Raw genomic sequence first — 144,179 nt, forward strand, 5'->3', positions numbered from 1 at the left:
TTCACCCCAACTACCTTCAATGTTTCCAAGAAATAAAAGCGACAAACCCCTTTTCATAATTATAAGGAATCGCTGCTAATAGCAGAATACATTATCATAAGCAAGTGTTAAGGATTCACTGTCAAATAGTGGTGACCCCAGGTGTTCGCATGCATTGTCTCAAGAAACAACTTTATTTGTTCAGTGTCCAATCAGCATATGTAGGTCCGATATTTCAATTAGTGGAGTGTGGAAGAGTTGTGGAGGATTTCCTCGGCATCACAACTGATTGACCCAGGTGATGAGGTGGGCAGATTGACTCCCTCGGCGTGATCTGTAAAATCCACGTGGAACAACAAGCTGTGTTTCGGTGATTGCAGGCCCAACATAGTCTCTATCTGGTTCGACAGTCACGAAAACTCACCAGATCTGAGAAAATGGGGGGATTCTTGGCAGTCAGAAAAGAGACAAATTTGCTGTTAAGGGTTCCTTTAGATTGTGGAGGCTCTCACATGAGTGGGTAGTAATCAGTCCTTCTACACTGAGTCAATCACGGATCACAGCTACTGTTCGGCGATGTATCATTTCTCTTGCATGTTTAAATTCAGATTGCGCTTGACACGTAATCTGAAAAATAGTTCGCCTTCTATGATGGATTTATGAATCGTGAGAGTTCAATCTTCACGTTGACGAATATCTGTGTTAGAAATTTACATAGCTTGACTACTGTCAATTTCAAACATTACTGTGTGCTTTGTACGACACGACCTAGGAAATGGAAAAAATTCTGCTTCATATTCATCGCAACCAGAGTGTAAAGTCTTGGTCAAAATCAAATTGCTTTCAAACAATCTTTAATTTTCATTATTACCTTGGCTATAATGTAGAAACATGTCAATGTGTCATCCATGGTATTAGTAAATAGTATGAGTCGAGAGAACCCAGTATGTCAGATCGGTGTCTCGGGTACCGTCGATCCCAGTGCACATTCCTGAGGAACAGTCCTTATAGTGTAAGTCGTGCCAATCAATCAATGCCGATGTTCTGACACATATCAAAAGGCATAAGAATATGACACGTGAGAATTAAAGCGCTCCACCAAATACAATCAATACTTTTGTTATTTGTATTCAAATAGCCCTGATAGCTTTTGGCATTTTACGACACCAAATCATTGACATGCTAATGCTTTGAAGAACATCCAAGAATTTATGCCATTCTTGGTTTCAGAGAGACAACATTGAGAAGTGCTGAGAGTCCTGCTGGTAACGGAGGAAATCGTTTTTGATACCGTTACCCATCTGGTTGCAGTTTATGTTTAGAAACACTGCATGAATCCAAATTTTGAGACCCGTGAATATCCGGGGAGGAATAGGTCTTCAGCAACTCATGCTTGCCGTAAAAGGCGACGATGCTTGTCGTATTAGGTGACTAACGGGATCGGGTGGTCAGGCTCGCTGACTTGGTTGAAGCATGTCATCGATCCCATTTGCGTGGATGGATGCTCACGATATCAATCACTAGATTGTCTGGTCCAGACTCGATTATTTACAGACCGCCGTCATGTAGCTGGAATATTGCTGAGTGCGGCGTAAAACAAACAACCAACCAACCAAATTTTGATTTGCATACTTAAGCGCTGTGAGTATAACATGACACAAACTGGACTCATTGTAAGGTGATGGAAGGAAACAATGTAATTTCCTCACCATTCCTGAATGATTTAAGTAATTTTGTTTAATAATGTTTGTTTGTTATTTAACGATATCTTCAGCAACCAATGATTGATATTATGAGCTAAGCCCCACCGATGTGATACACAATCAATCAATTCATCAAGTCTGTTCATCCGGTAAACTTAGAAGCTTCTTTCGATGCTGGGGACATATTCCCACAGCATCAAAGTATAAGGGAATTCATAATAGCAATTCCGTTGATTTGAATGAACATCATGCATACTTGAACCTGTATAAACAAACTGACGTATCCCGATGAAAAGTACGCGTATGAACATGTACGTGCAACCAAGGAATGGTCACTTTTGATCTTTGAACCAACAATTCGATTTTCCCACAGGGAAGTGTCTTAAATCAATACTGGGGTGTGTTTTTGGAAAGAAAACCTACTGCCTGAGTTCTTTTTTCATATATTAATATGGATAAAATAAAGACCCTACAAATTAATTGAAAGTCCATTGCAACCGTATTGGCAATAATGACACGATATTTGACGTAACAGGCACCTAACGATTGACGTCACTTTAAATGGTGATCTCAGAGCCAATATTGATAACTTCATATTTCAACACCACTGTGGGCTTCTTGACGCGTTTCCTCAATAGAAGACTGCACTTCTTCACTACAACTTATCTCGCTAGGGATATGCTGTAATATAATTACACTCGTTAGTGAGTGAGTGATATTAAACGGCGATGTACGTAGAGGAAAGCACGAAGAGATTCAGGCCGTAGAACTTTACCACTTATAAAATAAAAATGACAAAACATATCAATAACCGTAAGAAATATCTGCTTGAAGCAAAATCCATTGATGGATTCCGGGTTTGTGTTTATGAAGCATTATCAAAAAGGGTGAGTTGTTGAGCATGGTTTTACACCTTTTATGCAATATACAAGCGATATCACGGCGGGTGACACCAGAAATGAGCTTCACACATTGTACCCATATGGACAATCGAACCCGGTTTTCGGCGTGACGCTTTAACTACTAACCTACCCCGACAACCCTCATCAAACAGCGATGGTACCTGATGTTCGCGGAAAGGTGAGCATATCCTGACACTTCGGAAGCATCCGTCACAAACACATGCAAAGGTAAGTCAATGTATGACCTGAGGAAACACGGGGATACATGGTTCAAGTCGAATCGGCCATCAATTTTGAAATGTCCTCCACATGAATTACCCGTCACAAACACATACAAAGGCAAATCAATGCATCAACGGAAAAACACTGAGCCCGGATATGGTGCTGACAAACCAATTATCATAATCAAAGCCAATCTAAAAATCGAAACTGGTCCGCCTACGGGGAAATAACCCTGCACAACGAATAGCGGCGCCTTACACAGCTGAGGGCTACCCCAATCGTATAAATTCATTATGTTGACTCTATAATATACAGACGGGAAAAGAAATGACAGTTTAGCTGTTACGAGTTCATAAAGAACATGGAACATACATGGATTACCTATGCAGCTTGGTAAATTACAAAAAAAAACATACTTTATTTAAAGTTGGGTGAATTCAGATAAAAACAAAATGTAATAATGCCAAATACCACAAGATATACATCTACCAAAGCTTCACTAAATTATTACTGATGTAATTATAATTAAAATCTGACAAATTAAAGGATTCTCCCGGTGTTAAATCAACCAAAACACTGATTGACCTGTGAGACAAGCTGTATATCAATGCCGGACAGAAACATCAATTTAGAGCATTGGCGGTTCCAGTCAGGTATACATTTTCAATTGAAATAATCACTGCCCTCTAAGGGTCCTATGTTATAACATTTCTGAAGAAGGGAGAATTATCGACCATGGGGTGTTTGATGTGAAATTTGTAGATGGAAGATAAATGACTCGTGGTCGCAATCCATACATTAGCCATGTTCTCTCTTCCTATCAGAAAAACATTGATTAATTACTCTTGGATCACGGAAGGTGAACGGGTCCCACTATAACGTGTGTAGAGCCATTTAGACGTAGCCAAGCTCTACCTTTTTCAAATCGTGATTAAATCAAAGCAAGAACAAACGACATTGTTCACTTCCGTGGTTAGTTAGACGCGAATATTAACACACTTTTTTTATAGATGTCAGTTGAAATTGCACCGTAAGGCATCGCGAATTGGTCATACACAAGTACATAGAGAGAGCTTGAATTGAGGAAATTCACAATTCTCTGTATTTTCTATGCATGCTATCCATATTGAGCCGCAGTGTTCACGATTTGGATACAACGTTTTAGGTGAAAAATACCACAATGTTATTGTGGTTATTCATTCCATACCGCCATAAATGTCACCGATATATGCAACAGGCATTTGCTGTATAGACGCCTTCTACAGCTCCAATTGTCTGATATTGGAATTCATGTATATTCAGAATATATTTTGTTGAAGTTAACATTACAGGACTGTGATTAATTCCTTGCCATGGAGCAATGGGTTGCAGTTAATTCACGGGCGAAATGTTATCATCTAGCACCATCGGATGTGAGGTCAGAGATTACAAAGATGACGAGAAATGGTCACATATACATGGGACGAAATAAATATGTTTGTTATTATGTGACAATTATACTTTATTGTACATGGTACATTGTCTACCAAGATAATAGTCAGATGTGCCCTTATTTTATGTACGATCTACTGGGCGACGTGTTACCCTGTTAATCCTATTCCCCCAGTGGGATTGTTCAGGGGTATAGTACCTGAATCTTTGTTTTTGTTAAGAAATTGGGATTCCTAATTGTGATCCCCAAAGTGGAGTCTGGTGCGTAATAGCCTCTTGAATCCTACTTTGTGTTACTATGTGGTGAATCCGGGGCGTAATAGCTCCTGGTTTATGTCCCCCAGTGGGGTTTTGGGGCGTAGTAACCACTGAACCCTGATTGGTAATAGCTGCTGAACTCAAGTTAATTTCATCAAGTTTGGATTCTGGGTCGTAGTACTTTCTTGAACTCTATTTTGTGTCCCTTAGTATGGTGATTTAGGGGCGTAATGAATCATAGTTTACTTGGTTCATAGATTAAAAGGCGTAGTAGCCTCTAAACCCTGATATATATCTCCCAGTGTGCATTCCGTGACGGATTGGCCTTTGACCTGTTGAAATGTCGGGGCGAAAGTAGCTTCGCTGTGGAGATCCTGGATCAGACTTACAACACCCAACCACCACCCCCACTGACCACCCCCACTGACCACCCCCAACCGAAGCGTATGTTCGTTTGTATCCCAAGGAAGAACCACTGCAACAAAATAAACGTGCCTCCTTGTAGAAATACCCGGCCAGCACCCTATGTAATTTGCACCACGAAGAACCTTGGACGTTCATATTCATGTTTGTGTACTGTACATGTATACATGTCCGTAACATCTTCAGGAAAACGTTTTCTTTAGAAATTTAGCGCATGTATATGTTCTTGCAATTCGATTGGTTCTAAAATAAATGAACTACTTTAATACCTCTAGGTTTTGTCCCATGAAATACGTAGGCACATAGACGAGAAGACATGATATAACGCCCGCTTTAACGAATGTCTTATTCTTGCATCGATCACTTTTTATGAAATATATTGCCCATCGACCTAAGTGAAGATCAACGATGTGATCACAGTTTACTTTATTGGCATTGATTTTATGCCAGGGTCCTGATGAATTATTACCCCATAAATATACTTGAAAGTGGAGATAATGAAACAGCTACACGATAAAAAATGATGCAATGATATACACATATTGAATATTTCAATTTCATTGCTTTTTCTTGGAGTGTGATTACCTTGAGATATTGTGTAGCTATATCAAATTTTTGCGGGAGTTTTATCCTGGTCCTTATTCTATGCAGTGGTGCTCAAAAGAAAAAGCCATTAAAGACAGCAGAGACTGTGCTAAAATCCTCAAAGCCAACTTCTGTTGCGTGGAGTCAAACATTCCAAAGGGTACATTAATCTTAATTTAACAAAATTTGAAGACGCCAAGCGTTCGCCTATTTTATCGTGGACACATATGATGATTGCGTGTATCTCCCCGGGGCGTTCACGTCAGAACAGATATCATTGTAATTGCATAAAAATAGGTTCAAAGTAGAGAGCGAAAGATAGTAATATCATACGATTAATTCAACATGTATCTACGCAGCATGCCTTGATCATGCGATTCAGCAAATAGTGTTAATAATAAAGAAAATCCAACGAGTGAGATATGCTAGAATCATTTTATCGAATTATGTTATTTCAAACCAATTCGGGTATGGATATGTCTTAACACTTTTGAAAAAGTCCAAAATGGAAGCATTAAGCTTGTTTTCTCCAACTATATGAGAACTTGCACGGCATCCAATGACACATTGGGTAGTGATTTCGCAGAATCACTTCTCCCCAACAAAGAGAGTAGCTCTGGGTTCATCGTCAGTGACACCCAGCATTCACCGAGCGTACAGTTTAATGTTGACGCTAGTGTAACTCTGGTGGCCACGGACTTGGGAGCTCTTCGTCTCGCTAAGAGTAGCTCTGTCATATACTATTTGACAGAAACGTGACTTACGAAACAGGTTCCTATATCAAATTGACTGTCACTTTATCTCGGTGTGAGAAGTAGAAGAGGGAGTGCGCTGGATGCAGATCGTTAAAACTGTTCACACTCATTGTGGGCTAACGGAAACCCCCAAATGGCTCTTAGGCTTAACAGAGGACCTTTATTGACGATCGTGATTGCCTTTTGCTAGCGATTTGTAGTCGTGTCCTGGTGGTAGCAAGGCATCATTTGTATTCTTGTAAAGAAAGTGAGGAATTTGACAGCTTTTCATTGGTGACTATTTATTTTGTAATCCACGCCTTCATTTATATATCATTTATATGTATAGAGAGATATAGACGTCAGAGTACACCGTCTTGTGGATGGTTCCTATAATTGGTCGTGTCAGCGGTGGTTGATGTTTGAATCCAAATGAGCCATTGTGAGGCGACAGCGAAATCTCAATGATGTCCGGATACAGCTCTCTTCTCAATACAACAAGTCTCTTAATTACGGGTGCGCCTGGAAGCACAGAGAATCTCCAAAACAAGCCCGTGGTGGACATGGAGCGTTTAAATGTTTCCGTTAATATTTCCCAAAACGAATCTGATTTTAACGAAAAGGAATACCTTGAGATATATCTTGGGATGAGACATATCAGAAACGATGTTGTCATTTTCCTCACAGTTGTCTACGTTGTAATCTTCATCTCTGGCATCGTCGGTAACGTCCTTACCTGCTTCGTTGTGCTCAGGAACAAGTACATGCATACGACGACTAACTTTTACCTTCTGAGTCTCGCTGCATCTGATGTTCTAACGTTGCTGCTCGGTAAGTTATTATCATAATTCGTTATTATTATTGCAGTTGAATACGATTGTGGATGATAAATAAGATTCCAGTACAAGCCAATCAAGCCATGTGTGTTTACATGTATTATTTTTCAGGAAAACAAACACTCATACAACAAATATGGGATTGTAATGGGTTTAATATTTAAACAAATGAATTCTATTCTACATGATTTACGTGTTAAAGCCTCGAAAAGTGTTATAATTTCCATGTGCTTTGTTGAGAAAATTTGTTAAAAAGATTTCTGCATTAAATACGTTTGTTGTGAAGTTGTGTGACAGATATCCCTCGTTAATTCAAAATGAAATAATTGTACTGGAGAGATGTAAAAGAGGGATTTCTCCAAATGTGACTATTGGACTGAAAATCAAAATTTATGAGTTTTTAATGTCGAAATCATTACTTAGTAGAGACAACAAACGAAAAAGTAATCACATCTTTTTCCCACTCTTGAAAAGTTCTCTGGGAATTACATATTTTTTATCATGTTCTTCGCGAATCGAACTATTCTGCATGAATTATGTTTTCTTATTGAACAATGAAACAAAACAAAGTCGTTGTCAACACATGCGTAGATCTTTTCTGATTTTGTTCCATCTTTAAAACACTTATAAACAAATATGAACCAATTGTGTAACCTGGAAGTGCATAACACCGTAATGAATTTATTACCATAACAAAACTAAAACAAACCATTCAACAGGATTTGTTTCAGGAGTTCTGTTCATTTCTAATACTATGCATTTTTTGTGATGACAAGCAGCCTTTGCATATCTAAATAACACATAGCATGAGAAGCGTGGCATGCATTAATCTTCGGGAATTAAACCCCCTCCCCCGAGAATCGTCTTGAGTCTTAGCTCCTCATTCGAGAGGTAAATCTTGCTTTTCTCAGGGAACAGGATAAGGCTGAAGGACATTTGCTTGTGTGTTCCACAAACCGGCCCGTAAAGTATTGCCCGCGCCTGTCAACTTTGGCCATAATCTAGTGATGACAATTACTGAAGTACTTGCAGGTAGTCGTAGAAACTTGCATGTTGCGACAGGCTTCAAGAATAACGCGGCAATCTACTTTGGGAAAATAGACAGGAGCAATCCAAAGATTAGGAGCTAAATTATAATCTTTCAGCTTTCATGTGTAAGAATGGGTGAGTGAATAGCTCAACTCTAGATCAGCATTGACAAGTTCACAGGGATTGTCGGCAGGCATATATGTAGGATTTAGATACTGTTGTTTAAAGGGTAGTTTACAAGAACTGGGTGATAGGGGTATGGGGATGTACACGGTTGTTAAAGAGTTTTAAAAACCTACAGCAACATACTGTTCGTTGTAGCCAAATGTCAGGTTCGTTTAAGAATTAAGTTTTACATATACTTTCGACCCGTGAACATCCGGGGTAGAATAGGTCTTCAGCTACCCATGCTTTCCGTGAAAGGCGACTATGCATGTCGTGAGCGGCGACTAACGGGATCGGGTGGTCAGGTTCACTGATTTGGCTGATGCATGTCATCGTATCCCACTTGCGTAGATCGATGCTCATGATGTCAATCACTGGATTGTATGGTCTAGATTATTTACAGACCGCCGTCATATATAGCTTGAATATTGCTGAGTGCGGCATTAAACAACAAACAAACATACAAAAAACGTACGCTTTCACAAAGCGATTGGGTTTACACAAGACGTAACACTTCCATACTCTTGTGCATGTGGGCCACGGTTCGCAAGAAATGTTAAGCAAATTCGGAAACAGCAGTGCAGAGAAAGGAAAGGGGGCTACTTCAATCATGTACCAAATACAAGTGCTTCGGGAACAAATGAAACCAATTCACTTTGGAGCTTAAAGGGAAGCACTATATCCACCTACATATTTCACCGTCAGTTTTGTGGTAGTACAATATCCCTTTTCCTGATTGAAGGGACTCTCGTCCAGTGAATCCATCAAAGAAGTTCGACACTGTTCACTAAAAGTTTTTTATAAAGTGCTTGAAATCATTCAAGCCACAAGTTTGACTTCAGAAAGAACAAACAACATATTTTACATTGAGATATTCAAAAGTATGTTCGTATTTACATGTAAGGTTTGAGGAAAGAAAATGTGTAAACGCCAGCAGAAGCGATTTTCTCCCTGATGCGACACAATCATAATTAAATAGTACAGGCGAGATCTCCTCACGTATATTTACCTTTCCTCGAAAGTGTATATAGTCCCTTTAGTACTGGTATTAAGCCACGATGGTAATAATTTGGCTTCCTGGAGCGACTAAGGAGACAGTGTAATCTACAGGCTATCAACAGGCAGCACCACGGCTTTCAAGAATGCAGCTTTATGTATGGAATAAATATAGGATATCTACCTAGTTAAATTGCAAATTGATCATTCGGACGTTTGACCTTTAGCAACGAGTGAGGATAATGAAAGAAGAAAAGCTTAAAATATCACGAGAAAATGTAAATCTGGAGAAATTCATTTCAGACAGGAATTCCAAGTCCATTTTCATTATTCACCAGGGATTTGGGGACAGTTCACCGTTGTAATAACAGGGTTCGTTGCAATATGACGTTAATGTCTGGTTTTCGTTTCTTTGTTTAGTTTGTGAGATTATTGGCATTACTGTTCTCTGTCTCAATTTTCTACTTTGACCCAGCCTCTGCCACAGCACGTGAATGTTTGAAGTCAGGATACTCATATATATTTGGTGAGGGAGAAGTATTTGATTCAACAAAGATGAAGAACTAAACCTATACGACGGCAATCTACGGTTAAAACCAGTGATAGATAGTTGGACAAACTAACCAGTGATCGATAATGAGAACATCGGGTTACAATGCAACAAAATCTGCCAGACAACAAAAATCTCATCCTAGGCAATTATCACTCATTCAGGTCAATCTCAAAGTTAGTTCAATGACGGTCGTGGGTTTTTCTTGTTTATGGCGCCACAATGGCTGTGTATAGTTAGTTTCATCCCATAATCGTGATTCGAATCTCGCACTTATCCGGAATATGATCCGACGTCTATCAGCGCCATGTCGAACTCTTGAGATCGCCAACATGGTCTAGGACCTGCTTTCCCCAAACATTTTATGTTTGTTTTATGTTGTTTAACGCCGCACTCGGCAATATTCAACCCATATGACGGCGGTCTGTAAATAATGGAGCATGGACCAGACAATCCAATGAATGACATCATGTGCTTCGATCCACAAAAAAGGGATACAATGACGTGCATCAACCAAGCAAGCTAGCCTGTCCGCCCGAACCCGTTAGTCGCCTCTTACAGCAAGCATGGGTTGCTGAAGACCTATTCTACCCCGGATCGTCACGGGTTCCAATATTGTAAGCATTATGTTCTGTACACATTCGGTTGCCTAGTGGTTAATGGCTTGGATCGACACGCTGAAGACCCGAGTTCGATTCCCCCGGTTACGATGTGTGAATCCCATTTCTGGTGTTTCCCGTCGAGATATTGCAGGAATTTTGCTAAAAGCGGCGTAAAACCATATTTACTCGCTCTATGCAAGTTCATTATTCACTGTATGTTTATTCAGTTGCTGGTTTCGTTCAAAGAATCACAATAAAGTATCGCAAATGCTCTCTGGAAGAACAATGTTACAGGTGCTTTTTCCTGTAAAGAACAACACTCAAAAGCTCAAGCGTCTATTCATCTGCACGTTCTATATGCAAATTTCCGTAATCGTGTTCAGCTTTATATGCGTCAGGCGACGTATGCTTCTTGCAAGTTCAAGATGGAAAACTGCACAAAACTGAGGCATTTTCTAGCAATGATGTTTCATGTTACAGGTTGTGTATCGGCTTCAATGTGTAACTTTCACAGTAAGGTTCTAATGTGTGCAATCAGCGAGATTGCACAGGGAGTCTTGTTTTGACAGCCTTGTTACTGCTAAGCTGGTTAATCAATTGAAATACACGTATTAATAACAATCCATATTTTTCTCTGGAACCAACGTTCAGATTGGAAATAATTGTGCTAGTTCGAAGTACAGTTTTCTTGTTTATGGCGCCACAATGGCTGTGTATAGTTAGTTTCATCCCATAATCGTGATTCGAATCTCGCACTCATCCGGAATATGATCCGACGTCTATCAGCGCCATGTCGAACTCTTGAGATCGCCAACATGGTCTAGGACCTGCTTTCCCCAAACATTTTATGTTTGTTTTATGTTGTTTAACGCCGCACTCGGCAATATTCAACCCATATGACGGCGGTCTGTAAATAATGGAGCATGGACCAGACAATCCAATGAATGACATCATGTGCTTCGATCCACAAAAAAGGGATACAATGACGTGCATCAACCAAGCAAGCTAGCCTGTCCACCCGAACCCGTTAGTCGCCTCTTACAGCAAGCATGGGTTGCTGAAGACCTATTCTACCCCGGATCGTCACGGGTTCCAATATTGTAAGCATTATGTGCTATACACTTTCGGTTGCCTAGTGGTTAATGGCTTGGATCGACACGCTGAAGACCCGAGTTCGATTCCCCCGGTTACGATGTGTGAATCCCATTTCTGGTGTTTCCCGTCGAGATATTGCAGGAATTTTGCTAAAAGCGGCGTAAAACCATATTTACTCGCTCTATGCAAGTTCATTATTCACTGTATGTTTATTCAGTTGCTGGTTTCGTTCAAAGAATCACAATAAAGTATCGCAAATGCTCTCTGGAAGAACAATGTTACAGGTGCTTTTTCCTGTAAAGAACTACACTCAAAAGCTCAAGCGTCTATTCATCTGCACGTTCTATATGCACATTTCCATAATGGTGTTCAGCTTTATATGCGTCAAGCGACGTATGCTTCTTGCAAGTTCAAGATGGAAAACTGCACAAAACTGAGGCATTTTCCATCAATGATGTCTCATGTTACAGGTTGTGTATCGGCTTCAATGTGTAACTTTCACAGTAAGGTTCTAATGTGTGCAATCAGCGATATTGCACAGTGAGTCTTGTTTTGACAGCCTTGTTACTGCTAAGCTGGTTAATCAATTTAAATACACGTATTAATAACAATCCATATTTTTCTCTGGAACCAACGTTCAGATTGGAACATGGGTTCCTAATCAGACAGTATTACATGAAGGGCTGATCTTAGAGGGTAACATACATTTGGCAGAGCTTTTAGCTGAACTGAAATGATCTATATTCCACCCAGACCACAGTCCGTGTTCATTCTGACAAGTTACAAAAGGAATAGTGAAAATACTTCTTGTCTGAAGGTGACAGTTTTACAAGGCATAAAATGTGTGATTAAAGTCCATATGTTACAGTTTCTAATAATCATGGTGTTGATAAACCAAGGTTCTATTCGGGCGCTGATAAGTTTTGTTTAATAAGTACTAATAAAACGCATACGTGGTTTTCATGTTCAACTGTAACTTCTACAAGGGCTTTAAAGGCGATACCTTGGACACTGTGTGTGTGTGTGAGAGAGAGAGAGAGAGAGAGAGAGAGATTACAAAGAGTTCATCAAACGTTTACAGAGAAGTATTTATATGCGCCGGTTACGTCATCTCAAGCACGACAATCGTAAAACCTAGCATCGTGTGTGTCCACCATTGGACTGTGTGGCTGAACGACACCCCCTGCCCAGGGACCAATTGCAAGAAGCCTGCGTATGACACCATGTGGAATGGCAGTCCAATTCTTCCTGGAGATCTTGGCGTAATTGGTGTAGATTCTGTGGCCCTGGTTGACGTTTCTGTCTTTCGTAGAGTATCTGTAGAAGTTTCCAAATCGTGTATTTGAATTTAATTTAACACATTTCGGTATGTGAACAAGTAAGTCTGTGTAGATGTGGCGTCTGTTATACCTCAGTTGTAATTGGAAGCTCTAACAAGCGCGATGCCTGTCACGACAACAACGTCTTCAGGCATTTGAACAGACGTACACCCCGACGACATTACATGCATGACATTTCAGCAGAATTACACACACCAACCTCTTTGCAGCGTATGACAGACGGTGTTGACTGGGAGAAGGACTTATTTTCAAATGGAATGTTCAGTCGACTTTACGTGCGATGAAAGCTTAAAAAAGACGAATCGTAATGTAATTATACGGCGTTTTGGTTAATCCTTGTGTCGAGATTTGTTACATCGTTATTATGTCGAATTGACTGGACAGGCCATGTCCTTTTTTATCCCCCTACCATTTGACCTTTAATTATTCCAAATATATACTAGTAGTTGACCCGATACGAAAACTGTTCTGAATACAAATAACGTTCGTATTTTATTGTACATGTGATGGGGACACAGGTGGTCGAATGGTCTCAGGAACCGCGGTTCGCTGTGCAGAGTTGCGACCTGTTGTGCTGGGATGAGTCGATCGTGGGTTCGAATCCAGCATTCTTATCCTGATAATGATGCATAGTTTATCCCCATCGTGTTGATGCTCGTGGGTTCACGAAACTGGAGAACGTCTAAGACCTTGACCTTTATCTCTATAGGCTTCTCTCCCACACTGAACTGCCGTTGTATAACTGAAATACTATTCGAAACCAATTGCAAACCAATTTCATTCATTTTACACAAACTTATTGCTAAGAAGAACGCATTTGATTTGTATATGAGATTTTCAACGTCTGTGGATATTATCTATTCATTTTATTAAAATAAAATCGATAACTTATTAAATACATTATATTGTGCGCAAGGTAAACTTATACTGGATCTCAGTAGTGCTGTGTCGGTGACTCGAATCGTTCACAACCTATTCGCCAGAAAAGTGTTGGACTGCAAAGAACCTAAATAGTTTCAATGCAATGCGAATACAAACATATCATTACGCATTGAAATCAGCCTTCGGTGAGGAGAAGCAATGTCCCTTAGATTTTTGTTGTTGTTGTTTAACACAACATACAGCAAAATCCAGCCTTTAGAAATGTCATTTTCTGTAAAAGGACCCTTACAAGGTTTTGCGTGTGGTGGACTGTCTGGCTTTGAAATGTGAATTAGGCTGTAGTATTCGACAGATGACCTCATGGAAATGCCACTGTGATATATTCGGCTCATCTGTACCAGACAATTACAGAATAGCAATCTCAGTATAAATGTATTTGATTTTTAACGCCCACACACCATGCGTTGGAGACAAAAGATGAAAAATCATTTAGTCGTGTGGTTTTGCAGCACCCACTAATGACCCGCATACCGATTTGGGACTTGTGGGAATAAATTAAATCAGCGACCTATAGCAAATGCTGAAAATGAGACTTAGTGCTAACCATCAATCCGGCATTGCGCGTGACGGTGCAGGGGAACGATGGACTAGATAAATGGAGATGATAGGAAGCCCGTGAGCTAGCTACAATGCTCCAAGGTGATTTGTAAACTTCGTTGACCTCTTCCAGTGTGCTTCTGCCCAACATTTCCATTCTTAATGTAGGTATCCGAGGACCAGGATTCAATCACAGTTGCCAAACTAGAGAGCATCGTTAATGCTGCCTTTGGGCTGCAGACATAACCACCATCCATGTCTTCATTGACATGCATTGTTGGAAGTGTTGGTGGCTGTCTGTGAAGAACCTAAAATATTCTCGAGACGATAAGCTGATAAAGCGGTAGGAGCAAATTTGTATGGGAAGCTGTTCACCATCTTGAAACCACTCCAACCAAACCTAAATTGAACGGACGACACTTAACAGTCGTGTCAGAATATTTTGAACCGGATATGCATCAGACACGCACCACTGTGGAGACGACGATGCCAGGTTAAAACGTAGATTTAGTAAAGACCATATTGTGAGGACAATCAAGGTCATTCCTACTCATTGACTATGGCGCCCACTCTACACAAAATGATCCCTAATAGTTGGAAGCGGTTATCACAACGTAGAAAACCAACTGTCTCTGTATTCATGAGAAGTATAGGATGTGATAATGCCGTCAATTGATTCCAGAACCATTCATTGCTGCTCACTAATCCGGATCCATGCTGCATAATGGAAACGATAAACTGACAATACTCCTTATCGTTGTTTCAGTGTATTCTTGGACGTTACTGTTTTTGGCAGAAAGTCAGATACATGAAGCCACCCACAGAATAACTTATGGTCATTCCTTTATGCCAAGTAAAATGCCGATGAGAAACCTTTCTCTTTAAACTTATTCTTGTTCTCCATATATGTCGTATTATAGTATTTATGAGTTAAAGTTATATTGACATAAGTATTCATAAACGAGATGGTCAAATACAATAGGGTATATCTAGGGGTGATTATCATACCGAGGTAACGTTGCTGTGAGTGAGTGATGCAGGTCTTTGATCTTTACCCACGGACATGGATATCATTCTGACAACCCTAGACACTTCTGACAATCTAGACACTTCTGACAATCTAGACAATCCTAGTCACACAATCAGGGCGAACCGATGTTGTGGATAACAATATATGTATGTGGATTGACTACCGGCTTCCATCCATACCACTATAACAAAATAATCAGTTGTTTTAATAAACAAAGTTTACAAGACAAATTGACATCCAGTTGGAAACAAAGTGTAAGAAAAGAGCAGGCACAGCATAAAACAAGATATATAGGCTCAGTTCATGCTGGGATATGTAGATATGTTAATATATGGAATTGAGAACTGACCTTCACTTTGTGTGAGTTCTCTGATATATGAACCTTAATAATGAGAAGGCCAAGATGTATGAACGTTTGACATTTCTATCCAACTGCAAAAAATATGATTTGAAAAGATTTTGTTCATTGTGAACACCAATCATAGAATTTAGAATTTATAACAACAGAGGCTGTCCCATGTGACGAATATTAACATACTGCATGTACATACAATATATGAAAAATTTTTCATGTTTCTTATTTCAACCATAAATGATTGTCTTTGTTGTGATTCTGGAAGTTGAAGAAACTAAGATATGCATGTGGCCCTTTAAAACCGTATTAAATTCATATGCTAAAAGCGACAAAACCATTTCGATAATCCTAAGACATAACTGCTAAAGGCAGAATCCATTGTACGATTCCGACTACACTGTATATCATAAGCGCATGTTTTAGAATCCCTATCAATTCATGATGATACAACGAGTTCGCAAAAGGGTAAGCGTATCCCGTCCCACCTATGGCACCCGTCACAAACACATGCAAAGTCCTGTCAAGTGTTCACCCGAACAATTCAAAATAGGGAATTGCATCGGGCAACATTTTGGTCACTGATGCATCAAATTTGCAAATGTTCTCCACATGTCTATCAAATAACGCTTTTAAAGCATTAGCAAGGCCTTGGAAGCTGTGATCCGGCAATCCGTAATTACTTTGAAGAGACATTTCTCCTAGAAATATATATATTTATAATCCAGATGACCTCGTGCCCCGTATGAGAGCCATGAAGGGTGCTGAAGTAAGTTTCTCCTTCCTGAGTTTATTTCGTCTACTAATGTGTCAAGGCTGTATGTAGACTCTTTAACCTTGTCGTTCAGAAGTGAGTCATTTGCGAGAAGCTGTGATTTTTTCTAATCTCTTTCCTAGCAAACTGACGCCTGAAGAGAACGTACTTGCCACGAAAACTAGCTATATTTCTTGTGTCTCTGATTACATACACACGCCGGTCAATCGTATCTCCATTTATAGATCTATATTGACAGTTCCATGGTCAGTTGAGTGACATATAATGCTAGGTGATTGCAGGATTGACATAACTGTCACCGACTTGTCTGGGAAAAGTTGCTATCTGGTGCTTTACCTTGAAAGCATTCAGTGCAATAATATCCGGGTTAAGCCAGCGTGAAGTGGCAGAGCCATGTATGCGATTCTCCAGTGATGGTAGTCTTTAAGTAAATTTGGCACTGGGATATCGAACTAGGACGTCATTTGACAGTTTAGAGCATACTTTTCTGTCTTGAAGTATCACAAACTTTAATTTAATTTAAATGGGACTACAGATCAAACATCGAATATTGCCAAAACAAGCCAGCCATTGACACCAGTGTGTAAAGCAGGATATTTTAATAGAATCCTACTCGCTCATAGTTTATGGTAAAATGTCCAACAGTGCAGCAGGCATTAAAATCATAGCAGATAAATTCTATAACCATTGTGTAAACCCAAGACACATTTATGACAAAAGCCATGAAATTGTGTGATACCATAGATTGTGGTTTAAAGCTTTGACAGGTTTGTTATGTAATAAACTTTCCCCTGAAAATTAATCTTTTATTTAAATTGTCAAAATGGGACAGGGATTGACTAAACTTGTGTGAATGAATCTTTGCATTGTAATCCTGTTATGTGTAACCTGGCAACTTAAACTACACTAACGGTCAAAATAAACTTTACCATAGTTTTAAATCACACTAGTTTAAAACCACAAAAGATAGATGCATGAAGTATATGTCCTGAAAAGATCAAAATCTCAACTAAATCAATATTCAAAATGACAGTCAAACGACATCCGATATTGGCAAAACAGTTGCACGAATTGAAGTGGAGAAGCAAAAACAAGCTTTCGACATTATGGATTTTAACACATCTTAAATCGCTCACCTCAATGACACGTCACACTAATAGCGTGTATGACCATTTCCTGATACAAGACACGCAAAAACGTTCTGGCGCACAGAAAATGTCAGTCGTCTCATGACGTTACAATGCACATGGAATACATCGTCATTCTTCTTGGAGGGCCTAGACTAGTTCTTGTGGAGGATCCGTGACATAGGTTTTCTTTGATGACATGTCTGGAGGAGGGTGCAGGCCACGGCAACACGTTGACGTTGTTGGCTACAAGGCTGTTATGTACGATTCGTGCTGCATTGGGTCTTGCCTTGTCGTGCTGATAAAGGACACCACGTGGCAGCTGTTGTAGAAATGGTAGGATAATCGGACGAAGAATGTCATCAATGTGACGCTCAGCTGTCCAACGTCCGTAAACGATGACCAGTGGAGTTCTTCCTGCCCACAAATTCCTCCTCACACCATACCTTCCACTCCGGTTGGCTTGAAAATATGGTCGCATCAGGTCAGCTACAGCAACACGGGAGCAAACAGAAGTTCCAGCAATGTGGGCATGGGTGTATCTGTATCATACCCAGGGACCGCTCCCGTTGTTCGGGTATCAATTGTGGCATTTCTGTGGTGTTCCTTTTTATCAGTGTGAGTGTCTGACATGTCGTCCGTATAATTTAATACCCTTATTGCACGACTAGTTTCGGCTGGTCAAGCGGCACGTGTTTTTCACGTTTTCGCATTTTCTACATCCATGTCAAATGAACAGTTATTTTCTCAGGTAATGTGAGGGCGACGACATTCTTAAAGTGTCGGAAACAGCGAAGTAGTTTTTTGTAGAGTTGCGTCTCCTAGTCGTGGTAGGATCGTGAGTTCGAATCCTGGATTTGTCCTAATAATTGGCCCCGTGTTATGCACATCATGCTCGTGGATTTCGCCAACGATTGCACCAAGTTTGGGGTTTAATGAAATTGACTACATACATGATGTTAACACAATTTCCTGAGTACATTGTAAATACCGGCGCTATAGGATTTATTACTCACCTGAACTCTCTGGGTTTTGGGGCAGAAAGCACAGTGAGGATTTCAAAGTGATGTTTTTAATAACAATTTTTTATGATCGAGGTGCTTGTTTGGTTTGCTTTTTTCTTATAAATGACATGTTACGCAAGATGAAGCGATCACACTTTATAACGCTAGAAGAGGTTGAACTAAAAGAATCGAATTTTATCGGACACATCCGAGAAAAAATGAGACATCCAATATCAAGAACGACACGAACGTACTCCCGTTCCCATGGTAACCCGACGGCTTTTTAAATCAAAGACCAATCACTTGAGAAGTAGACTTGTCATCCGAGACCGAATTTATTGGTACGTCTGGCCTTTTTAAAACAATTGATTAACGACCTCTCTGATCTTGATAAGAAACTATCATCAATGGATTATGTTTCATATTCCAGCTCTTGTACTGAGGCAGTCAATGGCAAGACGCAAAGGTATATGGCCAAACTTTGTTTCTTTGCACATACTTTAAATGTCATTGTCATCCAAATTCTTTCAGTGCAAAGAGTGAAGATCGTTGGCCATGTTTTATTGATCAGCAGGTTTTATTGATCATGTATACGTAGTAATAAATGTCCCGAAATTGGGTTTGCCAGAAGGAGAAATAAAGAACCATTTGATCATAATAGCGTAATATACAATATAAATGTCTCAGAAATGATAAAAGCGACAAAAGCCATTTCAAGCCACACATGGGCATATGTTAATGAATCACTATGAGATAGTGATGAAACCAGCGGTCACGAAAAGGTGAGCGTATCCTGCCCCTACGGTGGCACCTAGCACAAATACATGCAAAGGCAAGTCAATTGTTCACCTCGAAAAACACTTGAACATATAGTATAACTCAAAATAGGCAATTGCATTTCTGTCACTGATGCGTCAATTTGGAGATGCCTTCGGCATGTGTACCATACACTTTTTTGTGCAATCTGTACTGAGGTCGTGAATTCGTGTTGCGAAAGCTACTTTTGAGTCGTTTGCCGCTGTTTGAAATCTTCTTAAGAAGACCGTGTCAATTGTACCTAAAAAATGTGAAATGTAGACAGCAAAGGCTTAGAAGATTAAACACCATACTGAACTCCGGGCGTTCATCCCACATCAAGCTGACATCGTGTAATATAACTGAAATACTGTCCATTGTGACATAAAAACAATCTCAAACACCATATGGTTGTAAGCAGTACGTGTTAGCCCATTTTTGCATGTTCTATTTGCATTCAATGCGGTTAATATATGAATAGTCATGCGGCAATACCACCATCATCTCCACACCTAAGAACGTGTTATAACTAATACATGAACACCCATGGAGAGTGGCATCCCTGTAAGTCAATTGGCATAATTTCATTTGATAGAAAGTAGTTCAGAGATGGGAAAGACACTGTAACACTGTGGTACCTGTGAAAGCAGCATCTAATGCCAGAAACAGTTAATGATCATACAAAGTTCCTGAAATGGCATTTAAGTCCCCATGCTCACGTAATCCCATGAAGGAAACTTTCTAATGGAATTCGCGTTTGTTAAAGCAAGACAGCTTTGTAGAGAGACAAAATCAGCACGACAAGGACATTCGCGCTTGAGGTCAAAGTGGGGTAATGCGCTTGACAGTATTCTTGTCACAGACTTGCCCAAACTCTCAGATTATCTCATCGTGTCTTAATACACACTCTTGCTAAGCTGTTATATGTACTATTTGTAGAACTGGACTCACACACTGTACTCGTGTGTTAAGTTGAACCCGGATCTGCGGCATGGCGCAAAAATGGTTTTAGCAAAATGCTCCCCACACGCTTACACTTAAATACGTGCTTGTTACATCCACCTCAAGAGCAAATGAACAGGAATCAAACCTAAAACCTAATACTTTTGAAAGAATACCAGTTGGAAAAACACATCATGTTATTGCTGTTCCACCTTGTGACTTTCCCTTCCTTGCATTCTCGTTTCCGTCTTATTTCTATCCCAAAGGAGGAACACATACATGCTTCATCCTTCAATTCAATTCATGTATATGCACAAAAAGCCCTTAATCCATGTTGACGTCTGAGAGTCATAGTTTAAATCATTTAAGAATGAGCCAGGGCCGAGCACCGTTTGAAAACTATTAACAAGATCATTGATCATGCGGCGGTAGGTACAAGGGGCGCCACACATCTGAGCGCCTCTTACAAAATCTAATGTGAAACTATTGATGTTCGTCACACCCTTTTATGGTCATATTTGCATGGAGACAACAAGTCTCATCAGCATAACTTGTTGTAATGGCCCTTCGATTATGTTCTCACCATAACGTTTAAGACTTTGAAGTCGTTTTAAGAGTGAGTGAGTGATTATTGCATAAGTCTTCATTGAAAGCTTTCTGCGATTCCTAGCGACCAAACTTTAAATGAGTTGTTCAAAACTAATCACTCATTCTCAGCTTTATTTCTTTCTCCCTTGATTTTCATATTAATTCTCTGATTAATGTTCCATAAAGCGCCGATGATGGATTGATTTATCGTTGAATTAGTGAAAGATCATTAGTGGAAACCTAACGATGCACTAAACGCTCAGATTAACTTATGAATCCTAGCGATCATGTTTGAAGTCACCATCCTCACAATCAACTCCCTCATGCTGGCCGCATCATCGCGGAGGATTATATTTTTGGAATAGTACTACTTTTACAGTCGTTGTCGGTAGGCATATTTAAATCATTATATGTACAATTATAACCTCTTCATTACTTAATCACTTAATGTATTTGCTTACACCAAAGATCTAAAGTTCGCGTTATTTTAGTCATGGTGGAATGGAGTTAAACGCAATGTAGAGCTACATGTGTGTTACCTATAGATTTAACCGCACTAAATGTAACATTTGAAACATCACACTGTGCGTTCAGTTCTAAATTAAATTTAGCGCGGTTAAATCTACAGGAAACCTAGTTTTGCACTGAAAACACAGTATGTTTATCTCCTTAATAAATGCTGGTATTATGCTACATTGCGACAATGTGTCAGAATACACACCCTTTCTGAGGTTGCTCAAAAGGTGCCTTAGTCGAGCTAGTTACAAAATTTCATGTTTCGGGATGCAGTGTTTGTTTGTTTGTTTAACGACGTACTCAGCAATATTCACGCTATATGACGGCGGTCTGTTAATAATCGAGTCTGGACCAGACAATCCAGTGATTGATATCATGAGCATCGATTCACGTTTTTGGGATACGATGATATGCATCAACCAAGTCAGCTAGCCTGACCATCCGATCCTATTAGTCGCATCTCACGACAGTGTGTGGTTTGCTGAAGACCTATTCTAACCCTGTCTTCACGGATCCATGTGCATAAGGACGTATATATTATACCTACATGTATGTGTACCGGTATAGAACCGACTGCATACATGTATACCAACTTAGGGTCTGTGTATACTTATATACATAGTGTTCTTATCTATACTGACACAAAGAATACGGTATTCCCTGTTAATATTGACATGAATTGACATGAATAATGTTCCTGTTTAGCGAAACTAATATTTTTTTAATTGCCCTAAATGGTACCCCTATGTGCATAGTGCTACAGCGCTTATTGACATCAATAGCAGTATTATGGTTTTTGATATGAATGGTGAAACAGTGTATATTAATATTAATAGTGCGTCTATGTTGATTAGTGCATTGTATTGATATTAGTGGTGATTAAGCAGTGTTTACATTTTCTCCTAGTATTCCTGTGTTTACATATACTGACGTACTCGGACCCAGAGGAGGTGTAAGGGTGCGCACCCCACTTTTTCAAGCATATTAAATACGTTGACGTACAAATAAATAACATAAAACGAAAGCATTTGATGTTTTCAAAAGATAACATTTAACTTATACTTGGCTAACAAATGCAAATGCTTTTCCTAAATATGTCCCAGCATTTTGGTATTTTAAGTGCAACAATGACATTTAAAAGAAAAGTGTGCACCCTTCCCCCAATCCATAGAGCTATTTCTGTGTTTTACGGATATCAACACGATCTGGTGAATGTTGTAATTGTCCAGATCTTCACTGCCATGTTTTCAATAGGTGCATTCGGAGACAAAGTTATCACCAACAAGCAGGCGAGCGTAATGCTATATTTTTTCAACAACTCAGGTGCCTTATCATGATCACCAAACCCGGTGTTGATACCAATGATTAATTTACACATAAAACCGCAAGAGACCCGCAACTCTAGTTGGATTACTCAACCCGACTTAATCTCAAGTAATGGGAATATAAGTGAGTGAAACACCCCTAAATGCCCCTGCGGTTGTCACATGAACATCCTCAGCAAGACGGTGTTATGGTCTTTGAAGCAATGACAGATAGCCCATCCAACAGTGAATGTCAGATGCAGGATCTAAACGAGGTGTCTGTTCCTCTAAGGGTCTTTGATGCAACATAGTCGGTAGCTGAATAAGTCATACTGAATTCCAGTCGCCATAGAGACCTGTTCCCCACCAATTGGGTAAAATGATGAACGACTCTTGTGGCACTGTACACCTACAAGCTTAGACTGGGATGCGCGGACCTAATTCGTCTTTGAGATGTAGTAAATGGTTTCATTACAACTATTTCGACGTGGGGAAAATCTTGAAGAAGAAATGGATTGATTACTTGCAACTGCGAAGAGTCTAGGTTTCCTGACATGATTGAGATGGGAATATTGTGGCGCTGTTAACATCATAAGGATAAAATGGTTTCTGGTGAATGGGAAAAACATGACGGCGGTGTTAATGGTTTGTGTGCATCATATGAAACTGTGATGAGTGAGTCATAGCTTTACACGATTAGCCCTTCAGCGTTGTAGTTCCTTCTGTAGCTCACCTGTCAACAATTACTTAACAGCCCGACGTTATCCTGACAGGAAAGAGTTGCCACTTAACCTACCTACGTGTCAGAAGAATACTCAAAGATGTTTTAGCAGGGGTTCCTGATGATTATGGAAACGGTTTGGTTGCTACTGTGGCCCAAATTTGGAGATATCACAGCTCGAATTAAAACTTCATTGCAAAGAATCTTTGATGTGATATAATGTATAGATAACGGCCTATTCCATATAGTTCCCGAACTACTTTGGATAACTGGTTCTTATCGCCACCAAAATATTTTGTTTTTTAAACTTTTTGTTGGCCTCGCATACGCTAAATGACCAATATAATAGAATACTCGTGTATAGAATTAAATGGGTTTGCACCATTTACATTCACTATTGATGAATGAGATGTGATGCATGTTAAGATGTCCATTTATCACAGCTCTGGAGCGTACTCATTATCCTTGATGTATCAGCCTTAGCCATTCACCATGACTTGAAAAATCCGTCTTCCGCGGTACGGCCTTTGAGAACTTGTTTCATATTGATGATGTAGAACTACCTTTTAGGCAACATCAATATATTCGACAAAATGTTTAGCGAGTGAATGTTGTTTTCCACCGCATTCAGCAAAGTTCGAGGCATATCATAGCGACCTCTTAAGCATGGAGCCTTGATCAATCAATCATGTGGCTGATGGATTGTACGTGTGTACCTATTCTGTCTCAGAATCCCAGCATTTGCGATTGTCTTCACACATATACCAGTATAACTGGTCAAGCTGATTATGCTTAAATTGTGTTTACCACATTGCAACAATCTGTGTTTAACCAGAGGAATCAGCAAATGACGACGCCAAGCTTAAATACCATATTGCAAATCTAAATCTGATGTCATGTATACCATACTGCAACATCCGGAGTAAACATCATGTTTATCACACAGTAACACACTGTGTTAACACTACCCCGTGACACCTGGTGTCATCAGCGACACTAAAACGATGTTTGTTAGACCAGACGATTCATTCATATCTGTTTACTCCGACCGTAAAATATATTAACACGTTCTTTATTCGATATTTTTTTTTTAAAACGGTGTGTCTGGTATCCCAAATGCAATACAAGACGATCATAATTGATTACGGATGCTACTACTACTACTACTACTACTACTACTACTACTACTACTACTACTACTACAATCTGCGAAACGTTCCTTGTGCTTGAATGTTAATTATAAAATACATTACAGTATAACAAACGAAGAAAAAACTGAACAAATATCAATATCAATTGTACAGGGGAAATTCCCATAGAATCCCAATACCATTGTACAAAGAATTACAAAAAAATGTACGGATTGATTTGAAAGAATTGGCCAATCTGGGTTTTTTAGAATATCGCAATCACTTTTTAGAAGAGGTTCAAAGAAAAAAGTGCATTAGGGTTTTACTTGAATAACACATGAAAAAAGTAACACGTTCTTTTCAAGAAATTCTCGCCGATAACATGACCTTTGTTGCAGATTGCATCCGTTTCATCCTGGATATATATCATTGTGTAAAGGAGATACTGAAACCTTACATGCGCCCGTTGTTGGTATCAAAGTATGCTGAGAGTTAGACCAATTATATTTATTAGTTACCTGTGCGGGGCTTTTTTAAAATCATCGGGACCAGATCAAGTGAAATATATATATAAGTGTGCTATATCATTCCGGCTTGTGAAATATTTGTAATCAAGCTCAAACGAAGCAATGATCGAAAGCAGGATCAAGTATCATCTAAAACCATGATATGATGACGCACCGTGAACCACACTTCAATTTTCTCTTCAGTTCAAACAATATTACAGCAGCTGTAGCCTTTGATGTCTATATTTCACAACTTTTGAAGTGCAATTAGGAATGTTCTTTCGGTGAACATTTCAAAGAGCCTCATGTGACTCTTGCTAAAACGTTGTTTGATAAGGTTTACAACACCCAATGCCTTAGTAAAGCTTTCCAAAAGTTCTAAGGTAAATGTAGACATGTGGAGAACATTTCTAAATTGACGCATCAGCGACCAAAATGAAATCCGGTGGAATTGCTTTGACTTGTACCATATGTTCCCATGTTTGTTCAGGTGAACAATTAACTCGCCTTTCAATGTGTTTGTGACGGGTGCCACCGGTGGGTCAGGATATGCTGACCTTTTTGCGAACACCTGGTGTCTGAACTATTTGATAGTGATTCATACACACATGTTCATGATACACTTTGAATCGTAAACTCGGCTGCTTTTAGCAGAGATATTCCATGAATACAGAAAGGATTTTGTCGTCTGTATTTATTATTATGATTATGGCTGGAGTTATGTCGCTTTATTTGTTTGATAGTTTGCAATGTTTTGTTTAATAGTGTGTACTATTTTGTTTGATTTTGTACAGCTATATACGGATACTACAGGTTGTAGATACCGTCATAGGCATAGTTTACCGTGTAAAATCATGGCGTTTTGTTCGATGGTGTGTCGTATTTTATTTAATAGTGTGCCATGTTGTGTTCAGTAGTTTAAGTTACTTGTTTGAATATTCCAAAGCTTTGAAGTTTCAATTAAGTAAAATAAGGATTCAGTAGATGAAAGGATGTATGTGGCATTGCTAAAGCAGCAGTTCAAGCAATGAATATTTCACGATTTCACATGAAAGACCAGTTTTATCGGGAACATGCCAACTGCGGAGTGACACGGAGGTAAACACGTAGCCAGAACGCAGTATAGTAGAAATTAAAAGCAAGTAAGTGACTCCGAATACTGTGAGACTCGAAGAGAAAGGAAATACGGAGAGGTAATCAAGAGGAACTATTTCTCAACGGCGGAGAAGTGACAGGGCTGTCGGAAGGACCGGGGTAGCGCGGTGATCTACACGTGTCGTGTCTCAGACACGTTTGTCTCTGTCGGGCACCACAATGACCAACCGATACCGCACCCCAAGGGATGGATCAGGGAGTCGGGGAAGGGGCCAGGGGCAGAGGACGGGTCGGTGGCTGTATTTCAAAATGCAAGATTGGGATGAACGGTTGTGTCGGAGGGCACAGAAAGGAATAAATTGGTGTATTAGGTTGTAGACCTTGGGGAAATGGTTCATACCTCGGGCAAGAGATATAAATGTATTCAAAGTTTGTCGACGTCTGGCTACTCTTTGACTAAATGTACAAAACAAATCGGTTTGTCAAACCATTTTGGAAGAAAGACTCACGATGGAAATTGAACATATATAATCCTTGTCTTGGCAGATGACTCTAAATTTAACATACTTTAAGGAAAGACAAATGAATTAACGTTATTTGCTTATCATTCAGACTGACCGATTATGCCAAAGTTAGATTAAATGATCAGTCTATATACGCTCGGTATAGCCTTTCTGATAAATGACCCTGAGCAACGAATCTGAAACTTGTCATGATGCATGTTCCAATCAATGATAGCCACAACGATTGCTCAAATGGTTCCTGTCTGATCACTCTTTAGTTTTACAAATGATTTAGAGGAATTTAAAACATATTCAAACAGTTTTCATTTTGGGCCTGCTGAACGGATGAAGCTCGTATTGGTAACAGGAATTTAAAACATCTTAAAACAGTTTTCCCTTTGGACCGGCTGAACGAATAATGCTTGCATGTTGCCACCAGCGATATTACGAATGCGAATCTGCTCCTCAGATTTAGATAAGTCGAATTGATATATCCGTTTAAGACTAAAAGATGTTGTCAACCTTTTATTTTAACTTGGAAACATATGTTAAAATATCTTATACCTCAGGGCACAGCAAACTAAATTATATATGTGTTCTTCAGAAACGGGGAATTAGAATAACTACATCTTGGCGTAATTTTATTCCACTTTCGAACAATATCACTACTATTTTAAACATTTGTATATGAATGTGTCTGCAAGTTTATTATCTTTTCCCAATATATATAAAAGAACCATGACTGTTTGTCAGAATCGGTTGATTTGTCCCAAATACGTTCATCATCAGAAGAAAGGATTCTTCTTGCACGATACGACCAGGACCAACTTGAAGTGTGTCGATATGGTCGTTAGGAAAAGGGCATTTGTCGTGCCATGGCAATACATCTTCTTGCGTATTTGTTACCATGATCCATTGTGTCTCAGTGTCTCTGATTTAATGTCACGGACAATAATGAGGTTCTCAGCAGACAAAAACAAGCGATGGTGGGAGGGCGACTAGTACTGTCTGGACAAAGTATACTGCATACCACATTGAGGTGAGGTGAGTTAACGTCGCATCCAAGATTTGTGCATTTATTTTGCAACGTGCATGCACGTTTGTGTGGTTGTACTAGTCCGGACTTATGCCGTTTTTTTAGCGCTAGCCAATCGAGATACCATGCCGTAGTTTAACATGGATACCTCACTCAAACACAAAAATCGGACTCGACCTGATCGTTCCATGTGTTATCCTATTAATTCCAAGCACCTGGCAAGGAAATAAAAAGAACCATATTTTAAAGTCTTTTGATATGACGCAGACGGAGATGGAACCACCTTTCGTAGACGTAGTCTTCCTCCCTTACATTTTGAAACACAAAGTTGAAACAAGAAATAAGAAACGCATGACCGATATGCATGTTGGTATTCATAGACATATATGCTATCAAGTACGTTTGTTTGTTTGTTGCTTAACGCCACACTCAGCTATATTCCTGCTATATGACGGCGATCTCTAAATAATCGAGTCTGGACCAGACAATCCAGTGATTGACATCATGAGCATCGGTCCACGGAGTTGAGCTACGATGACATGCATCGCGATCGCGTTTGCAGCCTTTTACGGCAAGCATGGGTTTCTGAAGACCTAACGCGAATCTTCACGGGTTCAAGTACGTAAGCACGTAGTTCAATAATTATCTTTATTACCCGAAATAGAAATTTTCTGTAAATGAAAGCTCGTTAATTCGAACGATTTAAAACGATTTATTTTGTTGGTTCCGGCAAATTCCGACTTCGCTTGTGTCGACTTAAGATAACTTAATGTTGCCGCGGAACTTCAAAGGACTTCGAGTTAACGAAGTTTGAAAATATTCGAAAACAGACTAGATAAGAGTTGAATTTTTGCAGAAATCCCCCAAACCTCCTTTCATGTACGTGTGTTTACGTGCTTGCTTTACTCACTCTCAAACGAACCAACAGCAAGAGTTCCTTTTCCGCGTCTAAGGTCTTTGCTGCCGGTGAGTCAAGAAAGAAGCTCCATTAGTAAGTTTTAGTTTAAGAAAAATGAGAAAGGATTATTGCTGTTTCCAAACCACCAATAGCTATTATATTATTCAAATAGAAGTGTTTATGGTTAAAAACATACTGCATGGCTGTAGCGCCCCTAAAATCACGATTGCTCATGGTGTCTGTGTGATTAATTGATGCTGTGCTCCTGTTCAGGTAGCTTGGTAACAGGTAGGTCATTGATCATTATTTTGCTCGCTTTCCTGGTTAAAATAAGTCCCCAGCATCAAATACTTCTATAAGGCGACTGGGTCGGGTGGTCAGACTCGGTGTCTAATATATCGTTCACTGTGTGTCAACGTTTCTCGGGACCGCCTCCGTGGTCTAGTGGTAGAGCGTCCCCCCGGAGAGCGGAAGGTCCGGGGTTCGATACCCGGCCGCGTCATACCAAAAGACGTTAAAAATTGTACTTGTTGTTACCCTGTCTGGTGCTCGGCATTAAAGGGCTAAAACAAGGACTGGTCGGCTCGGAGTCAGTATACTGTGTCTGAGTGGGGTATTCATGTTAAACTGCGGCATGGTATCTCAGTGGGCTACCACTATAAATCGGCATCAGACTAGTACAAGCGGCCACACACACACGTGCATATGCACGTCGCTATATAAGTGCAATAATCTTGAACGCGACCTTAAACCCAATTTCACCTCAACGTTTCTCGAAGGCGCGGTGCGTTCAATACATCAATCACCGGTTTGTAAGGTCCAAATATGATTATTTACTGCTGTTATATAAATAGGCAGGCGTTAAACAAAAAATAGATAAATAAAATATCAGTAAATGACCTGTTGAAAATGTCACCATTAGTTTTTTTCCGTTTCAGTATTATTCTTGGAACTACGGTTTTGTCACTATTCTTGGCTCCAAGGTATTCTTGGTTTCACTGTTTCATCACTATTCTTGGAACCAGTAATTCAGTAATTCTCTGTGTAGGGTTGCGTCCCTTACGCGTGCGAGAAATTCCAGTGAGTGTGGGTTCGAATCCCAGATTAGCCCTGATTACGTTTCTTCGATTATCAGCACCATACATCTCTATACCCGTGCATGTAGGCTTCACCAAAGTGGTAAAAGTCTGAGGCCGACATTACCTTGGGTCTTCAAATAAACGTGACATGCAGTAAAAGTAGTCAAAGCGGCGTTAAACCAAACCCATTCCCTCACTCAACTGTTTCATCACTATACTTGGTTCAGGTATTGTGTTTAACACGATTCTAGAGTCCCCAATGGATCATTAATTTGAATTGAATTTGTTTCGTTGTTTCATCACCAACCTCGAATGTTCCTACCTTCCCATGTCGCTCCCTTGTCACGATAACTTCGTTCCTTAATTCGACACCATTATTTGATTGGTTTCAATGTTTAGTCACTCTTTGTTATTTTTTGTTGTTGCTATTTCCAATTATTGACCTGCCACCTGGACCTCATATTTTACAGCTATGATTGTAAAAAACGAAGTCATCTGGAGATACGGTGACAGTTAATGTCGACATTTGTCTGACTGGGCGAGTGCGTGACACGAATAACTTCACATTTCCTAAAGCGAACGATACAATAATTAGAAAATAGGTGCGTTATCTCACTTTTAGAAAACGTTGGACTTGTTCTAGCATTTAGAAAGTTCTTCATTAATTTATCTTTATCTCATTATCTGTCCAAACAGACTCCATTTGGCCGTATAGACCCGTGAAGATCCGGGGTAGAATAGATCTTCAGCAACCCTAACGGGATCGGGTGGTCGGGCTCGCTGACTTGGTTGATGCATGTCATCGTATCCCATTTGCGTGGATCGGTGTTCATGATGTTAATGACTGTATTGTCTGGCCCAGACTCCATATAACTGGAATATTGCTAAGTGCGGTGTTAAACAAGCAAACAAACAAACAAACAAACATTCGACATAATAGGCAAAATAGCAATGAAAAAGATGTAAAAGGATTACCGAAAATCACCATTTGATGACACCAAGTGTTGACACCAAGGGTATGGCCTGCTCTACAGACAGAACCCAACACTCTGCCACGCCAAATGGTCAGTACAACCGAAATACTGGGCGACACTATCCGGTGATAAAGTAGTCATGTCATCACATCGTGTCACCTGACATTTTCTGTGTTTCGTGAGTGTTTGAATATTAAGTCAGTTTGTGTTTTCTAATCTGTTGCTTCCATTTTGTTTGGATTTATTTTTAGGTTGTGACATATATACGAATGTAAATATGCCTGAAGCGTTAACTTGTGCATGGTTAAGCAATGGGAAACCAGCATTCGTAACCACTCGCTCCTTTCCGTAACCTGCAAGAAGACCCATCCCCCTTTCGATGAATGTTATGCGCGAAAATATGACAAACCAATCAGGATGCGCGTATGACTTCAAGGACTTCGGAGGCGGCTGGGGTAGCCTAGTGGTTAAAGTGTTCGCTCCGGATTCGATCCCCCACATGGGAACAATGTGTTAAGCCCATTTCTGGTGTCCCGGGCCTCGCCGTGATATTGTGTGAATTGTGGCGTAAAACAATACTCACTCACTCACCCACTCAAGTACTTCGGTCAAAGAATCCCTCCGAAATAACCGTTGACATTTGACAAAAATACAATTTATGTCTACTGCTCTTTTTCCAACATAACCAGTTTATCTTGCGATCTCATTTAGACAAACCAATTTCGCCTTACAGTCATAAAAACAACATAAATATTAGCTGCCAAAGCTCAGGCAGTGTAAACATCAAAAAGAAGTTTTCCACTGTACACCCTTTCCACAGAAATAAAATCATTTGAAGTAAAAAGTCTCATCCTCCCAAACGCCTTCCTCGTGTGGTAGATAACTTCATTGGCCAATCAGTCGTGGTAACGGCAGTATGGGGTCAGACTATCCCAGAGTTAGTGTGACGGAAGGCGGTGACTGCATCCTCTACAAGAGATGCTTCAAAGCAATCGATGGTGGTTAGCGAGCAGTTGAATAGCTAGATGTTAAGGACGGTTGGATAATGAGATTTCATTTTCCAGAAGAAACCGTGTGGCTATATTTCTCTGTAGCCTTGATGACTTTCAATAAACTCCGACGATGCTATTAAAATATGGAGATTCAGCTAATAACATTGATAAGCCTTGTAGACATGTAATTCGTAACGGTTGACTAGCAGCAGTAGGGTCTCAAAGGAAAGTACTGTTTACTTGTAAATTGAATTCGTTTTTTGTAAACTGATAAATCATGTTAGGCAGTTAAGCGAATGATCTAATTTAGTGATAAAGTACCTCTCCTGGCTATCGGGAAATTAAATATTGTTCGGGATGTTTGATACAATATTGGAACCCATTGGGAAAGCGCACATATTGCCCACCTTCCTGACATATGAAACAACAAATTGAGACAGAGTTTACCAAACAGCGAATTGGCAAGCGTGTTGGGGTTTTCACCGCCTTTAGCGATATCCAACCCAAAGATGGCGGCGCTTAGAATTGGCATCACTCGATATACCCGTTCTTAAAAAATCGAACCCCGACCCTGGCTTTTACTAGCGAACACTTTAATCACTGGGCTCCCCACTTGTTCTAATGGTGAGAGAATACAGGAACACGATTCCCTAAGATGTGTATATGTTGTCCAAGCTCTGAACGAACTTTACCCACATGGTCAGTAAAGATAGATCAGCTATCATTCGTCAGTAAAGTCAACCACCCTTGTATATGATGTGTGGACTGTTTGCTGTGCAGTTACATATTAACAGGTCTCGTGTATGGGGCGTGTTATCAGATTTTCCTCGATTAAACGTCCTTAATTGAGTGGAGTCTGACTTTGTGCCTGTCATAAAAACTTACAGTTATCATCACATGTATCAACAGGATCGCTGACTTGGTTGATGCATGTCATCGTATCCTATTTGCGGGGATCGGTGCTCATGATGTCAATGACTGTATTGTCTGGTCCAGACTCCATTATAACTGGAATATTGCTGAGTGCGGTGTTAAACAAGCAGCAAACAAACAAACAAAAATTCGGCATAATAGGCAAAATAGCAATGAAAAAGATGTAAAAGGATCACCGAAAATCACCATTTCATGACACCAAGTGTTCGCTAAAAAGGGTATGGCCTGCTCTAGAGGCAGAACCCAACACTCTGCCACGCCAAATGGTCAGTACAACCGAAATACTGGGCGACACTATCCGGTGATAAAGTAGTCATGTCATCACATCGTGTCACCTGACATTTTCTGTATTTCGTGAGTGTTTGAATATTAAGTCAGTTTGTGTTTTCTAATATGTTGCTTCCATTTTGTTTGGATATATTTTTTAGGTTGTGACATAGATACGAATGTAAATATGCCTGAAGCGTTAACTTGTGCATGATTAAGCAATGGGAAACCAGCATTCGTCACCACTCGCTCCTTTCCGTAACCTGCAAGCAGATTCGTCCCCCTTTCGATGAATGATATGCGCGAAAATATGACAAACCAATCAGAATGCGCGTATGACTTCAAGGACTTTGGGGGTCGCTGGGGTAGCCTAGTGGTTAAAGTGTTCGCTCCGGATTCGATCCCCCACATGGGAACAATGTGTTAAGCCCATTTCTGGTGTCCCGGGCCTCGCCGTGATATTGCGTGAATTGTGGCGTAAAACACTCACCCACTCAAGTGCTTCGGTCAAAGAATCCCTCCGAAATAACCGTTGACATTTGACAAAAATACAATTTATGTCTACTGCTCTTTTTCCAACATAACCAGTTTATCTTGCGATCTCATTTAGACAAACCAATTTCGCCTTACAGTCATAAAAACGACATAAATATTTCCTGCCAAAGCTCAGGCAGTGTAAACATCAAAAAGAAGTTTTCCACTGAACACCCTTTCCACAGAAAAAAAAATCATTTGAAGTAAAAAGTCTCATCCTCCAAAACGCCTTCCTCGTGTGGTAGATAACTTCATTGACCAATCAGCCGTGGTAACGGCAGTATGGGGTCAGACTATCCCAGAGTTAGTGTGACGGAAGGCGGTGACTGCATCCTCTACAAGAGATGCTTCAAAGCAATCGATGGTGGTTAGCGAGCAGTTGAATAGCTAGATGTTAAGGACGGTTGGATAATGAGATTTCATTTTCCAGAAGAAACCGTGTGGCTATATTTCTCTGTAGCCTTGATGACTTTCAATAAACTCCGACGATGCTATTAAAATATGGAGATTCAGCTAATAACATTGATAAGCCTTGTAGACATGTAATTCGTAACGGTTGACTAGCAGCAGTAGGGTCTCAAAGGAAAGTACTGTTTACTTGTAAATTGAATTCGTTTTTTGTAAACTGATAAATCATGTTAGGCAGTTAAGCGAATGATCTAATTTAGTGATAAAGTACCTCTCCTGGCTATCGGGAAATTAAATACTGTTCGGGATGTTTGATACAATATTGGAATCCACTGGGAAAGCGCACATATTGCCAACCTTCCTGACATATGAAACAACAAATTGAGACAGAGTTTACCAAACAGCGAATTGGAAAGCGTGTTGGGGTTTTCACCGCCTTTAGCGATATCCAACCCAAAGATGGCGGCGCTTAGAATTGGCATCACTCGATATACCCGTTCTTAAAAAATCGAACCCTGACCCTGGCTTTTACTAGCGAACAAATTAATCACTGGGCTGGTTGATGCATGTCATGGATCCCAATTGCGTGGATCGATGCTCATGATATTAATCACTGGATTGTCTGGTCCAGACTCGATTATTTACAGACCGCCGTCATATAGCTGGAATATTGCTGAGTGCGGCGTAAAACAACAAACCAACCAACCAACCACTTGTTCTAATGGTGAGAGAATACAGGAACATGATTCCCTAAGATGTGCATATGTTGTCCAAGCTCTGAACGAATTTTACCCGCATGGTCAGTTAAGACAGATCAGCTATCATCATTCGTCAGTAAAGTCAATCACCCTTGTATATGATGTGTGGTCTGTTTGCTGTGCAGTTACATATTAACAGGTCTCGTGTCAGGGGCGTCTTATCAGATTTTCCTTGATTAAACGTCCTTAATTGAGTGGAGTCTGACTTTGTACCTGGCATAAAAAACTTAGTTATCGTCACATGTATCAACAGGATCGGGTGGTCAGGTTCGCTGACTTGGTTGATTGCGTGGATCGATGCTCATGATGGCAATCACTGAATTGTCTGGTCCAGACTCGATTATTTACAGACAGCCGTCATAGCTGGCATATTGCTGAGTGCGGCGTTAAACCACAAACAAACAAGCAAACATACACGCATATCACATTCGAGACCGAGGTGAACATCTAAAATGAAATGCATAAAAAGTTGTTTTTTTAACAGAGCACTGGCTTCTTCGTGAAAATATTTAACTGCAGAGAGGTATACCTGTGCCAAAATCGAATCGTGTATTCATGAAAAAGCCTTTTTTTGCGCCATGTAAATTCCTTTTGGGCATTTATTACATGACGAGAGGATTTGGTAGTCTGGTTGGAAATCCTTTTGCTCGTCACACTGAACTCATGTTTGAATCCCCAGATTGATACAGGGCCTGTGATATGTGAAGCCTATTGTTTTTGTTTCTCGACATGGTATTACTGGACTATTGCTTAAGCGACTTAGAAACTATTAACTTACTTATTATCTCCGGTAATTGAGTTAGCATTTCTGTACTTTTTTTAACTCTATAATATTGTAAATTCTGAATCTTTGAAAAAGGAAAAAACAAAACACTACTTGTAAATTGATTCAGTTAAAGAAGAGGAATCTAATTCCCCTTCCAAATAAATACAGAGCTGAACTTTATCAATCTAAATTACACTGAGCCAAACGGCGACAGTGATTCGGGCTATTTCACATGGCATTCAGAAAAAGCTTATCAGGAGGTATATATTAAATAATGTGTATTCCCATAGGAGTTATCCTTGGGGCGTTCCGGCGACACAAAGATGTCATTCCAAGTGTTAATATTCCTTGTGCGATGACGACAACGTGTCTTCCGTCTCTGTCCCATTTGCATCCCCGTCAACATCACATTTTACTATGTCATAACTACTTGCGGCCACTTTGTCGATTTTTCTTGTAATCTTTCAACGCAACCCCACTGGGCATGTGATTGGAAACCGACTCTGTTGTTACAACATTACCACAACATTTTTGCGTAAAGTTTCCTGAGGCCCCTTGACCGGTTTAATCAGACTTCCCCTGCCCCTACAATCCTTCAGCGGTTTCAATCAAAGCTCGAACAGCAATATGCAAACAGTTAAATACTGGTCTTTCATCAGCTCAACTTGATTGAAAGCACGGATGGAGATGAGCGAGAGAGACGGGACCATGCAGACTCCGGTAGGCGGTTGCATGCCGAGAGAGAGGACACGTGCACACTCGGAGACTGCTCGGGAAAAACATTCGCCTGAGCAGTTCTGATTGATGTATAGTTAATGCTTTTGCTGCCTTTCCTTTTAACGCGCAGAGCCATGCTATCAAGTCAATCTCATATGTTGTAAAACAACAGGTGTTTATGATACCACGATGGCTAATCCTGGATTATTGACAACACCGGCATGACGTGAATCTCCATTAAGTATGAAAATGTTGCGACTTTTCAGTCATGTAAAGACATAAACTGCTCTTGTCCTTTTTACCTACAAAGTGGATCGATATTTTTGCGTCGTTGTTTATGCATCCTGTCACGATTACGATTGCGGTCATTTGGATGGTACTTAACTGCCCAACAGGAAGGATACATTATACCGTTGCTGTGAAGAAAACCACAAAAAACATCCTTGCTGACTTGCCGGTACAAACGCCAAGGCAGTGTTATGATGAGTTTTACCTGAAGTAAAGCGACCACCTGCCGTGACGCCGCGATGGAACCCAGCACCTAGTGGATAGCACGTGTAGGATTTAATGCGTGGCCCGGGTCATCACCGTATGACTAAGCTCTCCTGCAGAGCATGGACATCGTTGCAAAACGAGTTTTGGATGAAAAACTGGTAATTAGTTGAACATACACCTGAGTCGAAACAGTCTCGTTTGTACTCATTGGACGTGAGCATTGTCTGCACTGACAGCTGCAGTTGGGCTGTGGGTTGTTAGTAATTGGTGTGGTGAAACGATTGACTCTCGCATACTTGCTGTTTTCCAATTAACCCCTGTGTCTTGCTGTTCACTTTCCTGACTCTCTGTAGAACTAGTCTAACAGAGAAACGCGTGCTTAAGCAAAGATTACGCATAATTACGCACGACATTTTACGGCGAAGTGAGTTATTTTGAGTGATACAGTGAGAAATAGTATTCCATTGAGGGGAGACATGAATCCATCAACTACTTGGTTCTTCCCTAATTTCAATCTCGGAAAAAACAGTTCAAATGAATTTTCCGTTTTACCAAGCAAAAGTAATGCGTCCTTCTGCAAATAAATTGCAACAGTGATGTGAACAAATGGACAATAGTGCCTTCTCGACTGGATCAAGTTCTCATCCTTGTGATTACTAGAAGTGTTCACGAACCCAGGAACTGTTACCTGTACGCGTTCCAGTTGTTTGGCAGACCTACGCACGTAATACAACCACGTGAGGCATTGTCTAGTGGCATAGCAGAAAGGGACAATGCCTTTCAGCGGAGATTATCCGCCGTTTATGGAGGTGAGCCAGAAAACTATGTCTGTGTAGAGGACCTAATGGTACGATACGAAATTAGGTTTTATAACTTATTTCAAGAAGGATTACCATCATGACATTCATCACAACGCAGTGTCCGCTCGTTTGTCCATTTAACAGCTTGGTTACCCATTAAATCATCCTGTCCACTCCAGTTTATATAGACTAAGGTCCAAGCTGTAGTCGACATGGCTGGACAGGCTTACACTAGTCCTGCGGTCAATGGCACTTTCGCTGACCAGTATGTAACTGATTATAATGGAATGGCCACCAACAGTTCAAATGTTACCGGAAACGCTTCGGAACCTTTTAATGAGGAGGGTTATTTGGAAATGTATCTTGGTGAACGTTACATTTCAATCGGAGCGGTGATATTTCTCACTACAGTGTATGCGTTGATATTTGTGACAGGTGTTCTCGGGAATACGTGTACGTGCATCGTGATTGCTAGAAACAAGTACATGCAAACAACCACTAACTATTACCTCTTCAACCTGGCTGTGGCAGATGTGTTGACATTGCTTCTAGGTGAGTAATTATTTCCATAACAATTCCATGTTTTAGGAATAACATTTTCTTATATGTATGGTATCCATTCGTTTGTTTGGGTTATTGATATTTTTAAGTGCATTGCCATTGTTTCAGAGAAAAACGTGCGTTTTAATCAACCATACATACTAAATCATAATTTATGAGTGACTTTTTATATGACTATGTGGCTCAACACAACATCTATGTACGAAGCAGGTATATATATATATATATATATGCAGTGCCTCGAGTTCATCTTTAGACCGTTACTCATTGAATGTTTTTTCATTGGAGGTGCAAATATATCAGCTTACCTCCCTATCTTTTTTAGTACATCTGGTGTACACGTCGATCATTGCTTTATTTGGCTGACTTCCCACACTAACAGGGCGTTTGTCAAGTAAACATTTATGTGAAGACATTGCATATACTCACAAGTGTTCGCTGATGCTGCATACCATACAGTTTGGCGTTCTTTTGAATTCCGTTCAAGATTCATTCTGATGTGAAAGGGTGTATGCATTGCTCCTTGTATATGCCAACACTGTAACAATAGATACAGTATATATGATATACTTTTTTCCATTTGTATTATCAAATTATACCGACAGAAAGACATTGGTGTCAAATCAGACCATGTCCATAGCTCTATATCATATTACGTAGCGCTGCTTTCCTTGATTCTCTAACAATTTCTATTCCCTTACAGTCTACTGATCATTGGACGTGGCTTTAGCAGGAAGCGTTAAGCTTTAGATTATTCTGTTATGAAAGCGAGACATATACATAGTGTGACGGTATATTTGTAATAATAGGCTGAAATATAGAGCGACAGTAACGGAAGAGTGTTACGACTATTGCAATGGTATTGAAACACCGTTACAGCTATTGCTATAATAGAGAAACAGTGATACAACTATTGCAATAGTGTAGAAACAGTGATACAACTATTGTTATAGTAATACTATTAAAACAGCGTTACATCTAATACAATGGCATCGAAAAAGTGTTTTAACTATTCACAATATTATTTGAAAAGAGCTCCAAATGCCATTACTACATATCATTGATTTGCATTTGTGCATCGATTGATGATGACTTTCCTTGTTGCTGTATCTGCATTTCGTAGTGGCTCATCTCGCTTTTAGTCACCATCCGTTAGGTGGCAATCAAGGGACGGTGTCATATTGAATTATACGTATCCATTGAGCCACACATCCGACAAGGGTGTTTCCAACTTTTTGTTTGTCACCTACTGCACTTCACTTATATACACTTTAACAAATAAAGGTTAGTGTTCTCGATACGATGAACCAAACTGATATCGATAAATATGCAAATGAGGTCAACTAGCAGGGACTACTTTTGGAAAGCCCTATTTATCGATATGGTGTTGACTTGCTCAAACACTTTTGCATAACTTTCCCTAAATGATCAGATGATGGTTTTCGGTATGTGCGTACTTATGTAAACAAACATGGCTGCAAAAGAAATGGCACTATATCATAAAAGGGGCGGTTCACTCAGGCTTTATATTCCTACGCGGTTACTATAGTGAATAGCATAGCAATATGTCTTAAACTGCGATTATTTTAAGAAGAAAATTCCATAATGAAATAGATCCTTATTGTCGTGTGTTTTCCGTATCATTAATATCATATATTAGGAATACAAACTTAAGAATATGTTATACGCGCCTCAAAGGCTGGCATGATACATTTTGTATTCCTAACATATGATATTTACTACACGACAACTCACTCTGATAATAACCTCTATTTACTCCTTATACTAATGAGTTGTTGTCAATAAGTAAAGGCGCATTTGTGATATTCTATGGTTACCATTTGTCAATGTTAGGTTGTGTGGACAGTGATGAGACACCTGAGTTACCGTCGTTTCAAACAAAAGGGAATAGATATATATTTTATACCATCAAAAAACAATTCTTCGGGAGTAAAGTAATTGGTTCGATCCCTGAAGCAATTGTTTCTTTCAGTCAGATCGATTATGTTCTAGACATTCTGATACTTCTCGGGCTGCCTTGAAGGGCTTCTCTTTATCGAGACCTCTCAACCAAAGCAAATTGTAGACTTAATATATAGGGGCTGAAGCCAAGTCACATTCTCCTATCCCGTCATATGTCACCTTGAACCGTCAGCTGAGGAAGGCAAAGTCTGGTAGATGTGTATGAACTGGAAACGCTCAGATCTCCCACTGTTGATGTTTTGTCACTGGTATTGACTGAAGAGTTAAACCTAATGCCCAAGTTGTCTCTCCTTTTGAAGAAGCATTTAGAAGTTGGAGTACTAAGTAAGGATAAGATATCTGGATGAACAACGTCTTTATTACAATAGGAGCGACGTGTCGGTGTAATTTGATTACGGTGTTAGAACCTACACCGAAACGTCGCTCCTATTGTAATAAAGACGTTGTTCATCCATATATCTTATCCTTACTAAGATGTCTGTGTACTGGACAGCTGAACCGCTTTATTCCGGCTGGTCACAGTTCCATCGTAGGGCTTTCCGGAATATTGTATCGCGGACAGTGTTGTGAACCATTGCCCTTGTATAGATAGACGTTCTTATGCAGAGTACAGGAATACGGCATTTACGGACTAATGGGATTTCACTGTTTCTCCGAGTTGAAATGTAACAAACTCTAAACACAAAAACATATACATAAAATAACATAGTGTATGACGTAGGCTTAAACTTTCTATCACAGCATGACAATGTTGCTGAATGAGTGTCATTCCGCCAACAGAAAATCCAAGCTACAATATAACTCAACAAAATGTTTGGAAAAGTGTTTCTAAATTTTGCAGTTTTAAAAATATGCCTAAAGCAAAAGTTTTTTTCGAAATTTTGCAGTTGTGAAAATATGCTTAAAGCATAAAATTGTTTTGTATTTTTACAGCGTTTATGTCAAAATTATGTGTTTAGGGAAGTTGACCCACAGTCAAATATAAGTAATCCTGGTTATATTTGCGCATTTGGTCTCCTGTATCCTGGAATTATGACCGATAAAATATGATATTATTTGTATGACCTGTGACTTCGCTGTCACCCTCCGTAGCTATGGGTCCGTGGAGTACAGTCATGGGTGAAACGTTGGCTCATCACGCCGAAGACCCGGTTCGCGTCCAAAATGGAGCAGAATATATGAAGGCCTGTGTCTCCAGCAGGGATATTCCTAGCGCATTGCTGAAAGTGGCGTAAAACCCTACTCACTAACTCTGTAACTCACCACCAATACCATTCTTTGAAGAATACTGCGCCCGTTCTAATTCTCATTTGGCAAACTAGTATTGATGTTAATGCCCTTTGCTGTTCGATTGAAACTTATGATCTTGTGAACAGTAGCATATTGTAACGTATATGGTAACAAATTAGCTGATCAAAGAATCAAACAATCTCCAAGCTCCCATGAAGGTAGTCTCTCATCTTGATCTGGGGTAGCCCAGTCGTCTTAATGCCTCACATGTTCGCTGTGCAGAGTTGCGCCCTTGGGAAATGATCGTGGGTCTGAATCACGGTTCGTTCCGATTATGTTTCTGGGTTGGTAAGTACCATATCCATGCTCGTAGATTTAACCAATGCTTTAAGCGTCCAAGACCTGAATCACTTCAGGCTTTAATCCTATTATCAAGCTGACACGCTGTGATATTACTGGAATACTGTTCAAGGCGGCGTTAAACCCATGATTCCGATTCTGTGGGTTCCTTCCGTCTGTTCATATATAGTAGGTGTAACAATAATCCAGCAACTCATTGGTGTCTACATTTCACAACTTGTGAGGTTCATTTGACAACGCGCTTTCAAGGAAGATTTGAAAGAGCTGAAATGTTGTTTGATCAGGGTTACAGCACTCGAGGGTTTTAGCAAAGCTTTCAAAACATTATTGTTGACATGTTGAGGACATTTCTAAATGTAACAAAAATGATGCAGTTTCCAGTTAAGACTACCTTGTGGTTGTCCTGTGGTTTTTTCAGAATTTTGTCCTGCCTTTGCATATGTTTGTGCCGGGTGCCACCGGTGGGTACGGATACGCTCACCTTTCCGCGAACACCTGGTGTCATCACTATTTGATAGTGATTCATAAACACATGCTTATTATATAGACGAAATCGCTTTTTGCAGAGATTTCTTATGATTATGGAAAGGTCTTTGTTTGTTTGTGGTTGTTTTGGTTATTTTTTATATTTTGTTTTGTTTATTTTGTTTGTTGTATTTTTTTTTTTTGGGGGGGGGGGGGGGGGGGTTATACGTTAAGTTCACAATCAAAATATTTAATATTTACATTTCAGGATCATTTCAGGAGTTTACCAGAAAGGTAGTGGGAATGGTGTTTTTATGACATATCAGTAATATGTTTGTTTGTTTTTAAACGCGAGACCAAGCAATATTCCAGCTATGTGACGGCGGTCTGTAAATAATCGAGTCTAGAACAGACAATCCAGTGATTGTCATCATGAGCATCGATCTATGCATTTTGGATACGATGACATGCATCAAGCAAGTCAGATAGCCTGACCACTCAATCTCATTAGTCGCCACTTACAAGCATGGGTTCCTGAATTTAACCCGGAATCTTCACGGGAATGTCAGTGAACATTCCTGGTTGATTGGTAACAGTATCGACCACAAACACCTCGTGTCTTGGCTGGCATTGACGTAATGTACACCTGTAACAGTCCGCACAGGTGTCCAAGTTATCGAAGTCGATATGCATAGTTGCATCCCTTTAGGGTGCCCGATACATATGATCGAGGGTTCGAATCCCTGATTAACCCTTATTACGCTTTTAGGTTCGTTAGCTCCACACCCATGCTCTTGGGTTTCAGCAATGTCATAAACGTCCATTGAATGCATCACGTCAGGCTTTTCTTCCACATCAAGGTGACACTTGCTACAACTAAAATATTGTTCAAAGCGGGATTTAACCCAACTCACTCATTCTTTCACTGATACTAACATACAGTATCCTGCGTTACATTACCTCACTCATATAACTGAAATTCCAAGACCAGAGAGAAATTCAATCCCCATTTTCTGAAATTGCAAAAGGAACAGCTAACAAGTGAAACGCCATTTTAACGCAATGCCTTAAAACAATGCCCAAAGATCCTGTCAAACCCTATTTAATTCTTATTAAGGGTCATGTCCATTATATTGAACGGAAATAGTTTCCAGGTCCCTCTGGACATTGTCAGTGTGAGGCTGCGTATTGAAAGCGTGGCCATGACACAGCAATCGTTACGCATGCTATAAAAAAATGGTATAAGGCTAGTGTTGCCTGCTTTGTTTCAACAAAGAAATAGCTTTGTCTTCCACAGAATCTATAATAACTGTAACAATCCTATTATCAACGTATGAGATTTCATACAAATGTGATAGCAGGTAGCTGGTGTTACCTGTTGGAATTTCCACAAAGCAAGGTCACCTACTTCCTTAAATTCTATAATCATGAAAACATCAAATAATAATCGTTAAAGATGACAGAGATGTGAAGCCAGGCCAGTACTTCAGTGAACAGCTTTCGTCATTCCAAGAACCACCGAAGGGGCATTATAACGAGACCCGTACGTGGTGTTTTGCAGAACACTCCTTTCATCAGGGTAAGATTACTAATACTTAAGTCGACTTCAAAGTTCGACATATTTTGGACCCTCTCAAAGTATCACCCCGGATGTAATATATGCTTGCAGAAATAGGATATGTCCTTGAAACCTGATCTGTTTTCAGCCCTGGTTTGGTTTTGTCTTTATTCGGCTAGGCAGGGTCACTAAAGGTCAGGGTTACACAAGTAAACTGCCGGGCAAAAGAAAGTATACACTTGAAAATTGGATTTAACGAAAACAATTCAAACGTTATCAAAACCTTAATAGCTTGCAAACAGTCGCCGAAACACTGCAAACTACAGGTCCAATACATTCCGATGACACTCGTGGTTTCCAGATTAGTCAGCACTATACCCGTGCTTGTAGGTTTCATCGAATTGGTAAACATTCGAGCCTTGAATCACAAATACATGAACATCGAATCGCCATTTTCTTGTTTGTTTCATTTAGCCACCATCAAACATTGGCGTATACTTCTTTTACCTGGCAGTTTATATCTCTGTATTTTCTTGGATGTCTTTGTTGGAAGTTACAGCACCGCATTATGAAAGGCGCCAGTGTATAGAATTACAGAAGCACAATATATATATTGTGTATAAATCTTAGAATAACTCCTCGTGGGTGTTCCCAGCCAGATTAGGAACCCAGTAACCCGGGTGGTTCTTAGCATGCAGCTAAAATGAGTATCGGAATGCGTGCATTGGTCATCTTGTACCGTTCACATTAAACCAATTGCCACATTAATCCATGCCGGATGAGTGAGAGAGAGGGAGTTGTTTTAGTCGCATCATAACGTGCAACACTTTCACATTTCACGAGTCTAGGTCATGCAAACCAGTGGTTGATAACCCGAAACACGATCCACACCGTCTGATCCTCTTCAGTCACTAAAGACAAGTATGGATTAATGGGGACCTATTATATTAAAGGAGAGCCCGCTAGAGTTGTATGTAAACTGCCGGGCAAAAGAAAGTATACACATGAAAATTGAATTAGACCACACAATTGGCTGAAAACAGCCATCGGGACGCTGCAAACGTAAGGTTCGAAACACTATGGTAGCAATCTGAAATACATCACATTCGAATAACGGTCCACTTTTAGTATGTTTCATTTTTAGCAACCATCAAATGGTTGTGTATTCTTTTGCTCTGTTGTTTATTTCGATAACATTCCCCAAACATATGACTTTTTGTGAAGGTGTGTGTGTGTGTTTTTGTCTGTGTAAGTATGTGTATGTGTATGTGTGTGTGTGTGTTTGTGCTTGTGTGTGTGTTTGTTTCTCTGTGTGTGTTTGTGTGTCTGTGTGTGTGAGAGAGAAAGTGAGAGAGAGAGAGAGAGAGAGAGAGAGAAGGGGGGGGGGGGGGGACCTCAGTTCAATTGCACCCCTTGTATAAATATATACATGATTTCTGCAGTAGTTTCATACATATTCTGTTTGATGGGATGTTTCCAAACCTCGTCAACTCCTTTGAAGATTCTCTGCAACATAAAGTTATCTTATTCGACACAAGTGAAGTGACACAATTTGTCCACAGCCTCTGTTTGGATTTGCCGGGACCAAAACTTCACAAAGTCATGACTGTGGAATTTATGGATATATTCATTTATTTTGTACTAAAAGCATAGTAGGTAATTCTAGATCAAACTAAACCAAGTCTATAAATATAGCGCAAAAGGATAGGTTCTTTAAAAAACAAAATTATAAATATTTAAAAGAAATGTTTTCACAGACTAAGTGTTGGTGTATCACACAACGTACCCATTTCGAAATTCTAACCCGGCTGTTGGATGTGACGTATGAACGCCTTTCTACATTCAGTGAACGATAGTTTATGTCTGGAATATCCTACGTCTCCCTACGTATTTCTTATTGTAACTATCCACCCCACCGCCTCTGCACGAAATAACGACAAACCCTAAACTAGTCAATTTGTAGTTTTCAAAGCAGCTACTTTAAGTTTGGTATTTTTTCAAAGGAAACGCAAACCCCTTAGCGCGAAAAATCCAATTTCTTTCAAGAATCTATAAAAAAAATGTCCAGAGATTACAAAGAATGGGTACATACTTGAGTCTCGACAAGTATTCTCAGTGATCAGTATTGACGACACCTTTAACGATGTGAAACTTACAAAGATCAATCACCTACTGAGACCAGGTTTGGAGCAAACCGCGAATCACCGATTACATACAGATAACAAATCGTCCCAAGGCATGTTTAGCATCACCGGTGAGCAATATCGGTTGTTGCGTGCAAAATGTTGTTCGTTTCCCTTGAAATGTTACATGCTTCAAGTTTTCTACAATTTCCTTACCCTGAAGGTAATGGATGAAGAACTTTATCATCATGCGAATAGGCAGGCTGTGTGACCTTCTACACCTATGATCCGACGGGGCAGGAACAGGGAAATGTCCTTGGTATCACGTTAGTGATAATCTTTTTGTAATGGCCAACACGATCCACAACGCCGGACGGAAAGCGGGGTCGTGTTTGATTGACCTATAAGCAATCTATATTTAATGAGACATCTGATACAAGCCTGGGGTGAATGCAGTGCCTATGCAATATCAGAGGCTGAACAGTATCACGGCTATAGTATATCTAATTCAAAGTGATTTGTGATGTTTGACATATACTCTATCATAATGAAATCTCATGTTCGCTTCTGTTCATAACCATATTCTTTCGACCTGGTTCGCGACCAGGAGGACTTGTATTGCGCAAACAATGGAAAAGGTGGCCGTGCTGTTTCCCTGTCCCGGTAGCTATATATGATACGTTTGTTTTGAACAATAATGAAACAATTTTGAGGTCTTGTTGTTCTTCGTGACAAGGGAATGGTACCGGTGACAATGATATCATGACCATACATAAAGCGGTTACAGACGTTCGTATATATTTATCACAAGATGTACAGGCAACATCTAATTATGAACGATTGTATAACATTTAAATGAATGTTTTGGACCCGGCAAATCCAAACAGGGGCTGTGGACAAATTGTGTCACTTCACTTGTGTCGAATAAGATAACTTTATGTTGCAGAGAATCTTCAAAGGAGTTGACGAGGTTTGGAAACATCCCATCAAACAGAATAAATATGTATGAAACTACTGCAGAAATCATGTATATATTTATACAAGGGTTGCAATTGAACTTAGGTGCTCCCCCCCCCCTCTCTCTCTCTCTCTCTCTCTCTCTCTCTCTCTCTCTCTCTCTCTCTCTCTCTCTCTCTCTCTCACACACACACACACTCTCTCTCTCTCTCTCACACTTTCTCTCTCCCACACACAGACACACAAACACACACAGAGGCACAAGCACACACACAAGCATAAACAAACACATACACATACTTACACAACACAAACACACACATACATAATATAGGCTCAGACAAGCATAGTCATGGCAATACCTCATACCAAACACACGCCTCTACATTGAATATCCCTTTCAAGTGCCATTGAATTGCATCGTTTTGTACGGAATTTAATAAAACAGTTTACTGTATTCAACATATGACATACCAGATACATGGGTGTTGTCAGTAATATATAGCACACGTCTGTGACCTTCTGTTCGTAATGTTTGCAGACAGGTCTTAAATTTCACCTCGGAAGCAGATGATGTTGTTCACTGGTATCCAATACAACTTGTTTGTGTCTGTGGTAATCAATTTGTTACTATATATGTGTATATACAATCACAATTAATATTATGCAGACAAAATTAATCTAATTGATATCTGACTCTATTTGAAATAATTATTAATATATATAATATTAAAGGGGGCACGACCGGCCCAGTCGTCTAAGGCGCCACGATTCGCTGTGCAGAGTTACGTCCCTTGGGCACGCCAGAAACCTATGATTGTGGGTTCGAATCCCGGTTCGCCCCGATTATGTTTCTAGGTTTGTCAGCACCATACCCGTGTTCGTCTAAGACCTGCATCACTTCGGGCTTTCCTCCCACATTAAGCTGACACGCCGCGATATAACTGGAATACTGTTAAAAGAGGCGTTAAACCCAACTCACTAAAGTATTATATGACCCTCCTCGGTCCCGAACTTGTCGTATATGTTCGTTTGAAATTGTAATTATATCAAGTCTAACTGGTATGGTTGGAGTGATCTAATGAGCCGCCGTTTGTTGAAACATGGCAGTCAGCAATGATCCAGCCATATCGCGACGGCCAGTACATTGTCGAGTCTTGGTCATGCAAACCGGTGGTTGATAACGCGAGTAACGATCAACACCGCCTGATCCTCTTCAGTCACTAAAGACAAGTATGGATTAATGGGGACCTATTATATTAAAGGAGAGCCCGCTAGAGTTGTATGTAAACTGCCGGGCAAAAGGAAGTATACACATGAAAATTGAATTTGACCACACAATTGGCTGAAAACAGCCATCGAAACGCTGTAAACGTAAGGTTCGAAACACTATGGTACCAATCTAAATTACACCACTTTCGAGTACCCACTTCTTGTTTGTTTCATTTTTAGCCGCCATCAAATGGTTGTATATTCTTTTGCTCGGCTGTTTATCTCAACATTATTCCCCAAACATATGACTTTTGTGAAAGTGTGTGTGTGTTTGTCTGTGTAAGTATGTGTATCTGTGTGTGTTTGTTTGTGCTTGTGTGTGTGCTTGTGTCTCTGTGTGTGTTTGTGTCTGCTTGTGTGTCTGTGTGTGTGTGTGTGAGAGAGAGAAAGAGAGAGGGGAGTTGTTTTAGTCACATCACAGCGTTCAACACTTTCACATATACCGTGAGAGATCCAATGTACATAGCTTATGTCGAAATAATTCTGGGATCGAATAATTATGCAGTTAGTCCCAGACAGTGTAACTGCATCAGCGTAGCGTCATTCCGAGCTTTGGGTCGTTACATTTAACTGCGTCAGACTTTATTACTGGTCGTAAGCACCAACAACGTTTATGCAGAGATTATTCATTGTTCGTATCTCAGTCATAAGGAAAGTAAATAGAAGCGACAATTCCACAACCCTACATTCACGAATTGCTGTAAACTTACAGTGTTCATGACTTTGGTTCTGCCAGCACCCGTCGTTTGTTTGAGTGTAGGAAACTATTGAGATGACCCTTGCCAAAAAGTGTAAGGTGTAAAGTGAGTATGTAATACAGTAAACTACGGTTATAACGAACTCAAAGGGGCCACTTATTTTAGTTCGTTATAACCGTTATACAACAAATGGCCGGGACTAAAAAATAAGTTCGTTATATCAGTCAGTTCGTTATAAGCGTGTTCGTTAAAACCGTAATTTTACTGTATTGGGACTGGGTCACCATGGTCCTTATATCATTTACTGTTCTTAGCGTCAAACCCTTGTCTCCAGCGTAACGTAATGAACCCTCATCCTCTGGATCACCTCACCCTTAACATAGGACATAATTTATACTCAATTATGTTGTCGACGGCGTTGTATTTCGAGTGTTTGTTTCTTCCATTCGTTCGGGACAGTTTACATGTCAGAGGTGTCAGTGAACGCATCAACGCCTATGGTGTTCCATAACGAGGCTATTTCAGGTTCATGTGAGAGTGTGTCTACGTTGTCAGCGTAATGTGGACATGTCTTTCACTGTCGCTACACAGACGAAGCCTGAAAGGACAGCGCATGTCACTTGACCAACGTTTAATATACCGCCATGACACTGGGCACGTATTGTGTCAATATAGATGTGTACATAACCGTCTTAAAACAAAAATGACACTCGGGCGTCCATGTGAATATATGCTTTCGAATTCGGCTGTCATTGCACACTTTGAACCAAACAGATGAGTCGATGTAGTGACGCATATAGTGTAGGCTCACATTTGTAGCATTCGTCTCTACCTATCCGATTGTGTTTCTGGTCGACGTGAGACGATAAAAGCACAATTAGCTTTGCTTTTAGGTTTCATTTGGGAGGCTAATATACAGCCTCAAATATCAACGTTGGCATTCATCTTACTAAAATAGCACTCGTGGTTTCCGAAATGGCGTCACAAAATGGAAACACGATCTTGGCTAATTACTTGGACCACTTAAGTAAACTGGTTGCAATTGACCACAAGCGTTTACATAGTGAAGATAAAGATACTATCTGACACTGATGACATTGCCGATACACGCCAGTGGTGTTCTTTGTGTAAAATCAATCATGTGTTCTCCATTAGAAGGAATTATACCTTGTGTAGGAGTGTGGTGTGTATCATTGGACTAATTTACTAGATGAGTTGCAGGCTATTATCAAAGCAATCGTCAACACTTGTCAATATAACAACATCAACAATAATAATAATAGATGGTAATATTATAGGCACTGTATACTCGAAGCGCTGGATCAGTGTGCACTCGATTTATCTTTCCCATGTCCCTTTGGGGATATAAAACCCAAGACGCCAATATGTCGATAGAATGTACCATCTTATCCTACCGGGTACCCATTCACTGCTGGTTTAACAGAACAATAATTTTAGCAAAGTCACTTGCCCAAGGAGTAGATGTGTTATATATGGTTCAGTGTGAGGCATATAAGTCCGGCACCATGATTGTGGAATATATGTATTTTATTAAAGCAAAACCAATACATATATATGTATGAGCAAATCTAGCCAGCTCTCAGGAACATTTGTTTCAGGAAAAGTATTTGTCTTACTTTAAGGGGAGAGAAACGTATTGAAGTAGGTTGGAAGTCCTATAAACTCACAGGAGCCAAACTGCCGAGCAAGAGCTCTGTACACAGGACCAAATGCCACCTCCGAAATATATATGATCCTAAATACGTTTCGGAAATATTTCAATACAACCTAGATCGTTTCTCGCCGCATCGTCGAGTCTCCCGGATTCAATTTGTAAAGCCCATATCTGGCGCCCCAGACATGACATTGTTGAATAAAAGCTTACAGTAATGTTAAATCTTTCCTTCTTTTATTCGTTTTACCCTGCCACCATACAGTTCATACTTATTTATAAAATAATCCAATAAATCTTTGGAAGAAATTGTAATGAAACCTTTGAAAAGTTGTGAACCAACAATCGAATTGCCAGATAATGATGTGTTCCAGTTATGTCCAAAATTGTCCAACAATGTATGTCTCTTTTGACAAGTCATTTCAAAGAATGAACTCCATCCATTTGCCAGGTCCCTAAGCATTGACACATTTTCCCCTGAGTTTGTAATAAGTACTCAATTCTTCATCAATCTTTCCTAGTTAAGAACAAACAGCGACCATCATTCACCCTATTCAACCTTCTTGAACCAATGCGGTTTCTTCGTTTGTCCTCCGATAGTTTTTCGCCACTATTACATTTCATGCCTTATGACTCCAAATAGCTCTCTTCGCTTTTACGTGATCTGTCTGGCTCGGTGCCATCGAGTGGAGAGAAACAGACTGGCACCAGCTTCTGCAGCAGTAATAGAAGCCAGCGCGGACGTAGGAGAGGCATTAAGGAAAGATACCAGAGCTAATTAGGTACCTGGTACGGTGCTAAAGACAAAATCTACAAGGTTATCTGGAGATATTTCAGGTCACGCCAAACCCAACTTCAATGAACAAAGTATAGCTTGATGGTTTTAAAGAAGGCTATAAATTTCGTTCGTTACGAGTCGATCTGGTTTAAAAACGTCGTGTATTTTTACATTCTTGTATAGAATGTTTTATTGTTTCAATGTTATACAGCTGAGAGTGTCTAGTGTCTGAAAGCGTTATTTCCTTTGAGTAGTTGTCCTTTTTTACAAATAATGTTGTATTTTGTGACAACGAAATATGCGTTTATGTTCTACATAAAACAAACTGTTGGAATTTGTTACAAAGGTAATTGCATAATCAATTATCGGAAACTTTCAAACTGATTATTACCATGTCAATGATAAACCAACTCTACAGAACAAGAAGACGTATCTGAAGACGAATCCACTTTTATTACTGTAATGTATGTAATTGTTCGGAAATGTTTTGTTGTGTAAATAGGCCTCAGGAATTCTCCAACTATCTATATGAGGATTACATTGACCATCATATGCGGAACATTCTCTTAAAGCCAACACGGAAAGCAATGGATGTCTGGAGAGTTAAACACTAGTCATGATGTTCTAAAAGTGTACGCCTCCCGTGTCACCATGGGATGAATATTTAGGAATAACGAGGAATGCGATCCTTTTGATATAGTGTTGTGTTGATATAAGACCCCGAATTTGAATGCAGGTCTGCCAGCATTGGGATGTTTTCCTGCAGCATGGCGTGGTTCATCCTCGATATATGCATGAGTGGTGGTGGTCTGAGGTTTGTGGTTCCGCATCTCCCTGTGCACACTTACGTTTCTTCCTGGATCTGTTGATCAAGATTTGGAATCCTAAATATGTACAAATTCTGAACCTTGTATCAGACAAAAAATACATTTGTGCGGAGTCGACCTGCGTCGCGTTGTGCCTTTTTTCTGATATTAAAGATACACTCTCAGTGATATAAATAATTTGCTGTTAAAAATCGAAAATCGAAGTTTTAATGAATATAATGTCAACTGTAATTGGTTACGTGAAATGAGGTTTATATAGCGACGTGCATGCAGGTGTGTGTGTGTGTGTGTGTGTGTGTGTGTGTGTGTGTGTGTGTGTGTGCGGGCGGGCGGGCGTTCCTGCGTACGTGCGTTGCTGTGTGGCTGTTTATACTAGCCTTGGCGTATCCTGGTTTTATAGTGCTAGCCAACATGGATACCAGGGGCCAGGGATCGAACCACCGACCTTAATCATTAACACACAAAAACAACATTTGGCAACAATACAAAATCAGTGACATCGTTCAACGAAATGATCAGTCCCAAACCATGTTATTGCTCGGCGAGCCAATCAAATGCCATGGCATTCCTTGCACTTTTTTCATTTTAACATAAATCCCATGTTAACTGATGTGGCAAACATTCGATCGGTCAGAATGAAACAACCTGTTCTATCAAGCACATAACGTTGATGTTCCAAATACTTCAACATAAATCCCTTGTGAACTGTTGTGGCAAACATTCGATCGGTCAGAATGAAACAACCTGTTCTATCCAGCACATAACGTTGATGTTCCAAATACTTCAACATAAATCCCTTGTGAACTGTTGTGGCAAACTTTCGATCGGTCAGAATGAAACAACCTGTTCTATCCAGCACATAACGTTGATGTTCCAAATACTTCAACATAAATCCCTTGTGAACTGTTGTGGCAAACTTTCGATGGGCCAGCATAAAACAACCTGTTCTTTCCAACACATAACTTCTATGTTCAGTGTTTAACGTAAACTCTCCTGTCCAATCATTTGTCGATTAAGGTAAACAGTAAAACATAGAAGTACAGTAGACTACGGTTATAAGGAACTCGAGGAGTCAACTAATTTTAGTTCGTAATAACTGTAGTTGGTTATAAGTATACATACAGCATATATACAACAAATGGTCGGGACTTAAAATAAGTTCGTTATATCCGTCAGTTCGTTATAAGTCTGTTCGTTATAAACGTAGTTTACTGTATATCTGATCGTATGCAAATATGGTGTAACTGTAAGACAATGTTTGTCGAAGGGCGACTGAAATCAACATGCCGACATGATCCAGCTGCTGGTGGAAATCTAAGTTAGTCATGGGAATATATTAGTGTTGATCCTGTGTTCAAAGCCAAGACGTTCACGAGAGATCAGCGGTTAGCAATAGCCTCCAAAACATCAATGTTCTGTGGATAGACGTGTCTTGCACACCAGAATGCCATACAACCTTCCAATAACTGCATATAAAAAAGTGGTTAAGACGCCAATTCTGTGTCCAAGAGACCCATTTCTGCGGATAATGTTAACGCTAAATACATTTTGATGACAAAAAAATAAAAGATTTGTCTCATATAGTGGCTTTGATGTTTTGTCCATTTGAAGATCAGATACAGTTCAATTATCCTGAAAAAGGTGTCAAGGTGTAATTGTCATCATAACAAACGACTGTTTAAAATAAAATGTGCAACCTTTAACGAAAAAAACTATAACCTGTAGTAAAAAATATGTTAGGTATTGCCAAAGGAATCTGTAATACTATCAAAATTTAAAAACTCGTTAAACATCCTTCAGAAAGAAATGTAAAAAACGCATGCTAAACAGTTCGAAATGTACGCAGCCTTGCATACAAGTTCCCAAGCACAAACGGCTAAACTGGTAATAAACAATCATAACAGTAGCTACAGGTCGGGCTAACAGAGACACTAAAGTGAGTTTACAGCAAAGGTGCTTTTTTTATAGGTTTTTATGTCTGGATTAATTTTGAACTTTTCCAATTAAAGTAGGTTTATGAGATAGTTTTCCAATTTCAAATTGTGTTGCTATTGATTCCGCTGTTTCATTACACGTGAGATCATTCTAACGCGTTCAAAGAAGTAACCATTTGGGTAGAATTTACTACTCTCGAATTAACGCTTAATAAACCATTTTTGTTAACAATGCGATATATATCAGTTTCTGTGTGTATAATGGAACGACGGAGAGGCGGTCATCCACGGATATATGCACCCTGTTACTCCTCAGCTGTTGTCAATGGACACACAGGCTAGATCAGATCCTAGCAGAATAGGAGGCTAGATCAATAGCGGAACATTCATTAAAGTGTCTTTTAGAAAGATTTCCGTCACAGTTTGTGCTTTCATTTCCTGCCAGGCTGTGTAATAGAGTGGCTGCATTGGACACTGCGTAGGCATATGCGCTACAGTCATCATCGCGAACAGGCCTAAACATCATCGACAAACACGTTTGACTGACATGTGGCAGGCGTTAATGGTCGACCTTGATTAGGAGTATATGGAAAAACCTAGCATATCTGATTCTACAAAGTTTGTACATTTTGTGCTTGATGGTATCGCTGGAAGGCTCAGCAAATCCCCGGAACGTGAATGAATGATTAGGAGAACAGCTGTGGCACCAACCCTCGGCTCCACACTGGCCGAACACACATGGCTGAGGAGAGATTTACCAAATCAGCGGTTCCTTTGACCTCGTGTCCTGAATTCTTAGGGAAAACCTTTCACTGTATTCAACGTTCTCGATTACCCAAGAATAACCCAACAAGTATCTTATAACCAATTCACTTGATGGTACACGTGTATATTGATTTATAAATTTGTCCGATGATTCATGTCATGAATGTATATTGATAATTGGTTTTCCATTTGCGAACTCCATGGCCTTTATTATTAACTATTTTTCATGGCATTCCTTATATTCGAGACGGCCCCCGTGGTCTGGTGGAAGAGCGCCTCCCCTGAGAGCGGAAGGTCGCGGGTTCGATCCCGGCCGCGTCACACGTTAAAAGATAGTACTTGTTGTTACCACTGGTCGGTGTTCGAAGTCAGTTAACTGTGTCCGAGTGCGTATTCATGGTATCCCTGTGGGCTGGCATTATAAAATCGTAATGACCAGGATTTCTCCCTTTGCAATACAAATACATGTATCTTGATAGTTCACCGACAGAATTGCATATTCGTCTTCTGGTTTTATTATTCTTACTTCGTAAAATGTAATTGAGTATGTCCACTAGTGAGCCCAGTATGTGCAATACTGCTGTAATTGCAAATATACATTTTGAGACGCAAATGCAAACAAATAGACACGTAAACTTACCATCCAGACTTTAATAGTTACGGTGAGAAAGAATGATCATCGTACGTTTTATTTGACCTTTTCAGTGATCACGACTGAAACTAATAGGTGTGTAGTGAATGATCGAAGTACCTGCTGTGCTACCATTCCTTTGATCTAATGGAACACAAGACGCACTATAATTACAGAAAGAGTCGGAGCGATACATTTTAATTTGAACTGCAAATGTCTGATATTCCGAAATAGCATGGTTTCTGGTATTCAATGATTCGTGTAAGAGGTGTTAGACCGGGGGCACTTTGGTCAGTACATTCAGGCGCAGGAATCATACAATCATCTCGGGCTTCAGCAGACATTTCTTGTGAATATGGAAAGGATTTTGTCGCTTTATTGTACTGGACGGTTGACCACCGTGGAGGAGGTGATTCGCCACGACCTGACGATGTCGTATTACTGCGGTTAGGTAGATTGTTGTTCGTGGCGTGAGCTACCAGTTTCCGCCTCAGACAAATTTACAACTCTGAACACTGACAAGGTTAGTGTGATCAGTATTTCACTAACACCTGGCTCAAGGTTAGGGTTGTTCTTGAAATAAACTAACCTCGCCAAACCATGTTGATATAAATACCGAAGCTCCATCATGCAATAAAATAAAACGAAACAATCGTCGAAAAAACAAATGTTATCCCATGGAAATGTCTGACATATAGAACTTTTATTTTACCACTGGCACATTTGGATGTGCAACGAAGTTAAAACTATCCAAGAGTCTACAAGTACATGTGTGATGGCGTTTAGCAAAATATTGATTTGAGAATTGAATGTTCAACGTTCCTTGGTAGGCAATCATTTATCCATTATATCGTGATGTTTACATTAATCAAACTCACAATGAAAAGGTTTGATGTCCTTCTTGAGGTTATAAGTTCTGTGTGTGCAATAAATTACGAAAGAAAATATGATTAAAAGGAATGACAAATCGATAAACTATAAAGTTCCATCGTTGGAAAAGGACCATCTTGTATTGAACACTGTGTTGCACTGGTAAACACGTTCAACAGCAACTGTTACGGATTTCTGTTTGCAACCTGTGGTAGATGTTCCGAATTGCAATGTCATCAGTGTGTTTTCCACTCCAAGATAACACACGCGTGGGATTAATTTCTAACTAATATTTATAGTTTATCTGATCTTTTAAAGCATTAAATAACACACTGATTATGTTTCGCCATGAAGTTTCTGAGATCATGAATATGGTAAATACAGTTGTTGATGAAGCTGCATGTCAAGATATTCATGATATATTTCATGATATTGAAATTCATGTCATACTGAAAACAATTATACTTCAAAAACTTCGTTCGTTAGATGTACACGTAGAGTGTGTTCCACAAACCAATCTACGTTCGGTGATCATCTTTTTGTGATATTCATACTCATTATTTTCCTTTGTCATTGCCAGAATTGCCTGGCAGAATAATGTACATGCATTGAGGCGTTTTTCTGAATAAATGCTACTGCGGGCATTTTACCATTATGGCATGGTGTTTGTTCCCTGCAGCTGTAACTGGAACAAACGTTTAGAGAACATCTTTTATTTTCGGGGTTCTTTTGTGGAGCGTTTTTTTTTTTCATTTTGCCTGTCCGCAACGATGGATTCGTCAAATGCAGTGCCATAATTGTTTCTGCCTGATCAACTTGGAATATTGAGAGCATACTTAAGCTCCGGACACTGATAACATGACGTCATAAGATTCCCTGCACGTGATATTTGTCTTTTTTCGCCTCGTGCGCACACCTCCTTACCCTTATAACCGTCGATTGATGTTATGTTTCTTCTGCTTTTTGAACGTTTTTGATTCCGTGTGAAATAAGGTATTTTTCCTTTACATCTAAGTTATTAAGATCATTTGTTGATTAGGTATTTTAGTCGGGCGTTGTGGTTAAATTTCATTAAAGGGCCGTGGGGTTGCCCAGTTGTTAAAGCGTTCACTCACCACGTCAAAATTCCACCTCCACAAGGAAACACTGTATGATACACCCCTCTGCTTGAATATTTCTAAAGGTGGCGTGAAATATTTAAAGTCATTTATTTTGTATTGAGAATATAAAAAAATAGCTTAATTTCGTCTTTGATTTATGTTTTGTGACGTAAACATCACACCTTGTTTGTATTCCGTCACACATATCTTTATTCACATGAAACATAATAAATTATCATTACGTCTCTTAAAATAATTAATTAATACCTAACGGAATCCATTGTCTTTACAGTTAAGGTGAATGAGGTGAAATTAGGTTTAATGTCGTGTGCAAGATTATTGCACTTATATAGCGACGTGCATGCGTGTGTGCGTGGTGTGTGTCATACCGGTTTTATCGTCCTAACCCACTGAGATACCATGTCCCAGTTTAACGTGGATACCACACTCAGACACATTCTACACACTCCGATCCGACCAGCCCTTGTTTCGTCGTCATACTGCCGAACACCAGGCAGGGTAACAACAAGTTGCACCTTCGAACGTCTTTAAGGCTAACGCGTCCAGGAGATCGAACCACCGACCTGTCACTCCAGTTAATAATATGAAGAGATAAATCGTTATACACAAAGTGAGTGAGGCTTCAGGCCGCATTCGACAATGTTTCAGCAATTTCATGGCGATTATACCAGAAATGAACTTCACAGATTGTGTCCAGATTTGGAATCGAACCCGGACATTTGGCGTGACCAGCGCGCACTTAAGCTACTAAACATTCCCGCCCCCTTTATATATGTGAAGTGGATAGTAATGTAAGAAAGAAGAGCGTTTGGTGGCTAGCAGTGGTCCTGCAATGGGAAGCCGAAACTGAGACAATTACTATACATAATAGGGCCCCTCTCATATAACGTGACACACGACATGGCTGGAGCTGGGATCAGCTAAGGCCACGTCCTCAGACATTTATAATTACTATGTCTATAGCGCCACCTGGCCGGTTAATACGTTGTTTCACAGATAGCGGACTGGGACTCCATATTTCATGAACATAGCGGATCCATAACTGTTATTAGTCAGACGTCTATACTTACGTACGTGGCAGATGGGATTGGGTATCTATGATATATGCGGGGCTGTGTACATACAGGCATTTACATTATCTCTATTTTTCTGCATTTACATAATTACTATTTTTCTGTAATCCTCAAATAGATCCTTATACTATCCAAGATCAGCGCGGTAAGAGCAAATGTTGAAAATGCCTTCAGGACATTCGATTCCATGTCAAGAAGATCATATAAAACCTTAAAAATAATGTATTTTAGTGAATGGTACAAATAAATGAAGAGGCATCATTTAAGGGAGCGAGTGAGTGCAGGGGTGCCTTGGCCGCCAAATTCGCTGTCTAGTTTTGCGCCCCTTTAGCCTTGTCAGGATCCGCTGATTGTGAGTTCGAATCGAGTGGTCCTTCAAATTATCATCCCTGGTCCCTCAACGCCGTACTAGAGCTCGTGGGTTGCATCAAAGTGATTAACATCGTGATGTTCTCCTTCAACATGTTGACACGCCGTGATATAACTGAAATACTGATCTGACAGACAGACAGACAGTATTTCAGACCGTCGTATCTCAGCGACATAAAACCTCAAACCACTCACTCACCATTTAGATTAGTGAGTGAGTGAGTTGGGTTTAACGCCGCTTTTAACAGTTTTCCAGTTATATCGCAGCGCGTCAGGTTAATGTAGGGGGAAAGCCCGAAGTGATGCAGGTCTCAGACGTTTACCACTTCAGTGAAACCCACGAGCACGGGTATGGTCCTGACAAACCTAGAAACATAGTCGGGGTGAACCGGGATTCAAACCCACGATCAAAGGTTTCTGGCGTGTCCAAGGGACGCAACTCTGCACAGCGAATCGCGGCGCCTTAAACCACTGGGCCACCCGTGTCCCCCACCATTTAGATTAGAGATAAACGTGTTTCAATGTACTGCTGATATGACAGCGATACTTTTAATTTAAACCAGAAACATCTGCTGTTAATTGGAGTCCTTTTGTGTGTGGCGTGAATCAATAATGTATATTAATTATCAGATGGTAAATGTACTCAAGTCCCCCAAGGTGTCAGTGATCCTGCTGCAATGCATCATAATATAAACTTTTCTTTGAAAATTTAATATGTGATGTTTCAAAGGCTCGAGATGGACCCATGTAAATCGGCCTTATCATGATCAAATGCTGTGTGGTTGTCTTTCTCATGTACACTGTACGGATGTACAGCTTTACTTAAGGCTGGAGTGAAAGATAAGTCCTTGGATTTCAGGTAATTCTATCCCTATAATAGGCAAGTCTAGATAAGCGACAGTACAAACAGTCTTTCACAGGGACAACTTGTTCTTATTATCTATATAATGTAGAAATTATGATTGAAATTAATGTCGTGCAAATCCATTTTATTAACGGGGGAAGGGATATGCTTGGTATTCCCCTATATTCTCACAATTTCCACGTCGTTTATCTGTACTTTTTCTCCCAAAACCGATTGTCATATCTCGCCCCCTTTTGGATGCGATCGTTCGGCCATAGTGTTTGTCTGTGATGCCCAGCTGTATCTTTGGGGAACAACTTACCGGCCAGACACTTCCCTCTCAAAACTAACGTCGACCAATTTACGACCTCATCAAGTTGCTCGCGTAGGTTCGAATCTCCAGAAATGACGTCACAATAGAAAAAAATGTTTTATCGTGAAATAACCCACGCTTCGGTCTTCATTATGGATCTTATATTGGAAGAGAAGCCATGCTCCACAGGCGGTTGTCCGTGTTTAGCCAAGGTATAGACACTGAAGCTGGTGCCCGGTGTGGCACCCAGAGTATTTCTATTTTATCACGGCGTGTCAGGTTAATGTGGGAGGAAAGCCCGAAGTGATGCAGCTCTTAGGCGTTTGACACTTAGGTGAAACCCACGAGCACGGACATGGTGCTGTCAAAGCCAGAAACACAATCAAGGCAATTGGAACCAACGTTCAAAGGTTTATGACATGCCTAAGGGACGGAACTCCAGCGAATTCCGGCACCTTCAGCGATTGGGTGGCCCTGCTTCCTGAAACTTGGACACTATTGGAGGGTAATCATTAACATCGAGATTGATATACATGCTAAGACTTGAATTAACAAACACATTTTCCAGGACTGCCATTTTTCCGAGTATACCCCTCCTTCAAGATGCGTGTACCTGTATCTATGTAACCTATACTTTAGGGACCGACCATTTGATTTTAGGGATGGAGTTTGGAATTCTCGAAAAAATACTTTTGCAATTTTCGTTTTTGACGTTTGAATTAAAATGTACCTGCTATTGCAGTTATAGCTGAAAAAAATACCTAGTCTCTAAACAAAGTCTCAGCACCCAGCCCTCACCCCCCAACCCACCCCTCGCCAGCATATCAAATGTCCGTTAAGTTGACATGACAATTTTCTTTTATCGCCTGTTTTGATTTTGCTATGCAGACGTAAACATAACAAATCATATTAGTTTATAACCATCAATATCCTACTTCCTTGCATCTTTCTATTTCATGAGTTTACAGAGATTAGGAATCTCAGACTTATTGACTAAATTGCCCGCTCTGGTCTACCCTATATAAGCAACTGCTATATTTGGTATGATTTTGACACATTCATAATCCCCTCACAGAGTAGGCTAAAGCGAATTTCAAAGGTTCAAACATTTTCTAAATCCCTATCAAGCTGAAGTCCCGAAACTTGTTAGAATACGTTATTAAGTGATTTAATCGCTGCAAAGTAAACGTCGAGGAAACTTATAAATCATATCAATACAGTTACCGCATATTCTTTTTGATCTGGCATGTCAAATTACGTCCCATTCACTGGACGTGCAGGACTTTGTGTCTCGCTGCATGGCGCTTTCCGCTCTAGACACCGTCTAGTAATTACTGTCTAGAAATATGTATCCTTGGCAATGATTTACGGGCTAGATTTGGCGGAACTTCCTGTGACATTCAGGAATATATCCTCCGGTAATAATAGATTTTATGTCGAGTGAGTGTGTTGGTTTAAGGCCGCTTTCATCATTTTTTCAAGTACATCGCACAATGACGCTGGTCAATGACGTTGGCCATTTTAATGCAACTATAAAACATCAACGCAAGAGAATAACCTGTTATCCGACAAAACAGGATTCTTAGGACGCAAAAGGCAAACTAGAAAGGAAGATTACACGAATTTATCACTGAAAAGCATTGACGACACCAGGTGTTCGCGAAAGGAGTAAGCATGTCCTGCTCGTCCGAGCATGGGTGTGGTTCTAACAAAGAAGGATCATAATTGTATCAAATATGGGATTCCAACCCCGAAAATGGCACGCCTGATTGTTGAAACTTGACAAGTAGATCTTTCTGGATTGACCACTGGGGAACCAAATATCAATGACTTCACTTCACGAAGAGTGCAGAACATCAATCCAATCACCTTCTTTTGACACGTCTGCGTTGTCTTCTTTTCTCATTATTGTTATTGAAAATGGATGTTCATCTTTAAAAAGATATACTGCATTCGTTTTTTTCTTTTGATCAATACATCTATGCAGACAATATCATGTTTTGGCCGGAAAGGAAACAGGGGATGAGCATGGATATGACGATGGATGCGTGTTGATGATGGGAGTGTGGAGAGTACATAGAAATCTCGCATCAGAGTTATAATCTTAAGGATATTGGGTGATGATAAAGGACTGGGGTAAAGTACCTTTGTAGGAGAATATTATGATGCTCGTTAGTGAATCTAGGGACTATTATGACGCATTTCATGACAATGCATGTGTATTCACACAGACAGAATAATGCACCAGAAGGTGGTCATTGAGGCTTTTCCTGTCATAGTGACATTTAGTTGAAGTGTGAGATGACGTGTGTATTTGTTCTACTGTCTGTCTGCGAACCTAATTTCAAGAACGTTCGATATGAATAGCTGGAAAGTTGATGATGTGGAACTGAAGCTAGAAAATAATTATTTAACTTAGGCCCCGTCACCTATTGCTTCTTTTCTAGAATGTATTATTTTGTGTTTGATTATATTTAACTTATCTGATCAGATTAATTTAGTTACATGACTCTAGACAAAACACTGTCTTTCAATGGCAAAGTTCAAATTACATAGGTCGTCTGTTGTGTCGATGGAAAAGGTTTGGTACAATTAGCATTATATGTAGACTTTTGATCCCATTTATATAAGGAATTTGTTGGTTGGTTGGTTTGTTGTTTAACGCCGCACTCAGCAATATTCCAGCTATATGACGAGTCTGGACCAGACAATCAAGTGCTTGACATCCTGAGCATCGATCCACGCAATTGGGATCGATGACAACCATCAACCAAGTCAGCGAGCCTGACCACCCGATCCCGTTAGTCGCCTTTTACGACAAGCATAGTCGCCTTTTACGGCAAGCATAGGTTGCTGAAGACCTATTCTACCCCGGATCTTCACGGGCCATTTATATAAGGGATTTGTTGTGTTCTGAAGAAAAATATAAAAATAGTAATCTGCTCTATTTTGCGGCAAACAAACATCAATTGACTTGCTTACTGGACAATGTAACACTACATTTAACTGGAAATCACTTTAAAAAAATGCATCGTTTACTTTAGAGGCATGAGAAGACGTATGACAACATATGACATAAACACGTACACACCACTATAACCACCAGACAAGACGAACCAACAGTGACGCTAACATAGCTAACATAGGACAATAATATAGGCCTCGTTTGGGCATTAGCAGGACTATTGTTAATCATCCTGGCCGAGTGCGTAAACAAATTATATTACATTCACTGGATTGAGTTTGCAGGGGTGACGGGACACTTCGGGCTTTCCTCCCACACGGGTATCATTAAATACTACAGATCACAGCCCTAAGCAACTTACCTGAGTGACATCACAACACAAAGAATGGACACAAGACATTTGCTTATGTTTAAACAAGTGCAATATTTTATGCATCAAACAAATAAAAGAGATAAACATTGTGACGATAAGTAAACGCGTACATGTATACTTGCCTCGTATTTTAAATGACCCAGGAACCAAGAAAATGCTCTACTTTCAGGGTCATTCTATTTACAGGATTCTAGTTTTCAACTAATGATAAAAAGGACCTCACACACTCACTCACTCATATTATGCAAGTACTTGATCATGCATGTAAACGTCACAACTATGTGAGGAGCTTTCAAAAGTACTTCATGCTTGGTGACCTTATTTGCATACTTATCGGATCGCATTGATAACACTATCCATTACATAACACAAGTTTTACGCAATACCAGTGAGTTTCAACTACAATATTCTCGATTACTCCATAAATGATTTAGCAACTGATTGAGAGCTCTGAAGCTCTGGGTTATTAATTAGCCACTTAGCCAAAACGTCCTTCCTGGTATCCAACATACAACGAGGTAGACGTCTTTTTTTAATAGTAGCGTTGCTTTGACGATTTCAATACTGCAGCTGCTCTTTCAGTGCAAGGCGACTCTGATTTAAACAAATCAGTCTTCATCATTCCACCGAAATGCATTTACTCCATTCATGGTATCTCACATTCTGGAAAAAGAGCTTCAATAATTATATATTTAGAATAGTTTCCATGGTTACGCGTTACGCATGTTACACTGGTTTGTGAATCACTGTTCTTACATTTCCGGCTACCATTTCGGTTTTGTATGCCTGGTGATCATTGAATGCAGGTTTGCAACAACATGAAACTCATGTTATTGCACTTGTTGACGCCATCACCAATCGAATACATACAAGAGACAAAACCATTTGGATAATCATTATTTATAAGAAATATCAGCTAAAAGCAGAGTCCGTTGTATGATTCCGATGCTATTTCATAAGCCTGTGTTAATGAATCAAGTCAATGAAGGGAATTGCATCGGACATCCTTTTGGTCAATGATGCGTCAAATATTTTAAAATACTGTAAATCTTTTTGAAAGCATTACTTGAATGTTGTAACCCTGATCAAACAACATGTATCGTATGACGCTCTTTGATATCTTGGTAGAAAGAGCATGCTCGATTGTACCTCAAAAGTGGTCCCAGAAAGACACCAAAGGCTGGAGCTTCTGGACTATTACTCCACAGAAAGGGAAAGTTAATGTCATCCCTCTTGTCATACAGTCTTGTAGATGCAAATTAATTTGAGTCTGTATCGTGACAAGAAAGTTTTCAAAGGCTCAGACGAAGCGGGGAAGTTCCACAAACCGATCCAACCATTTACGAATGACGGCACCAATCACATCACAGAATTGCAACACACGAAGGGCGACACATAGCAAATACTTGTTGTCCTCAGTTATACATAAACTCGGCAAAAGGGTTATCAAACACACAATCAGTCTTTACAAATGTCTGCTGGCGCCATTTGTAAATACTGCACGATTTGAAGTATCCTATACTTCTAACGACATACTGTGAGTAACTCTATCGCCGATATCAAGTGGTCGCATACTAATTCCTCTTCTTGATTCATACCGTTTAAATTATAAAGATTTGAGAAATATATTCCCTTAGAACGGGTCTCATACACATGAGGGCATCCTTTAATCACATTTAGGTTCGAGAAATGATGTAAAGGGAGATACATGCGCTCGGGTCAAGTTTGCAGCCCTTACACAGTCACTCAAGGCTCATCACTGTGTTTGACGATGACTCAGATTAGGTGTAACCTTAACCGTGCTGTGGTGGATAGAAAGTCTGCCCGGAAAGCCGAAGGTTGGTGGTTAGATCCCTTGTGCTATCCCTATGTGTTATTACCCTGCCAGCAGTTCGGCATTAAAAATGGACACAAGGACTGGCCGCCCGGAGTCAGTATAATGTGTCTTAGCAGGGCACCCATGCTAAACTACGACATTGTATCTCAGTAGCCTCGTCACACACACACGCACGCATACACACGCGCGCATGCACGAACGAATGAACACACATGAATGCACGTAACAATATAATATGTAAGAGGCATATTCTTGTGCGCGACGTTCATCTCACCACCAAATTAGGTTCCCGTATCGAAGACAATTTCTCAGTTTTACAAAAGCCTCTAATTCCAAACTAAGACCTACAGTTTGACTGGAATTGGACGGATGCCCATGCATCATGGTTCTATTGTAACAACGATAAGTGATGGGTGTAAATGGCCCTAAACTGGAATGCACGTAAGTGTAAATGTTGAAACGGTTATGGCAAACACTCGATCATCCAAGTCGACTGCTAAAAATGTTAACGAGGTGCGTATGTCGCTCACGCAGGGCCATCAACACTCAAGAGCTGGTCTTCATATTCAATCATAACGTTAACCCACATCTGATTACGCTTGCATCCAAACATGTCTGGGCTCTCCATTTAAGGAAAAAAACACCGATGGCATCAGTGGTTATCGTGATTTCTAAGTAGTGACTAAGTAACTTTTATTAGTATCTAGTGACTAAGTAGTGAGTCACTGCTAAGAGATCATTATGACCACTGATTCGATCGGTGTTATTTTCCTTGAACGTTAGCATTTAACGTACATTGGAACTGATTTATGGAAGAATGATTTTCTATGCTTTTATCCCAATTTTCTTGGTTTTATTCTAAATTCTATTTTCGTTTAACAGTGAGCTAGTTTACGTACATGTTTCAAGCTACAATCTCTATAGCATGAGCACGATGAACACGGTGTGTGTGTGTTGTTGTTGTTTTGTTGTTGTTGAGGGAGAGGGGGGGGGGGGGGGGGGGGGGAGGGGGGGAGAGAGAGACATGCTTTATAATCACCAGAGTTGAGTTGGCTTTAAATAAGTTGAACTGTTCTCTCAGGAATCTCATCAGGAGTAGCGTGGTTAAATAAATCAAAATAATACTTTGGACTACGGAAAGTACAGGTTAACTGTAAGATTAACCGTCTGTCCACGACGAAGATTAAATACACTATATGCTGTTAATCAGTTGTTTGATCAAGGTTATACAGCATTCATATCAACGACTCAGTAAACTTTAAACTTTCTAAACGTTTTATCGTTTTATAGATTCTGCTTTCAGCAGATACATCTTATGGTGATTGAAAAAGGTTTCGTCGCTTTGCTTATTTAAAATATAATAATGTAAATGTCTAAATACAAAGTTAACAACAACAGTTTACAGTCTGCGTGGTTTTAGGATTGTGTAGCTTCTGCAAATCGATTGTTAATGGAAATCGGTCCATTAGGCTTCAGACTCTGATGCATATATCAACTTGAGCTGTATTTCATTAAGCCCCATCTCGATCTACATATGTTTTTTTAAACTTCAAATATTTGTTTTCAGGAATTATTGATTCACAAAGACCTTGTTCCACAACCATTATACTAATTACAAAAGTGTGTCTGTTCAAATATATCTTTGGGATCGTCATATTTTGTATCTCCGAGGCTTCATATTATCCTCTGCCATCTAGACATATTCCCTGAACTCTAGCCTTATCAACCAGACAACAATAACATTGTCGGCCAACTAGACCACATTAGTAAACCAATACATAGATAATGTTTACGTATGTACCATATGGCAGCAAGGATGTTATCCCATTGTTTGCATCAACAGAAGAGCTGAGATTTGCCAGATAAGGAATATTGTCTGAATCACTCAGACCAAGCCAGACAAACAGTCTAATCTTCTTCAACAACACTGGTTTATAGGACTGCCGTAGGAATCTCTTGGAAAAGATTAAAAGAAGAGTGCTAGACAACCCAAAAAGGTATTCCGAGCCGCTTTCAGAGTGGTCATCCCCTCTATATTCGTCTGTTAACTTAGTTTTATAGGTTATGTTTAGTTCAGTTAGGCAATGGCTAGTCAACATAATGTGATAGATACCGTGTGTTAATATCGCACAGGGCAATGTTTACAATGTATAACGTCTTGAACTTTGTGAAGGGAATATATGGCCAGAGGATGAGGAGGGAGGTTTAAAGCCGCTTTGAACAGTATTTCAGTTAAGCTTGATAAAGATTCTAATACCCGTACTGGTACCAAAACGTTGCATTTTTTTTAAGAGTACTCTCGTAGCGCATCTATCTTCGGCATTTCAGTTATAAGGCGCAGTGTCAGCTAGTTCTTCAGGTCGTTCACAGTTATTATTTCAGAGAAACAAAAGAGGATGGGTATGATGCGATCATAATCGGGGGGAATCGGGGAGTCGACACGGGCAGGCGACACGGGCAGCAGGTCCTGACAAAGTAAAGGGACTCACCATCCCAAAGTGAATTCATTGCGGTACCTGAGACCACAGGGACACGGGTCGAAAAGTCGCCAAAGGCGCCGAAAATCGTTATGCAGAGATGCATTCCCCTGGCGTGCTAGAACCCTAAGATAGTCACCGTGGGTTCGAATTCCGGTTCGTACGTTCCTCCCACATCAAGCTGAGATAGCTGAAATAAATACAATACTGTTCAAAGCGGCATTACACCCAACACACCCAATAAGGACACGGGCCATCCGTGCGCAAACATATTCTGAAAACAATGAAATGTTATGAATATGAAACAACATTCATCACTGTGAAACGTCCAAGGATTCATTCGTCTTCACCTCAAACTACTTTAGCCAAATGGTCACTGCTGACACTGCAAAAGCACCTGACGCATTTTAAAATGAAGGAGATTGTTGATGCTCCGTAATACCGTTGAGTTACCCTCCAAAGCTCGTTATTCGGTAAATGGTGGAGGGAAGTCTGTCATCAAGCAACAGATTTTCCAGCTGAGGAACTTAGCGGCGAACAGAGTGAAGGCAGAGTTGCGGGGTCACGGGTAGGGCAGGCCGATTAACGCCCAGGGGAGCGTCCTGACCACTTACTTCTGCCCTGTTGGACGGAACAATAGATTGATATACGCTAATGATAGGACAGCCTGGTTTACAATCATCTGTCAAGTTCTAGCCCCTACCGACATTCGCTAGAGCCACATTGCTGTGCGAATGCATTGTAAACACGAGACTTGGAGACAATGCTGAAATGGTTGTGAAAATCTGACATTTAACTTATCGTCTCGTGTATGAAAAGCCTGTCTTATGATTCTACCCGAGAGAACGTATTTATTTCAAACTTTTTATCTCAAAGATTTCTTTAGAACACAATCCAGACAGGATGGTTTTACACTTTTCCTTTTTCTTTCCAAATCAACCATGCAACAGGATATTGTAGATAACGTGTACCTTGTCTGGGGGAATATTCTGTCACTTCTCATAAATTCTACGTGAATGAAAGTGTCTCTGGAGTATATTCAAAGCACAATATTCCCCGATCATTCCAGCAACAATCCTTTGTACTTATACAACTACGTTTGGGGGCATGGATAAAATATGTTTTACTGGACGATTATTACCCAAGGGTGATGAACTGAGAGCGAAGTGTCCTCACAGTCCTTGGATGAAGACGGAACTGTGTGGATAAAGATGGAGTGTTTGAACCCGTATGCATAGATCAGACCCATGAGGATGTAGATGACATCTCTAGCTGACATTATTGGCCTGGCATTATTGCTGTAATTAGGAGATACGTTGTTGGGGGTGTTAGGAGAGACCCTCCAGTCATCTCAGGCTGACATCGTGTCACTGTAATCAGGTACTATGCTCTGCGATTTGGTCTTCAATGCCATGCTCCAGCTTCTGGAAAAGTAGGAACGTCATGAATAGGAGGTAATAGCCCACACGGGGTAAACCTCTCACCTCTGGTCTGGCTTCCGGCCCCAACCGCTCATTCTGACAAGATTAAATATTGCTTTTAATTCCTGTGTGCAATTTCGATTTGAGAGTATGGCTCATTGTGTTACAGCCTGGTTCATACTGCTTCATTCATTGCTTCAAGGATAACATAAGATGTTTACTACCTCTGCTAGTGTGCAATAGTTGCACCGAATAGGACTATGAAGAAGCAGGGCTGTTTTTGTACAGGCTCGTTCACTGCATTGCCGTGTGCTTGTTTGCAGCGAATCTGTACATGTTCGTGGTGCTTGATGAAAACCGGATCACTTTCACCATTCGTGGGAGCAATTTATTCCATAAATATGATTATAATCGTATCATTCGTAGTGGTAATAGTTTCGCCATTCTTTTAACCACATATACCGTAAATCAGTAGTATTCTAATGTGTTTGTTTGTTTGTTGTTTAACGCCGCACTCAGCAATATTTCAGCTATATGACGGCGGTCTGTAAATAATCGAGTCTGGACCAGTCAATCCAGTGATTGATATCATGAGCATCGATCCACACAATTGGGACCGATGACATACATCAACCAAGTCAGCGAGTCTGATCCCGTTAGACGCCTCTTACGACACGCATAGTCGCCTTTTACGGCAAGCATGGTTTCCTGAAGACCTATTCTATCCCGGCTCTTCACGGGTATATTCTAATGTGACCATTGTCCAGTCGTCGCAGAACCACTTTACCACTCTGGTGAAACCCACAAACACAGTTGTCTTGCTTGCAATCCGAGACACAAAATCGGGGTGAACCAGGATTCGAAACCACAGCCATAGGGTCAACATAGAGAGATAAATGTTATTAAAGTCTCGGGATGAAAACTGAACTGGGAGGGAAAAGATGGAGTTTTTACATGTGTTATTCACGACATAAATGTAGTATACAAGACACTACAAGACGTAAAGTCTTGCGACCCCGTCATGATTCCGGGTAAGAATTTGTCCTCAGCAACCTGTGACGGTCGTTAGTCAGACTCTAGATCTGTGACGCGTTTGAAGATGGTGTGTCATCGTACCTGAAAGGCGTGGATCGTTGTTCACATTATTATTGAATTATCTAGTCAAGACTCGATTGTTACCAGGTCGCCGTTCTGTAGCCGTAATATTTTTATGCCGCGTTTATTAAGAAACAACCAGATCATGCCTGACCCTTTCCTCGTCAATGGATTTGGGGATCTGGGGGAACACATTAGCTATAAATGTATAGTTTATAATCCATAAATCGAAATATTCCATGCATATTTTCAGTATGACTTGTGATGCGCATTACGTCAAAAGTGCCACGACGAGTGGATGCTTTGCCTTACTAAGCAGCCCCAAACCTCATCTCCTAGATATTTTACAATGCATCGGTCGTAGGCACAAAGAAGGATAAATATCTGGATAACATCTGTTAATATTGCAGAAAGCTTTTCGGAAATACCATGGCTTTAAATGATCAGATCGAGTTGAGATAAAAAGTATTCCCATAACGATTTTACTTTTACGAGGCCATCGCACTTTGAATCCTACCATCCCTCTTATGCGTGTGTGAATTCTCAGGGTGTTAAAATCTCGATGCAATTTGACAGCTAAAAAGCACTGGTCTCGGTCCAAGAGGTGAGCTTGTCACGTTAAGAGGGATGTGAAAAGTAACAGTTGGGACAGTGCCACAACGACCCTTTCATATTGCAATGCATAAGATCCACGAATAATCCAATAATATATGAGGTAAGCCTGATAATTCCCGATACGATGTAGGTAATGTCCTAAAACGACTTGACTTCATCATTCATCCAAGAAACACTAGTGATGTTTAATTCAATAGATCGTCTTTTTCCTTATTTTTTGTTCGGTACGCCCCTTTGATATATATTCTTAACGTACACCAGCAAAGGGCAAGTCTTTTTTATAATCATTGAAAATATAACAAAACACCATATTTTTATACGAGGCTCTGCCTGTGTTTTTAATCAATTATTGGCATTAGTGAGTGTGTGAGTTGGGTTTAAACGCCACTTTTAACGGTATTCCAGTTATATCGCGGCGTGTCAGCTTAATGTGGAAGGAAAGCCCGAAGTGATGCAGGTCTCAGACGTTTACCACTTCGGTGAAACCCACGAGAATGGGTATGGTGCTTACAAACCTAGAAACATAATCGGAGCGAACCGGGATCCGACCCCACAATCACAGGTATCTGGAGTGCCCAAGGGACGCGACTCTGCACAGCGAATCGCGGTGCCTCAGACGCCTGGGCCACCCGTGCCTCCAAATATTGGCATTAAGCAATTTGTCTTGCTATTGGATTCAATAAACATGTAACTATAATTCAACCATTAAGATTGTGTGTTTTTCGTAGCTGCAAGTATAATTGCCACGAACCTGTCAGATATTTTTGCTTTGCTTTTAGTTAAATCGATTAACATGATGTAATTAAGAACGTTTTTGTTAACTTGCCACAATCGCATAGAAGCTACCAAAGCTATATTAAACGTTAACTCCAGAGAACACCAGTCTCGATTATCCACCGAAACAGATTCCACTGGGTTTCAACGCAAAATAGCGATGAAAATTATATGAATGGATCACTCAAAAGCAGTGATGACACCAGGTGTTCGCGAATAGGATAAGCATGCCCTGTTCTATCGTTAAAACACTTCGGGAAGACAGAATTTTGTTTTGTTTATTCAAGGAATAGACATTCATTTTTTTAAAAATAATTTGGGGTGGGTTGGGGTGTGGGTGTTTTGTGTCATATGACAGTTTGAACAGTAGTGAACAATCCCGATTAGCACACCTTCCGATTCATCAATGTACAAAATACTTATTAATTCGCTTATTATACGCACTCGTGTGTTATATGCACCCTTAATTATGGGCAATTAAATTCTGGAAAAATATATCTGTCGTATATAAACATTTCAGGCTGTCTGCATAAACCACGATTTCTTTTTTTCAACTCTGTTTTTTTCCACCAAAATCATATTCTAATAAGAGCCCCATATTTCTAATTTTGTGAGTGCCCTGGGCGCTAATTTCATCGAATACGGTATGTCTTTTTAAATTAGAGAACATTGTTTTTAACTGATCACGTCAACCTGTTCAAGGATGAGTTTAAGGATTGAACCAGCTGGTATTATTATTCTAACTGATCGACGTTTGCCTTAGGAGTTCTTGTAATGACCAATATTACACTACTAGGATGAAAAAAGATGTCTCCGAATATAATATCCCTTAGGAATTCATCAGAATAGAGTACACTCGACCCTAAGATCGTACTCATAATAGTCCTGAACTCATTTTGTTACAGGTCGCAAACGACCAATACATGTCATTAACTACATCGTAGCACAACATGGTCGCATAAAAATTATTCACTATTCAACCTGAAATATCTCGCCACGAAGCTATTTGGGCTAATCCATCTAGAATAACACTAAAAATGTAAGCTATAATTGACCACTGCTGACAACTGTATAGGAAATGTAATTTAAGCTTGGCACGAGTATGTATGTCTGCCTTGACAACATGATTCGATTGTCTGTAGTCTAACACTCTGTGTCTATGCCACCCCCTGGGGGACAAACAGCCCTGCATATAGTCCCGTGTATGCCAGAGGCAACGAATCAATGTACTAAGATCTGGTGGCGACAGTAATTGGATTATTTGTGAAGATAAGTGTTATTGCATTAATGGGTATTCAGAATATGTTATCAGAAGGATCACAATCAGGAAGAGAACGGTTCTGGACATGGCTATTGTTTGAAATGGATGTGACTGTTGATCACAGTCAGAAGAGGCTGTATGTTTCCAGAATGATGTGATGTGCTTTTTATCCTAGTTACAAAATCTTTCTTCCAATAAATGGACTGTTTCAAAAGATACAAATAGGTCATGATTGTCCTTTATATGATCAAATAGCCGAAAAGTTAACTTCAAGCACAGGGGGTTCTTGATGCGTGTCTAACCACACTTTAACAGAGGTTATGAGCCAATCGTTTAACTTATCTTCCTCTGATAAAGTTAAATGGGTTGGATTAACTGTTTCGGTGATATAGGAATCTTAATATGTGAGTCGTCATCGTTTTCTTCAACCTCACATTTCGCAAAAGCAAGCATTCCTTTAAGGTGTTGTTAAAGGGTTAAAAAGAAATAGTGTACAGCACAATAAACACAAATCAAATTGTTTAAATCAATCCTAAAAGAGCATTGTTCTGCTTATTATCCTTTCAGTACCATGGGTGTAACCATACTGTACTGAATAACGCCCATTAGCAATGCCCGGATCCGCTGTTCAAGGATTCGCATGCGCAACGTTGGGCTGGCAGATATAAAATTTAAACACCATTCAAAGATGTCAAAGTCCCCTTCACTCATTAAATTTAATCATTGTCACATATTGTCATAATTCTGAATCTACATGAAGTCAGCGTTTCGAACGTTAACAATATCTGCAATATTACTGACCTGACCTATGCGATGCTCACCTTTTTTTCTGAGTTCGCTACAGTTACCTCCTGGCGGACACTATACTGTGATGCATAGTGCACGGAAACAATTATAAATAAAGCTAGGTCTACTCTGAATAGTTCAATTTAATTTACAACAAACACAAATAACCAGAAGCACTTAGGGTCAATAATGATGGCGACATATGACTCAGAACACTCTCCTACATGAGTGCATGTGCACATCATAATGTGGATGTCTTTATTATCCTCTTCTGATGCTGCTCTCAAGTACAATGTCTGTAGATTGTACCATTCTCCAGGGTCCGATGTATTGAAGCATTGACAATTTGCCCACAAAGACAGGTGCATAAAGTGGGCATATAATTACATTAACAACCAATTTTAAATAATACCCTAGAACGAACCTAAAAGAAGATATTGAATACCACGACGTGGATTTTGTTTTGAATGGTATCTAAACTTTTATAGTGTTTAACATTCTAGTAGTTCAATTTTAATCCCTGACAATAACAATTATCGATGCAAACATACACACTTCCAAAGCTCACATGTGTGCGTGTTTGTGTGGTCAAGTGGTAGTGCGTCCGCCCGGAGAGCGGAAAGTCCGGGGTTCGATCCCCGGCCGCGTCATACCAAAAGACGTTAAAAGATGGTACTTGTTGTTACCCTGTCTGGCGCTGGGCATTAAGGGGCTAAAACAAAGACTGGTCGGCTTGGAGTCAGTATACTGTGTCTGAATGGGGTATTCATGTTAAACTGCGGCATGGTATCTCAGTGAGCTAGCACTATAAATCGGCATCAGTCCGGACTAGTACAAGCAGCCACACAAACACACACACGTAGATGCACGTCGCTATATAAGTGCAATAATCTTGGACGCGACGTTAAACCCCATTTCACCCATCACCCATTTTAATTGATAATAATTTAACTCCCATCTTAGAACATGTGCATCATTTTCTATAAGAGTTCATTGCCACGGGGCTTATAAGTCTCTATAGACCTGTCTGTATTATGAACTGATACGATGACAGAGGTCTTATTAACGCTACTTTATTCACATAACTCGAGCTAGTGCCACATCACGGGATATTAGAAAACATGATTTTCTGCTGCGACAAGTATTTTGTACCACATCATTCTTTTAAGATATTAGATTTTTTAGGCAAATTGAGAAGACGCTTATTTAATCCTACAATGAATTTGAGGATTGCTGTCGAAATTACCCTGGCATGGCCTTTTTCCCGTGTTGGCATCAAGGTTTGACGAAAAATGTTGAAGTTTAAATAACTTAGGCGTGTTTTATGTAACCATCTCATGTGCTTTCAACATCTGCCTTGCCGTTAGCATGGGAAAGACTATCTCATTTTCTCGATGACGATAATTGGAAACAGCGATAAAAAGTTGCTTTACGCTTTTGGGAACATATATAACCTTGCCTCCTAGAGTCCTAAGGATGAGGGCATTATGGAGACGACAAGAACCAGTTTGCCACAGAAAACATAATTATTTGTAAAAAAATGAATGAAAAAATTATAATTCGTAATTACCATTCTGCTATGTTGTTTTACTTGTATTCAAAACTAAAATTACTGCCATCGTTTGTAGTGACTTTGTGTAGGGCTGTTTAGGGTGAGTGAGTATAAGTGACACTCCGTTTTACACCTCCTCGGCAGTGTTTCAGTAAAGGAGACGAAATACATTTTCTTGAATATTATAACATTGATCTTGAAGGACATCGTCAAATAGTTTACAGAATAGCCCGGAGTCTGTGTAAAAGAGCGTGTGAGTAATAGCAGTAATACAATGGTGTGTCATTTTCCTGAATAATATAACATTGATCTTGAAGGACATCGTAAAATAGTTAACAGAATAGCTCTGAGTCTGTGTAAAAGAGCGAGTGAGTAATAGCAGTAATACTGTGGTGTGTGTCAGTTTGATGTGGAAGAAAGCATGACGTGTGGCTTGACGTTTATCACTTTTGTCATGCTTCTGACAAACCACGTATAGACATCACAACGAAAGGGAGTTTTGAACACAAGATCACAGGGTCTCTGTAAGTGAGAAAAAGTTGTCCTGCGTCGGGGTACACTAATTGTGTGTCCGTGCACCCGTGAACATCCGGGATGGATTAGGTCTTCAGAAACCCATGCTTGCCGTATGAGACGACTAACGGGATAGGTGGTCAGGCTTGCAGACTTGGTTGATGCATGTCATCGTATCCCAATTGCGTGGAGCGATGCTCAATCTATGGATTGTCTTATCCAGACTAGATTATTTATAGATCGCTGTCATACAGCTTGAATATTGCTGAGTGCAGCGTTAACAAACAAACAAACGAAACCTGTGTCCGTGAATTAGGATGTGTGTGCATGAATTAGTTTAACATTGTTACGATAAATACATTTGGGCCACAGAAAGCCTTCGAGTCATTCGAAGTTCGCTGAACCAATGAGGATGTTTGCCCAAAATGGTTTTCCGACATTATACGTGTAGAGCGGGCTTATCATGCGATTAGCATGGGTATATCGTGTGCTTATCGTGAGGTTATCTTGGGAAATATCTTGTGCTTGTCGTGCGGTTATCTTGGGGAATATCATGTGCTTATTGTGCGGTTATCTTGGGTATATTGTGTGCTTATTGTGCGCTTATCTTGGATATATCGTGTGCTTATCATGCGGTTATCTTTGATTTATCGTGTGCTTATCGCGCGGTTATCGTTGGTAGATCGTGGGCTTATTGTGCGGTTATCTTGGATATATCGTGTGCTTATCGCGCGGTTATCGTTGGTATATCTTGTGTTTATCGTGCAATTATCTTGAGTATATCATTTGCTTGTCATGCGGTTTTCTTGGGTCTATCATGTCCTCTTCATGCGGTTAACATTGGTATATCCTGTGTTTATAATGCCGTCATCTTGGATATATCGTGCAGACATAAACATCCTCTAATTCCCCAGAAGTGTTGTCAGACATACATGTACATGGATATATTTACCACTGAATTGGAAACAAATTGAAATTGTTTTTAGGCAACAAACAGACACTAACGTTTCACCGGTGGAACAGGACATGCTTACTTTGTTTGCGAACACCTGGTGTCATCAGTGATTTTCAGTGAACCATATACATATAAGTTTTACCTCTTTTTTGCCTTTTACGCCCAATAGAATCTGATCAGGTAAATAATCGAGACTGATGTTATCTGGCGTTGACGATTCATATTAATCAAAATACATTATTTAACAGAGATATACATTCACCATAACCCAGGGGAGAGACGCTTAAAGAGGCTTAAATCTCGAGCTTGCGGACAATCCCAGAAAATTTGAATCTGGTCATCAACACTTTAATTTACTAGACTAATTAATCCATTAATGATAACCGCCATTATCCACTAACGATAGTTACACATGGCACTAATTAAATACAACGTGTATATTTAAACATGATATTGGCATCAAACTGTTCAAACAAGTCGCCCGTTATATCTGCATTATAAAGAACATTAATGCCAAACTTCCTCCTGGTTTTAACTGACGATTGTGATTTCCCATCGCACAGAATAACATCAAATGAATCATTTGACAGCACATCAATGCTATCAAAAAAATCAAGAATACAAAAAGCATCTAGGCTCTTTAAATTTGAACCTTTGCTAAGATCTCCAGAAACATCATACAATTCATTAATTCTAATGTCAGAAACAAAGCGTCTATTATGTAAATTTGAGTGTTCAAATCTAAGCATCTGTAATCCTATGTAAATTGGTTCACCGAGATTTAAGATGTTAGTAATTACACAGACAGCACAATGCGTTCTCTTCAGACATGGTATATTATGACACAGCTGCTTAAGGTTGAAGATACATTGTCATTTGGAAAGAGCCTAACCTATGTAAAATCGTACAGACGAGTACGCGGGTTGGTGAGTAAGTGTGTGAGTGGATGGGTTTGTGATCCACCAACCCTTGTATATCACCCTAAAGCCGGGCGCCAGGCAGGTCAACAGCAACCACTTTTGGTATGACGCGGCCGCCTAGGATCGAACCACCGACCTTTCGCTCTATCCACTGTTATACGTTTGGAAACACTTAGTCGTATAGAGAAGAAGCCAGTAAATATATTGTACCCAGTCCCTTGATTTGTCACTAAAGAGTTTTATGTATGACATAATATTATCAAGATAAAAAAATATATCATAATATAACGAGATTTACAAGCACATGAATTTAATACAAACCTTTACCTTGTTTCAGGAACACATTAACAACGCCTGTATGTTCAGTGTTAGCTTGGACAGTATTTTCTGTTTCAAACGAACAAAGTCATTTCGTTATCTTTCTAACACTCAGTGTGCAAATGGCTGTATAACAATTTCGTTCGCATTTCACTTGAATACACGTTATGTAATCAAAGTCTTATCATCACTACACGTTTCTAAATGTATCCCTCAAGTATCTGTTTATAACAAGCCGTGACGTTATCTTCACACGGAGTGGGTAACTTTCAGTAATTAGTGTCTATCGCCACCTGACAATCTGGAAAGAACCTATCTATTTTATGTTACATTGCTTGTTTCGTAACGACTCGTGTTGGAGCTTGGCAGCAATTCAAAATGAATATCTGCTGCATCATATATACATAGGACATGGGTAAAAATTACATGGCGTCATACGAAACTACCGGGAAAAGAAAGGATACACCCTTGTTTGATGGGGGCTGCAAATGAAACAGTTGAAACATGAAATGTTTATTCGATTGGTATGTATTTGATACGGGTATCATAGTTGTGTTTTGGACATTAAGTTTGCAATGTTTCAGCGACTGTTTCAGGTCAAGCAACGTTTTCATAATGTATGTTTTGGTCAAATTCAATGTTTAAGTGTATACTTTCTGTTGGCCGGCAGTTTATATGTACAAGCTATGCAAACGACATAAAAAAAACACGAGACGAGGGTGAGATCCAATTCTCAGAATTAAATAGAAGAATGTGATCATTTGATGACCACATATACTCTCGAGACTGTCTTGAAATTATAAAGGGGCACATCGCCTCGCAAAATTACATAAAAATGCAGATTTTTAATTCGATTGGAGCTTTAGGGCGGCTTAACGTTTTATATGTCAGTAATATATTGATGTGCGTTCCTTAATCCAAAAGTTTAACAAAAATGTCTTACTTTTGTACAAAAAGGAAGATTGGTCAAGCGTCTACTGTGTAAGAGAATTTGTATGGTAAATACTTGTAAGTGACAATGCTTTGGTGACATAGTGACGCTTGCATTCAAATTACGTCCTATACAGCCAAATAGTTAGTCATTGCTGGAATGGAATGAATCTTTTGTGTAAGAGGTACATGTAGTCTGAAATCACGTGTGTTGGATTTATAACATTTATACCTCAAGCTAGCGCTTATGCCACACGACCAATGGATAACCAGGAAAGGTCTTCGTTGAGAAGTTTTTTGAGGAAGGATATTCTTTTCTCCACTGCTTTAAGACACACAACAAACATTTTATCTCTTACTTTAAGTTTTTCATTTTTTCAGAAGGAAACTATTTTCAAAAAATCCCTGGCCCAGTGACTTGGTTGATTTCATGTCATCGTATCCCAGTTGCTTAGTTCAATACTTATGATTTCTCTCACTGGTCCAGACTGGTCAACAGACTCGATTATTGTACAGGCATCCGTCACATAGCTGGGATCATTCCAAATGCGGCGTTGAAGAACAAACCAAACAAACCATAATGAATCTAAACGCCACAAAAGATCGCTAAAGATCCTCAATATAAGTTGACTGTCCAGAAGAGTGTAGACGTCATGTTTATGAAATAAATGCCAATCTTTACTAGCTTGATTATATCAAATCATTATAATATTATACATGTAGAAAAAGACATTTACAAACACATCAAAATTACTTTTTTGACAAATCAAAATCAATAACATTTGTTGTTATAATCACTGTGTTTATATTCAGAAACATATATTTGTGTTTGATACTTATAAATGAAAGATGTTCTGAACAGAAACATACTTTACATGTGAAACATTTATCTGAACATTCGTTTTCATTTAAGAAATATATCTAAATGTTTTAAATGAGTGTGTTATCGTTGATAAATGGAAGTCAGCGTTGAAAAGGCCAGGGCAAGTCTTGCCTCTGGAGATTATAATGGATTGCGGTATCTATCATTTAGCATTAACAAGAAACGTTAAAGGTTTCGTCTGTTTACCGAAGATAAATGTCTGGATGTTTACTCCCTGGATTTAGATTCATGCTGACATTATCTACAGAGGGTTGCCGTCCTCTCGTTACTGTCAGCACAGACGAAATAATTTATTGTGATAAACGTAGGTAAACTTTTAACTCCCTGCGTACTTACCCTCTGTACCAACAAAGCCATATATTCCCCATACATTATTAAAACACATGCGTGTCTTGTGTCAATAAGACTAAATTCGTGAGACCAAGTTCACATGGCCAGCTGCACCAAATAAACATCTTGAAAATACTTAAGCACATCTAACTACATGTCTATATTTCCATAGACAATAATATTATTTCTAAAATCCGTTTGCTGAGTTTATTTTTTTTACGAAACAAATTGTTATTATTGTTATCAATATTACTTATTGAAATACAGAAATCGAAATCGATTATGAAATGGCATTTTTTGTAACTGTTCTATGGCAATAGTGTTTTAACTTCCCTATGTTTCCTCTGCTTCATTTCATCACATGATTTAAAACAGTCCTTGTGACCATCTGAGGAACAGTGTTCTCACAATGTCCTCAAGCTTAATATCGTTGAATTTGCATAGAAACGTCAGTACATGTGTATGCAATAAACCAGAAGTTGTTATAAATATACTTGTACGTTTTTTAATAACGGTGTAAGAATTTACATCGATACGTCGCTATGTACAATAAACCAGAAGTTGTTATCTATAAAGTTTACGTTTTCTTACTTACTCACCAACTTCTAGAATGCCAATCAAACAGACTGTGTTCTTACACCAACTTTTCATCAGGTAACGGTTGTACCTCAGACATTTATCAAAGTGGTATCAATGCCATCTGTTGATATTTCCAGAGAAAACTATGAACATGTAGCTTGACGAGTGGTGCTTAACTTTTTTTCATGTGTATATCACCTCTTCCGTAATATGGACTGAATTAAGAATGTCCTTGTTTGCTTAATTGTCTAATACACAGAACAAATAAATCGCTGCACCTACGTAAAGATGTTTTGGGGTATACGTATTTTAATATCGTGGTGCTGAAGAAGAAGTTTTGAAAAGAAAAAAACCTCTGTATCTAGAAATATCATTTAATATAATCATCACACTTTAATTAACTAAACTAACTGAAACAGTTACTTGTTCATCACATGTGATCTTTTGTACGTATATGGTCAAACAATTGACGATAAAGTCAACTCAAATACCCCATATTTCATCGTTTGTCATTCTCTACCACTTGCCTGACCCAGACTCGATCATCAACAGGCCGCTGTGATAAAACTTTACTGAATAGTCACTCAACCACTCTTAGAATATACACATTATATTTTCCAGCTCTACCACCAGATGTCTCAACCATATGGGAAGCATATCCATGGAGGTTCGGGCTCGGCTTCTGCATCATCAAGTCCTTCGTGTCCGAGATGACGGCCTATGCTTCAGTTTTAACCATCACCGCCTTCACCATCGAGAGATACGTTGCCATTTGTCACCCTCTCAAAGCCCACTCCTGGTCGTCCTTGTCTCGGGCGGTGAGGATCATCCTTCTCATCTGGACAGTTGCGTGTGGCTTGGCTTTACCCTACCCAATACACGCCAGGACCTTCTATGGTGTCCAACACCCTCAAACGGGAGAAAACCTGGAAGACTCGTTGTTGTGTAATATACCCGTGGACTTCAGAGAGCGGATGAAGTACATGTTCCAGTTCTCTACGTTTGCCTTCTTTGTCATTCCCATGGTGGTGATTACTATAATGTACGTGTTGATTGGAGTTCGGTTGTGGAAGTCGCAGATGGCTGTTGATGAGAAGAAGAACAAGACAGCGGCAGAAGCAGCCTCCAAGGCCAGGAAGGCCGTGCTCAAAATGCTCGGTAAGTCTTTACAATGTGTGAAATGTAACGGGGAGCAATACCTAGAGTCTGAGAGAAAGCTTGATTTGACGCCCTTATATCACGGCTTGTCAGATTGATATGGGAGGAACGCCCGCTTGTGCAGATCTTATCACTGGTGATGGTGCACGGGTGTGGTGCTGACAAACCTAGAAACATAATCGCTAAGTAAGCGTTGATGCCACAGATATGCTGCTGTTCAAATGGTTGGGAAGCCTTTGGAAGCTCGTGAAATATTTCCCCAAGTGTGGCAGTCATGGTTGTGTTATGCACTTTGGTCAACCCTTTCTAGAACACACACAGACCACAATAACACTAAGACGTCGAGCTCAAAACGGTTTACAAGCATATTGTGTATGTATAGCTGTGTCTAGTATACGTACGTATACAGCTGTGACAAGCGTACATGTATACGTTGTATGTAGTTGTTCGTAGCTACGTAGCTGTGCCTTGTGTGCGTATAGCTATGCAAATAGTGTTTTTTAGATGTGCGTAATATGCGTACACCTGTGCTCAGCGTACGTCCAGATGTGACTAGAACAGTGTGAACACAAAGCCATATCTGGTATAAGCATTGTTACACGTAATCCTCGTAAACGTATGGCTAAATGCCTAGCTAGTGGTGAGGTGAGGTGAAATGGGGTTTAACGTCGCGTCCAAGATTATTGCACTTATATAGCGACGTGCATCTACATGTGTTTGTCTGTTTGTACTAGTCCGGACTGATGCCGATTTATAGTGCTAGCTCACTGAGATACCATGTCGCAGTTTAACATGAATACCCGAACCAGACACAGTCGATCAGTCCTTGTTTTAACTTCTAACTGCTGAGCGCCAGACAAGGTCACAACCAGTACCATCTTTTAACGCCGTTTGGTATGACGCGGCCGGGGATCGATCCCCGGACCTTCCGCTCTCCGGGCGGAGGCTCCTAGCTAGTTACACATACAGTTACACCTACAAGACGTAAAACAATGCCTAGTTTAGTATGCATAGTTTGCATGTTTGTACGCGTGCAACATCTATTTATCAATACTAACACCATTCAAGGTTGTACTCAAGATGACAAGCAAGTCCTTAGAATACACTTAGACATCTTCAGTTAACGACAACGATCGTTCTGAATGGCTTTGTGCTAATTGGATGTAACTGAATTATTGATGGTGTAAAAGACATACCTACGTCATTTTCGAGTGCGGGTCAAGAAATAAAAGTCCCCAAGAACGATACGTTACAACATTATGTCATTATCAAACCGAGTCTTAACTGCGTCTGTTTTTCCATACATATGTATGTCATTATGTTTATTGATTTTAAACTGCCGGGCAAAAGATAGCATAGCATACACCCATGTTTGATGGTGGCTAAAATGAAACAAGAAATGGTTATTTGATGGTGATGTATATGGTACGTGTATCATAGCTGTGCTTTGGACCTTACGTTTTCAGTGTTATGGCGACACTATTCAGCCTAGTAACTTTATTTTAACGTTTGTAGGACCCATTTGCACAAAGCGATCTTAGCGCTAAGATGATCGTCACTCCCATACTTTAACAAAGGCTTACAATAGTAGCGCTGAGATCGCTTTGTGCAAGTGGGCTCTGGTCAAGTCTAATTTTCAAGCCCGGCAGTTTAGTGACAGTATAAATAATTCCATAGTAAATTACCAGAAACTACATTTATCATCCAAAACTGGCTCCCACAGGAGATATCGCTTTGATGAGATCAAGCGATATCTACACTGTAGATATCGCTGCAATGAAATTACATCACAATGCTTTGCAGACCATTGTGACGTCACTGGTTACCATGACGTCACAATCAAATGACATCACTAATGGCTCTGCTACTGAAGCTGTTAGAAGTACTTTTTATACTGAAGACACTACTAATTATTGTCTAAAATTGAAAAAGTTGAAAGAATGATGTTGGATGATAAATAAAATCTCACCCTCGTGTCTTTTGATATCAAATATACCAACACTCGGCAAGCTTCGGAATTTTTCCACTTTTATCAACTCGTGTTGATATATTTGATATCAAAAAACACTCGGGTGAGACTCTCTATGTATACTATGGGGATATTTGGAAACAGCTTTCACGTCAACATTCCCATCTTTATCGACTACAATCCCAACACTGCACTGGCACCAATTTGTACCGGTTTATTACCCCATCTATCATTACCAGAGAGTATTAGCCATGTTAGCACATTGAAATAGACACGATTTCAAAACCGGATATTGTCACATTACCAATAAAAGCCGACGGATGAGATTTTCTGGGCACCATGACTATCAGGATGTCGTCAGTAGCCTCATCAAGTAAAAACTATCTCTTTTGCTACAGATGTATGAGTTCATTTAGGGGAACCGACATGACATCAGGCACATTCCGGTTTTCCGTTCTACTTATTTATTTTGCCTGTCAGCTGACGAGGTTATCTCTATCAGAATGGACACGAAGCCAGGTTGAATTAGGGGCCAGGTACATTGATATGTGGAAATAGGATCTAGGTCGTTGTTAATTATCTGAAATACTTTAACTGAATCTCCATCCCAACTGTAGAAATTGCTGCTGTAATCAGTTATGTTAATGACATGTCAGTTTAATTAGAATTGAAGACTGGTATGTGGATTATTGACGTATACTTCATTCATATGCTTATTATAGTGACTGTATACACTTAATATTGACTAGTGGGGGTGAGACTTTCGATTCACTGGATGTGATCAGTCACATATATTCTCGTGTTGCGGATTTTCCGAATATCTTGATACAATTTCTGAAATGATTGTTGCAAATTTTCTGAATATCCCGTGCTGCCTATTTCAAAATATGTCCTTTTGGATATTTTTAATATCTGTTGTTTATTTCTAAATATCCCTGGCTGCTTATTTCTGAATCTCCCTTCCTGCTTATCTTTTGATATCATCTCTTTATTATTTTCTTTTAAACTTTTAAACTTATTTTTTTAAATCCCTTGGATAATTTTATAACAACTATAATAGAATGTACCACTTATCTGACGTGCAGATATAATGTAATGTAAAATGTCCTGGAAAACTTAGAGTGACACTATTAGACAGTAATAGATTTAAATTTACAAGACACTGCTGTTCTTTGAAGAACTAAAGGAGAACAGTTGCGTGCTTTGTTAACATCAGTCGAACCAGAAAATCACTAAGAAATTCTGCTGTCGCCAGACTGGCAATTTAGCAAATGGTCCACATTAGTCTTGTTCTCGTGCGCTCTTGCTAGCTATGCAATTTAAAGCGGTTGCTTCGATTTATATGATTACATTTCAAGGTAGGAAAAAATGAACTTTTAAAAATCATTCTGCCTTTTTGATGTGTACAATACGTGATTGAGCTGCCATACTGTCGGGTTCATTTTGGCAAAGTAAGTAAATTCGTTTGATACTGATTTTATATTTATTCTCTTTTCACGTCGAGACATATGGTTCTTTGAAACATTTTAATGCTGGTTCAACGTGAACGTGTTTGATGCAATAATATGTTTGTAAAATGCATTTGAACATGTTTGGATTTTTATCTAAGTGTATTTTACGGCCTATTGCTATCAGAGAATTACAACATACACTGAAATGCCATTTTGTAAATTGTGTTCAGAATGTGAATATTAACGTAGCAATATATTTCAGACAGTCATATTAGTGCGTATGGTTCAGCATTTCTAATGCAAAATATAACTTTCTAGCCATGACGGAGATCTCAAACAAAACATAGTCAAATGTTTATTCATTGCAAACGGGATGAGGTTTGACCCAAGGACTTGAGCTCATATTGTCTTTTTAAAGTGCCCTTTGGTTGTGGATAGTGTGCATGTGTCCCATCTTGTGAGTCTGAGATCTGGATTAACTGTGCAATACTAAAAGGAAATTCGTGTATAAATCACTCGACCCCGACACTGCGTCTAAAAAACAACTCTTGGCGGAATAAAGACAACCCCAATTCATCACAAACTGCTATGTTTTCGATGAGAAGGTCTAATACATGTCAGTGCTTATGTTGGGAGATCATTTTCCTCAACCAGCGCTGTACAAAAATCCTATATGCTGAAGCGTATTACAGTCAATTTCCAATACGCAATAACGCTCGCTGGTTCACAAGTGTACTTCAACGCGCCAGAGTTCTCGCGTCTCGCTTTTCATTAATTCTTTGTTTTCGTATGCGCGAAAACTAAATATTTGTTGTTTGACGTTCATTATGGCAATAAAACTTGCCGTTTAGCTCACTTGTACTGAAGGTCCTACCAGTACATGGCTCCTATTTGTTTAGAACCTGGGCGTTATCTGAACTTGCCCGAATGGCCTTGTCACACTACAGCGTATAGCAGTAACGTATAGCGACGTATGTGATTTTTTTGCCCAAACGCCGGCAACGCTGAAACACGCTATGGATAAGTTAGTTGAAAGTCGTATACGTTAAAAGCACGCTGGTATACGTTGTTGTACGCCGAAGCTTAAAAACATTTTTGTGTATGCATAAAATTTTCGGCGTCTGGGAACGTATGCCGGTATGAATTATACGTTAGGCATACGTTAGAGGTACGCTCTACATAAGTTTACATACGCCTGATATACGTTACCCAAACGGCCCGTTTTAGGCATCTTCCCCTACGCTGAGCGCGCTAATCATACGTTACTCATACGCTGGGCATACGCTGGCCATACGGTGAACACGCCAGACACACGCTGGCAATACGCTTTTTATCAGTGATACGCTACTAACACGTTAGACATGCGATACATATACGGTAAACTCTCGTCATGTATACGCTATGGATACGCCAAAAGCATGGGTTTTCGATGAACTCTCGACGTATGACAGCGTACTAACTGTCTTTCACACGCTTGGTGCAAGTTACTCTAAAACGTTGTAGTGTGACAGGGCCATTACTGAAAGAGTATGTTTTAAATGTGTTGAGTGTGTAGAGGATGTGTTGAATGTGTGGAGGATGAGTGTCCATTATGTGATGTTGTACGAAAGGGTTTACTGCAAAAATAGGGCCGTAAGACGTATGGCCTAATTTTAAACTTGCAGATGATATTGTCAAACCGATTCTATTTCACCCATTCCATTACTTTTTAATATATTTGCCCAAACCGGCAAACATATTTGATGTAAACTTTAACGATTCATGTATCAAAGCTTGACGTCTACGTTTTAATTTATACTTGTATTGATATTCTTGAAACTGCTATCACCTCTATATAAGATATTGTATCAGTGCATTTCATACCACTATCTTTCATAACTCCAATTGGCGTGGCTCCTTTTAGATCGGACATTGTTGGTCCTTGTGTTTCCTACATGTATTGAAAACAAATTTTAGATAAATAATTAGTTTGAAATTTGTTCGACGTCATATTTCTGCGACTTCGAGTTATAAAAAGCAATGTTTGTAACCATAAGGATGAGTAATGATGTGAATGGCGTCAACATTAAATGTTTTGCTCATTGTTTTAACAATTTAAGTAATTTGAATAATCTGAAATTTTCTTTTCGGGCCAATGGCCCAGAAGGCTGAGAATCCCCACATATAGTAATATGACTCGATTCAGGTTGCCGTCATGCATGCTTCTGATCAACAGCTGTAATCGAAATTACCAAAAAATATATTTAATCAATTGTCTTTAGAAGCTCCTGACAACATTTTTGTAAACTTTTGATTGATGTCTGTAACAATATATATTTTTAAAAGGCATTATACCAGAAATTGCGTTTGACCGAAAGAAAAACTTTCTCCTCCTACGAATACATGAGACTTTTTATGGATCACCTGATGAAGGAGCAAAAAGTAGCTCTGCAATCTATAAAAAAGTGTCATGTATTCATGTTCTTTCAACTTCTAAATACCTATCAAAGACTTCTCCTCCCACTCATTCATCACTCGTCTAAAGCTTTAATGTTGTTAATGCCGACCTTCTATATGACTGAGACACCCCCAACTATGTTTTGTGTAAGTTGATACACAAATTCCACCATTTCCTGAGCAAATACAAAAAAGTACACATTTTTACTGGTAAAACTTGGTTAAAGCTAATTGTGCCAAGCAGATATGGAGTGTGAGAGATATCCTATCTACACAAACTCACAAGATTGCCTTTGATTGGTTAAAATATCAGATATGCATGAACATTATCAATCACTGAATTGTCTTACCAATATTCACAGGCCGCCTTCATACAGCTGGAATATTGCTGATTGTGGCGGTAAACAACATAAACACACGCACGCACGCACGCACGCACGCACGCACGCACGCACGCACACACAAAGGCACACACACACACACACACACACACACACACACACACACACACACACAGAGGTATCAACTGTCCGGCGTGTACTGTTTCTAGTACATAATGTTGGCTGTCGCGTAGGTCTACGCTTTCCTTCTCCCTCTAGTGTCACTGTTACATCATAGGCATTATGACGCCACAAATACTGCTGTTGTGCGTCGCCTAGGACTAAGTTATACAGCTCATCTTTGAACGTTTGTATTTTATCTAAAATACAATAAATATACTGTATCACTAAATGGTAACAATGTTGTTCAATGTTATATCTTAACATTATGACGATTTTTTTTATAAATGTAGCTTTTTATAAATAGCATATTCAATCTTGTCGACGTTAATACATTGTAGTTGAACTGTATTTGTCCATACACATGTGTCAAGTTCATTGAGGATTTATAGTTTCATGCTGAATAGGACCCCAGCAACCTATGCTTGTCGTAAGTAAATTTAGAGTCAACATGTTGCGTACTGTTTGTGCTGTACTGTTGGTGCTGTACTGTTGGTTGAGGCTTGTTTAGTGCCTCGTGTCCTGGCAAAAAATCCTGGTTAGAATACTAGTAAATCCACAGTAACCTATAATAGTTCTAAGAAGTCAGGCTCGAATAATTGGTTGAGGGCGTGTCATCGTTGAACTTGTCCTAGCAATCATTATAGGCTGTCAGGCAAGCTATGTATTAAAGTGGGTGGACGGTGGAACTAATAATTGAGGGGCTTGTCAATTCAAATTCGCATAGTTGGGATTTGTTTGATGTCATTGTTTGATATCCCGTTCCTATAAGTCATATGTTCCTGTTCAATACCAATTTCAACGCCTGTCACGGAGCGTAAAAACAATAACGAGTCACGATATTTATGTTTGTTTGAACTTTGTTGTCGTTTTTGTGTCTAGCAAACCGCTCTTAGCGAGAAAGAAAATCATTTATGATCATAAAGGTGTAACCGGAACTGCCTTTGCAAATGTTGTTTTGACGGAATAACCTTTAAGACGCGGTTCAAACCTAACGTGATATTAACTAAACCCTGGCGTGCCTGCCGAGTGATGTTTATTCTTCTAAACTACTCCTTCAAGCTTTGAAATGACTATTCTTAAAGGTCAAAATGTTTTAGTTTCAGGGAAGGATGGTCCATGATTTAACTTTCTCTTGTTTCAAAGATTGCAAATACATGTAAGGTAGAAGTAAAGTCTTGTTCGACGACATCGCTTTGTTGTTGTCTACAACGTCATGGGGCGGGGGTGGGCGAGTGGGTGTTAGGCGGATCACGCTTGCCCAAATCTTCACACACCGCAATTCACAGAAAGCCGTTGCTTTGCGTTTCAGATTCACGCTATGTTTCTAGGTTTGTCAGCATCAAAGTCCTGCTCACCAAATTAACCAAAGTCTAAGAACTGCATGTATTCTTCATGACACGATACAACCGAAATACTGTCCAAATGCGGGGTAAAACAGCACTCGCTCACAATGTCCCAGAATGCCCATGTTTCGTCACCGCGCGAGTCGTCGTGCTAATTCCGGGATATTTCCCCAGTACTGCTTGTCTCTAACGTTAACTCATGTTATCCTGAAGAAAAGTAATACTGTTGTAAGCCACTGAATAAGCACCGGGGATGTTTCAAAATGGGCGTTGATTTCTTTCGGCGCGATGTTCCGTCGTTTATTTAGGATTTACAGTAATTGCTTGAAAAGCTCAGGGTGCAATCTACGTCTTCGACTGTTTAATGAGGCCACTGCCACTGAAGCTAACGCAGATTCGAGTGATGATTGATTGAGTCAATTTTTATGCCGCTTTTTGAAATAATCCCGCCGTATCAGGCGGTGTAGTTGACATTCAGCCGAGTGTCAGTTATTCTGGTCTCATTCTATCATGTCGGAAGGTGGTCCAGTGGTGCATTTGCTGAAAGCTGCATAGAGCTCGGCTCACTAATTATTAGGCAATGTATAGCAATACCTTATTCAACCTATCAATTCCGTGTTTGCATACCTCGTGTCCACATCTCACGGTATATCGTTTCAGTTGCTGTTGTGATAGCGTTCTTCGTCTGCTGGGCTCCCTTTCATACACAGCGTCTTATGACAATCTACATACCACAAGAGCGATGGACAGACGACCTGCTGAGGTTGCAGACCTATATTTTCTATATTTCAGGTAAATAAACCGGAAATTATTATTATTATTTATATTTATTATTATGTGCATATTGGAATAAAAGAAATGCAATGTTTGGATAATCCTGGCACAGTCAGGTTGGTTTGGTTCATCATCGGCTTAGGGACCTTGCCCCATCTAATAGGCAGCCCAGACAGCGAATGGGCCTGGATAGTTATGAGGCTGCATACGGGCCTATTCCAAAGAGTCTTGTACTTATCATTATCCATGACACCCTCCACATATTCCGGGTCGTACCATGGATCGCCCTCTCTTTCAAAACCACCAGCATGGTGAAGACGGTTGTAAAATGATGGAGCCAACATGTCTCTTAAGATGCTGTGTTTGTGCCAAAGCTGGGCATCCACTGACAATGTGTTGGATAGTCTCATTTAAATCATTGCATATTCTAAATTTCATATTTACATTTTGATGCAAAATCACACATTGCCGGTTTCGAGTGGGCAGTTGGTGGTCCTGCGCAGCAATCAGAATTCCTTCTGTTTCACTTTTCAGGCCAGCCGGCTTCATCAAAGCGAAGGACTCTGCTATTATTATTATTATTATTATTATTATTATTATTATTATTATTATTATTATTATTGGAAGATGAGTATTAGTATTAGTATGTATATAGTTGTTCTTTTGAACCGAAACAAAATTCTGGTCTCACGGTCTTAACGTTACTGTTGGTTAAAGCGTTCGCTCGTCACGCCGAAGACCCGGGTTCGATTCCCGACATGGGTACAATGTGTGAAGCCCATTTCTGGTGTCCCCCGCCGTGATGATATCACATGAGATGTCCAGTCATGTAATGGTTATTAGTTTGATGATATACACATATTGTAACTTATGATTGTGTCAACTTATTAAAACACAACACAACGGGACAAACTCACATTCTTAAACGTAAACACATCGTGCTTATGCCACATTTGCTTCTGACCAGCTAGAGAGTGGAAGATTTAATGCAGTTTTGGCTCACCGGTTAGTGTCCCTATATCAAGGCTTGGCCTGTTTGTCCGTCGTCCGTCATCCGTCCTGCGTCGTAAACCTCTACTCCTCATGATCAGAAACAACTGAACCAATGACGATCAAACATCCCATGCTTCTTCCCACCAGTGTTGACAACCCCTAATTTTTTAACATGTTCGAGAATGATTTTCAATATGAAAACACTATTTATTAGGGGAGTTAGGGGGAGGATGTTTAGCATGATCATAATTACCCCAAAATTCATATTAGACACAGTAAACGTCTCTTCTCTGGCTGGGGGAGCTGAACCTTTGCATGCATATTTCTCCTTATGATGGGGTCTCAAATCATTAGATTTTAGTATCAGTTATTCCTCGGTATTTATGCAGAAAATACTTGAATATCAATGCTGACAGCAAATATTGTTAAATGACTGTCTTTAATGATATTTTACCTGTTGGCCATATATAGGTGAGCTTCAGTGCCTGGCAATATTTGTAGTATATTCAAGCTCAGTAAAGAATGTAATATACGGGTAATGTTGGTGCTTGCTGTGCTATTGGCTGAGGAATCCTAGCAAATCGGGAAGCCAGGTTAGCAGATCCTCAGTAACCTATGATTTCTCGTAAGGGGTGACAAAATGGGCCGGGTGATCTCAGTGACAACTCCAAACTAAAAAAATTGTTTGAAATAAGCATAAGAAAATACGATTTGCAATTGAATTCGACCATTTGTAGTTTTGAAAATAAAAACGTACAAGGGACAGCGAGGAAGCATAGCGTTTAAGAGTGAGACCATCATGCCAGCGACCCGGTTTCGAATCTGGATTCTTCCGCAGTGATATTGATTGCACATCGTTAAAAGGGGCGTAAACAACAACCAACTCCTCCGTGTAAGGTCATTGTAATAGTCAGGCTCGGTCGAAAACGATCAATACCATCGGTTTTCGTCCACGTTCCCGCGATCGTTTGAAGTTTTAATAGTTATTAAATATATGATTATTTATTATTACATACACGTCTTGTGTGTAAAAACTATGTATATTGTACGTATAAGATCAATTAAATGTTTCATAGTAATATTTAACAGTTATAGTTAGCTCCAGTGATCGGCTCAAATAGTCCCGCGATCTACTGGTGCTTACGTCATCAAAAATTGGGTAGTTCATTCAGGAATTGTTTCATGCTCTAAAGCCACTAAAGTAAATATATTTATTCCAAAATACTTACGTAAACACCTTCCTGGATGAACTACCCAACTTTATTGATATTGAAAGATTGATATATACTTTAGGCCGTGTTTGTAAATACAAGCATCATTATTCATGCACAACAAAGTGAAACTGTATTCTGTGGTTTACAGATAGCCTAATACAATTTACAAACTCAAATCGAGTAAAATAAAAAAAAGCCAGATGCAATCAAATATAAAACAAAAGACATATAAAAAACATTAAACAACATTTAAATGCATCGAGTAGCAAAGTTTTACAGTTTTATTGAATCCGATCACGCGTAACTATTGATGAAAGTATAAAACTAAAATATGAAGAAATGTAATTGAAGAAATATAAAAGTACGAAGTTATAGCAAATATTGGCCTTAGCGCATTCCATCAACTTAACTGTTCTCAGCTGAACTGGATCATTTGAAACATTTCTCATAAATATACCCAAAGGTGGCATCAAAACGTGCTTTAGGTGTTTTACACATTATTGCATTTCATTTTCATTTTTAACCCATTAGTCAATAAAACATAAATTTGCTCTCCCCAATCCCTTCAGCTGGCGTATATGTAAATGAGACTTGGAACTGCGAAACGCCATAGATAGCAGTTCATTTAGATTAGTGCCACATCAAAAGAGCATCGATGATTTAAGGATCGCGCAATCTTTGACAAATATCACAAAGGAATTGGTGCATATTTGCATGGAAATAATCTTTTAGGGTAATCATTGGCTTGCGGTTTTCACGCTGCATTAAAGGTAGTTAAGAATAATATCGATCAGCAGAAAATCACGAGGGCTACGGAAATGTGCATTTTGATTGAAGAGCAGCTTTGGCCATTAAAGCCTTGATTTAGTGATGTCAATACCATGTTCGTTTAACTAAGCCAATTTAAAATAATCAAAACAAAAAACATTCTATCCACATTTATTGTCATGCGTTTCTCTGAATTTTACACATTCAAGCGAAATTTAAACATTCATCCGAGCCGTTGTGTTATTTTAAAGTGATGGGACGCCAATAGCTATGTTTTATGTATATGGACTTTTAGTAAGAGTTCACTTCTCCAAATCACTCAACACGCTGAACCAACACTTCATTTAAGATACGGTAAACCTTCTGTATTTCAAACTGCACCATCTCAATGTATCGGTTAGACATCATACACATCACCGCCGTCATATGACCAGAATATTGTTGAATTATGCGCTGGACAACACAGAGAAAAATAATCCACATCAGCAATATTGTATTATCTTATCACCCCGTTTGTCTCGAACTAGAACTTCTAGATTATCCTTAAGATTTCGAGTAAACATGGTTTCACTCTATGTATGACTTGAACTGGCCACTGAAATGACATATATGTCTGCAACCTGTCTGCTGAGCACATCAGTCAAATGCAGTATTATTTAATCATTGTGGATCTATCACTGAAATAGTGTAAATTAGGTATATTTCGTTTATTAATTGGGGATTGACCAATCCACAAGGAACGAGAGCAATTCCCTTTGTGCGGCCTTGTGTCGCGGGTTCTGAGTATTAATTAAAGTGCATTATTCCTGGATGGAGCCAGTCTGTGTTCTGGACCATACATGTATGCTCGAGAGATGTGAATTAATAGTGTCGCAAAGAGAACTAAAGGTCTGAATTATTCTGAAACGATTTTGTTTGAACAACAAAGAATACGAATACATATACATTATGTATCCATAAGAGCTGCAAATAAAAACAGATTCTTCATTTCCATTCCAAGACAAGATAGTATAACAAAAGGGATTTCAGTTTTCCAATCATCATTTCGCCTAGCAGGTCAAGTAACATACATATACCCTATGTCCCGCATTTAGCATTGTACTTCACAGGTATTTATTGAAGTACTTGATAACAAATTCGTTTTGATATGATTAACTTCAAGACTAACGTCGCGCTATGGAGAACATACTTTTGATAAACAATTATTATATTTTGTTGGGTCTTAAAAATAGTTTTTAAATATTTTCGGGTGAACAGTACCTGTGATTCACTCAGTGCGTTTCAACGCAAACGGGACCTTTGATGTCGAGTCTGGCATGAATGTGCTTTGTGTCGAGCTGTGACTGAATATTTCAGACGTTGAACTGCATAATCCAGGGCAAAGTGTTCTTTGTGAGATAAGCATTTGTGATGAACGTCTTCAGTCTCGGTAATGTGTAGTGATCATCAACCCTTCTGGACGGTTCCGTTGCCTTCCCTGGTACATACATTGTCAATGGCGTATCCGACATCTTAGAACCACTTTGGTCTGATGGCTCAATGATACACCTGCCAATTAAACCTACAGATCTTCTAAACTTGTCGTCATCTTCTTGAGACAAAACTTGAGACTTGGACGGTCATAGATAGTTTCTTGTATTGCCCACGACCTTTGCTTTCATTGCTGCTGCCGGAAGAGCAAAACAATCCAATCTGTTCCTCCAACGGCGACATCAGTTAAGTTTACAGTGATACTTGTATTGCGTAATTTGTATCAATTTGTCCCGTTCATTTTGTTTAAAGTCATGTTTCATTTCACCGAAATAGGAGATCCCTACTATTGTCTAGTACATCTTCTTTGATATGAGCGAGGCATCAATGCAAAGTTCAACGAAGCTTTAAGCAACATTTAACCATATGAAACCGTTTGTGTACACATACATTTTTTTTCTCAGTAGGAGGGTGGGGAGGGGTGTCCCATTGTGTCGTCATTGGCACTGACTCAGAGTCTTCACGAGAGACTAACGAAAACACAAAACTAAAGAGCATATTATTATACCTAAAAATATGCATCGAAACTTATATTGATTTAAAATTCGGTTTCGCAGCAAATGTAGATATGTAGATGTTGGCAATGGCCAATGGGTTGGGGAAAAGTGCCCTGGAAGTGACGTCTTTCAGCGTTTATTTCTTTGGTGGAACCCATGGCCACGGGTATGGTACCGGTGCTTGCAGACTTCGGATCCTCGTCGCCTGGCAACGATGCAAAACAAAAGTCAAGGACACATATAACATCAGCCGTTCTCCATTTCTGTGGGCTCTTAAGACAAGCACTGGAAATAGAGACCTATTTGTCACGGAAACCAAAGTTAAACATGTTTGTTTGTTTAATAAATGTGTTTTGCAACAAGTCAGCAATATTCCAGCTATGGCACAGCGGCCTGTAAATAATCGGTTCTGGACTATAGCTAGACAAAACAGGGTTGATATTATCAGCAGCACCCCGTCTTGGAATGCTAGAGACCATTTCCAAACCAGGTGTCCCCGGAGTGTTTACCGTGTACACCAACTACCATCATGGATATTTTTATTGGATATTATCCAGTTTAGGTCACTTATAAATACACAGTATAAATACACTTATAAATTCAGAGTATTGAGCGTTGTTCCTCAATCACAAACGATTATCAACGGCTCTATCAAAATGTTTTTTAAGACTTTTTAGCCCACCAGACCTGAAAAGCATGAGTGTTTGTCGTCGTTAGTGGCTGGTCGTCCACGGCGGCGTCTAAATATTAATAGTATTACTTCGGAAGAAACATGGCAAGATGATGTGAACCATCTCGCATTCCGCGGGGTTTTCACAAACATAATTATTCAAACCACTGTGTCCGTGCCTCAGCACACATAAAGCAAGCGTCCTCGTGCTTCAACTATAATAGCTCAAGGAAAACCTATAAATCAGAAGTTGTTTGATCAAGGTTCAACATTCAAGGCCTCAGTCAAGCTTTAAAAAAGTTTTATGGTAGACATGGGGAGGACATTTTCAAATTCGACGCATCAGTGACCAAAATGATGTCAAATACCATTCCCTGTTTTGACTTGTACCATCTGTTCCCGTGTGTGTTTCTGGTGGACAATTGACATGCTTTTTTTTCATATGTTTGTTACGGGTGCCACGGGTGGGCCAGGATACGACCACCTTTTCCCGAACACCTATAATCATTACTATTTGATAGTGATTCATAAACACATGCTCACGACATAGTCGGAATCGTACAATCGACTCTGCTTCATGCAGAGATTTTTATTGGATATGAAAAGGCTTTTGTCGCTTTATTTACATAACATATGTTGGAATAGCAAACTGTATTTCTTAAATAAAAACACAATGAGCATCATCCATCAAAAAGCTATGGACACAGGATCAAACTGAAGCGTGTCTCACCTATGATGACACACAAATTTGTTCAAGAGGCTCGAATCAGCAGTCATATTTAAAAATGTCCATTACTCTACATTTTTTAACAGTGGAATGACATTTGATGTTTGGTATGTGTTTGATAAATAGTAGGCCCGTCACATACTTTTGCAATTGTTACATGTACCTTGTTTTGACCCTGCTCTGAAATTCTAATGTTGACCTTTGTCATTTAGGTTACTTCTTTGGATGACATCATATTATGTTATAATCGGTAGGATTTGTTGTTAAGTCGGCATGCACTATTCATACAGAAATATTTGAATATCAATGCTAGCACCAATTTTCGTTAAGTGGCTGTTTTTGTTGACATTTTATAATGTTGACTATATATCAAGGAGAGCTACAGTACCCTGACGCTATTTTCACTATTTTTAACGATTAAACCTGGCACTCACGTAATGACATAACTTGTCATTTCGTGGACAGAACAACCGGAGACATCAAGCGATTATATCTTAATTAATTGAGTCACGCAATGCTACAGGAGAAATGGTATTGATCAGAATCTGGTTCTTTTCAACATGTAATTTCCCTAATGCGAATCTAATTCAGAAGAGTTGCATTTTGCCCTCAATTAGACCAAGAGAAAACTAACGTAGTATAAAGGTCAAGTTGGTTCAGTAATTCTTGATAATTTTTGTGAAATTGGAAAACACCCAAGACATAATACCCAAGCGAGTTGCACAGTTCAATTATATTTCACTAACAAGCATTACATGATCACTTGAGGCGCACGTGTAGGTAGTCTGTTCATTTTGAAGTTTTTTGTGTGAAAATTGTTTCACGCCGCTTTGAACAATATTTCAGTTTCATCACGACGTGGCAGCTTTATGTGGGAGTAATGGTTGAGGCGATGCCTGTCTTAGACGTGTAACACTTCGTTGAAACCTATGAACACAGCGAATGTGGGAGTCGAAACTATAATTATAGGTTTCTGGCAAGCGTACTTTTCTTACTTTAACGGGGCGGTAAAATGATAAAATCTGTCAAATTATATGGCTGTTAATGGTTGTAAAGAGATCATAAAAAAAAACACATTTTTGCAGGTTTAATAAGTCTAGGCATTGGTAATCCCTTTAAAAGTGAGAATAGTATTATCATATGGCCATAGTTACACAGCTGTTACTGTGCGCAGTTCTAGCAAGTTTGTTCAAATCAAACTTTGACTGTCTGACAATTCACTATTTATTATGTCTATGAATACTAATGTCTTGTTTACTGAATGTCAAAAAGATATCAACCAATACATTTGTACACATTTCGTCCAGTACATATTGTCATACCCGTATACATAAATGATTCCTGAGTGTAGGTTCTTGGCGTTCCTTTTCAGTTCTATCTGTTTAGAGTGTGAAGAATAATTCTAACAACAAGAAAAGGGATTTCCTTTTCATACCCTACAGTGAAAGAGAGCGACAAAACCCTTTCTATATATTCATGAGAAATGTATGCCGATAGCTGAGTCGATTGTACAATTCCGACTATATCATGAAGATGTGTTTATGAATCACTGTCAAAAGGTGACGATAACAGGTGTTCGCGAAAAGGTGAGCGTATTCTGCCACAGCTGTGGCAACCGTCAAAAACACATGCAGAGGCAAATCAATTGTTCACTTTAAAAACTCGGTAACACATTTTTCAGCAAACTTCAACAAACTTCAAGAAAACGTTCACATTTGCCTATAGGATCTGTACATTTTGGAAAAAAAAACAGTGAATGGTATCGACATTAAGATGGGAAGACCTTCACAGCAAAGAACAACATATTTTGTTCACAATTTTGAAAATTACCAAATATTCATACTATAAGTTTAGTGTGCATTATCTGATTCATTTTAATGTACTCCTTGTTTCAGGTCTCTTGTACTTCGTCAGCTCCGTGGTCAACCCGATACTGTACAACGTCTTGTCCAAGAAGTACAGAACAGCTTTCAAGAGAACGCTGTGTCAGTGCTGGCCCAAGAGCGGTTACACCAACGACATGAGTGTGTACAAGTCATCGCGATCATGTGGAACGTCTGTTACGATCTATACCAATCATAAACTGTTGCCGAAAGAGAAGTCACGGATACTTAATTCAGATTCTGAGATTGTTCACTCCGCGCTGTAGGAACACCACACATACGTTATATTTGTGTACATAGAACACCTCCAGACAGGAACACACCTTGCATATTGTGATTGTGAATTAAAATGCACCACCATAGATCGCATTTACCATTGTGTATATAAATTATGGAATATTGTGAAGGATATTGAAGGAATCTCTCAAACATGTTGTCTTATAAGGCAGAGCATGCATGCCACACTTTGTTAAATATCAAATATTGGTAGATATTACTTTCAAATTGTAGTATAAAGGCTATGGGTTTTTTGCAATTAGATTTGTTCGTCATAATTGGATACTGCGAAAATGTCCCTTATGTTAATCCATACATTCATGTTTTTGACGTGGGAGACTTCCAAGAGTAGTGAATCATCGCATTACTGTCTTTGCCAGTTTTTCGCCCTTCATTTTCACATTCAAATGACTTGGGAAATGTTGTCGACTTTAAGACATTTAATTATTTTTCTCCAAGTGCGGAAATGACATGTGTTTGAACTGAAGTGCCATATGTTTTGTAAATCGTGTTTGAAAGTATGAAGACCCACGACACGTTCGCATGATGTCTCAAATGAGGCGTTTTCTTACCTAAACCGACATACGTTTTGCTTCACATTTTCTCACAGTCATAATTTAGATTGATGTAAAGTTATTTATAAGCAACATTTTTATGACAGCTAACAATTCATTACTGTCAGTGATCATGTGCTAAGATAGCTAAACTTTCTAGACCATCAGTGATGGTAATATACGATCGTTGTGTTGAGAAACATGCCGAGAGACATCCCTGACAGCAGATGTAAAAAACATCTCTTGGAAAGGTCGTAAATGGAAATACCAAGGTTTTAAACAGCAAGATGAATCTGGACATGAAATGGATCAACCTAACAAACTTGAAATATGAGGAATTAATTAACTCTTCCAAGACCAGATGTTGATGTATTTATAGGTTTCAAAATAATTATGCTTTGCACTAAGTTTGGTCGTCCATGTATTTAATTGAATATACATATGTGTGTTGATGTTGTAACACGACACCTGATGCGTACGGGTCATGTTTAATGGCATAGACATATCAGGGAATACCTTTTTCAGCAAAAACAGAATTTGAAAACCGGAAAACAAATGATTAACTTATATGTATTAAAATTCTTACCTTTTTGTGATTAATAGTTCATTTATGTGTCTGCTAACGTAATTTATCGAAGTGATTTAATCATTTAATAACGGGAGGATAATCATCGCTGAAAGTGTTTTGGTGTCTTTAACAGATAATTCAGTGATGATCAGGAAAACGTGGTTACATTTTGAACTATTTTGACCATTTGGTATGTGTTTAATATTACCCAATAATAATTGGAGGTGTCCAAGTCTGTTCAGTATGGCATCAAGTGTCTCCTAAGATTTGATTTAGGTATTTATTTACTATTGTATCATATGTATATGGGGCACGGGTGGCCGAATGTGCCACAATTCGCTGTGCAGAGTTGCGTCCCTTAGGCATGCCAGAAACCTGTGATTGCGGTTCTAATCCCGGTTCGTCCTGACAATGTTTCTAGATTTGTAACACTGCACCATAGCCATTGTCATGGGTTACACCAAAATGGTATTTCACCGTCTACGACATGTATCACTGCGGTGTTTCTTACCGAATTAAGCCGCCAACTGAAACTATGTTCAAAATGGCGTTAAACCCAACTTCCATACAGCTACTATGTATGAAAATGATACTTTTTGAACGATTGTTTTGTTAAAGTCTTGTAACATCATTGAACTCAGGCCTGTTGTATATACTTTGATTCTAATTTTACTCGTCACATGTGCTATTATAGATGTGCATTGTTGCTATTACTTGATCATGGGTTCGAACCCCGTTTCGCCCCGAGTATGTTATTAGGTTTGTCAGCAAACCGTGCTCTTGGCTAAACGCCCCGTCTTGTCATCACGCTCATGAATAAACATAAAATCACAAAGTGTTTCTCTGCCTGATTAGAATAAGTAGTAAATGTCCTATGACCCGTAATTTATTAGTAACACTAATTGTTTCACCGGTTTCAAAAATATTGCTTGCCCTTGTATACACGATAAAGAATTAACATTCATAAGAAGCTTTCAAAATATCCAAAAGGAACTGTATTCTTACAAAAGCGAAGAAAGAAAATTAGAAGGTCTATCTTTTCTATCATCGAGTCCGTAAACTAATTTATAAAAAAGGCATATCTCAGCATTGATAAAACGTAACCCCTTTTATTTAGTCCGGAAACCCCGTATTACCAAAAGTTGCTTGTGTAATGTCAATATATATAACAAATGACTTAAGTCCAGACGCAGTTTACCTGAATCTAAATTGTTTTAAATGCGGGCATCTTCACCGTTTCAGTTCGGTCTAAGAGGGCTTATCTGTATATAGGAAAGATGTGATTACAGTATCAATATTTTGTATGATTTTTTAAATATTTGTTAACAATAACAGTTTACGCACGCCAGTCTTGTCAGCCATGTTAGCTATGGTAGCATGTTATTATAAACTTGTCAATTTCTCAGGTTTACAAATGTATTGGAAATATTTCATTTTGTGAAGTAACTTTTTAACGTTTTCCCTTAACATGGACTCCCGTCAAGCGTAGCTTAAGTACACGTGAAATAGAATATTTAGACCTGCAGAGATGCGATGTTTATATTCACGTTGTAACCATTTTGGAAATAATGGTAATTTGAATCCCAGAATCATGCTGTCGAAATGGCAATTACATGTGTCGTGGATATGTTACAGTCAATGTGTCAATTTTCACTTAGACTGTTTACAAAAAGCCAAAATATTACAATTATTTCACAATTATTTTTATATTTATTGTATCATAATAGCGAATTCCAAACATTTCTTACCTCTATTTCGTCACACAGTGACTGAAATTGATTGGATTAAAAGACAACCAAAGTCAATGTATATTTTATTCTTATTTTTGCTTCTAATCCTATAATTAGTTTAATGTGATGTTTATAAGCCCTTTTGAACTTCTTAATAACTTTAAGTCAATCTGACGAAGACATATTTTTGTAAAATGACGTTTTGTAAATTGCCTATGTGGAAATATCAGTCATTTTACACATTGATCGTGACATATATTCCGGTACGTACCTCAGCCTACATTGACTTAATGCTCATCAAATTGTTTCAGTATACAATACAGCTTGCTCCACTCTTTGGTTATATATGACTTAGTAATATTTCTTTAAACCAATCATCCTCATGTTAGGTATTGCCTTCTTATTGTTTCATGTTTTCATGTGATTGACCTTTGGAGTTGTTCTCTCCAAAAATAATTTGTAAATAGTATCATGATGCACATTTCTGTACATATTCATTGATATGTTTAAATCACCATGCCCTTTTTTGCTTGTTCTCAGTTCTTTTGATTAAATACGCTTGTGGATATCGGTGTTTGTGACTGTGCGCGTTGTATGTTGTGAGGTTCAATGACGTTTATAACGTTACAACGTTTGAACAGGGCATTTGGCGTAATCTCTTTTATCACATATGACCTTTGTGTACTTCATTGAGAAAGTCTACTGGGAAATCTGCTTTATTGCAGAAACAAATAAAGGCACATCATCACAGCGAGTGTTTGGAAAGCAAATAAAATTGGTTATTTTACAGTGCACCAACGACTGGTTGTGAAATATAGCAGTGATTCTACAGCGGTGAGATGAAAATTAACAAACAAAGGTTTACATTTCTTCGGTCTTATAATATGTGTAATTGGTGATTGGACAAATTTCATTTGCTTTACGTCGCTTTTAGTATAGTAATAGTAATCCCATGTCGCGATTGGGAATACCAAAAATGTGTTCATATATGTTTGCCTACGTGGGAATCGAATCTTGGTCTTCGATGTGACGCTTTCACAACTGGTCTGTCCCACCTCACCTATGGATGAGAAGTAATGATCTTCTGTGAGTCCAGAGGTTATTGCTCCTGTTGTTCATGCACGTGATGAGGCGGATTTGACATAGCTTATATATTAAATGCAAAAGTTATGGGTGGGGTCCGTGCGTGCGTGTGCGTGCGTGCGTGCATGTGCGTGCGTGTTTGTGTGTGTGTGTGTGTGTGTGTGTGTGTGTGTGTGTGTGTGTGTGTGTGTGTGTGTTGATGCATGTACTAGTCCGGACTTATTCCAGTTTCATTGTGTTAGCCCACTGAGATACCATGCAGCATGGATGCCCAGCAGAGACACACTATATTCTTCGAGCCGACTAGTCCTTGTTTTACCTCGTTGTTTCCGAGCGCCAGGCAGGACTACAACAACTACCATCTTTTTACGTCTTTAGTAATGTGCGGCCAGGGTACCGAACTACCGACCTTCCGCTCTGAAGGCAGACACTTTTGTAGACATTTATTTGTCTAATGATCCTCTTGTGAAGCATGTCAGGACTCATGATAAAAACAAGGCATTCCACAGTTTACTTAAACGAGCCAAGGATGTGGGAGATAATCTCAATGTCAATGTTGATTTTGATGGTTCTTCTGTACTGTTGGACGGTACAAAAATAAGTATCAACCAAGCGAAGTGCCATATCAAATCGGCCCTGACTCAGTTTTTTCAGGGAGGGCCTATCAGAACGACCACTGCATCGCATTTATGTGCAGGCCTGCAGAGTCCTTCGCTTGTGATGAAGCCGGCTGGCCTGAAAAGTGAAACAGAAGGTTTTCTCTTTGCTGATCAAGACCAGTCAGTGCCCACTCGAAACCGTCAAGGTGTGATTTTGCATCAACATGTATATTTGAAATGTAGATTATGCAATGAATTATAATGAGACTGGCCAACACATTGTCAGTGGATGCTCAGCTTTGGCAAAAAAACACAGTATCTTAAGCGACATGGTGGTGTGGCTCGATCCTTTCATTACCGTCTTCGCCATGCTTGTGGTTTTGACACAGAGGTCCATCCATGGTACGACCCAGAATATGTGAAAGGCGTCATATGGAAAATGATAAATATAAGATTCTTACAGCCTCAGACCTGTCCAGGCCAACAAACCGTATCTTGTCCTTTTTAATAAATTCAATGAAATCATTTATATTATTGAATTTTCTGTCCCTTTTGACACTAATGTGACTGATGGCGAATATGCAGACCTCGCTTTCGAAATGTCACGCTTGCATCCCAAGTACCAAGTTGTCCGACTCCCCATTGTTCTCGGCGCCTTAGGTTTGGTACCTCCCAATCTGTAAACTGACATTGGGGGAGTACACGGGTTTTCTGCCAGGAATACAGCCCTTCTGATAATCTGGGTAATGCAGAAGGCTGCAGTGTTGGGGAGTGTTGACATTCTCCGAAAAGTTCTGGGTGGGTTTGACAAGGCAGCGCTTCCCGGGAGACGTCCCAGTTGCTGTCTGAGCTGTGTGTAGAGGGGGCAAGGGCCCTGAGCTGATGATGATTATAACCAGCCTGACTGTGTCAGGATCACCCAAGCCCTCTTTGCTGCATTTTTTATTTTAAATTTTAATCTGTAAATAATAATAATAGTAATAATAATAATAATAATGTTGCTATTTATTTTGAAATCTTTTGTAATAGGCATTGCGTTTGCTTTATAAATCATAAACCACGAATTCCAGCAGTTAAAAGCTACTTCTACCAACCAGTTCAACCCACGTAACAAACTTGCGCCATTTTCAGTCAGCAGCTGGTTAGACTTAAAGGGCTTGCGACTACTCTAACAGGCACTGAGTATTGATTCGGGAAGACGGTGTAGTCAGGTTCATCAGCTGTTGGGACGAGCTCTCGATCCAACACGATGCACACCCACACATGCTGAAAACATACAGGACGACTCCCTAATTAAGCCTAATGTAACGCGCTTTGTGACGTAGTTTTTCTTATTTCCGCCACATATCTCCTACAAAGGAATATTTCAATAGGTTTTCCATTCCTTCCTATCGTAGAGGACTCTCGAGAGTTGTGCGATCGACTTGATATAGGGCTACATTAAGGAACATCCATCTCTCTGTTGAGCGCCTGTCCATATAAGTGTTATAATATTTTCAGTAAACTTTAAAGTGCATTTTGTGAAAGTGACGCAAAATGGGACCTCGTTATTCTGGACTGGATACTTTGAACTCGTTCAGTTAACATAACACAATACAAGCTGCCAGAAGAAAGTATACACTTCAAATTTGGATTTGACCAAAGAATGTTTTGGCTCAAAACAGTCGCCTGAACACTTTTAACGTAAGGTGCAAAACACAACTACGATACCGGTGTCACATAACTCACCTTTGGATTTTTTGTTTGCCACCATCAAGCATGGGTGTATACTTTCTTTTGTCCGGCAGTTTATATATGGAATAAACAGTACGAGTTGACTGAGAACACCTTTTATTCGCACATATTTACAAATTTACGAATTAACGCGTCAGTGTTTTATTTTGAATAATGGTATGACGACCGATAAAACTATGTTCCTCCTACCTCGAACTCATTTCTTACTCGAATACTTGTATGTTTCACGGACTGGTGCTCATTTCAAGGTTAGCCATCACCATGAATCCCGGACTACCCCATCACTCAGGCACGGATAAGACACCACAGTCAGGCTCGTATGAGCCTCACTCACAGTCTCGGATTAGCCTCCACGCTCAGTCTCGGATTAGCCATCACACTCAGCCTCGGATTAACCACCACGCTCAGTCTCGTATTAATCACTACACTCAGTCTCGGATAAGCCAGCACGCTCAGTCTCGGATTAGCCATCACACTCAGTCCCGGATTAGCCATCACTATAAGATTCTTATAAACCGCCACACTCAGTCTCGGATTAGCCATCACACTCAGTCTCGGATTAGCCATCACACTCAGCCTCGGATTAGCCATCACGCTCAGCCTCGGATTAGCCATCACACTCAGTCCCGGATTAGCCATCACGCTCAGCCTCGGATTAGCCATCACACTCAGTCTCGTATTAATCACCACACTCAGTCTCGTATTAACCACCACACTCAGTCTCGTATTAACCACCACACTCAGTCTCGTATTAACCATCGCACTCAGTCTCGGATTAGCCATCACGCTCAGTCTCGGGTTAGCCACCACACTCAGTCCCGGATTAGGCATCACTCTCAGTCTTGGATTAGCCATCAAACTCAGCCTGGATTAGCCTCACACTCAGTCTCGGATAAGCCACCACCCTCAGTCTCGGATTAGCCATCACGCTCAGTCTCGGATAAGCCATCACCATCAGTCTCGTATTAACGACCACACTCAGTCTCGGATTAGCCATCACACCCAGCCTCGGATTTGCCACCACGTTCAGTCTCGTATTAATCTCCACACTCAGTCTCGTATTAACCACCACACTCAGTCTCGGATTAGCCATCACGCTCAGTCTCGGATTAGCCATCACACTCAGTCCCGGATTAGCCATCACTCTCAGTCTCGGATTAGCCATCACACACAGCCTGGATTAGCCACCACCGTCAGTCTCGGATTAGCCATCACACTCAGTCTCGGATAAGCCATCACCATCAGTCTCGTATTAACCACCACACTCAGTCTCGTATTAATCACCACACTCAGTCTCGGATTAGCCATCACACTCAGTCCCGGATTAGCCATCACACTCAGTCTCGGATTAGCCATCACACTCAGTCCCGGATTAGCCATCACACACAGCCTGGATTAGCCACCACCCTCAGTCTCGGATTAGCCATCACACTCAGTCTCGGATTAGCCATCACACTCAGTCTCGGATTAACCACCACGCTCAGTCTCGGAATAGCCATCACACTCAGTCTCGGATTAGCCACCACGCTCAGTCTCGGATTAGCCACCACACTCAGTCTCAGATTAGCCATCACACTCAGTCTCGGAATAGCCATCACACTCAGTCTCGGATTAGCCATCACACTCAGTCTCGGATTAGCCATCACACTCAGTCTCGGATTAGCCATCACACTCAGTCCCGGATTAGCCATCACACACAGCCTGGATTAGCCACCACCCTCAGTCTCGGATTAGCCATCACACTCAGTCTCGGATTAGCCATCACACTCAGTCTCGGATTAACCACCACGCTCAGTCTCGGAATAGCCATCACACTCAGTCTCGGATTAGCCACCACACTCAGTCTCGGATTAGCCACCACACTCAGTCTCGGATTAGCCATCACACTCAGTCTCGGAATAGCCATCACACTCAGTCTCGGATTAGCCACCACGCTCAGTCTCGGAATAGCCATCACCATCAGTCTCGTATTAATTACCACACACAGTCTCGGATTAGCCACCACACTCAGTCACCATCAATCTGCAACTAGCAATCGCCATCTGTCTTGAACTAGGCATCACCTCCTTTGAGGATTTCGGCTGGTTTCAAGTTGCTAACTGTCTTATCTTGCATGTGCTTAAAGCACGCGAAAAGGCTATGCGGCATAGATAATGTTACGCATTTCATGTTACTCAATGAATACATAAATATATTACAAATTACAATCCGCAGGCTATTTATCGCTAAAGGCAAAAGGGAATGTGCGTTCAGCCAAAATATTACAGGCCACTTCACCATTACCTCGTTGTATCACTTCATTGTTTGTTTGTTGTTTAACGCCGCACTCAGCAATATTCTAACTGTATGACGGCGGTCTGTAAAACATTTAGCCTGGACAAGACAATCCACTGATTGGCATCATGAGCATCATCCACGCAATTTGGATACCATTAAATTCATCAACCAAGTCAGCGAGCCTGACCACCCGATTCCGGTTGCTGAAGGCCCATTCTTACCCAGATCCCCATTCGTTGTGATGTTTGTCCAGTCGTCTACGCCGCTGCGATGCGGTGTGCAGAATTGCGTCCCTTGAGCACACCAGAAACCTATGATAGTAGGTTCAAAACCCGGTCCTCAAAGGTTATGTTTGTCTTCACTTACCCATGCTCGTGGGTTTCTCCGAAGTGATTAGCGTCTGAGGTCTGCATCACTTCTGGCTTTCCTCCCACATTAAGTTTACACTCCGTCAACCCTTGTCCTATTTAAACGTCATCAACTGAAAATCGCAACATGTTGAACTTTAGGCATATACGTTTTATCAATTTGCCGACAAAGACATATAGAAATAGTGACACCTGGTGAAGGTTACATCCAACTGTGCTGAACGTATTTATGAAAGACTTTTTATGAAGAACATTTGATGCACAAATTTTGACATGATTTTCCTTCCTACATATATATGTGACATCATAATATATTTCTTATTTGGCGTTTTTTTATGAGGGTGTGAGTGAATTCGTGAATTAGGGCTCCCTTCGCATGGAAATCAAAGTGCCCATGTATGGTGCAAACAAACCTATAGATTATAATCAGGAAATGCAAGGAATCGAACTCACGATTTTGACCTTTAGGAAATCAGCGACCCCGGTAAAGAGTACCCACCGGACCGCAAAATTATACCCACATTGTTACATTCGAACAACATCACTACACTTTGAAAATGTTGGACCTATCTATCTTAAGTTACTGTTAATGCATCTACATGTAGGTTTATATCTACAAGCTCTTTCAGGGGCGGTCAGGTAGCCTAGTGGTTAAAGCGGTCGCTCGTCACGCCGAAGACCCGGGTTCGATTCCCGACAAGGGTGAAGCCCATTTCAAGTGTCCCCCGCCGTGATATTGCTGGAATATTGCTAAAAGCAGCGTAAAACCATACTCACTCACTCCTCACTATAAGCTCTTTCGAATCCCATTTGTCAGTACCATACCCGGGCTCGCGGGTTTCATCAAAGAGCTAAACGTCTGAGACCTGCATCACTTCGGGCGATCCTTCCCTATTAAGCTGAAACGCCGTGATATTAGTGGAATATTGAATGTTTAAATCGGCGATAAAACCCATCTCACTCACAATCACTATACGCGCTATCGTTCGACCCAAGTTACATAAAATACGGTTTCCTGTTAACAAAGTCCAAAAGCATGGTAACACCACACTAGCGAATACTAGTACTAACGATCGCCTGCATGGTCTAGTGGTAGAGCGTCCGCCAGGAGAGAGGATGGTCCGGTGTTTGATACCCGGCCGCATCATACCAAAAGACGTTAAAGGTGGTACTTGTTGTTATCCTGTGTGGCGCGCTGCATTAAGGGGCTAAAACAAGGACTAGTCGGCTCGGGGTCAGTATACTGTGTCTGAGTTGGGTATTCATGTTAAACTGCGGCATGGTATCTCATTGGCTATAAAATCGGTCCGGACTAGTAAAAGCAACCACGTCGCTATATAAGTGACCTGCCGTTAGAGGCGACTAACGGGATCGGGTGATCATGCTTGCTGACTTGGTTGATGGATGTCATCGTATCCAAATTGCGCGGATCGATGCTCATGATGTCAATCTATGGATTGGCTGGTACAGACTCGATTATTTACAGACCGCTGTTATATGGCTGGAATATTGCTGAGTGCGGCGTTTAACAACAAACAACAAACAACAAACAAAACGCTATATAAGTGCAATAATCTTGGACGCGACGTTAAACCCTATCTCAGATCACCTCTAATACTAACCACAGTAGAAATACAATGCCCATACTACATAAATAACTTTTATCATCCGTGTTTTTATTCTATTTGGAGTGAAACACAAACTTGGTGTCAGGCTGAATCATGATCACGAGTTAGCATATTCCCGAGTCTGTCTAGATCTGATTGTTTGGAATAAAGAAAGGTGTTACCTTCACATTTAAGATGAAAAAACTGAAACATATGAATTAGTACAGACATAGTAAGTCGTAAATCTGCATGAAAGAATATTGAATGCCTTCAATCAATCCATTTTTCTTCGCATTGTTTCAGTATTGTTTATTACCAAACGCAATTCAGATTATAATTGTGGTTTTATTTCAGTTTGTTATTCCATAGCCGTAATATGAAGCTGACCTCTGCCTCGTGTATGTCTGAGAAGAAAGAGTGATAGCCTTTCAATTCCTTTGATGAAAATAATGCGAGTCGTATCTTTGATAATCGATAAGTAACATTCAATAAGAAAGGCGTGCATTTGTGAACTAATGACAATATGATACTTATGCAAAGGTTATTACAATGTCACGACATCATTTGAATCCGATAAAATTTCCCACGATCCTCAGCTACGTGTTTGTAGTGTTTCTTTATTATCGAATAGTTTTGCCTGTTGATCGCATCAGCGAAACAGTGGTGTTAATGGTGATCGTCTCCGTTGTACGCATGATATTAGAAGGAAGTAAACTATAGCAATGCGAAACTGCAATCAGTGTTAGAGATGACCTGCGAATACAAAACAAAAAATAATGAGATATCCTGTTGACTGTGACGAATGAGGACATTGTTAGAGGTTTTGCATCCTACGCTACTGTTCAAAAGAAACGTAACCTCGATCGCGTTCATCTCGCGACATTACGCGTTACTGTTAAATTCAACATTGGAAGTTGTCGCAGGTGTTAGTATGCATGGTCATGTTCCCATATTGGTACCTCATGCTTGTCGACAGGGAACGACCTTTAATATTTTGGGGTGTTTGTGACAGAATTATTTTCAGGCAAACAAAAAATATTCTCTGGACACAAAACACAATATTTTGCAGTACATCCAGCATGTCCATTGCACGAACTAGTTTGGTTTGTTACACAAGAATACAAATTATTCTATTTTCAGCAATGTAGGAAACAGACTACTTTTCTTAAAAAAAGCGAGTGAGTGAGTGAGGTTTTACGCCCTTTTTTTTCAATATTCCAGGAATATCACGACGGGGGACACCACAAATGGGCTTCACACATTGTACCCATGTCGGGAATCGAACCCGGGTCTTCGGCGTGACGAGCGAACGCTTTAACCACTAGGCTACCCGGCCGCCCCAAAAATAATACGAGACGACCACCATTTTATAGTGCTATGCCACTGAGATACCGAGCCCACCAGTCCTTGTTTCATTAATCAATGTCGAGCGCCAGGCAGGGTAACAACAATTTCCATTTTTTAACGTCTTTTGGTATGACGCGGCCGAGGATCGAACCCATGACCTTCCGCTCTCCGGGCGGACTCTGTATCCGCTAGACCTGCCTTGATGAAGTCGCTGTATTGGTGAGCGTGGTTTCAAGCAGCATTCACTCCCTTTGAATATATTGTCCCTGTTGCTCCAAAACATATGATACATATTAAATATATGCGCTCGTAGTAGAGCCCCGCGTGGATTACGGGTTAGAATTGCTACCGAGCAACTCACAATGTGTGCTGGTCGTCAGAGGCGACTAAAGGGCTCGAGTGGTCCTCCTCATTGACTTGGTTTATAGCGTGTCATCGTACCTCGACGGCGTGGGTCATTGCTCATAACATAACACTCACTGGATTGTCCGCCGTTTCTCGCGAACCAATCTTTTTTGCTTCGACCGGTATGTTTTTGGAGTCATTGTTTTGTATAAAATCATGTCCTTCGGGATATTTCTCCTTGATGAAAGTCACTAAACATTATTCTAAAATGTCCTGATAACAATCACTGTTCAGATTACTTAAGAAATAAAAACGACGAGTGGAAGTTGTTTATGGTACAATAAAACACTGCAGGGAGAATAAACCACAAGGGGCGCTGCCCCGGGTTGTTTATTCTTCCTGCAGCGTTTTATTTTACGATAAACAATGATCACGAGTCGTTTATTTCTTATATGCGATATCAACATTATGTACAGCCTCCTTAAGGTTGTTGATAAAATCTGCAAGCTTTCAAAATAGTTACATTATTATTAATAATGATGACTCCCTGAATAGAATTCGAGCTCGTCAATGTCGGACCAGTCCATTGTATGAACAGGTAGGTTAAAAGTGGTATTTCCCGCACATTATCACAACCCTCAGGTCGATTATCTGTACCTTATCATACCCCCGATTTTCATATCTCTCTCCCACTTTTGGATGCGATCGTTCGGCCAATGCGTTTATCTGCGTCGCCAAGCTACATCTATCGGGAACAACTCACAAGAAACTTCTCTCTAAGACATAACGTCGTATGATAGCACAGTGTTTTATCGTGAAGAAAACGACGCTTCGTTCTGTATTGTGATTTATCGCGTTGCTATCTTATACCACAAAATATACACTTATCTACTGATACTGATAAACGATACACGTCGTTTAGAGATACCGTCCTACACATGAGGTGAGGTGAAATGGGGTTTAACGTCGCGTCCAAGATTATTGCACTTATATAGCGACGTTCATGCACGTGTTTCTGTGTGTGTGGCTCTTTGTACTAGTCCCGACTGATGCCGATTTATAGTGCTAGCTCACTGAGACTCAGTATACTGACTCAGAGCCGATCAGTCCTTGTTTTAGCCCCTTAATGCCGAGCCCCCGGGTAATTGTAACAAGTACCATCTTTTAACGCCTTTTGGTATGACGCGGCCGGGGATCGAGCCCATGACCTTCCGCTCTCCGGGCGGACGCTCTACCACTACTCCACGGAGGCGGTCTCCTACACATGACCTTAATAGGGAGGATGGTCTTGGCTTCATGCTCGATTCACTTTATTTTTTCCTGTAAAACTCTTTGTAGTTGTTGCTTCAGGCTATAAGGAAAACTCCTCACTGAGTATGACGTCATCAAAGCTGTCACCTTCTTGGAAGGCTCGTTGATAAAATCAAGCCGTTTGTGTCGATTCGCTTCCCTCAAAATGTGGCAATAGTGGGTTCTACTTTGAACCCAGCCTAAGCGACAGTGATCACGACATATTGTTGACGTTGAAGGTGTACATCCAATTACTCTCTGAAACTCTAGCGGGGGTTTCATCGTCTTTTTTCATTTATTCTTTAATTACGTCTCTGTCTATTGACCCAAGGGAACGAGGTCATCCGGTTCTTGTATTTCTCAACCCTATCTGCGGATACATACTTATTTGGGGGGTGGGGGAGGGGGAAGAGGGAGGCCTGCACGGATGGTGCAGTCGTCTAAGGCGTCTGGGTTCGCTAGACATCGTTGCGTCCTTTGAGCACGCCAGAAACATATGATCGTGGGTTCGAATCCAGAATCCCCCGATTATGTTTCTAGATTTGTAAGCATCAAACCTATGCCCGTCTAGGACCTGCATCACTCCGAGCTTTTCTCCCACATCAAGATGACACTCCGTGATATAACTGGAATGAAGTTCAAAGCGGCGTTAAACCAAACTCACACACTCACACATAGTTCTTAAATATAAGTTCATGATGTCCATTTGCTACTGATGTTTCGTCTTCAGCCTTTAGCCTCTGTTGAATTTGGGGATAAGCCTGTATAAGTCTGGATAAGGCCTTGTCGAACTCTTACTACTTCCATACGTTCACATACACGTATTCTTCCGTTCGTCAGTAACATTTGTCTCGGCGTTTATTGCACAGGGACCAGGGCAAAGTCTAGTTCAAACTTCATCGGTGACGAATTATAAAATTTGTTTAACTGATGGGTAGTCTGTTCATGTATCGTTCAGTAGAACCAGCATCCCACGAAAATTTCCATTTTCATAGAGACCGGCTTCACTATGGCATATTCGAAATCTCTTTGGCAAGGCCTGAATACGGAAATAACAAAATCCTCCTTTAGCAATCCTGCCTGGCAAGACTGTTTGCCATTTCACTGTCCTACAAACCGACATGAGCTCGAACCCATACAGTATCAAATGAGATATACTTAGTGTTAAAAAAATGTCCAGTTTCAAAATGTGTTTTACAATTTTATTTGACATGAGTTGTCCGAAGGTCCAGAGTTGCCAGGATCCTGGTTGCATATATCTGTATAGCTGATTCGCCCTGCCTGCTCTTCTTTGCTATGACACGCCGTGATGTAACTGAAATATTGTTTTAATCGGCGTAAAACTCACTCAAACAGTCCACGTGAACTTTTCAGATGTGTTGCTGTACACGTGTAAAGCAGCTGACGGGGTATTGAATTGGTCTTGGAAATTAAGTTGAGTGACCATGAAAAACAGACAGACACGTCCAGTGGTTTTGCCAAACAAATAAATAACCCCAGCAAAGGTATGGATTTAAACTGTGCTGTGCAATCAAATTGCAATAACTATCTCCAATGTAAATGAAACCTTTGTATCCGCTAAGATTCGCATGCATTAAGGCCGCAACCCGTCATTTAAAAAGCTATTTGCATAATCAAAAACATTTCATTAAACAAAGGTTTGACAATGCTTTCCATCCTGAAATTTATCACTTAAACCTCGTATCGGCATTTTAATTCTTTTTATGAAACTACAACCTTACTCTTCTTTCTTTTCAGTAACATGATCTATCCGCTAAATTCAAGTATTCGGTTAGGGAATCCGCCATCCGGGCAAAAAAATATTTCCAAAAGCAGTAAATTCATTGCTTCCGTATTTGTTGAGGATTCTACTTCTTTTTCCTCCAAAGGAAGCGTCGTCGGAGCCTCTAATCTTTATAAGCTTGTCAGTATCTCACACAAACGTCTCTGGTAATGCCTTTGTGCTACCCTGCGCCCTCGCCAGCTGTAAAACTGCCTCATACAACATTAGGATTCCTTGTAATCTTCAGGCCAGCACAGTGATACCATAAAATGCCTATTTCGACGTGTTACCATCTGTATTGGAAATCGAACTCCATCTGTATACGTTGTGTAGTTAAGTGTGCCTACGGTTACTGCGCTTTCAATTCAACGGGTGCCAATGGCTGTGTTTAATCAATTTGGGGCGCTTTCGCGATGGGGATAATTGAAATTCAAAGTGCAGGGAACCTCTGATAGGAGAATAGCTTCCTAACCACTGATCTCTGGCATGACCGAAAAAAACGTTAGACTTAGACGTAAACCTACCAGCCTTTACGAGAAGGTAACAGAATCCAATGAAACGCTTACTTAAGAATGGCGTATTTGATAGCTAAACAAAAGAGGTTAAAAAAAAACATTGTTGATATGTTCAAATCCAGGCAATGCTCTATTAGAATTTCAGATTTGTCATTCGGTTTTCGTCGATTTGAACTCTTTTGTTTGTTTGTTTGTTTGTTTAACACTGCACTGAGCAATATTCCAGCTATATGATCACGGTTGTCAGTAAATAATCAAGTCTGGACCAGACAATCCAGTCACTGACATCATGAGCATCGATCTACGCAATTGGGATACGATGACATGCATCAACCTAGTCAGCGAGTCTGACCACCTGATCCGGTTAGTCGCCTTTTTCGGCAAACATGGGTTGCTGAAGACCAGTTCTAACCCGGATCTTCACGGGGGAATGTGTGCATTCACGGCAACAGGTATAAGTGATGGTGAACTTATCATTAAATGGGGTTAACGTAGCATAAAGAGATTATTACACTTATGTAGCGACGTGTTTGGTCTGGCGCGGCCACGGGATTGAACCACGGCAGACGCTCTATCAACTAGACCTTGGAAGCGGTCAACAACGATAGGGTGAGTGAGTGCATGTGATTAAACGCCAGATTGAGCAATATGTCAAAGTATATCACGATGAAAAAAGTCTTGGTCAGGGAAATATAAGGAATTTCGCATTACGTGTCCGCAAATACAGCGACTTATTTCCGGCGAAATATGTTTGAGTGACACTATCTCTACCTTACGACCGCCACTCAAAAATTGAAAGGGTCCATTATGACGCGACAAGCAGATTACGTCATATTTACTACAATGACGTCATGAGGTCCGTATATACCGGCCGAAAGACTTGTATGGGTTTAAGGATATGTCATTTAAACAATCAGATAGCTGGCTCAAGCTCCGACGTTCATACAGTTTGGCCCTCACTCTATGAAGATTCATACTCCAATGAACTCACACAAAGTGATGGTCAATTCTTAAGTAATGATGATAATGCAACGATAAAAGTCGTAATAACCTACAACTATGTTCTAAACAAGTGGTTTGATTGACTCGCAATCACTTGCCAAGCTTTAAATGTCCATTTGAACCATTGGTTGTGCCCTTTGCCCTTTTTCCAGTTTTAAAGTTCATATGGTTATTACTGCCCTGTAGGAACTTGAGTGAGTGAGTGAGTAGAGTGTAACGCCTCTTTGACCAATATTCATGCACTATAATGGCAGAAGGACTCCGGAAATGGGCGTCAAACATTGTACCCAGGTAGGGAATCGAACACGGGTCTTCGACGTGACGAGCAAACGCATTAACCACAACGACCTCGGTTGTGTGTATTCCAATCAGGATTCACCGCTGGGCTTGTCAAATGGGCGAGTGTTGGGGCGTTTCTTGAAAAAAAAAATCCATCAGTTTGCGAGATCAAGAGGATATTGGCTGCCCACATTAGGGTCATATTACCTGTTCAAACGCTTCCTGATGTAACAATTACACACCTGTTATCGGACACTCAACGCAATTTGGACAAAATATAACGTGTCAATTATAATTATATACAGAGCATGAAATACGCCAAAGATAATATTTTCAGAACAAGCATCAACACTATGAGACAGATGGAAGATTACATCAGCCCCGAAAAATATTGATTTTTGTATTTGTGAGATATTATCCGGTAATAAACAACAGAATTTTAGTAGAAAATTGTTTTAAGAGTCGTTTTAGCAGATTCCTGACTTGTTCGATGCCTAATCTACACCGGATCGGAGAAGTTGATGATGATGGAGAGTATCCAAGGTTGATGTTCATCCCGCTGTCACTTACAGATGTATGAAAAATGATGACTCGTTAATTGTGGATCACTTTTTTCACCTATTACTTTATTTTCTGTATGAAACTTAAGAATTTGATGTTCTAGGGATAATATTGTACTTTGTCAGGGCTAACTTGGAATTAAATCATGTTTTGAAAATCGATGGCATTTGTTATAGAGAAGAATAACTCGGGTAATGAGAATTCAGGTCGAGGAACGATGAGGCGTTCAGATGATCAGTGGTCGGGACATGGGTAATGGTGTCATTGGAGATGTCGGTTTGTCAGAACGCTTCTGATTGATGACTCTAACTCAGTCATATTGGCTGTGTGTGAAGACATTAGTTTCACATTTTCGTTATAATACAATATTTCACTACATCATTGCACTGGGCTTGTTGGGGTAAAGATGTACGAAAGTTCGTTAACCTTACAATTACCATAATTGTCATACGGAAATACTGTTATGAAGCGTAAAAAAGATTATTAGATGGTTCTGATTGTGTGTTAATAATTCCTCGATACTTAAAGAGTGGTTATTACATATAAATAGGGAAATGATTTTTGAAGCCTGAATATAATCGTGCGCTGACAAATTGGGTAGGATGGGGATGTAGATGGGGATGGTCGTTGGGATGGTGATGTATTGAAGGATGGGGAAGTAGATGGGTGGTCGAAGGGATGATGATGTGTGGAGGATGGGGATGAAGATTGGGGTGGTCGAGGGGATGGTGATGTGTGGATGATAACTAAAGGATGAAGATGGGGATGGTCGTGTCGATGGGGATGTGTGGAGGATGGGGATGTAGATGGGGTGGTCGGGGAATAGTGATGTGTTGAGGACGGAAATGAAGATGGGGTTGGTCGAGGGGATGGTGATGTGTGGAGCACAGGGAAGTAGATGGGGTGGTCGAGGGGATGAGTGTGTATGGAAGGATGAGGATGTAGATGGGGTGGTCATAGGGATGGTGATATGTGGAGGATGGGGATGTAGATGGGGTGGTCGAGGGGATGGGGATGTATGGAAGGACAGGGATGTAGATCGGGTAGGTCGTAGGAATGGTGATGTGTTGAGGACGGGGGTGTAGATGGGGGTGGTCGTGGGGATGGGGATGTGTGGAGGATGGGGATGTAGATGGTGGTGGTCGAGGGGATAGTGATGTGTTGAGGACGGGGATGAAGATAGGGGTGGTCGAGGGGATGGTGATGTATGGAAGGACGGGGCTGGGGATGGGGTGTGGTCGAGGGGATGGTGATGTGTGGAGGATGGGATGTAGATGGGGGTAGGCGTGGGGATGGTGATGTGTCGAGGATGGGGATGTAAATAGGGGTGGTCGAGGGGATGGTGTGTATGGAAGGACGGAGCTGGAGTAGGGGTGTGGTCGAGGGGATGGTGATGTGTGGAGGATGGGGACGTAGATAGGGGTGGTCGAGGGGATGGTGATGTATGGAAGGACGGGATGTAGATGGGGGTAAGCGTAGGGATGGTGATTTGTGGAGGATGGTGAAGTTGATGGGGTGGTCGAGGGGATTGGTGCGTATGGAAGGACGGGGATGTACATGGGGTGGTCGAGGGGATGGTGATGTATGTAGGATGGGGATGTTGATGGCATGGGGTGGTCGAGGGGATTGATGTGTATGGAAGGGCGGGGACATGGATGCGGGTGGTCGTAGAGATAGTGATGTGTGGACGGCGGGGATGAAGATTGAGATGGTCGAGGGGATGGTAATGTGTGGATGATAAGGATGTAGATGTGGTGGTCGAAGGGATAATGATGTGTGGATGGGGATGAAGATTGAGGTGGTCGTGGGGATGGGGATGTGTGGATGATGGGGATGAAGATTAGGGTGGTCGAGGGGATGGGTGTGTATGGAAGGATGGGGATGGAGGTGAGAGTGTGTGAGGGGATGGTTATTTGTGGAGGATGGGGATGTAGAATGGGGTGGTCGAGGGGGTGGTTGTGTATGGAAGGACGGGGATGGAGATGTGAGGGGATGGTTATTTCCGGAGGATGGGGATGAAGATTGGGGTGGTCATGGGGATGGTGAAATGTGGAAGTTTGGGATGAAGATTGGGGTGGTCGAGGGGATGGGGATGTGTGGATGATAAGGATGTAGATGGGGTGGTCGAGGGGATGGTGATGTGTGGAGGATAAGGATGTAGTTGGGGTGGTCGAGGGGATGGTGATGTTTGGAGGATGGGGATGAAGATTGAGGTTGTCGAGGGGATGGTGATGTGTGGAGGATAAGGATGTATACTCGGACCCCATGGTACCGCGGCATTGATCGTATCGCGGCATTTGTGATTTCCGGTAGTTCACGCGGGACACGCCTCTTAGCGGCTGTCTATTAATGCAAATCAGTAACCGGGAAGTGCTCACTTCGTAAACAATTTCAATTTCCTCGGAATGTTCCGTCTGCTGTAAGTAAGGAGTTATTAATCCGTTGATACATGATAGTTCTGGCATCTGTTGTAATATTGCCTTACACCCATCTATCAATGGCCAACGATATAACCCGCAGTTCCTCAAGTAAACTTTCTCTATCGACCTGAACTAGATCATCTGCATATTCATGGCGACTAATGAGGTAACGGAAGTTACGTATTCCGCACATTTTTTCCCGCTCTGTGCCCAGAATCTATTGGGAGATCATAAGGGCCATAATGCCAAACTTAGAAATACGTTCTTCACTAGTAACCAAAATATAAATACATACTTTGGGCATACTAGGAGTGCTTTTTATATATTTATTGTTGACTTTTAACATTTTTCCATTTTGTGTCAAACTATTGTCATCCAATCCTTTTTAAACAATCTTAGAATATCATTTTTGATATTTTGTTGTTGACCTATAAAAATATTTTTCGCTTACTTTTCGGTAAATATGCATTGAATACCTATTGCTGATAACACATTTTAGAATTTTACTTATGCTGTCTTTGCACTTGTCTGGACAAATCACTGATGTCTGGCATGATCATACCAAGTGGTTGGTAGAATTATGTCCTCTTTTTATCCAATTCGGACCTCCATACACAACTTTTCTCTGTACCGCGATACGATGGAGTTCTCTCCCTTGTCAAACAGAGCGCGAGGCCCGGCTTTTACTCGAAGCTACTTATGTAAATAATGAACTTTTATCAGTAAAATATGCATTGTTTGATAACATGAATAATATCTGATACAAAGAGCACGAATAAACATAAAGGTTAGTGAGTGCATTTTGTTCCGTTTAGCGTACCTGACAAGTACCGCGATACCCCGAAGTTGCAGGCTACTTGGGGTGGTCGAGGGGATAATGATGTGTGGAGGATGGGGATGGAGATGTTGATGGGGTGGTCGAAGTGATGGATGTGTATGAAAGGACGGGGATGGAGATGAGAGTGTGTGAGGGGATGGTTATATGTGGAGGATGGGGCTGTAGAATGGGGTGGTCGAGGGGGTGGTTGTGTATAGAGAAAGGGAAGTTAGATGGGGAAGTAGATGGGATGATCGTAGGGATGGTGATGTATGGGATGAAGATTTGGGTGGTCGAGGGGATGGTGATGTGTGGAGGATGGGGATGTTGATTGAGTGGTCGAGGGGATGGGTGTGTATGGAAGTATGGGGATGTAGATGGGGTAGTCATAGGGATGGTGATGTGTGGAGGATTGGGATGTAGATGGAGATGTTGATGGGATGGTCGTGGGGATTGGGATGTATGGAAGGACGGGGATGTTGATCGGGTAGGTCGTAGGAATGGTGATGTGTGGAGGACGGGGATGTTGATTGGGTGGTCATAGGGATGGTGATGTGTGCAGGATGGGGATGTTGATTGGGTGGTCATAGGGATGGTGATGTGTGGAGGATGGGGATGAAGATAGGGGTGGTCGAGGGGATGGTGATGTGTTGAGGACGGGGATGAAGATAGGGGTGGTCGAGGGGATGGTGATGTGTTGAGGACGGGGATGAAGAATGGGGTAGTTGAGGGGATGGTGGTGTGTGGAAGGACGGGGATGAAGATAGGGGTGGTCGTGGGAATGGGTGTGTATGGAAGGATGGGGTTGTAGATCGGGTAGGTCGTGGGAATGGTGATGTGTGGAGGATGGTGAAGTACATGGGGTGGTCGAGGGTATTGGTGTGGATGGAAGGACGGGGATGGAGATTGGGGTGGTCGTTGGGATGGTGATGTATGGAGGATGGGAATGAAGATTGGGGTGGTCGAAGGGATAGTGATGTGTAGAGGACGGGGATAAAGATTGGGGTGGTCGAGGGTATGGGGGTGTATGGAAGGATGGGGATGTAGGTGAGAGTGTGTGAGGGGATGGTTATTTGTGGAGGATGGGGATGTAGAATGGGGTGGTCGATGGGGTGGTTGTGTATGGAAGGACGGGGATGGAGATGAGAATGTGTGAGGGGATGGTTATTTGTGGAGGATGGGGATGAAGATTGGGGTGGTCGAGGGGGTGGGTGCGTATGGAAGGATGGGGATGTAGATGGGGTGGTCGAGGGATAGTGATGTGTGGAGGATTGGGATGTTGATGCGGTGGTCGAGGAGATGGGTGTGTATGGAATGACGGGGATGTAGATGAGGGTGGTCGAAGGGATAGTGATGTGTAGAGGACGGGGATGAAAATAGGGGTGGTCGAGGAGATGGTGATGTGTGGAGGACGGGGATGAAGCTGGGGGTAGTCGAGGGGATGGTGATGGGTGGATGATGGGGAAGTAGATAGGGTGGTGGTAGGGATGGTGATGTGTAGAGGATAGGGATGTAGATGAGGGTGGTCAAAGGGATAGCGATGTGTAGAGGACGGGGATGAAGATCTGGGTGATCGAGGGGATGGTGTGTGTGGAAGGACGGGGATGTGCGTGCTCACGGGGATGGTGATGTGTGGAGGATGGGGAAGTAGATGGGGTGGTCGAGGGGTTGCTGATGTATGGAGGAAGGGGATTTGATTGGGAAGTAGATGGGGTGGTCGAGGGGGTGGTGATGTGTGAAGGACGGGTATGGAGATTGGGGTGGTCGAGGGGATGATGATGTGTGGAGAATTGGGATGTAGATGGAGATGTTATTGGGGTGGTCGAGGGGATTGATGGGTATGGAAGGACGGATGTAGATTGGAGTAGTCGAGGGGATGATGAAATGTGGAGGATGGGGACGCAGATGGAGATGTTGATGGGGTGGTCGAGGGAATGGTGTGTATGGAAGGACGGGGATGTGGGTGATCACGGGGATGGTGATGTATGGAGGATAGGGATGTAGATGGGGTGGTCGAGGGGATGGTGATGTGTGAAGGACGGGGATGAAGATTGGGGTGGTCGAGGGGATGGTGATGTGTGGAGGATGGGGATGTAGATGAGGGTGGTCGAGGGGATGGTGATGTGCGGACGACGGGGTGTAGAAGGGGTGGTCGAGGGGATAGTGATGTGTCGGGGACGGGGATGTTGATTGGGTGGTCGAGGGAATGGATGTGTATGGAAGGATGGGGATGAAGATAGGGCAGGTCGTGGGGATGGTGATGTGTGGAGGATGGTGAAGTACATGGGGTGGTCGAGGGTATTGGTGTGGATGGAAGGACGGGGATGGAGATTGGGGTGGTCGTTGGGATGGGAATGTGTGAGGGGATGGTTATTTGTGGAGGATGGGGATGAAGATTGGGGTGGTCGAGGGGGTGGGTGCGTATGGAAGGATGGGGATGTAGATGGGGTGGTCGAGGGATAGTGATGTGTGGAGGATTGGGATGTTGATGCGGTGGTCGAGGGGATGGGTGTGTATGGAATGACGGGGATGTAGAGGAGGGTGGTCGAAGGGATAGTGATGTGTAGAGGACGGGGATGAAAATAGGGGTGGTCGAGGAGATGGTGATGTGTGGAGGACGGGGATGAAGATGGGGGTAGTCGAGGGGATGGTGATGTGTGGAGGATGGGGAAGTAGATAGGGTGGTGGTAGGGATGGTGATGTGTAGAGGATAGGGATGTAGATGAGGGTTGTCAAAGGGATAGCGATGTGTAGAGGACGGGGATGAAGATCTGGGTGATCGAGGGGATGGTGTGTATGGAAGGACGGGGATGTGCGTGTTCACGGGGATGGTGATGTGTGGAGGATGGGGAAGTAGATGGGGTGGTCGAGGGGTTGCTGATGTATGGAGGAAGGGGATTTGATTGGGAAGTAGATGGGGTGGTCGAGGGGTTGCTGATGTATGGAGGAAGGGGATTTGATGGGGAAGTAGATGGAGTGGTCGAGGGGGTAGTGATGTGTGAAGGACGGGGATGAAGATTGGGGTGGTCCTGGGGATGATGATGTGTGGAGAATTGGGATGTAGATGGAGATGTTATTGGGGTGGTCGAGGGGATTGATGGGTATGGAAGGACGGAGATGGAGATGAGGATGGTCGAAGGGATGGTGATGTATGGAGGATGGGGATGTAGATGAGGGTGGTCGAAGGGATAGCGATGTGTAGAGGACGGGGATGTAGATTGGGGTGGTCGAGGGGATGATGAAATGTGGCGGATTGGGACGCAGATGGAGATGTTGATGGGGTGGTCGAGGGAATGGTGTGTATGGAAGGACGGGGATGTGGGTGATCACGGGGATGGTGATGTATGGAGGATAGGGATGTAGATGGGGTGGTCGAGGGGATGGTGATGTGTGAAGGACGGGGATGAAGATTGGGGTGGTCGAGGGGATGGTGATGTGTGGAGAATGGGGATGCAGATGGAGATATTGATGGGGTGGTCGAGGGGATGGGTGTGTATGGAAGGATGGGGATGTAGATGAGGGTGGTCGAGGGGATTGTGATGTGTGGACGACGGGGTGTAGAAGGGGTGGTCGAGGGGATAGTGATGTTTCGGGGACGGGGATGTTGATTGGGTGGTCGAGGGAATGGATGTGTATGGAAGGATGGGGATGTAGATGGGGTGATCATGGCGATGGTGATGTATGGACGACGGGGTGTAGATGGGGTGGTCGTGGGGATAGTGATGTGTCGAGGATGGGTATGAAGATTGGGGTGGTCGAGGGGATAGTGATGTGTGGGGGACGGGGATGAAGATTGGGTGGTCGATGGGGTGTGTGTGTATGGAAGGATGGGGATGTCGATGAGGTGGTCGTGGCGATGCTGATGTGTCGAGGATGGGGATGGAGATGAGGGTGCTCGAGGGGATGGTGATTTGTGGAGGGACTACGCTCAGTATAAACGCGTAGTCAAGTGGTAAAAGCGTTTCCTTGTAAAGCCTGACGCCAAGGTTCGATTCTCCACATTGGTACAATGTGTAAAGACTATTTCTGGTGTCAGCATCGTGACATTGCTCGAATACTGCTTAAATCGGCGTTAAACCATACTCACTCACGTATTATTCCATAAATCCAGATATGCTTCGTGGCAGTCATATGTATGCACATATCGCAATCAAATCCAATTACACGACAAACAGGTAACACACTCTATCGCGATGTTTCCAAAGTGGCTTGCTGTAGACCTTGAAGAATATGACGATCTTAAGGATCTATGTGGCTCCGTTAAAAGATATCAGAGGTGGCAATCTTCCATTTCACTGAGTAAATAACATTTGGAACATGCACCTCCTTGGTGTGATCCCTAGACGAGCGTACTTTCCACTGACTATCGCAGTATGTATTCTACAAGATGACAAAGATTAATACTCGTTGTTTTATAAATACGCCACGGTGTCTGATGAACAATCGTTTTCAGGATTTTAAAAATTGTTCTGAACATAGTAGACACTTGCAATTTTAGTTGATCTTGTAGATAATGTGATTGGTATACACTGTTGTCGTTAGTCATGAATTTGGAATTTCAAAATATCTGTGAGACAACAATAATGGATGGCCCGTCACTTGAAAGTCGTAGGTAAAATAGCAATGCATCAGTTTTGGAAGATTGTGTTTCTTTTCTGTAAAAAGAGAAATGCATTGGAGGGTAAACATTTGACCAGCAGAAATCCCGATTGGTCAGCCATTTTACTACCGCTTCAATACGTATTAAGGTTCTAGTAGGCATTCTTGCGAAGTGAACATCGCGTGCGTAAAAGAACTTAGCTCCTGTACTTTTACAGAAGCCCAGTTATAATCGTGTCGTTATTCATTTGATTGAGTAAGTATAGTTTCACGCCGCATTTTGCAATATTCCACATATTTCACGTCGGGAGACCTGATATTGGTTCAGCTACAGCTGCAAAACCAGACATTTCTAAATTAACATTTTGAGCCAAAATATTTTTGTATGAAAAAGACATTGCAACAACGTTTCAAGCAATAGAAATTTATTTTTTTTCAAGGATTTTCGGGAACAATTTTTTTTCGACACACACACACACACTGTTGGTTACAAAAAGATCCATTTATAGACACACACAAACACACCTCCATTTCCAAACATAACAACCAATTGTTTAAAAAATAGAAATGCATATTCGTTATATTCAGTTACCCGTCCCATTCAAAGTCCCATAGACTTTACAGAAAACTGTTACAGATATACAACGGCAGCATGACCACCATGGAATAACCCCACCCCCCCCCCCCCCCCCCCCCCCCCCCAATCATTCCCCACTCATCCCATTAACCCCTTACTTGAATTTCATCTGCATCATCCGTCACTGTCAGGTAAACATTGTTGTCAAACCGTCTCGCCAGAGGATTAACTAGGTTGGGAAGTAATCTCAGATTCTTTGTCAGGACTGACACGCTCTTATCAGAACATCATCAAGCATTTCTGCATCAATCCAAATCACTTAAACGGATTGATGGTTATAATGCTAATAGAAATGTCCTTTGCCACCATCAGAATTAGGATGTAATTTGTCTATATACCCACAACTGACTACATCCTTAAAGTCTGAACATAGGTATTGTATTGTGTAATTAAGTAAACACCAAATGGTAATGCATTAAATTGCTTGTAGATGACGGTTGTATTGAACTTTGAAATCGCCTGTTATCGGAACTAAGTACTTATTTAGTCATAATTTTCAAAATATATCGCTTTAACAAAATTGAGAAATTTAATTTACAGCGTCACTCAGTTTACAAACATAAACTGCCGAGCAAAGGAAGCATACACTTGTAAATTAGATTTGACAATAAGTACACACGTTATATTATCAAACCTTTACTACAGTTGCCGAATCGTTGAAAACTTAAGGTCCAAAACACAGCTATGATACCTCATCAAATACATCACCATCAAATAACCATTCCTTGTTTGTTTCATTTCATCCACCATCAAGCATGGGTGTGTACTGTCTTCTGAGTTTATATTTTACAGTTCATGTACGGAACTCATAGTTTTTTCATGGAAACCCATTTTTTCAAGAAATGCTTCACGTGGTCGCCAGTCTCGGACAAAGATATTTACAAAATTCAACTTACTCTTTTCATGGGTGAAGACTTGGGAAGAAAAAGTGAAAATAAATGGTTCGAAAACTCAAAATATAAACTTGGTGGCCAAGGGCAGGCCCATTGTTTTCATGCTGCCCATTGGTGAGAATATTTTCCTTTCCTCAAAACTCAATGTAAATGTGTTTGTTTTGCAAATATTATACATTATGGTGTGTCTATATAGCGTCATTCAACTAATACTGTTTAGTTTGCACTAGTCTGTATGCCTCTGTTATTGTAAGAGCGACATGCGGCTGTAATAAGTGTGTTTACTGTGGTATTCGGTCATTTTGTTTGTCAGGGATGAAATCTCAAATCTTTTCGTTATCTGATCGGCCAGGTTTTCTGCTATGATAGGATAAGGACATTTTTTGTCTCACAGGAATCGCATAATTTCGAACCGGAATTGGTTTAATTTTTAAAGAAAGTTATCAGATATGTTCTTATGAATGAGGACAGTTTATTTCAACAGTTACATGTTTGGGTCTTATGGCAACGCTAAATGCGCAGGTAAAGATGAAATATGTCGAAAAGCTTTAAGGAAAATGTTTTAGAATGTGAGCTAGTCTTTGATCCAAGCTAATTTTCATCATGTTGACGACAACCAATACAAAGATAATGGTAAAACATTCATCTTGAGTGACGGACTTACAATGAGCTTTCCATTTGAAGTCCCTTTTCACTCATTTTAGCCATACGACCTGTGAAGATACGGGGTAGAATAGGTCTTCAGCAGCCTATGCTTGTCGTAAGAGGCGACTGTGCATGTCGTGTGAGGCGACTAACGTGATCGGGTGGTCCTCGCTGACTTGGTTGATGCAGGTTATCGTACCCCATTTGCGTGGATCGATACTTTTGATGTGAGTCACTGGATTGTCTGCTCCAGACTCGATTATTTACAGACCGCCCTCATATAGCTTGAATATTGCTGGATGCGGCGTTTAACAACAAACAAACATTTTAGCCATACTTCTGTATTTGATATTGCCAGGAGTCTACAACAAGATACACGGCTAGTTGTCTGATATTTTCAAACCATAATATTCAAAACTTTGACATTTCCAGTTGGCCCTTATCGTACCTCCTACTATGGCGGCATCGTATGGCGGCATCGGTTAATTAAAGAATGATTCATGTCCAAGCAGGAGTGCTCAAGTTGCCCAAGGAGCAGTAACCTGATGTGCAGACTTTGATGTTGTATTTCGCGGGTGTGTTTTCCATATGGGAAATATTAACCTGGTCTTAGTTAATCGTTATATGTCCGACCTTTGCCGAGGAAAATCCCGATTAACGGGACGAAGTTGATATTTTCCACATTGAAAAGGACAAGTGGTGAATTCTATCTATCATTTCCACCGTAATGGTTACCAAATAAAAAAACAAATACACAGAAATCAGGAACAAATCAAGCTGTGTTCAGTGTGTTCGATAGAAGGCTTCCTGATATTATCTTATTCACAGAATTGCGGTTCCTCAATCAATTAAGGGTAACTAAGTTGTCTTGACGCCAAGAACCTGGTTCAGTACGATTTCCAACAAACCATACTAGACTTCAGTGTGGCCTTAGACTCATTCAGTCCATCTTCCCGAGGCAAGGGAGTTAACTGACTGTAAAAGTCCACTTTCCACCCTTGCCTGAACTAGACTTGAATTTCTGGGATCGATCGCAGCGCCACCAGTGGCTAGTACGAGTTATATCCCTTCTATGTCCCTCCGATTGACCAATCAGATTCCACCTCTTATATCACTTGTATTTGCTTCAAATAAAATAGCGGCACTCTGTGAAGACAAGTTGATCGATGATCAAGAGCTATAGTGTAATAAAACGAGTCTTGCAGTTGTACTTGTGCATCAAATAACGTAAGCACCTTGATTAAAAACATGAACAGATTTGTAAAATATCTATTGACGTTAAGTTGCCGATACACATGCTTTGAAACCCTGAAATCGACCGAAATCTGCACGGCAGTTTACGAACCTGATGTCGATTTTGTTTCGCGATTTTGATTGGACTATGCATAGACTCGTAAGTCCAGGCAAAATATAACTCCAAATAACCAGCCTAGTTCGGCAAGGGTGAAAACTGGACCTTTATAGTCAGTTAACTCCCTTGCCTCGGGAAGCTGCATTCATTCATGATCCCACATCAAGCTGACACGACTTGATATCATTGGAATACTGTTGAAAGCGGCGTTAAACTCAACTCACTCACTCACTCACCTGACGCTGATGTTTCCCTAAAGAAGGCTACGATCCTAATTATCTCGCGCAATGTGAGGACAAACGCGCGTATGCATGAATGAATGTATGCAGAGAAATCGTATTCTTGCTCAAACCATGGCTACATGTACTTAACATTTGACCCGGGTTTAACTAACTAAATATTAGTTAAACACCAGTTGGCAAGACAGACTCCATTTTCTGTCACTGACTTTGAACATAGAACTATTTGACGAAGAATGTGTTTCGGAACCTGAGAAGTCCGCACCAAAATTAATGACAGGAACATGGAAGAAATTTAGTAGAATTATTAATGAACTATTGACTGACATTTTCAACGGTTTTACACCGGCCACCGCGCCTCGCGATCGGACTCTTATCTTTACATAAAACACAGCTAAAAGTTGTTGTACAATGCAGCATCGTCATTTCATCACGTACAGTACATCAAGTACGCAGCTAAGCCAATTTGAAAGGACTGCGTGATATTAGTACGCTCCTAAAGTGTTCTAAATGGTATAGGGGCGGTCGGGTAGCCTAGTGGTTAAAGCGTGCGCTCGTCACGCCGAATACCCGGGTTCGATTCCCGACATAGGTACAATGTGTCAAGCCCATTTCTGGTGTCCCCCGCCGTGATATTGCTGGAATATTGCAGAAAGCGGGGTTTAAACATACTCACTCACTAACTCACTGTAAATAGTATATGAGTCCATAACAAAGAGGTCTTCAACACAATACTAATTGCAGTTGATGCATACATTTTATGTGTGCTTCTTTTTCCGAGTGTCAGTCGAGTTTTCTATTCAGTTGTCTTTTCTGATTTTGGCACAGTTTTATGATATGTATCTTCTTATATACTTCTCAAAACAAGTTAAAAAACACCCACAATTGCGTACTGGAATGCCAACAAGCCATGACAGATTAGCTAGAGTCATGTGAAACAATCGGGTTTTGAGTTGTGTATACGTTTTAACATGAATGAACTACAGCAAGAGTACGAAACCAGGTTCTCTAAAGCTCATGTCACCACAGTGCCCTCGGATCTGATGGCTGTGTGGCATCGCTGGTTGTGCATCGTCGTACCGTGTACAGTTATTCACCCTGGTTATTGGTTTGCCTGATCGAGATTTATTAAAATTAAACACCCATCATAAAGCTGGAAAAATATTGGCAGAAGCTTAGAATGGCATCCCTTCAATCACATTTGTTTCAGAATTGTGATGTATAAGAGCGACCCCCGTTGTGGCAAACAATACAGCTGGTGATTTAAACACCCATGAAGATCCGGGGTAGAATCGGTCTTCAGCAACCCATGCTTGCCGTAAGAGGCGACTATATATGCTTGTCGTAAGAGGCGACTAACGGGATCGGGTGGTCAGGCTCGCTGACTTGGTTGATGCATGTCATCGTATCCAAATTGCGTGGATCGATGATCATGATATCAATAACTGGATTGTATGGTCCAGACTCGATTATTTACAGACCGCTGTCATATAGCTGGAATATTGCTGAGTGCGGCGTTAAACAACAAACAAACAAACAAACAAACAAATAATTTAAACGAAGAACGTATGAAGGGATACCATAACCGCAGCTACTCGTAAATACATATGGCTTAAATATAATCAAAATATTAAATATTTCATTTAATGCAATTCTGATTATACGCCTAACAAAGACTGATATTTGATGTTTATCTATATATTGAATATCTACTAAATTGAATAACCAATTTAAAAAAAACTGCAAAACACTGACATGATGTTAATATTAGGAAGCACTCATAGAGTATTCCACGCAAGTTGATTTGAAGCGCTTATAAAATGTTTACACTTGTCCAGTATTATAAACTGTTCCCCCTCCGTATCCCTCGAGCCATTAAATGTGGAGTGAGTTTTCATGTATGATGTTTTCTGTTACTTCAACGCGTGACAGCTAAACGAGGGAGCAAAGCTCAAATCTATTCTTTATCAAACACGTTTGATGCATGAATGGTGAGTGAGCGAGTTTAACGGCACTTTGAATAGTATAGTATTATCACACCTGTCTGGTGGTACATTATGAGAGATTAGGGAAATCCTTTCTCAAACAGCGGTGATCAAAATGATTTGCTTCCTTCTCACAGCTTTATAAATATATCCATGTACTGCAAAAACATAAGTATAGTAATGACTTTACCTTAACTCGTTTTGACGCCCCGAAACGTTCTTCGACTTAAATAGTCTGAGCCGAAATGAAGCGATGTGAGGTCTAGAATGGCAGGACCCACTTTCACAAAACGATCGTATTTAATTGAGAGTTACAATCAGCCGTCGCGTTGTGGAACGAGGTCAAAGCCACTTTGTTACAAAACTTCGATCTGCACATATTACACGTGTATACGTTTCGAAACTCGAACACTATGTGATGTACGGACAAACCATTACGGATTAGACTTTTTTTACAATTAGAAGATGGAAACTCCATAATAAGAAAATTGCTCCACTATCACTTACACACGTGTACCTTTAAGAAAGAAATCCTATTTGTCAGCTGGTTTTTTACCATATGTTCCTACTGTGTGTTTTGTAGGTGATCAGTTGACTTGCCTTTGCATGTGTTTGTGACGGATGCCACCGGTGGGGGAGGATACGCTAACTCTTTTCGCGAACACCTGGCATCATCATTATTTGAAAATGATTCATTTACTCTGAAATGTTATTAAAAATAAACGAAAAGACAAGGTTTACTCCAAAGATATTATAAGGGAGACGCTTTATAGAAAATAAGTGAGTATGGTTCACCCACCCGTCTACTCCCCGCAACCAAATTTGCTTAAATTCACCTGATTTGTGACGTGTCTACACAGGACCATGCTACACACGGGACCCAGTACCGGGGGTCTATCATGACCGGAAAACACAAAAAACCATAAACGCTCAGCAACAGTTTCAGGAGAGAAAAGTTATCCGTATTTGTCAATACATTTTTCAGAATTGCCTGGGTAGGGAGGGGATATGGGTTTTCCTTGGTAGAGCACAAAACTATAGACCACGCTCCCTGCAACTCGAAGTATGACGTGCAAGGGGGCCGAGTGACAACGACAAGGTTCCCCTGCGAATCGAACGGCATGCCAAGTGGATAAATTCCGAATTCGGTGCAAATTTTTAATTTGCGCTGAAAAAGTCGTTTCTTGGCCGTGCTTTGAAATAGGCTACAACACATTCGGTACAGGGGCAATGTTATGGGCGGGCGGCCACGAGAGACAAGAAGCATGTTTCAACAAGTCTTATTACACGATAACAGTTTTGTCAATCGTTATGTACAAGATAGACACAATATTTTTATGGATAACAACTTCTTTAATACTGTGAAAGCGACGTTTCGGTATAGATCCTTATACGGTTGTCAAGCAAGACTGAATGAGGGACATAGTGCAGAATATATATAGTAGGTGGAGGATTAACAGTAGAGGATTAACAGTAGAGGATTAACAGTAACAACAAAGCATTCATGAGTGGGATAACATAGGTAGGTGTGACAACAAAGGGATGATGCTGTCACAACACGATGGACAGAAACCACATAGCTAGAAGCCAATAGGGGCATGAAGCCAATAAATAGGTGATTATTGTTTGATGAGTTCATAGTAGGCGGGTGGGATGAAATAGCCTTGATCTCTGTTGATTGATGGCTTGTGGCGGCGAATGTGGACTGCTTCTGTTAGTTTTCTTTTAGTGAAATCATGGAGGTTGTTGGCGAGGATTTGGACGTTGTCCCAGTTGATGATGTGATTGGGACAGTTGCTGATATGGTCCGAGATGGCTGATTTGCTGTCGGATTTGATGGTGGAGGTTTTATGCTCTTTGATTCTGGTGTTGATAGGGCGGGATGTTTCACCTACGTAAGATTGTCCACAATTGCAGTCAATTTTGTAGACTACACCTTTAGCCTCTTGGGGTTTAGATGTGTTCCTGCCGTTGGCTCTTAGCAGGGTGTTGAGGGAGATTGAGCTGGTGAAGCGGGTGTTGATGTTGGCTTGCTGTTTGAGGAGGCGGCTGATGATGTGGGAGGCTTTTCCTATGAACGGGAGGGCGATGCGGAAGGGCGCTGATTCGGGTTTAAGGGTCGCAGGTCTGGGTGTGGGATAGAGTACAGAGGCGATGACTTTGTCGACGAGATTAGCTGGATAATTGTTGAGGTGGGTGAAGACTTGGCGGAGGTGTTCGATCTCAGGTTTGGGGTCAGCAGAGGAAAGGTTGATGGCTCGTTTGGTAAGGGTGGAGATGTACATATCTACACTCAATAATATTCATGTTATAAAGATAATTGTATACTATCTATAGTTTGTATCAAGATGATCATGATTTCGGTGGAATAGTACAATGTATGGTGTTCCCGAATATTAGTTCTATAGAATTAAGGAATCAAATTTAACGTCACAGAACCTCAGAATATTGAGAATGTTAACATCAAAATGGATTTTAAGTTTTTACAAAATGTCCGAGTTTAAATAAATGAGTGTCGATTCTATAGATTAGAACCACAAAATCTATACCTGAAAGTAAGACTATGTCCTTCAATATGGTGCGCTTAAGGAATCGAGTTCTTTCCCTTTGCTAGCGCAAGTCGAAATTCTGTTGACAAGCCGGCTCGTCATGTCCATCGTTGAGAACGAAGAGACGATGTAAACAACCGTATCCATGGTAAATGAATCGGGCCTTATTAATTAAGTCGGATAAATAGTTTAATTGGATGAAGGCGAAATTGAATTCGGATTTCTTCAACATGGATTAATTTATTTGAATTTAGTTATTTGAAATACACACAAGTAAAGTTTTGATGTAAAAGGTAAACGTGAGTAATATAGGCAAGGTTTCACTTCTGAATATAATATATAAAAATATAGAGAGAAATATATAAATACAAGCGTCAAAACCTTTTCCATATTCATCTTGAACCTCTGCTAAAATCAGATTCGATTGTACGATTACGACTTTATCATGAGCATGTGTCCTGCCCCACAGGTGGCACCGTCACAAACACATGCAAAGGCAAGTCAATTATTCACCTGAACAAATATATACAGAAATATTTTCAGATATATATCTTTCTGCTCCTAAGTCATCTCTTCCACATGTATATTGTTGCCTGGGAGTCTTTTGCTTGTGTAAATGAACTGAACAATATATACATTTCAATTCCACATATAACAATGCTTAGCCTCAGCTAACATACATGAGCGGAGATGATCTGAAGCTTCTGACACTGACGATTGAAACTCAAACTCCATTATTCCGGAAACATAACCTCCCGGACAGTCACTGTTGGGAACGTCTACACAAACATACATGGGCGTTACTTGATGACACGGTTATCCCGAACAATCCGGACAGATATACTAGGAACGGTACGGATGCAACTGCATACATTTGCTACATAAGTGCAAATAGCTTTAGATCAGAAATTTGGAAAATATATTTCCTTTATCTGATCACTTTTGTTATATGTCTTTCTTATTACCATATGATTAATGATTTGATTATATCCACCAAGTTACCTAGCAAGGTCCTTGATAAAAAAAATTATATGTTTATACGAATCGGATTATGTTTGCCAAAATCCAACACAATTCTAAAATATAACTAGTTGCTAACGCTCACCTTTTCGCGAATACCTGGTGTCATTATTTGACAGTGATTCTTAGACGCATACTTAGGATATGGAGGGAATAATACAATGGGCTCTGCTTTTAGTGGATATTTCTCATTATAATGGATATATTTTTTCGCTTTTATTTATCAACTTACTGATTGTTAACAAATATTGCCACTCATGAAAAGAGAGTCCGAGAGTCAGTGACAAATCTGAAAGTAAAACAATCTTAATACATGCAGGATTAAAAAATAGTTTGCCTCAGATTTTACTTAAAATATAAACTGTTCACTTAACATGTCCTTATAATTGTCAGGCTCGTCTTTTCAGAGAATTTGTGTTTTAGGTTTTGAAACTAGAAATGTGCTCTCTCTGACTAAAATACCAGACACCCACCAACCCCAACCCAAGAAAAGTATTCCTTCGCTGCGTCATACCACAAGAAAAAAGACAGAACTTCTTGTAACCCTGCTTTGAGCTCAGCATTTTTGGAGATAAAACATGGACTAGTCGGCTCGGATGTGTCTGGGTGGGGTATCAATGTTAAACTGCGGCATGGCATTGTGGTCTAGCAGTAAAAAACGGCATTATTCATGACAAGTATAAGCAGCCACACACGTGCATGTACAACGCTATTTAAGTCTACTAATCCTAAATGCTACGTTCATAACCTGACCAGAAAATGCAACGGTCGGTCCCAACTTATGTCACGTATGGGAGGGGGGTTGAAAAATCCCCCAAATGGGTATCGGGTGATCATGTTGTGTGACTGGTTAAGACTGTGTGTCATCGTGCCCTGTGACGTAGATCGTTGTTCATTCTTTCCGATACTGCTGTTCCTTTTCGAGATTCAAGAGTTTACAGACCACAGTGAAATGCCTCGAACATTACTGACGAGGGCGTTCAAAGAGAATGAAACGTCATAGTGCAGTTGTCTAAAATACGGTTGAGAAAGTTGTGTGCAAAACAAGAATTACAGAGCTCTAAGGGGTCATAGAGATTTTATTCAAGATATAAGTGATTCTAGACAGTTGCGGAATTTTTTTACGAATACCGTTAGAATTAAGTGAAACAATATTATAATGCTCAGAAAAATGAATTAGTATCAGCTAGAAAGGACTCTAAACTATTCCGGAGAATACTTCAACAGTGTAATGAGTCTAGTGGCATTTTACAGTCAGCAGTGAGTGGATCACTTCATGTCACTCCTGTCTGTTAAACCAGTCAATGTATTTCCCCCCTGATATTGATGATGATTTGCTTCCTTCTACAAAAAGACCATCTAGAGAACTTAATCAACCAATCAATGATAAAAAAAATGTTATTGAAAATACTCAATGCTGCAAAAACCAAATCACCAGGACCAGATGGTTTGGTTGCTGTATTTGTAAAAACTTCTTAGCATCTTACTGTACCTTATCTTACTCACCTTTCTAATCACATTTTGTAGTGGTAGATTCCTCAGTTGCTTGGGTACGGGTATTATATGTCAAGTCTGCCTGTAAAAATGACCCCAACAACTATAGAGGTATTTCTCTCATAGACTCAAGCTGAAAAGTATTTGCGTCTATTTTTAACACCCGTCTACAGAAGTGGTGCGAGAATCGTAATATCATTAACGAACTATAAGGTTGTTTTAAGGCTCATCACTCCACTATTGACAATATGTTTTCATTGTAAGTTATAGTTAAAAAATACATTAAGCAGAAATTCAGATTTTACAGCTTCTTCTTTGACTTTTTAAAACATTTGACGTTCTTCAGACATGATGTGCCTCTGCTCTCATTGTGTGAGTGTATACTAATTTATCTGCTTGTTTTAGAACCTCTAAAGTTATATCCAAGTGTTTTACCCGTAACATTGGCCCCCGTCAAAAATGGGTTTTAAGTCCACACATATTTAGTATATCTATAAGCAAGTAATGTACCCTTATGGAAAGGGAGGGTGGTCAAAGTATTACTCTTACCCCTTCTATTCATGATTAGTGCTCCCTCATGTTTGCTGATGATGTCTCAACAATGTCCGACACCCGTTCACAACTGCAGAAAAAGATAAAACCAAGATTTTTGTGTTTAGAAATGTGATCCCTTAAGATCATATGAAAAGTGGTGTTATGATGGCGCACCTATAGAAACTTTTATACCTGGGACTTGTATTCACTCCTAAGTTAATCTGGAACAAAGCTCAGACATGTCTGGTATCCGAAGCAAAAAAGGCAATATTTTAGTTAATTGTAGCCGATGAACATAACATTTATTGTCCTGATCTAGTTAATATATTTGATTGTATGATAACACCTATTCCATGTTATTGTTCTGAAATATGGGGCACTACTTACTGTAATACTATTGTATCTGTACATATTAATTTTTGTTGATCTCGTTTAAAGGTTGGTAAACCAACTTGTATTACCATGATTCTAGGAGAGTGTGGAAGAGTGCCTTTGCAGTTTGTATATATGACAAAGGGCAATTAAGTATTGCTGCAGAATATTATATTCAGCAAACAATTGACTACCAAACCAGTGTTTTATTGTGTTAACATCTTTGGCCGTAATGCATGGGCAACACAAATAAGAAATATTCTGTTTAAATTTGGATTTTGATTTGCATGAATTTGTCAGGAAAGGAGAAACCAAGCAGCCTTCATTGCACTTTTTAAGCAAAGATTACATGATAATCTCTTTCAGTCATGGCAAGCATCCTTACATTCAAATCATAAGTGGTTTTTTTATTATATCAAGTTTAAATCACTTTTTACTATTGAAAAGTATGTAAGCATATGTGATCTTCATCAACATTTGAGAACATCCTATTCTAGATTTAGATGTTGCAATTTCATGCTTGCTGTTGAAATTGGCAGATATGAAAATATAATGTAAAGGTCACATTCTGATTCTGACACCAATTTTTATTTTCAAACACTACATTTCCACACAATGGAATCGCTTCATAGCACCAGGCATTGCAAAGACAATGAACTGTAATTCTGATTATCTGACGTAAAATGTACACTTTCAAATCATAGCAATCACACTTTATGATACAACACATTTGTTTACAACGTAACATCCATATAAAATACAGACACCTTAATCGATTATGCAATGACTAGATTGTAAATATTCTACACATGTATACCAAAATATAATTATATGACTACCCTTTTAAGTGTTCCCCGTGCTTCTTCCTACCATATGATAGGACCTCGTCCTTGCAACCATCTGGCCATACAAAAAATTATACCAACTTTTCATCAGTGATATCTCAGATATTGAACATTGTCATGGTAAGATATTTCCAAAAGTGCGGGGCATATGAAAAAAGATGCCTTTTTGCAGGTGTATTTATATAAAGACAAACGGCAAAATAAAGAAGTCGATATCCATTTGTTTCGCGAACACCTGTGACATAACTGTAGATTTACGGTGGCACGTGAACAATAAGGCTCAATCTCGCTTCAATTTTGTTTATATTTGAATATGAATAACGTCAAGACATTGACGTCAATCACGTCAAAGCCTGGTTAATCAGCGGTCATGTAATGTATGCCGTGCACGCAAACACTACATGGCTGAGATGCGACGTTAAATGTTAACTCACTCATGCGTGGAAAATGTCTTGCCATTTGTGATCGTGTGTTTTCAGATTTGTTGAAAAGTTTGTTGAGTGCCAGAAGCTCCTGATCTTAGGTTCGATTCTCAATTCGACCACGTTATGTCATTTAACGTGCAATAGTGCTGCAATATAGCGATGATTGTAATGTACCGATGGATGGATGGATGGATGGATGGATGGATGGATGCATGGATGGATGGATGGATGATGCATGCATGCATGCATGCATGCATACATACATACATACATACATACATACATACATACATACATACATACATACAACGGCAACTTTAGAGAAAAACACAATTCCTCAATGTTCCAGTTGAATAATTTCTCATTAATTTAACACTGTTATGAGCTGACATCGGTTATTGACATGCATACGTAATAAATATACCAACATCAAACATCTCAGGAGAATCTTTTCTTCGGTACAGCATTTACATTGTCCAGTTTGAAAAAAAACATATCAAATTATCTATTTTCCCCATCTAAAAAAAGACCAATATACAAAGGCACACTATTGTGAAACGTCAAACGAATTTGAACAGGATGTTTAATGCTTTAACGGCTGCAGCTAAACTTTGTTTTCTTATAAAACACTGACATATTTAAGACAGTTTAAAGAAGTGATACTGAAGTGTTAACAATTGCCAAATGTTTGACATGATTTATTCCATGATTTTTAAGGTTTAGACGCATCGTGAAAATGGGAATATGATGGGGTCGAATGAATTGCTATTTGTGTGTTTTCTACCCACAGGTGCGAAGAGAGGATGTTTTGTACATTGTTCTCCCAAAGTGACACTTTAACGAAGTCGAGAAAAAACCCAAGAAAGCCGACAAGTCCTTCCTTCTGAGCAAAGCAGCGAAGTGAAGTTATTTGAAACACCCCGAGTTCTAACAATCATCTTTTGAGCGGTGTAGCCTATACAAGCCAGTAATTGAGACTTAAGATATTTTGTTATTTGCCTAGTACACAGCGAATTGACAAATCTGCCCGTGGGTAAAGATGAGGGAACGATGGAATAATATTTACCCATCGACAAGGTTAGTCTAGGACAGTCGCTAGTGTTTCTGTTTGGTTCTATACCTATGTGACACTTCTTCTGTGTTAAGGTTTCAAGCGGCTGATTTTTACCAACTGTGGGTGGCTTGGGCTTGGGGCAAGGAGATCTTTTGTGTCCAGCATTATTGAGACGAAGTGTCAGCCATCAATAGAGATGTTGAAATAAGTGTGTAAAGGCGGTGATACGCTGCAGTTATTTTCAACAGCAGGGCTACATCTCAGACTGCGTTCTAAGTCGTTCCTACAGAGACTTTGTCACCGCATGAATGAAACGTTAAGACGAATATGAAATTGTTCTATAGAATACAATAAAAGTAATTTTAAATGTAAACATCGATTTGATAAAGCTGGTTGAGAGGGTAAAGCATCGGTTGAGGACTCTTTTAGTGATCTTGAAAAGGCAGAATTGACGTCTACAGAGAAGATAGGGAATGTATTCATGATACAGCAAGGTGCGGTCGAAACGTCCAGTATACACCATGGTTGTATATTTGAAACCCCGTCAACTAAGATTAGCGTCACACAGACATGAGGACAATAATCATTACACACATACAATTCATTATTTCCATATTTGAAATCATGTTGTGATGCATAATGGACAACAGTTCTGAAAGCATATAGAAGCATTGATGCATTAAGACCTTTTGTACTAGTTATGTGAACCTTTATGTGTATTTGACAAACGTTTCGAATTTTATTCATAACATATCCGTGACAAGGAATATATGTTTTATTTAAATGTAGAAAATTAATCTATCAGTGTTTGACTCGATACGTTTCGTGACTTAATGCTATACAACATTTGCAAGACCGAAAAATTAAAAACTCCTAGACCATGAAAGGAGATTGAACCAAGTTTTGTGTCATCCTTTTTGTATTATGCAAGCACAGTCCCTTTGCAATATCGACAATGCTGGCCAATATGAGTATTACAATTGTGATGTGTCAGTACCACAAGAAGTATTTCAATACTATGAGATACACGCCACATGCACCTTACACAAGTTAACAGCCAATACAAATGTGTTACGGATGAAATTGCCTCATAAGTTTGTTTTCGACCATACCTTACATAGGCAGCAATACTTTTCAAACGTGTTTAATAATGCAATATGTCTGTCACTATTGTACGATTCAATAAAGTTAATCTCAACATAGATTTATTCATGTATAATTGCAAACAGATGCTCACACATTTTCGTTTGTTTTGGATACAAAAACATTGTACAATCACTTCTTTCACACGTTGTTGACTCAAATAGCATTTCTGTACAAAATGCCCGTCACATTTCATTTTAACTTTGAATATGCTTTCCTTTTCTAACAGACACTCATTTGTAGAAACAAATAAATGACAGAAACAACAAACAACTCTTATTTTCAAACGTCATTGGCATATGCAGTACTTCTTTGCAATTTTGTATCATGCAAGTGCCATTCTCATTAAGATTTAATATGGTTTTCTTTTTAAGAGATTCCAAACACCAACGCAAGATAAAAGATTCCATAGATACTTATTTGTTGTAGATACAAATAAATGACACCAACAACTATAGCTAGTCTTAACAATCTATATTGATTAATACAGGGCACAATTATTTCAACATGTAGGAATGCAAGTGGTAATTAGAAATGAGATATGTCTTTGATATTCACCAATACACATTTAGCAAAATACATTTGTATGACACACTCATCATTCTTAACCAGCGTCGACGTGACAGTTTTTCTTTATCAGTTTACTGATACAGGCAATACTCCATTACAACACATTGTGCTAATTGCATGTTTGTGACATCATGCATCATTCCTTAGGGACCTATCATTTGATATGAATGATACAAGTAATTATTCTTTACACCATCAAAGAGGTGACCATAGCCAGTCATCGGTTGTAAAATCAGATGAGTTGCTTTTCAAGACATTGCTTGCTTCAATCCGGAGGCAGGATGCCATTTTTGACGTTGCAGTCGCGGCACAGAAGACGTTGTCTCAGTTGACTCCCGTCATTGTGGGCATTGTTTGTCCCGGCTTCCTGATGGGGTCACATAGGCAGACCACGCCCATGTTCCAGTCTCTCAGCAGGGGGACAATGTGTTCGTTGTTCTCATCATGGGAACTTCCAATATTGTCTTACAACCCATTGACAGAGAAGTGGGAATCACAGGTATGCTGATCTGATCTAGCCATCTTCGTCAACATCAAGGGTCAATGTTAATGTTTTTATATAGTTAACAACTATCTGTGTGTAGAAATCATCAAATCGCATGAAGTAAAAAAATAAAATGTTTGAAGAAGGAAAAATCAACACTGACAAAGGTGAGAAATCTGTTCATTTTTGTGGATCAGATATAAATACATATCGCCATCGATCTACGTACACGTCTTTAACAAAAAATGCGACCCTGCTTACGTCTATGAAAAGAAACATGATACTATTTTGTTCCTTGCAAAAAAAAACAACTGTGTAATTACATACATATGTATTGCTCATTAGTCCCACGTTGACTGACCCTACGGTTTTGTTACAGCCAACACACCATTGTTTAGAACAGTGACACCAAACATTAACCCCCAAGACGGGACATATGTGACCAATGTTACACACAATCCATTTCTGTGAAACATTTGGTGAATGTTTACACGTCGATTGAAACGATAAATCGAAACAAACGCTTAACCATTATAATTATCCTATGTTTAAATAAATATAAAAATAAATATATATTCTGCATAGACAACGACAGAATATACATTTCTTTCATTATGAGGGGGTGTCATAGTTTTGTTATCAATCACACAAACACTATTAGCATCAGGGTTAGGCTTAGAAACTGATTAATTAGGAAAACGAATGTATTGAGTCATTGATCAGTATTTCGGTCTTACGTTTATTTTCGAATATTAACCACCCAATAACTAATTCTTAAATATTAAAACCCGACGTAATAGCATTTAATTCCCGGTGCTGTATATCATATGCTATTTTTTTATAAACAGATTAAAGTGACAGTATCTAAAATATAGCTCAGCCTGGTCATATCATGTCCAGATGTTACAATGTACAACACAAACATTGTAAGAGTCATATGTCATTCATATTGCCATTTTTCACACACGCCATCATTCCTTGTTTAAAGCATGAAAATGTAATGTTCTGGTTCAAGGGTGCATCGGTGTGAATTTCCAATGTTATTCAAATCAGTATGAAAACCAATTAATAATATAACAATTCAAAGAGATATTGATGCTGCTCGTCATGAGGTATAGTTTAAATCATGCCTTACGTGTCTTGTCGCATTTATTTACATGACGACAACATCTCATACATTTAAATATGATGATATCTTAAGGTAATTAAGGACACGGCTATACGGGTGTTTGGCTAAATATTGGCGTTTTTCGTACCTGATCATTAATAACAACATACTGGTAACTTGAATAATATCGATTGTATTTGAACCACAGGAAAAGCATTAAATGTGATAAATTAACCATAATTTGGAATTGATAGAAAATTGAGTAAACGTTTTTTTACGTTTTAAGTTCACTATGCACATTGAATTGGTAGCACTCAATAATTGCCAGAAGATAGGTTAGTCAAACAGTTACCCACAATCAATTGTTTGAACACATTTTCAAATAACAATTGACTTTCATTTGCATGTGTTCGTGACGGGTGCCGCCGATGGGGCAGGAAACGCTCACCTTTTCGCGAACACCTTGTATAATCGCTATTTGATCAGATTCTTCAGGAATCGTACAACGGACTTTGCTTACAGCAAGATCTGATTATGGAATGGATATAGTATTATAGATTTCGTGCATACGATCATCTGATTATCACGACATCCTGAAATGACAAAATCAATTTTTAAGTCCTTTACTAGATTTACTTAATTGCTCAGCCATGTTTGTACTCGTACCGACAAACGCCAACTGATGATTACATTGGTGTATCTATCGTAGGCAGTAAATAACATAACTCTGAATTTTTGACATAGTTTGGAATACATACCCTGAAACAAATATATCCAATACTGTCCATGCAAGTCTATGGTTATAGGCAGGTCTAGATTACTGCAGTTTCGGGAAAATGAAGAGAGTCTCTGGGCTCCTATTTATTATAATTTATTGAGATAATTTAACAACTTTTTTTGCTGTGAAATATTTTCATTTCAGAGACTAGATATAAGTCTATTTATAGTAGTACATGGAGACCACTGCAATAGATAAACACACTTTGGTATTTTCGCAATCGTTTGAATCACAGTTCGATTTATCTTATATGTTCAAATGAGCATAAATAATTTTCCATCGCACACAAATATCGAACTCAAGCAAAATGTTCACACTAAATATTTCAAATGTTTTTTACACTATTACAGGAATCAAGCATTTAAGATAAATTGTCAAAATGAAATTATTGCCATGGTATATTTATATGTTCTGTTATTTCTGACAGTAACCAACACAATCCCAAAGTTATTTTTTCCTCAATTTGTAATATTTCGTAGAAAAACAATAAATACAATAAATAGGAATAAGAAATCACGTGTTCACTTTATCAGATTACCTTCAGGTTAAATCTAAATCAGGATACACCACTTTTCCTTTTAATCAACATATCAAGTAAAGAGTGTTCATATTTAACTTCCAGATTGTATTTTTAAAAACATGTATGGATAGTTTAACAACATGTATGTAATCATGTGCGATGACCATTTAACGAACATGTGTGTGTTAAATATAAGTATGTGTGTCTGTTTCTTCCAAAACAACACTTTCCCCTCGTGTCATTCTGTCAACAAATTAAATCCACTAATGTAATGGCAGCGGACGCCCTGTTGAGCATATTGGACATATTTATTACATTGTGGTCCTAAATGTAACTGACATGTCCAATGTATAGTCACCGGGCGTGTAATTATACGGTAATTATCAGTATAATTGCCTGTGTAGGCAGCAGAAGCTACAGAAAGTCGTCCATGTTGTGCCCGAAGATGATAGGGCTATCGGATAGCAATGACAATCTTATCACCGTGACATGAAACCAACTGTCCACCCGTTCAAGGCTTACAATTACAGACTGGTGGGGGTGATCTGTATAGGGGACGTGGTTCCGTCCCTGCCCACCTTCATGTCGGAGAACAGCCCACCTGAGTAAACATGGTAGAGTTGGAATGCCGCGCTCACACTGACAAACTAGCAGTCTGAAAGGAGTCGCTACACGCCGTTACAAAAGACTTGAATCAAGTGTCAGACACTGTAGTTGCCATCACGTCGCTAATTGCTCTAGGAACCTCATTGAAATTCTAGGCAGAGTTTCGTGGTCCATGCAGAAGCGCCATGTTGAGGGTTGTATTCAGAGTCTTTGACGCGAAAGGGGGATTCTGTATCTTGGAGGGGCTGCCTCATAAAGTGATGTCAACATTCCCGACTCAGGGCATGTTGTGTTGCTTTTTGAGAAAACAGTTTGTGATTAGACGTGACAGGGGAACAGAGCCTCATACACACAGGGCCGGTCGTTTAGGCCGGCTTCAATACACCCGTCCAGAAATTGAGTTAATAATAAATTTCTCGCGTAAAGTGTTCCATGAAATGATGAAAATTACATTGACAGTGTAGTCACCTTATTAAGCTTGCTTTGTGTGTCTTTATTGTCGCGTGTGATTGGCCTACCTAGACTCCAACATGACGCCAGATTCAAGACAGACACACCTCAACCAATGACCTGTATCCTTGGTCAAACGCAGCCAATCACAGCACTCGTAACAACGAGGACGGGATAGTATTATATGTCTACGCCATCAAATAAAGCTTTGGTGATTAGTTTCTGCAAACAGCAAAATTATACAAGTCAACCCGAAAACGTTCTTTTCATCCAAAATCTATAAAATGTTACTGAAATCAGACTGATAACGAGTTTCATACTTGTAACAACAAAAGTCAGTAAAGGGATACAACTCGGTTGGAGACGAGTTATATTTCTGTAATTTCACTTGTAATGTGAGAGCCAAAAAAAGTTTGCATATATAATTCATTGAGAACAGAAAGGG

The 144,179-nt window shown here is 40.1% G+C and overlaps 2 protein-coding genes across 3 annotated transcripts; one reads left to right on the top strand and one right to left on the bottom strand.

Moving 5' to 3' along the window:
• Nucleotides 1–6,279: 6,279 nt before the first annotated feature.
• On the top strand, nt 6,280–101,801 carry LOC124111718 (neuropeptides capa receptor-like). Of its 2 annotated transcripts, none has more exons than XM_048384471.1 (4): nt 6,280–7,068; nt 80,984–81,520; nt 89,883–90,014; nt 98,291–101,801. In XM_048384471.1, the coding sequence occupies exons 1-4, from the start codon at nt 6,702–6,704 to the stop codon at nt 98,542–98,544; spliced, it is 1,290 nt and encodes a 429-aa protein (XP_048240428.1). In that variant the 5' UTR covers nt 6,280–6,701; the 3' UTR covers nt 98,545–101,801. The 2 variants fall into 2 exon arrangements, with proteins under 2 accessions (XP_048240428.1, XP_046327459.2); XM_046471503.2 differs by lacking the exon at nt 6,280–7,068 and adding an exon at nt 36,166–37,926.
• A 15,141-nt stretch (nt 101,802–116,942) lies between these two features.
• On the bottom strand, nt 116,943–118,463 carry LOC124112514 (leucine-rich repeat extensin-like protein 5). The gene has a single exon (XM_046472673.2). It carries the CDS (start codon nt 118,461–118,463, stop codon nt 116,943–116,945), a length of 1,521 nt encoding a protein of 506 aa, XP_046328629.2.
• Nucleotides 118,464–144,179: the final 25,716 nt, after the last annotated feature.

The sequence above is a fragment of the Haliotis rufescens genome, unplaced genomic scaffold (genome assembly GCF_023055435.1).
Source record: "Haliotis rufescens isolate VD_foot unplaced genomic scaffold, xgHalRufe1.0.p SCAF_5, whole genome shotgun sequence".
NCBI lineage: Eukaryota > Metazoa > Mollusca > Gastropoda > Lepetellida > Haliotidae > Haliotis > Haliotis rufescens.

What these genes read in the sequence shown, in the direction of transcription:
- LOC124112514 (XM_046472673.2), bottom strand. Translation starts at nt 118,463, where the DNA reads ATGGGGTCCGAGTATACATCCTTATCCTCCACACATCACCATCCCCTC.
- LOC124111718 (XM_048384471.1), top strand. Translation starts at nt 6,702, where the DNA reads ATGATGTCCGGATACAGCTCTCTTCTCAATACAACAAGTCTCTTAATT. An exon ending in GGCCGTGCTCAAAATGCTCG is followed by an intron (nt 81,521 to 89,882) that starts GTAAGTCTTTAC and finishes ATATCGTTTCAG; the next exon opens with TTGCTGTTGTGATAGCGTTC. An exon ending in CTATATTTTCTATATTTCAG is followed by an intron (nt 90,015 to 98,290) that starts GTAAATAAACCG and finishes TCCTTGTTTCAG; the next exon opens with GTCTCTTGTACTTCGTCAGC.